General features: G+C 44.2%; 2 protein-coding genes across 20 annotated transcripts; both read right to left on the bottom strand.

Moving 5' to 3' along the window:
* Window positions 1-15,222: 15,222 nt before the first annotated feature.
* On the bottom strand, window positions 15,223-26,077 carry LOC100152036 (SLAM family member 9). Its single transcript, XM_085022656.1, has 6 exons — window positions 25,921-26,077; window positions 19,885-20,262; window positions 17,703-18,011; window positions 15,979-16,113; window positions 15,696-15,775; window positions 15,223-15,392 (listed from the first exon to the last, which is right to left on the bottom strand). The coding sequence occupies exons 2-5, from the start codon at window positions 19,997-19,999 to the stop codon at window positions 15,729-15,731; spliced, it is 606 nt and encodes a 201-aa protein (XP_084878782.1). The 5' UTR covers window positions 20,000-20,262; window positions 25,921-26,077; the 3' UTR covers window positions 15,223-15,392; window positions 15,696-15,728.
* Window positions 26,078-80,690: 54,613 nt separating this feature from the next.
* Window positions 80,691-120,790, bottom strand: FCRL5 (Fc receptor like 5). Of its 19 annotated transcripts, none has more exons than XR_014844010.1 (16): window positions 120,645-120,790; window positions 112,203-112,223; window positions 110,287-110,541; window positions 108,891-109,145; window positions 108,317-108,601; window positions 106,066-106,341; window positions 102,271-102,549; window positions 97,456-97,705; window positions 94,315-94,590; window positions 87,977-88,255; window positions 87,430-87,546; window positions 86,737-86,764; window positions 85,662-85,744; window positions 85,378-85,452; window positions 82,381-82,412; window positions 80,691-82,304 (listed from the first exon to the last, which is right to left on the bottom strand). XR_014844010.1 is itself a non-coding variant. In XM_013996926.3 (15 exons), exons 1-15 carry the CDS (start codon window positions 120,673-120,675, stop codon window positions 82,215-82,217), a joined length of 2,382 nt encoding a protein of 793 aa, XP_013852380.1. In that variant the 5' UTR covers window positions 120,676-120,790; the 3' UTR covers window positions 80,691-82,214. The 19 variants fall into 19 exon arrangements, 13 of the variants coding, with proteins under 13 accessions (XP_013852380.1, XP_084878748.1, XP_020945275.1 ...); XR_014844012.1 differs by having other exon boundaries at window positions 97,456-97,702; XR_014844013.1 differs by lacking the exon at window positions 87,430-87,546 and having other exon boundaries at window positions 97,456-97,702.
* Between the last annotated feature and the right edge of the window lie 20,691 nt (window positions 120,791-141,481).

Below are 141,481 nucleotides of genomic sequence, written 5' to 3'. Positions count from 1 at the left end.
TGTTTTTGTTTTGCTGAAACTGATGTTGGTATCAAGAGCAAAAAAACTGCAGGTTCACATCAGGTTCTGAATTTCATTTATTGCTTTTTTGCTTTAATACAAAGATTGCTACTTCACATAGATTTGTCGTACAACACTTGATTAAAATCTTCGTTGGAGTTCCCATCCTGGCTCAGCGGTTAACGAACCCAACTAGTATCCATGTGGATGCAGGTTCAATCCCTGGCCTTGCTTAGGGGGTTAAGGATCCAGCATGGCTGTGAGCTGTGGTGTAGGTCACAGATGTGGCTCGGCCCTGGCATTGCTGTGGCTGTGGCCGTGGCGTAAGCTGGCAGCCGCATCTCCGATTCGACCCCCAGCCTGGGAATTCCCATGTGCCGAGGTGCGACGCTAAAAAGACAAAAATAAAGTCTTTGTTTACCAGAGCCTCATTCTTAACCAAAACTTTGCCAGGTGACAATTGATAGAGCGGAAAAATTGCTTTATTTACTGAAAAAAAAAAAAAAGAACATTATAGCATTACCGAAATCTTCCTTCAATATATATCTACCAACTTGCCACTGGAATCATAGAACATGAAGGTGCTTTGTTAGGTATTTGGGCCCATTGTGGGTATTTACTACATTATGGCTAGTGAACTTTCAGCAATTGGTGCTGCAAAGATAGAATCCCATACCTCTGCTTGCAAGTCAGAGGTACTCCTGACAGCTACAGGACAGGAAATTCTGAGCTTGGCCATGTCTTTTTGGGAAGTGCGGGGGCGGGGGTGGGGTGGGGCTGGGGTTGGGGGGGAGGGCAGTTTGCCACATGCTAATTCAGTGAATAATCAAGTCATCAAAATGATCAAATCTATCCATTTAGCAGAAACTTCTCATTTTCTTTCAAGCAATTCATATTGGACAGGTGCTTTAACAGCTTTTGAAGATTCCTGTCATTTCAGTTGACAGGTTTTCATTGTTTCTTCCTAAGAGCACCTAAAGCAAATTTCATGTCTCTCTACCCAGCTCCCTGCTGGAGACAGAAAGAGAAGTCAGCTCACAGAACAGCCTGGGGGGGGGGGTGGGGCGGGGCCCAGAGTGATGAGGAAACTGACAGGCTGAGGGTGGGGGGACGGAGGCCAGGGAGGTGGTGTGAAGCCAGATCCAGGCGTCTTTGCTCCCCAGAGTTCTCACAGGCTCTGCTAATCCATCTGATTCAAATTGTTATAAATTTTACTAATAAATGAAAGAATTTAGCAAATTGGTCATCTGCAATTTACCCATTTAGAAGATGGATTTTTCTGTAAACTGTTTTCCAGCAAACTGGTTTCAGCTGAATTAACCTTTGGGCAGGGAGTTCCTGTCATAGTTCAGCAGTAACAAACCGGACTAGTATCCATGAGGATGTGGGTTTGATCCCTGGCCTTACTCAGTAGGTTAGGGATCTGGTGTTGCTATGGCTGTGGCGTAGGCCAGCAGCTGCAGCTCTGATTGGACCCCTAGCCTAGGAATATCCATATGTCACAGGTGTGGCCATAAAAAGACAAAATAAACAAATAAGAAAACAAACAAAACCTTTGGGGAAAGTACCTGAGTCTTACAGATTAATGGGTAAGGAATGTGGCTTCGGGGCCAGCTGCCTGCATAAACCCTCACATCACTTACCAACTGTCCTCTCCTGAACATGGACTTGATCCCCAGTGCCCCGGTCTCCTCAGCTCTAAGAGGGGAGTATCCAGGCCTCCCTCACAGACTTGTCCACAGCGTCACTGAGTTAATACCCCCACAGCACTCAGAGCAGCATCACAGCACATGCTACTGCTATTGTCACTCTGCCCTGCCCCGTCGGACACCGGTCCTCCCACCTATCTCCCCGACGTGAACCAGGCACCAGGTAGCCTCCATCAGGACGATGCTCTGTGCCATTATCCGTTCCTCCTGTGAAGATGCTTTAACACAAAAGCCAACACAGCTCTGAAAATGCCTTTGCTGTAAGGTGGGCACCTGCAAGCTCTAAACATGTACCTGCTAAGTACCGGATGATTAACTCGAAATGAAAGCATGAGATGGAAACATTCTAACAGAGCCCTTGCAGGCCCCTGAGACCACCAAGCCCACCAGCTGGAGAAACACCATTCCAGGAACAAGGGACCCCGATGGAAAAGGCAGCAGAGAGGTGGGCAGAGGGAAAGCCCTTGAACCACAAGGCTGTCACACCACGTGGGTGGCCCCGACTGCCGGGGGAGGGGAAAGGAGTGGAATCCCAAGGGCTCCTCCTGGACCAGGACCCCCCGCTCGGAGGAGACCGTTTCTGTGTGGTTTTCGCCGACCTGGAGCAGGGGGAGCAGACAGGGCTCTCCAGCCCCCATTGCCCAGAGTCCACGCTCTCTCCCCGCCCTCCCCAGGCAGTGCGGAGACCAAACAGAACACGTGCCACTACACCTGATTCTCTGACTCGTGTGCTCGGAACTCAGGGTCCTGACAGAAGCAAAGCCAAAGGGAACTGAAACACACATATTTGCTGAGGCAAACATCACAACAAACAAAAAAACCCATCAACGACGAAGAGCAGTGGAGAAAAAACCTAACATGAGACCTCCGCAGATATTTGGTCCTCCAAAATAAAGGAAACAAACAACAGCTTGCAAAAGACTGATAAAACCAGAGGTGAAAGAGGAACTAATACATCAGATTGTGAAGGGGGAGGGGCTTAAGACTAATAGAGGAGAAAAAGCATTCTTTTGCAGAATTTAAAGTTGCAAAGAACAGAATCAATACCACAGAAAACACTGTCAATGGCGTAGAAGACAGATGAGAAAAATAATAGAGGAAACAAGAAGGAGGCCATTAGAACAATAAGGACCGATGACGATGGAGATCAAACACGTCGATAACTAGGGTCCCCAGGGAAGATACAGAAGGATGGAGAAATAGATTCCAGGATCAACATCATCCACGTCCCCCCCGAAAGCCAACCTCTTCCGACTCTCAGAGCCCTGGCTGGTTGTGCTGTCAAGACCAGGCACCTGGTGTCTGGGATGGAGGTGGCGATAGTCTCCTATCTTAGAACTCACACCTGGGGCACAGCAGTGGATGGAGCCCTCCACCCAGAAGAACCTCAGGGACTGAGCTCAGATGGGTAGGTAGTAGGGGAGGGTGGCAAGAACGGGGCTGAAGCAGGGAGCCAACTGGGAGGTCTGGGCGTGATATCTTAACCCCCAACCCTCTCCCCAGACCAGGCATTTCCTTCTCGGACATCCACAAAAGGAAGGCTCTTTTAAAGCAAAAACAGGAGTTCCCGTCGTGGTGCAGTGGTTAACGAATCCCACTAGGAACTATGAGGTTGCGGGTTCGATCCCTGCCCTTGCTCAGTGGGTTAAGGATCCAGCGTTGCCGTGAGCTGTGGTGTAGGTTGCCGACTCGGCTCAGATCCCACGTTGCTGTGGCTCTGGCGTAGGCCGGCGGCTACAGCTCCGATTCGACCCCTAATCTGGGAACCTCCATATGCCGCAGGAGCGGACCCCAAAATGGCAAAAAGACAAAAAAAAAAAAAAAAAAGCAAAAACAAACCCCCACACTCTGACCTCATGATCTGGAGGGAACAACTTTGTGTGGGTCCTGGGGCTTCAAGAAACTTCCTCATTTCGACACTCAGGGGTTCCCCAGCGTAAATGCCTGCCCCTACGCCAAGGGGGAACATGATCACCCACAAAGCTGCCTGGCTCTTTTTTTACATGAGAGTCATTCGAAGGATCCACCAGACACGTGACAAAAGCCAGAAGCATGACACATGACGTGACACATGACCAGACACATGACAAAAGCCAAAAGCATTCCAGCCACTGGGAGGTGGAGTGGGAGGCAGCTTGGTGGGGTGGGGGCAGCAGTGAGTTAAATCTCCCTAAATTAGCCAGAAGTCATTAGGTGATGTTTTGGTTTGAAAACTCCAGAAATAGCCTTAGAAGCATTACTGAGAGACACAGAAGTAACCACAGAAAAACTAAATCCAGAAATAATAGAAGTGGGTGCCTCTGAGGGAAGGAACTGGGGCCAGCAGGGAACTGAGACTTTTCACTTTGTTTTTTAAAACCACATGCATTTATGACTTTTATATGAAGGATCTGATGACACGTATATACTTATACTATGTATATTATATATAATAATAAAATACATAATATACATTATATATATATATATTATTTTGAGACCACCATGCCTGCCAGTCAGAGAGACATGATTCCAGGAGTAAGGGACCCAGATGGGAAAGGGAGCAGGAGGGGTGGGGAAGGGAAAGGCCTTGAACCACAAGGATCTCACACCACACAGTCACAAATATGTATACATATTGGCTACACCCATGGCACGTGGTAGTTCTCAGGCCAGTGAGCAAACCCAAGCCACAGTAGTGACCAGAGCCATAGCAGTGATGAACACCAGACCCTTAACCTGATGCTCCACAAGAAAACTTTAAATATTTAAAAAGAAGAAATCTGACCATAAAGCAGCACGTCTTCAATGTCTTTTAGGGGGAATTTTTGGGGCTGCATGCACTGCATGTGGAAGTTCCCCAGCCAGGGATTGAACCTGCACTGCAGTTGCAACCTGCGCCACAGCTGCAACAAAGCTAGATCCTTAACCCGCAGTGCCACAGGGAAACCTCTAGTACTTCTTCAATGTGAACGTGTACTGATTCACCAGGCCATCTTGTTCAATAGCAGATTCTGACTCAGTAGCTCCAGGGGGCCTGGGAATCTGCATTTCTTACAAACACCTGGGTGAGGCTGAAGCCACAGGTCTGAGGACCATGGGCAGGTGGCAGAAGGCTGTAGATGATGCTAAAAGCCAGCCTGCAGCCTCTGAAATAAATTCTGTGGGTAACTGGAAATCAGTGAAGCTCTTTGAACAGGGGCGAGGCGGGATCTGAGGGTGCTTGAGGAGGATTAATCAGGGCAGCAAGGCTTATCCAGGAACACTGGAGGCACAGGGCAACCCATTGTAAAAATTGTAAAGGAAATTCACAAAAATTTTGTAATTGTAAAAATCCATTGTAAAAATTGTAAAAATCCAAGCAAGAGATGGGGGCTAAGTCAGGGCAGTGATGGGGGCAGAGGTGACCGGATAGGGAGACACGTTGTGGAAGATTCACCAGGTGAAAGGGGTGAAGGCGAGAAGGTACCCAGTTGACCAGTGGAGAGGATGAGGAGCCCAGCCTGGGGGCCCGAGGGTGAGAAGCCTGTGGAACCAACAATGGTTGGCAATTCTGAGATAATAGAAAACATGTATATTGCCCTTGTCTTGAGTTCCCCTTGGCACACAGTTCCTAAAACCCTTGTAATTTCCTTAGCGATAAAAGCATTAGAGCATCTTTTGTTCTAACATTTGGTCTTTGACCCTGGTTTCTGAGACCGGGTTCCTAAATTTCTGGGAATAACCTGGCTGATAGCAGAGTCTTTTGTCCTAATGAGGTGACTCTTGGGGGTGGGGGGCACTGGTCAACCAAAAAGACCAGGCTAAGATTAGAAGCTTGGCATTTTCAACCCCATTCTTATTTATCCAAAGAGGGAAGAGAGACTGGAACTGGGGTTATTAATCTATCATGCCTACAGGAGGAAGCCTCCATAAAATTCCACATAGGATGGGACTTGGGAGCTTCTGGGTTGGTGACCACATGGAGGTGATGGGAGGGCAGTGCACCCTGGCAGGGCCCCGAAGCTCCATGCCTCCTCCCACACACCTTGCCCTCTGCATCTCTTCCATCTGCATGTTCATCTGTGTTTTTGACCATATCCTCTTATAATAAACTGGTAAACAGTAAGTCAACTCTTGTCTTGAGTCCTGTGAGCCACTCCAGCAAGCTAATTGAACACAAGGAGGAGGTTGTGGGGATCTCCCAATGGATAGAATCACCTGAGGCACAGGTGACAACATGGACTTATGATGGGAATGTTAGATGAGGGAGGGGGAGTTCCCCTTGTGGCTCAGCAGTAATGAACCCGACTAGTATCCATGAGGGAGCGGGTTTGATCCCTGGCTCCGATCAGTGGGTTAAGGACCCGGGGTTGCCGTAAGCATAGGTGTAGGTCACAGACGCAGCCCAGACCCCATGTTGCTGTGGCTGTGGCATAGGCTTGTAACCCCTAGCCTGGGAACTTCCATTTGCCGTGGGTGTGCTCACCCCCAAAAAAGAGGCGGAAATTAGTGAGGAAGTGACCCAAAGGGAGGCACCAAAGATCATCCTGTGTCAGGAGCACACCCAGAGCCTGCATCCAACGTGGGTTCCGGCTGTCGGGTCTCACTGAGGTCACTCAGGCAGCCTCTTTCCTGCACCCTCTCCACCCACCGGCTCCATCTCTGATGCTCCGAGCACACTTGCGAGTCCAGGGCCCAAGTCTGACCTGAAGAGCTGGGACAACTCTGGTCAGGGACAGACCCGGGGAGCCCTGGACAGAATCATTCTCAAGGAAACAGGACCTCCCTCTGGAGCCTGGGCTCTGAGCTTCACTCACAGGCCCCCAAAAGGGTCAGAGTGACGTGGATCAGCAGGGGAGGTGGGGACACCCCTCGGGTGACCTCCGTCTCTCCAACTCAACACACACACTTATAAAGCAGAGATAATGTGCTAAATACATGCATGGTCTCAGGACAGTCACTGAGGAATCAATTTTATGGCACTGTAACTTTTAACATCTTTAAAAAATATTTTTTATGGCTGCACCTGCAGCATATGGAAATTCCCAGGCTAGGGGAGCTGTGTTCCCAGCTCTCGGCAGCGTATGATCCTTAACACACTGAGCGAGGCCAGGGATCGAATCCACATCCTCACAGACCCTATGTCAGGTTCTTAACCTGCTGAGCCACAATGGGAACTCTAATTTTTTCTGTCTATTGCTTGTAGGGTACTTAAAACAATTTGTAATGTGATTTGCTGTAGTGTCAAAAAAGAAAATAAAACAAGTGCACGATCTGTGTGAGAGAATTGGAAAATATACCCATTTTGCAAAGCTAAGGAAAAACCATTTTGGTAGATGAGGGGCCCTTAAAGGTGAGTGATAGGAGTTCTTGTGCTCAGGTCACAGAGATGGGCCCCTGTGCCCGTGGCAATAAGAGAGGAGCCAAGCCCTGGGCTAAATTCTAAAGTGTTAAGGATGGGAGAAGACTGGCCTTTGGTTAAACGAGGCACTAGCTCACCAGCTCCTGCTGAAGCTACAGGAGAGACATTTCCTCTGGGCTCCTCCCCTCAGAGGCACCCACTTGTCTAGCAACTTCTAGTACAAAAGCACTTTAATCTGTGAGAAGCAGATCAGTAACTGTTTTTGATTACCTTCCCACTTTACAGATGAGAAAACTGAGGCTCCAGAAAGGTTAACTGAGAAGCTCCCAAGTGTGGAAAGTCTGTCCATGGCAGAGTCTGGCCTAGCACCAGGTGCCCTCTGCCCTTTCTAACCATGATCTTTCTGGATCCATGTCCCTCTCGGTGCAGTGACTGTCCCACACAAGATGACTTCAGACCTTGAGAAGCCACGTGAGGGGGAGGAAGGCCAGGTCTGACCAGGGCAGCCTCTCAGCTCCCTCGAATCACCGCAGGCAGAGGAACTAAGGCCTGTGGCTGCATCTCAGCAGCCTCCGACATCAAGCCAGCCCTCAGTGCATCACAAGGCAGCTGGCACCCCCAGCCACAGCTCAGACCTGCACAGGCTGCTGACCCGAGAAGCCTCAGCTGGCCTCCCAGCAGGACCAGGGACCCCACTGTGTGTGAGCTGCAGGCTGGGGGACCTGCCCTCCTTCCTGGGGCAGCCAACTGTCGTCCTGGGGAGTCTCAGTGTCCCGCTCTCCTGGGGTCTCTTCATCGTAGCTTTTTTTTTTTTTTTTTGGCTTTTTAAGGCTGCACCCGGAGCAACCCCAGGCTAGGGGTCAAATCAGAGCTACAGCTGCTGGCCACAGCCACAGCAACACAGGATCCGAGCCACCTCTGCAACCTACACCACAGCTCACAGCAATGCCAGATCCTTAACCCACTGAGGAAGCCAGGGATCAAACCCACGTCCTCACGGATACTAGTTGGATTCATTTCCACCGCACTACAGTAGGAAGCCCATCCTCATCGTAATATCTATCCCATCAGTCACTCCAGCTGCATTACCTTTTAAAGCTGGAAAAGCCCCCCCGGTTGGAGAGACCACTCCCTTCCCCGGCTTGTGCCTGGCTCCCAGGCATGGCCCCTGCCCGACCTCAGCCCAACCACAAAGTTGGGCCTCTTCCCACTGGAATTCCTTTATCAAGTTTCCCTCATGGTCCTTGACTGGACATGTCCTCAGCATCTCGCTTCCATTCAGCGGGGAGAGGACAGACCACAACACCCAGCACGTCCTCCTACACACACAGGGAGGGGCTCAGGCCACAACAGCCACCCCACAGGGAAGAGGGTGGGCTCACAGATCCAGACCCACAGCCCCGGAGATGATGCCCACAGACCTTTGAGACCCTCCCACTGGGGGCTCAGGGGGAGGGGGAGCCCCTGCAGAGGGAGGCCCTGCAGGATCAGGGACCTGGGAAAAACCTCCTCATTTCAGGGGTCACACCCTCCCTCCTGGGCCTAAGAAAGAGCCCCCATCAGCCTCCAGCCTGTCACCTGCTCCCACTCCCTGGAGTAAGACCCTCCCTCCCACTCCTGTCAAATGTCTGCAGACCCTTCCAGATGCAGCTCACATGGCCCCTGGGAGCCGCCCCGTCCTACCCAGATGGAACCAGGTGCTCTCTGTGCTGGGCTCCCACAGCCCTGCAGCAAGGGGTCATCTGTGATATGACCAGGATCTTGCCCCTCCCCCTTCTGAGGCAGGTCCCAGGCCCCAAAAACAGGGGAGACCAGGAGGCCCCACTCTCAGGCTGGGGCAAGGGCAGGGTGGGATCCTGAGAGGGGGGTCTTGTGGTCTCACCCTCGTCCCAGCCCTCCTGTGAGGACACTGGGTGTCACACATGCTCTGGACCAAGGCAGGAAGCTCTCAGCTAAGCTGCACGTGGCAGCCGTGACTGGTTCCCACGCAGCAAATATGTACTGAGCACACCTGTGCCTTGGTACAGCCAGGGCTCTCCTTTCCTGGCCTGTCACCATCGGCTGCTCTCACCCAGCCCAGAGGTGGCTTCACAGGCAGCATGACCTCACCCAGCACCCACCCTTCTGCCAGGACTTCAGTGCCTGAGGGCCCAGGGCTCAGCACTCTCTGCCAGCCGACCCCATGGGCCCTGAGCACCGGGTGGGGGACTGTCCCTCCACAGGAGACACCACAGCCACCCGGTCCCATGTGGACACCCCCCTCTTTAGGCCTGGCCAGAGTCCATCCCTGGTTGGACCCAAGGACACAGTCCATGTCAGCCATCTCGCTCTGCAGGAGAGACACTGCTTATGCAAGTTTTATACTCAAATTCCCCGCTTGCTCTCAACAACAGTAAAGGAGAGAGAAAGGAAAATACTAACTTCAATGTGCAGCTAGTCTGCTCTAGAAGAATCTCCTCTCTTCACAAACTGGAGGCCTTGGAGTGAGCCTGACATGGAAGCTGAAAATTCCTGGCTTCCTGGGGTCCCTGGTCCATCTCTGCTCCACCCGCCTCCCCAGGGGCAGGGCTGGGCCCCCAGCTGGGTAACAGCCGCTCCTCAGGAGGAAGAGGCCTGGTCTCTAGCCTTTGCCCAGCCCTGGGTGTAGCTACTCCCTCTAAGGCTCATTTCAAACCACCACCACGATGACACCGAGCAGAGACCTGGGGAAAGATGCGGAAAACCAGCTCTCCCAAGCCAGTTCCAGGCGTTTCCAGCACATCGCTCACTGTCTGGGGGCGTCTATTGTTTCAATATGTGACATGCTCGTCAGACAGCATGACCAGGAAACACAGCCACCTGCTTCCAGGAGGAGAAGGCAGCCTCTCCCAGAGCAGGAAGACAGTTTGCCCAGGGGGGTGCGTTGGTCTCAACTCAGCAGCATCCTGAGGGCTTCACAGGAGCGGTATTCACTGTAGTTTATTTCCATCTTAAAACCGAATTCTCCCCTTCAGTAAGCAACGCTAACACCTGCATACCCCTCACCCACCCTCCTCCTTCACTACACACCCCTGGCCCAGGCTCAAGTGGGGTCCCCCACCTGCCTCCCCACCAGACTGTGTATCCTGAGGGCACAGCATGATGTTTTCTTTGGGAGCTCAGCCTGCCAGGAGGCAGGACTTTGCAGACAGACAGACATTGATGCCATTCCTGCTTCTACTACAGGCCTGGTGATCATGGTCAGATCCTCAATGGCTTCATCTGTAAAAGGAGATAATTCCTACTTCCCAGGGTTATTGGGAGAACTAAGTAAATATGATGCTTAAGCACCCAGCACAGAGCACCCCCAGCAGGCACAAGGCCCCTGCTCGCCCCCTCCCACCCTCCCAGGGGAGGCAGCCTGATCCAAAGTCTGGCAATGGCGCCACCTGGTGGCCCAGTTTAGAATTGCCCATAAGGCTTCCAGCTGTTTTGGATTTCAGGGAAACTGCCTGGGGAAGGGAAGCGCTGCAGGGTGTCTGGGAAGAATCAAGACCACGGTTGCTGGGAGGGCACCTGGTATCATGGAAAGACATGGGGCACTGGCATTGGGTTCGGGTAACAGTTTTGCCATATATTAGCTGTATATCAAGTGGAATATTACTCAGCCATAAAAAGGAATGAAATATTGCCATTGGCAGCAACATGGGTGGACGTGGAGATTATCATATTAAGTGAAGTAAGTTAGAGAAGGACAAATGTCATATGATACCACCTATATGTGGAACCTAAAAACGATACAAAGGTACCTATATGCAAAACAGAAACAGACCCGTAGATACAGAAAACAATACATAGTTAGCAAAGGGGAAGGGATATGGTTAGGGAGGAGAGAAAAATAAATTAAGAGTGTGGGATTAATAGATAAAAGTTACTATATGTAAAATAGATAAGCAACAAAGATTTACTCTCTAACACAGGGAATAATATTCAATATCTTGTAGTAAGCGATAATGGAAAATGATCTGAATGTATATACACAAGTGAGTCACTTTTCTGTACACCTGAAACTAATTCAATATTGTAAACCAACTATACTTCATTTTAAAAAAGAGTCTCCCCGGAGTTCCTGTCTTGGCTCAGTGGTTAACAAACCCAACTAGCATACATGAGGACTCAGGTTCCATCCCTGGCCTTGTTCAGTGGGTTAACGATCTGGCATTACCATGAGCTATGGTGTAGGTCGCAGACGTGGCTCAGATCCTGAGTTGCTGTGACTTGGAGTAGGCCAGTGGTTACAGCTCTGATTGGACCCCTAGCCTGGGAACCTCCATGTGCCTTGAATGCGCCCCTAAAAAAGACAAAGAGATTTTAAAAATAAAAGAGTCTTCTCAGTCTGGGATCCTAGACACCCCTGCCCCCTAAACAAGTTCTCTCCCCAACAACAAAAGGGTTTGAGGGGCACGGACCCCATGATGGTCAGGGTGGGAGCTATTTCTCCCACATTGGGAACTTCCTGAAACTTCCTGACCCAACTGGAAACACCTCTCTGGTGGGCACATTTCTGTGTGTGACCCCAGTTCCAAGGACACACAATGTCTAGAGTTGCTTGTGTGCTGACCAGTGCCCTTCAGGTCATAAATCTCCCTGATGAGCCAGAGCCATGTCTTATTTACTTATTAAGTCTGAATCTCATCTTTCTTACTTATTACCTGGGAGGCTCTGGACAAATACCTGAACTTCTGTGAGCCTGCAAGTTGTCACATCACTGGGGATGTGTTTCTACCTCAGGCGTCTCTGGGTTTAGTAAGTGGGGTCCTGTGCATGCGCCCAGGGAGGCCACAAAGGTTCAACAACACTCCTCTTTTCCAGAATCCCTTCTCCAGGACCTGCTTCCTCTTACAAATGCTTGGTTTTCATGAGACCAGGTTTCCAGGAGCGCCCCCTTGTGGCACATTTTCCTAAGTTCCTTTGAAAAAGGAAGACTATCCTTGGGGACAGAAAACAAAAACAACTGAGGAGAGACCCTCATTCCTTCACCAACTCCTTTCTACATTTTAAATTTGAGCCTCTGAAGCTCGCTTACAAGGAAACAAAAACGTAATGTGTATCAATAACGCACCAACCCCTATAAACGCTGGATTCTTCACTCATCAGAAAGAAATGCCTTTCTACCAAAGCAAATGCATAAACAGAGTATATTTCATAGTGTGGCCAGAGGACAGGAACAAACAGATCACAAAGCAAGAAAGGAAAATATTTCACACGTGTAGTAGAAAACAACATGAGGTTTATCAGTCAGCTCAGGCTGCCATTGCAAAATACCACAAAGTGAGTGGCTTAAATAACAGGCATTTATTTTCTCACACGGTGGAAGCTAGAATTTCAAAATAAAGATGCAATCCGTGTTGGGAGTTTCTGTTGTGGCTTAGTGGGTAAGGAACCCAACTAGTATCCATGAGGATCCGGGTTCCATCGCTGGCTCCATTCAGTGGGCTAAGGACCCAGCATTGCTGGGAGCGGTGGTGTAGGTCACAGACGAGGCTCAGATCCCATATTGCTATGGCTGTGGTGTAGGCTGACAGCTGCAGCTCCAATTTGACCCCGAGCCTGGGAACTTCCCTATGCTACAGGTGTGGCCTTAAAAAGAAAAAAAAAAAAATTGCCAAGAGTGTTGATTTCTGGTAAACCCTCACTTCCTGGGCACCTTCTCACTGTGCTCACATGACCTCTTCCCTGTGCAGGAAGAGAGGAGAGAGAGAGAGGGTGCCCTGGCATCTTCTCCTCTTTGTGCCCTTGAGAACTCTATTTCTCAATGAATATTCAATATAATTTTTTTCATAATAATGCTTTTTTTTTTTTTTTTGGAAGCCCAATCCTGTGGCATATGGAAGGTCCCAGCTTAGGGGTCGAATTGGAACTGCAGCTGCGGTTTACACCATAGCCACAGCAACACTGTCTGTGAGCCTCATCTTCGACCTACACAGCAGGTTGCATCGATGCTTGATCCTTAACACACTGAGCAAGGCCAGGAATTGAACCCAAATCCTCATAGACACTATGTCAGGTTCTTAACCCACTGAGCCAGAATGGGAACTCCTATTTTATTTTATTTTTAATTCAGGTATGGTGAATGTATAATATTATATGTTTCAGGTGTACAACATGAAACATGGTGATTCATAATTTTTAAAGGTTATTTCCCACTTATAGCTATGGTAAAGTATTAGCTATAATACCTGTGTTGTAAATTAGATCCTTGTAGCTTACTTATTTTAAACATAGGAGTTTGTAACTCTCTCTCTCTTTTTTTTTTTTTTTTTTTTTGTCCTTTTAGGGGTGTACTCACAGCATATGGAGATTCCCAGGCTAGGGGTCAAATCAGAGCTATAGCTGCCAGCCTACTCCACAGCCACAGCAATGCAGGATCCAAGCCATGTCTTTGACCTACATCACAGCTCATGGCAACGTGCCAGATCCTTAACCCACTAACTGAGGCCAGGGATTGAACCTGCATCCTCATGGATGCTAGTCAGATTTGTTTCCACTGAGCCACAACAGGAACTCTGAGTTTGTATCTCTTTATCTCCCTACCCCTATAGGGCCCATCCCCATATCTCTAGCCCCACTGGTAGCCACTAGTATGTTCTCTCTGTCTGTGAGTCTGTTTCTTTTTTATTCCTTTGATCTCAGATAACCCGAATGACCTCCTTAAGGCCCTTTCTCAAAATACATTCACACTGGGGATTAAGGATTCGACCTATAAATTGGGGAAGACAATTTAGTCCATAACATGGGTAATCAAGTAGATGTTGGACCCTAGGGTTGCGTCTCTGGGGTGGAATTTTGAGTGTATGACATTCTTACAACTGATCTCACCAACCAAAACAGCAATCAGAGACAAGTGTAACAATGAGACCGAGGCCCGTCCATCCCATTTGGGGGTCCATTTAGGGAGAGCAGCTGTTCTTGCCATATCATTATTTGAGATACCAGCTCCCTCAAGAAGTAGTTGGTGGGAGTTCCCATTGTGGCTCAGCAGGTTCTGACTAGTATCCATGAGGATGCAAATTCATTCCCTAGCCCTGCTCAGTGGGTTAAGGATTCAGTGTTGCCATGAGCTGTGGTGTAGGTTGACTCAGATCCCTCGTTGCTGTGGCTGTGGCATAGGCTGGCAGCTACTGCTCTGATTCGACCCCTAGCCTGGGAACCTCCATATGCTGTGGGTTCAGACCTAAAAAAAAAAAAAAAAAAAAGAAAGTGTATGGTGTTTCCCCAACAGGTCTTCAGAGGCCAGGGGATCTCAAAAGTGATGCTGGCATCTGTTGCCAAACGCTTTAAAACATCTCCATGAATGGTAGAAGAACCTCTCCCTCCCAGAGATGCTCTCCTAGGAACTCAGCCCACCCATCTATTTAGTTCTTCCTCTGATTCACATCAGAGCTACCCTGATGAGGTAGAAAGGGTAGGGGAGAGAGCTACCCTTTGTCCATTAGAATAATGTAACTATTCCACTGCTCTGTTCAACTCTGGGCCATTTGCCTGGAAGATTCGTGGAGGAGCCGAGGCAAGTCCACATCCATTCTCTGTAGGATCGGCAGATCTAGGAAAACTCACTGATCAGAATCTGAGCAATAGAGCAATACTTCCACCCACACCTGGGAAAAATAACTGCCACTCACTGCTCCACCCAGGTGTTGCTACATTTGGGGCTTGGAAATATTTCTGACCCAAATCCTAGAGCTGTCCACATCAAAGGCCAAAATCTACTATTCTAATAAAATGTATCTGCATGTATCTGAATAGGCCTTTTGTACCTCAGAGGTCTGTTGCATATGCTTAATCCTGACCAAGGGCTCCCTGGCATATTTTATTGAGTTCTTACTCCATACAAGGCACTGAGACTAAGCACTTGGTGTGCATTACTTCTTTCATCCTCACTCAGGCGACTCTAGCAAGTAGTAGAAATGTAGCAAGTAGGTATGTGTGTAAATGCTCCACCCTCAAGGACAGAAGCACAACCTTCACCGCTTAAGTGTGGACTGCACGTAACGACTTCCTTCCAGTGAGAAGCGTGTGGAAAGGGGGGAGGGGGAAAATAACATCATAATGAATGAGCCTGACAAACACTCCCTTTGGCCAGGTCATCAAGGTCAAGGTCACCATCGGATAAGTTATATTGATATTATGTACCCTTGATAGGTGATTTAAATGACACTTTACCTCTGTGGATTTCTTCAAAAAGAATTCCAGTTTAATCATGAGAGAAACAGCAAACAAATCTTCACTGAGGACATTTAAAAAACTCCTAGCTGGTATTCTTTAAAATGAGTCTGAGAAACTGCCAAGAAGAGTTCAGGAGACATAGCACCTGCAGGTAAGGTGGTGTCCTGGGTAGGACCCTGGAATAGAAAGGGAACATTATGGCAAACTAAGCACATCTGAATACAGGCCTATCCATCACCAACTCAACAAAGGTTGGCATCTGTCCAATATGCCAGGATGCTGGAGAATTCCACAGGTCTATACACTGGTCCCAGCATTAAATCCTCTTAGTTTAACAGTGTATTGTCCAGAAAGAGTTAAAGTGGCAGGAGGAATAAAAACAGCAATGCGTGAGTTAGACAAACCCAGGCCTGGGCAGTGAGGGAACCAGGAGAGCACAGGTTGGGCACAGTGCCCAGTACTCACTGGGTACATCTCACCTCAAGAGACTCCTGCTGGCTCAGTTCTGCACTCTAGATGTCACAATCACGGACCCTGTAGTCCTCTTGCGATCCTGCTCCTGAGTCACACACAGAGTGGAGCTTTAATTGGGGCCTGGGAAACTTGTACCCTCCCCCCACTGCTATGAACTCTAAGGTCAAGAACAATGCCATCATCCCCTGTGCACAGATATTCCTTGAGCAGCAAATGCAGGAGGAAGGGCGCCAAGGGTCCATTGGGGGAGGGGAAGTAACTGGGGCAGGAAGGAGAAGTGCCACCTGCCTCTTGCAGTCTCCATCTTCTTCTTCTTCCTGTGTACCTTCCAAAGGTACAGTCCACCTCTGAGGACCAACACCATGACCACGACAGACCCTAGGATGCCTCGTAGGGAAACAACAATCGCCTCTCCAAGTGAACCTGTTTCCCTCACACGGAGAGAATGAAGAACATTAAGGCCAGACAGAACTTGAGATGCCCATTGCCAAGGGGAAAGAGAGCGAGCGAGCACGTGGAGAGGTCTGAAGGGTCCTGGTTCAGAAGCTGAAGAGGGAGGAGCTTGGCAGGTTCATTCAGTCAACCTCCTCCTGAGCTCCTGCTTGAGTTCAGGGAGACTGGAAGGAACAAGAGAGAACACTGAGAAAATACCAATGTCTACCAGCCAGAGAGACTGCCATGCAATAGAGGTTTCCACCCGTACACAGGTCTTCAGGGAGGGCTTTCTAGAGGAGGTGATGTGTAAAACTGAGTCTTGAGGGAGGAGTAGGAGTTTACTAGGTATTCAGGTTGAGGACTGCATTCTGGGAAGGAGGAGCTCCACGTTCAGGCAATGGCTGTGGCAAACCATCGGCCTTAGAATTGCCATCACCTCACTGTGGCAGGGAGGAGCTGGCTGAAGAGGATCAGAGGGAGGACGAGTCTTTTTCCACAGGGTCTTAAGGGTCATGCTGAGTGTTGACCTTCATCTGAGACTCCAGTTTGGGCCCCAGAAGAGGGTAATACAAGGTTTTAAGTGATGCTGACACATCACATCCCCCCAGCAGCTGCTATAGGCTGGGCTAGAGGGGCAAGACTGCACACAGGGGACCAGGCCATTCTTCCATTCAAGGCAACACCATGAACCACTTTGCAGGATGTCCCACTTGGGACAGGGATTCAAAGGAGAACTAGACCTGGCCCTGCCCTCAAGGAGTTTCAGGCTACAGAGGAGACAGATCCATAAGCAGAACATTGCTACTTTGTCTGTGGACCTCAAGGTCAGTGGCGTGTTCCATGCGTGGGGGGTGGCCATGACTGCCCCTTTAGGGAGTGATGCCTGGGGCAGGGTGGCTCCAGCACCTGCGGGGCCCTGTGAAGATGAAACCCCAGGGCCTCTAGTTCCAAAGTGAGTTAACTTGTCAAGATGGCACCTGCACGATTTTAAACCAAGAGAGGGGCCTTTCTGAGTCCAGGTGACAACACAGGTCTCATGCACAGGAAGTAGCTGTGCCTGCTGGGGGCTCCTTCAATAGGAATAAGTCAGGACATGAAGGACGGGGGCAAGAGGGCTGATGGTGGAGGAAACTGCATTACCAGATGCTCAAAAGCTCGCAATAGCAGGACACATTCAGGAACACCACGCAAGCAGCTCAGTGTGAAGCCCAGAAATGTGGGCAGAGGAGTGTGTGAGCCCTGAATCCCACAGGGAGTCACTGTGTCAAATCCCACAGATGACAACCGCCAGGGACACATCTGATTACTTTTCCAAAAGACCACAATGAATGAGGAATGAGTGTGGGGAGAGGAGCTGGAAGGCTGCTGCCTGGACCAGCAGGGGCAAGGGGTGGAAAGGAGAGCCTGGACTGAGACACTTAACAGCAGATGCAGCCTGGATGGGCTGCCCAGGCTCCTGAATGGGGTGACCCCCTGGAAGGTGGTGCTAATAACACGGTGGGGAGAAAAGCCCAGAACCTTCATCCCACTGCACCCAAACTCTGAGAGTGCCCCTCCCCTGTGGCAGGTGCACTCACCATGGGCTTCCCCAAGGTGGCAGACTTTCCCAAGGTCGAAGGTGGCAGTTTTCTGGTCCACTTCATTGCTGACCACACAGGTGATGTTGGTGTAGGACTGGCTCTGGGGCAGGTGCACAGCCAGGTTCCAGGAATTGGGGGCTGGTCCCAGTGTCACTCTCTCCTCCAGCTGCCTGGGGAGGCCCTTGCCCTCCCAGGTCACCTTCAGGTCCTCTGTGCCCCATGAGATCCTGCACTCAATGGTGACATTGCACCAGCCTTGCGTGATGGATGGTGAGTGGACCAGGATCTGGGGAATGGGCACAGGCTCTGGGACAGGAAGGAAAAAGAATGGAGCCTCACGTGAGTGGAGAAGGTCACGGTTCTTGGTTTCACATCCATTATCTCACTGAAGCTCTGGCATCCTCACCCTCAGGATGGGGAGGGCCTTTTCCAGATAAAACTCAGTGGGTACAGACCCCAAATATATAGAAGTGACTGTAAGAAAGGAAAACACTGAGTTAAGCCCTATGTGAGCTCCTAGACTGAGCAAGTGTTAAGACTCTTCCATAACAAAACTAAATGCTGGAGTTCTCCTTGTGGCTCAGTGGGTTAGGAACCTGATAGGGTGTGTGAGGATGTGGGTTTGATCCCTGGCCTCAGTTAGTGGGTTAAGGACCTGGCATTGCTGCAAGCTTCTGTGTAGGTCGCAGATGTGTCTTGGATGTGGTGTTGCCTTGGCTCTCGTGTAGACCGGCAACTGCAGCTTCAATTCAACACGTAGCCTAGGACCTTCCCTATGCTGCAGGTGTGGCCATAAAAAGAAATACAGAAGAAAAAGAAAACTAAATGCTGGGTCATCTTTGAGGACCATTATTTGCGAGAAATCAGGGTGTTTCCTAGCGGGGGAAGACGTCTGGAATGAAGGAATTGACCTGGTCCAGGACCTTGCCCTGCTTCTCCTGCTCAGATGACACCTGGAACTGCAGGCCCTGGTGGAAGCTTGACCTCTGCCTGCACTGGATGTCCAAAGAAGAGCCATTTCTGAGAGATGTGGTCATAGTGACCAGGCATGACAACTCCAAGGGTGGAATGGGCCACTCAGCTTGAGGTCGACACAAAGTGAAGTGACAGATCAAGGAGCCAGTCTCACAAATCACACGGGAACCTAAAGCTGCAAAAGACACTCTCATAGCAGATATTTTCCAAACAGTAGGAACTTTAGGGCAAGAAAGTGTTGGTTAACTGCTTTTATGTGGTGCAATGTACGCTTTCTGCCCTACCTACCAAGACTCTTAGAGCTGGATTTGGGGAGTCTGTGTGGGTGAAGCTGGCCTCAGGCCAGTGCTCAGGAAGAGGCAAGGGGGCAGGAAGGACTAAGTACACATGAATTTCCAAATGCTGGGAGGCAGACGAGGGCCCCCAGCCACTCTAAGAATGCCCTCTTGATAATCCTCAAAGCCTATGAAGATGCAGGTTACATGACCAAGGCGGAATTAGGGGACAGAGAGACTTACAGTTGTTCATTGGCTGCCCTTAAAATAGAGGTGATTCTGATGATCTGGAGGGACCCAATGTCACCACAAAAAAAGGCTTGAAAGTGAAAGAAAGAGGAGTAGCTCAGAGGGATACAATGTGAGAAGGATTTGGTCCTGTGACTGCCAGCTTTGAAGGTGGAAGAAGGTGGTCATGAGCCAAGGAGTGCAGGCAACTGCTAGAAAGTCGGAAAAGCAAGGAAACTTTGTCTCCCCTGGAGTATCTGGGAAGGAACACAGACCTGCCAACCCCTCGAAAGCCCAGGGAGACCATGTCTGATTTCTGACCCACCACACAGGAAAATAATAAATTTTTATTGTCCCATGCCGCTCATTTATAGCAATTTGTTCCGACAGCAACACACAACCAATACACAAATGAAACACACTCTGTCCTATAATGAACAATGAACATTATGGCAAAAAAATCCTTTTCCCTTAAGTTTCCATTGTCCTCTCCCAAAACACTGAAGCAATTTGCTCCCCAGCGTGACCCGCAGCTCTGCTCTCCATTTGCGGTGAACCCAGTACCCTCATTTCAAGGGAGAAAAGAGAATCTGAAGGCTGGTGTCTGGAATGAATCCTCCAACCAGTGTGGGGCCTATGTGACACTCCTAGGGTTAGAAGAAGGACATAAGCCCTGGGATAGGGTGGCAGGGGTCACATACCATAGACAGTGAGGTGGAAAAGTTGGGTAAATTCTACTCCTCCAGTGAAGCTAACTCGAGCCCGGTACAGCCCACTGTCCTCGGGGGTCAGGTTCTCAATCTTCAGGGACGTCATGTTGGGCACATGGACCCTCTGCTGGTACCCGTCCTGGAGGCTCACCCATATTGGAGCTTTCCCAGGTCGGACTCGCAGCAGGACTCTGTACTCTGACCCAGGACCAAAGCCCCACGTGACCTCCTCCAGCTCAGCGTCTTGCTTCTTGGGCAAAGGAAACAGCACAGAACCTCCTCGGATCCCCTGCAGAGGATCAGGAGCTCCAGAATCCTGAACTCCAGGAGCAGGACCTCCATCACTATTGGTCCCACTGCGGCAGACACCTAGGGCATTGGAAACAGGAAACAGGAGGATTTTCTCAAGAACAAATGAAAACCACAGAAATCACCTTTCTCATGAAACCCCTCCAGTCTTCTCTCTTCATTCTTGGAAAGGAGCCTAGGACATGACTTGAAGCAATTCTAGAATCAAATCCTGATGCTGGTGGGTTGTAACATTAGACATGTTACTTTACCTTGCTAACCTTCACTTTCCTTATCTGCCTCATCAGGGTAGTATGAACTAAAGAAGATAATGGATCAAAATCACTGAGCACATTTTCAGGGACAGACAGCAAGTGTGTAACTGTAAGAGGCAGCTTCCAAAATGTCTCCCTAAGTCCCTCTCTCCTGCTGGTCGCACCCCCGTGGAACCCCCTCCCCTGGAAGCTGGGCTGCACCTAGTGACTGGCTTATAAGGAATAGGATCCAGCAAAGGTGAGGGGATGTCACTGGGTGGTCCTGGGTTATATAAAACTGGTCCTTCCATCACGAGAGTCACAGTAGCCCTGAAGAGATGGCCTTGGCGGGAGAGGTGGGGTTAAGGCTGTGGAGAAAAAGCCATCCGTGATCTAGGGTCTTGCTCAGATGGGTGGGCTCAGGCCCAAATAAACAAAAGCAAAGCGACTGTAGAGGAACCCCCCCCTTCCCTTCACACTCAGCCTCTTCCTTGGGCGTCGGCCTCACAGACCCTGACCCTGGAGCCTCTCCATCTTCCTCAGCAAGGATCTTCTCTAGTTCTCCCCTCACCTGACAAGGCTCCACCCACACTCACCCTCTCCAAGGGAGGCACTCTGGGTGGCTCAAAATGCTGAAGTTCTGGTCTCTCTCTCCTCCTCTAAACAACCTACTTATACTGCTCTTTTGTAAGCAAGGGAGATCACCTGGGGAATTTTTCTTTCCAAAGACCTCATGGTGATTTGTGCTTGTTTATTTAAAGATGAATCAGAGTTCCCATTGTGGTGCAGCAGAAATGAATTCAACTAGGAACCATGAGGTTGAGGGTTCGACTTCTGGCCTTGCTGGGTCGGTTAAGGATCTGGTGTTGCCGTGAGCTGTGGTGTATTTCGCAGACACAGCTAGGATCCTGCATTGCGATGGCTGGCATCTCTATCATCAATTTGACTCCCAGACTGGGAACCTCCATATGCTGTGGTTGTGTACAAAAAATAAAAATAAAAATAAGAATAAATAAAGATGCATCTGAAACATAAACAAATTTTGGTTACCAAAGGGGATGGGGAGGAGGTAGGAGAGACAAATTAGGAGTTTGGAATTAACATACAAAAACCGTACATAAAATAGGTAACCAAGAAGGACCTACTGTAGCACACAGGGAAATATACTCAATATCTTATAATAACATATAATGGAAAAGAATCTGATAACGTATGTACGTGTGTGTGTGTGTGTGTATAAAATAAATAACTGAATCATTTTGCTGAACTCTTTAAACTAACACAACATTGTAAATTAACTATACTTTAATTAAAAATGGCCAATAGGGTGAGTTCTCTTATGGCACAAAAGGTTAAGGATCCAGCGTTGTCAAGGCTGTGGGTTGGGTTGTTGTTGTGGCATGGGTTCAATCCTGGGCCCAGGAATTTCCACATGCTGCAGGTGCACTGAAAGAAAGAAAGAAGAAAGAAGAGAAGGAGGGAGGAAGGAAGGAAAAGAAAGAAAAAAATGGCCAATAGCCCCTAATTAAAAAAAATTAAAAATAAAGATGTATCTGTCAACACTGGTTAATTTAAAAAAAAAAGAGAAAACAAGTTTAGTCTTAAGCTAAAGATGTAGGCTACGTGGGAATGAGGTCACAGATATAATAACGAGAGTCTAGTGTTCTTCGGTCAGGAGGGCAAGTTTTTAAGGGAGAAATAGAGGGAAGCTTTTGTGTACTCAACTGTGTCCCCCAGAAATGATATACTCATACCCTAACCCCCAGTACCTCGGAATGTGATCTTCTTTGGAAATAGGGTGCTGGCACATGTAGCCAGGTTAAGATGAGGTCATTAGAGTGGGCCCTAATCTAATATGACCAGTGTCCTTGTGAAAAGGGGGAATCTGGACAAAGACATACACATTCACAGAAGGAAGACATGGAGTTCCCTTCATGGCTCAGTGGTTAAGGAACTGGATCAGAACCATGAGGTTGCCGGTTTGATCCCTGGCCTCCCTCGGTGGGTTAAGGATCTGGCATTGTGCGGTGTAGGTCACAGACGTGGCTCAGATCCTGCTTTGCTGTGGCTGTGGCCTAGGCCGGCAGCTATAGCTCTGATTCCACCCCTAGCCTGGGAACCTCCATATACCGTGGGTGCGCACCCCCCCCCCCACACACACACAAAAGGAGGAGAGGTAGACTTTGAAAATGAAGTTTCTCCCATCTCTCACTCCTACTGCCCAGGTCCATTCCTGTGGAGGGAAGGATAGGCTGCAGGTTTTCGCAGGCTGGGCTGGAAATTTTTATGTAATTGGCCTTCTTGGGTGTGGGCATCTCTCTTTCCCTTGATGGGTTGCTTATAAGTATTGTGTTATTTTTTATTATTTATTGAAAGCAATTCAATGGCTTATGGAGTTGATTCAAATAACAGTTTGCAGTGTGCCCCATCTCATATGAAAGCCCTGTTACTGATGCCTATCCTTCCAAACCTTTATCGACAGACGGAGCTGCAAATACTACAAACCCGTGTGAACACAGCATATCTATTTGTAATTCATTTCAGCATTCCTGATGGTCATTACGGGTGTGATTTTTGACTCTTCCTTTGAACCACTTGTTAACAGCCTATACTGCTTCCTCCATTCATAAGCGAAGTGAAAGTATTTTTTAACACCAAGGTCAGTCCTACACTTAGAATTCATCCATGTTTACATAGGCAATTTTAATACAACAATGGACCCTACATGTAAATGTTTATTTAAGCTGAGGCTCAAAGAAACAGCCCTCGTGCCATAATCCTATGCGCATTTGGACTTCCTGAGGGACAGCATTTCAGTCTCCAGGGTGCCTCCTTCCTAAAGGATTTTCACCAGTAATTCTGATCAAACAGGGTTTGTCTTATTTTCCCCCAGAGTTGGTAACAGAGGGGGCAGCACCAGGGAAACAGGGAGAAAGAAGCTGGTTTTTTCTGCGAAACAGACAGGAGCAGAAAGAGTCTGGCCAAGGCTATTAGTTAGCGGATGCTAAACAGCCATCGCCTGCTTTCCTGAGCGTGGCTTGCAGACACGTCTTCACACCCTGTGGGGAAGGAGGTGACGGTCAGCAGGTGGACTCAGAGCGCTGGGTCCCGAGACCCTCTCAGGAGCAGAGACAGAGAAAACAGAGGGGGTGCAGGCTGGATTCCTGGTGGGGGGGGCTTGAAGAACAGCATCCCCTCCCTCCCTGCCCAGTGCTTCTCCCCTGCGGGAGGTGCCCATCAACTCTCCACCCCAGCCCCGTCCTCCCCAGGAGCTCCCCCTCCCAGCATCACCAGCATCTGAGCAGCCGCTAGAGGCTCACCCTCCACTGAGCTTCTCCTGGGAAAGAGGAAGCCAGCACTCTGCAGGGCTTCACAGGCGGGGACTTTGGCCAGCTGAGCAGCCCAGCCACATCCTCCACTTGCTGGGAAGGAGGGGACCAGGGGGAGAGGAGGTTCAGCCCTCAGACTGCAGGGAGGATCCACCCAGAAGGGCTGGTAAACCCAGCTGGGAGGAAGAGGGAAGAAGACTTAGAAAGAGAAGGGAGGCAGCAGGAGCTGTGATCTACAACAGATCTAATCCTGAAGAGGAAGAAAATAAAGCCGACGAGGGTGTGGGTGTAACAAGGTGAGTTAAAATAGATTTAAATAGTATAAAATTTCAAACTCATAAAGCAACATAAAATATTGTCCTTTTTCTGACTCTTCCACCAGCATCACACTAGGAAACCCACAGTAGTTAATTGACTGATTGATTGATCATTTGGTTGTAAAATGAGAACTTCAGTTTTTCTCTCTCTCTTAAAATTGGGGCTCTCCTGGCCTCAGGATCTAGGGGGAAAGTACCATAATATTGAACATATTTTTCCAGTTAAATAGCATTTTAAAAAGTGCAGAAATCCTACATTTTTTAGTTTAAAGGAATTTAGTCCTTACTACAATGCTCACTGTTATATCACAGTGTTATATGCGCTCCCCAATTCACTGAATTTCATTTATTTCTCTGGTAGTTCACTTGGTGGCTAGAAGTTAAAACAAAAGAATAGAACAAGAAAAGCCTTCGAGGGAGTTCCTGTTGGTGTGGCTCAGGGGTAACAACCTGTCTAGTATCCATGAGGATGTGGGTTTGATCCCTGGCCTCACTCAGTGGGTTAAGGATCCTCCATGGCCCTGAGCTGTGGTATAGGTAATAGATGCAACTCCGATCTGGCATTGCTGTGGCTGTGGCGTAGGCTGGCAGCTGCAGCTCAGATTTGACCCCTAGCCTGGGTACTTCCATATGCACGGGTAACACCCTCAAAAGACACACACACAAAAAAGCACTCAAAACTTTCATCAGAATTCTCAATGTACAATACCTTTTTGCTTCATTAGTTTTTCCTTAATGTTTTTATCTGTTACAATCATACAATTTTTCAAAACACACAGATATTTATACATCCTTTTTGGGACATTATTTTTCCTCCTGTTCCCTTTTTTTGCTCAATTCCTCATCCTGCCTGCTTTCTATCCTCTATCTCCAATCTTTTCCCTATGCACAATCTACTGTGTCTCTTTCTGCATCTTCTCCATCCTCCTATAAACATGTGGGTGTAGAGATGCTCTTAACTACTGAAGACTGCCCACTTCCTTTGCAATATCAGGCTTTTTATCATACAGAGTTTTCTGCATCTTACTAATGGAAATCCATGCATCTGGCATTATAGAAATTGGAAATACCTCCCAACCAATTGGTACGTGCATTTTTTTTTTTGTCTTTTTAGGGGCGCACCCACAGCATACTGAGGTTCCCGGGCTAGGGGTCAAATCTGAGCTGTAGCCGCTGGCCTACATCACAGCCACAGACATGCGGGACCCGAGGATCAACTGTGATCTACACCACAGCTCATGGCCACGCAGATCCTTAACCCACTGAGCGAGGCCAGGGAGCAAGCCCGCCTCCTCATGGATATTAGTTGGGTTCCTTAACCGCTGAGCCACAACAGGAACTCCTCCCCGTGCTTTTTTAGCGGAGAAGCCCAAGGATCCCAGGCTAGTGTTGCTTCCTCCAGCTCAGACCTGCGGTTCTAGTTGGCCCCCCTCCACAGGACAGCTGCAGAGGTTGTCAGGTCCCCTCTGGGTCCAGACCAGGGCAGCCTCATTCCCAAACTCTGCTCCAAGGAGCCGCCCCCATTTTGTCTCCATCCTTCTCCCCAGGGACCACCAGGTTCCCCCAGCTTCCCTGTCATTGCAGCAGAAGCAGCCTCACCTCCCTGGAAATGTGTCCCTCACGCAGCCAAGGCTCCCAGCTCAGGGTCCCAGCCTTGCCACAACCAAAAGACCATCTGGTTGTTCTCCTTCACCTTGGGGCTCTAAACCAAATGCATGGCCTTTGCTACATTATAACACAACTGCTGTGTCTTTTGGTTCCTCAACCACATTAGACACAGAAAGGACACCCTGCGTTATGCTCCCCACACTGGCCCTCCCGCCCAGGAGCCTGGGCCACTCTCTGAAGAGGAGGCTGAGGAGTCCCAGGAGCCGGGAGGCCCAGCGGAGGTGGGGGTTTCCTGAGCAGGGCCCCATCTCGGGCTGCCTGCCAGCTGTTCAGCTGCAGAGGAACATCTAGCAGGCAGACACAGGGGAGAGAAGACGCCCTCTGAGCCCTTTACTCAGCACTTCCCCCTCAGGGAGGGGCTAACAAATGATTTCCCCTTTGACCACTGGTCAGCAAGTGAGTTCTGGGAGACAGCTCTGTCAGTCTAGAGAAAACCCTTTTATCTTTTATTTTTAATTTGTTTTTTGGGCATTCCCGTCGTGGCTCAGTGGTTAATGAACCAAACTAGCATCCATGAGGATGCAGGTTCCATCCCTGGCCTCACTCAGTGGGTTAAGGATCTGGCCTTGCCATGAGCTGTGGTGTAGGTCGTAGTCACGGCCCAGATCTGGTGGTGTTGTGGCTGTGGTGTAGGCTGACAGCTATAGCTCCGATTGGATCCCTAGCCTGGGAACCTCCATATGCCCTGAGTGCAGCCCTCAAAAGACGAAAGACCAAAAAAAATTATTTTTTATTGAAGTATAGTTGATTTACAATATTGTGTTAGTTTCTGCTATACAGCAACGTGATACAGAAATATACATATTTATATTGATATTCTTTTTCATAATTTTTTTCATTATGGTTTATTAAAAGAGAGTAAATGTAGTTCCCTGTGCTATACAATAAGACCTTGCTGTGTTTATCCATTCCATATCCAATAGATTGCATCTGCTAATCCCAAACTCCCCATCCCTCTCCCCTCCACCCCCCTTCCCTCTTGGCAACCACGAGTCTGTTCTCCATGTCTGTGAGTTTGTTTCTATTTCTTTTTTTTAATTTATTCATTTATTTATTTTGCTTTCTGGTTTTTTTTTTTTTTTTTTTTTTTAGAGCCGCACCTGTGGCATATGGAGATTCCCAGGCATGTAGGTCTAATCGGAGCTACAGCTGCCAGCCTATACCACAGCTCATGGCAAGGCCGTATCCTTAACCCACTGAGCAAGGCCAGGGCTTGAACCTGCAACCTCATGGTTCCTAGTCAGATTCGTTTCCACCGTGCCACCACAGGAACTCCTGTTTCTATTTCATAAAAAACTCATTTGTTAAATCTCTTAAGTTTTAGATTCTACGTATAAGTGATATCATATATTTGTCTTTCTCTTTCTGACTTACTTCACTTAAAATGATAATCTCTGGTTCCATCCATGTTGCTGCAAATGGCATTATTTTGTTCTTTTTATGGCTAAGTGATATTCCATGGTATAAAGATACCACCTCTTCTTTTTTCATTCATCTTCTTCCAGTGGACATTTAGGCTGCTTCCATGTCTTGACTATTGTGACGAGTGCTGCTATAAACATTGGGGTGCTTATATCTTTTTGAAGGATAGCTTTGTCTGGGTCTGTTCCCATGAGCAGGGTTGCTGGATCATATGGCAACTCTATTTTTAGTTTTTGGAGAAACCTCGGTCCTGTTTTCCATAGTGGCTGCACTAACTTACATGCCCAAAAACACTGTAGGAGGGAAAATCCTTTTATCTTATCCCTAGCACATATAGCACACACTTAATAAGTAATTTTAGGGAGTTCCCCTCGTACTCAGTGGAAACGAATCTGACTAGCATCCATGAGGATGCAGGCTTGATCCCTGGCCTCATTCAGTAGGTTGGATCCAGTGTTGCCATGAGCTGTGGTGTAGGTTGCAGACATGGCTTGGATCCACCGTTGCTTTGGCTGTGGCGTAGGCCGGTGGCAACAGCTCCAATTCGACCCCTAGCCTGGGAACCTCCATATACCATGAGTGCAGCTCTAAAAAAACAATAATAATAATAATAATAATAATAATAATAATCATTTTAGGATGAGTGTATAAACCTCAGGGCCTGACATGGTCTTGGACAGACCCCACTCCGTGAAGTCTCAGCCAGTCTGGAGTTCTCACACACTCTTTCTTGCCTCCCTAGGGCAATAGCTCCCCCCCAGGCAGCCCTGCTCACCAGTGTCAGCCTCTGGGCTGGCACAGAAGTCACCCAATTACAGTCAGAGTGGGCTAGGCTACTCCTGCTTGGACCCTGACCTCTGCCTACACAATGTAGTGAGTCAGTTTTTTGTTTTTGTTTTGTTTTGCTTTTTGGCTGCACCCATGGCATGCAGAACTTCCCAGGCCAGGGACCAAACCGACACCACAGCTATCACCAGAGCCACAGCAGTGACAATGCAGATCCTTAACCTACTGAAACACGAGGGAACTCCTTAAATTTCTTCTTTGATTTTTTCCATAAACTTCTACAGGTAGAAGCTGTGCACAAAAGAGCAAACCTCGGAGTTCCTGTTGCGGCACAGCAGAAACGAATCTGACTAGGAACCATGAGGTAGCCGTTTTGATCCCTGGCCTCGCTCAGTGGCTTAAGGATACAGTGTTGCCGTGAGCTGTGGTGTAGGTTGCAGACATGGCTCAGATCTGGCATTGCTGTGGATGTGGCATAGGATGGCAGCAACAGTTCCAGTTAGACCCCTAGCCTTAGGAACCTCCATATGCTACAGGTGCTGCCCTAAAAGGACAAAAAACCAAAAAAAAGAAAAAAGAAAAAAAAAAGCAAAGCTCTTTGGGGCAAGTGGCTTGCTCTTGTATGGCTTCCCAGCTGCCACACATGGGGCAAAGCAGGCACCCCTCCCACAGTATCAGATAGGCACTCGTCTGCATCACATCCAGCATTTCCTTTAAGCCCCTGCCGGCCCTGCTCCTGCTGTCACAGAGGGTAGGCTAGCTATCTACTCATCCTCCTGGCAAAGCCTCAGCTGCCTCAGACTCACTCCCACCTACTGAGGCTCAGGTCCTGACCTCCTCCCCCCAGACTGGAAGTCATGCAACATTCAAGAATTCCTGCCTCCGGCACCCTAGGGAAGCAGCACCATCTACCCAACTCCGGGGCAGGGCCCTCTCCTTCTCTCCACCGAGTGCCCTTGTCTCCTCTTCTCAGCTACTCAGACCCAAAGACTGGATCCTCAGGGCTGGCCCCATGACCACACGCTCAAGGTAGTCGCAGCACTGCCTATTAATCGCATTTTTCAGAGGTGAAGCCTGAACCTAAAGTCATTATGCGATCTGTAAGGATCACACAGCTAATCAAGGTGCAGAGCCTGAATTCCTGACAACAAGCTCTGGAAAACCCCCGCAGCATCACACCCTCTCACCCATCCCACTGTGTAGCCTCAAGCAAGGCATCTGGTGTCCAGTCTGTGCTCCCTCAAAACTGCTCCAGAGACTCAGACAACCGAATAGGCAATGCTGGCTGGATCCCCTTCTGCTCCTTCTGGCGGGGAAATTACCTCCAGAGGTGGTTCATGCGCCTCATGATCAGAAACTTCTTATATTGGGAGGTCCTATTGGGGCTCAGCAGAAACGAATCTGACTAGTATCCATGAGGATGCAGGTTCAATCCCTGGCCTCGCTCAGTGGGTTAAGGATCCAGTCTTGCCATGAGCTGTGGTGCAGATCACAGACGCGGCTCAGATCTGGCATTGCTGTGTCTGTGGTGCAGGCTGGCAACTACAGCTCCAATTGGACCCCTAGCCTGGGGACCTCCATATGCCCTGGGTGTGGCCCTAAAAAAAAAAAGAAAAAAAGAAAGAAAGAAACTTCTGATATTGAAAGGAAGTCACACATCCCTCCTCCACATTTCCTGTAACTGTCAGAAGAGCACTCTGTGTGTTTTGTTACTGAAATCATTTGGGTCACAGGCTTGGGGAGAAGGAAATGAGAGAGGAAACTAGAGAGAAGGAAGCCAGAGAGCAATGTGGCTGGAGACCAAAGCCACTGGGAAGAGAGTCAGTCAACAGATAATCCATGCTGGCACAACACTGGGGACTTTAAAAACATCCAGATGTCTCTCTCATTGTGAGCATCCCTGCCATCCTGCGCTAAGGCATGAGTCGCACACATGTACACACACACAGAACCTCTGGTAAGAGGTTACTATGAACAACTACCTGGTACTGGTAAGGTTTTGGAGACTCGAAGGAAGATACACCTCTCTGTTGTAGCAGAGTGTGTGTGTGTGTGTGTGTGTGTGTGTGTGTGCGTGTGCATGCGTGCGCACGAGAGTGCTGGGGGCACATGGAAGGTGTAGGATAAAAGAGAAACGTAGACCTGAGTGAGATGGAGAGCTCAGGAGGGAACAGAGATCCAAGAGGTGACCATGAGAATGAAAGATCCTGAGAAATTGTAGGAGGGCTGTGGACCTTTATAAAACATGAGGGGTGGACACATCTATCTTATTTGAAGTCCAAAGAGCAGCCCAGCTAAGAGCTGCATTACATGCATAATAAATTATCGAAAATCTACTATATGTCAGAGGCTTTCCATGTGTATCTCAATTACATCACAATGTCAATCACAAGTCCTCAAGACAACCCTTCTGTCTAAGCACTACATACGTATTATAGAGGGGTATCCTGAATATCTAGAGAAATTAAAGAACTTGTTGAAGCTCATGTTTTCAGGAAGCGGCAAGGGGTTCACAAGCTGCCAACAACTGCCCAGCCTTGGAAATGACCGGGAGGGGAAGGAAAGTATTGATTCTGAGAAACTCCTATGATGACTGTGAAAGGCCTTGGGTAGAGAGAGGATGGATGTGTCCTGATGTGGGAGGAAATGGCAGCCCTGGGAGTGAGGAGAGCAGGGCTTGTGCAAAGGACGTGGCAGGAGAAGATCTCAGGTATGATCTTTCCAAGACCACCCTGCCTGCGTGAAAGAGAAGAGCTGTCAGCGCAGCCACGAATGGTTTGCCTCAGAGCAGCAGGGCTGCCCCAGCGCTGAGCTGGAGAGAGGGGCAGCCGGAAGCAGGTATAGACTGACAGCCTCTGACCCTCACTAGCCAGTCTTTCCTCCATCCTTCCTCCCCTCCAACCCAAGTCACCGATTGGCTGTTTTTAAAATTATACTTATTTTTCTTAAAACATAGAATTTGACCTATAGAAAATAATTACAGAATGACAAATGGTTTCATTTATAAAGAAGTATACAAATATTTTTAAAAAGACTCTGGCTGTAACTAGAAAACAATAATTCAGCATGAATGGTTGGTTCAGCCAATATAGAAACAGTATGAAGGCACCTCAAAAGAATTGAACCTGGGAGTTCCCATTGTGGCTCAATGGAAACAAATCCAACTCGTGTCCATGAAGCCTCAGGTTTGATCCCTGGCCTCACTCAGTGGGTTGGGGATCTAGCATTGCGTTGAGTTGTAGTGTAGGTCACAGATACGGCTTGGATCCAGTCTTGCTATGGCTGTGGTGTAGGCTGGCAGCTGTAGCACTGATTCGACCCCTAGCCTGGGAACTTCCATGTGCTATGGATGTGGCCCCAAAAAGCAAAAAAAAAAAAAAAAAAAAAAAAAAGAAAGAAAGAAAAAAAGAAAAAAATTAAAAAAATTAAAACTACAACTGCTGTGCGGTCTAGGAATCCCATTTCTGAGTAAGTACCCAAAGGAGATGAGAACAGGATATCAAAAGCTCACTGCCCTCCTGTGTGTACTGCAGCACTATTCACAGTAGCCAGGCTGTGGAAACTGACTGTCTACCAGTGGACGATTAGCAAAGAAGATGTGGCTTATATGTACACAATGGAATATTACTCAGCCCTGAGAAAGAGAAAATTCTGCCATTTGTGACAGGCATGGACCTGGAGGGTATTATGCTCAGTGAAAGAAGTCAACAGAGAAAGACAAATAGGATATTGCTTATATCACTTACATGTGGAATCTAAAATAGCCAAACTCATAGAGAGGAGAAGGGAGGTTATCAGGGGCTGGGTATGGGATGCTTGGGGAGATGTTAATGGGGACAAACTTGCAACTAGAAGGTGAATACATTCTGAGATCGAATGCACCATAGTGATTCTAGGCAACAGTGCTGTGCTATATATTGCAAGAGACCAGACCCTGAATATTCTCACCACAAAAAGAGAAATGACGAATAATGTTACATGACAGAGGTGTAAGATAAAGCTACAATGATCATTGTATCATAACATATAAATGTATCAAATTGAAACCATGTACCAGAACCTAAATCTCTGTGTTTTGAAGTAAAACTCTTTCCTTTAGCCTCCCAGGCCGCCCCTCAGTCTCAAAAGGCTGATTCAAGAGTTAGCCTTTAGGAAATATTGTTACAGCTAAAAACTAGTTAAATAGTCTCCATTATGTTCTGTCCTGCTTTGGCCCACTAACTCATTATTAATATTTACTTTCTGGTAGAGTTAAATTGTACCTAGTGTCTGGCTTTTCACAAATGAGCTCTTCCTTCTTAATTGCTTTTCTTTACTAATGATTCCTTTCTAGTTAGAGTTATACTGCACCTAACATTTTCTTTTTTTCTTTTTTCTTTTCTTTTTCTTTTTGTCTTTTTGCCTTTTCTAGGGCTGCTCTTGGGGCATATGGAGGTTCCCAGGCTAGGGGTCTAATCGGAGCTGTAGCTGCCGGCCTACACTACAGCCACAGCAACGCGGGATCCGTGCCGCATCTGCAACCTACACCATAGCTCACCACAACGCCAGATCCTTAACCCACTGAGCAAGGCCAGGGATTGAACCTGAAACCTCATGGTTCCTGGTCGGATTCTTTTTTTTAGAGGTTTTTTTTTTTGTTTTTTGTTTTTTTTTTAATTTTCCCACTGTACAGCAAGGGGGTTAGGTTATCCTTACATGTATACATTACAATTACAGTTTTTCCCCCACCCTTTCTTCTGTTGCAACATGAGTATCTAGACATAGTTCTCAATGCTATTCAGCAGGATCTCCTTGTAAATCTATTCTAAGTTGTGTCTGATAAGCCCAAGCTCCCGATCCCTCCCACTCCCTCCCCCTCCCATCAGGCAACCACAAGTCTCTTCTCCAAGTCCATGATTTTCTTTTCTGAGGAGATGTTCATTTGTGCTGGATATTAGATTCTAGTTATTAGTGATATCATATGGTATTTGTCTTTGTCTTTCTGGCTCATTTCACTCAGGATGAGATTCTCTAGTTCCATCCATGTTGCTGCAAATGGCATTATGTCATCCTTTTTTATGGCTGAGTAGTATTCCATTGTGTATATATACCACATCTTCCGAATCCAATCATCTGTCGATGGACATTTGGATTGTTTCCATGTCCTGGCTATTGTGAATAGTGCTGCAATGAACATGCGGGTGCATGTGTCTCTTTTAAGTAGAGCTTTGTCCGGATAGATGCCCAAGAGTGGGATTGCAGGGTCATATGGAAGTTCTATGGATAGATTTCTAAGGTATCTCCAAACTGTTCTCCATAGTGGCTGTAGCTGGTCGGATTCTTTAACCACTGCGCCACGACAGGAACTCCAGCATTTTCTTTTGTAATTGAAACACTCCCCAACACCACTTCCCTGCAAGCAATCTTCATTCCAGAGAGAAGGTCAAGGAATGATAACCCCAAAGACAACCAGAAACCATCACTGGACCCACTGAAGCTGGATTTGATGACTTTGAAGTGATCTGTGGATGGAGAATAATATAGACACCTAATCAATAACCTGTCTTCTGAGCTAAACCTATAAAACCCCTCGCTGTCCCCTCTCAAGTCAGGACAGAGTTTGGAGGCATTAGCCTGCTGTGTCCTCCTTTGCCTGGCAAAGCAAGAAAGCTGTTCTTTCTCTTCTCCAAAATTCTTTGTCTCTGAGACTTAATTGGTGTCGGTGTACAGAGGCCACATTTTCAGCCACAAATGTGGGGGCTCGTCCAGGATCTGACTCAGGGGTGGGCAGCCCTCCCCAAGGGCTCTGCCCTGTCATACCCGGACTGACATCCTGCCAGTGGGAACTCCGGTGTGGGGATAGAAAGTGGAAGAGAGACTGCCCTAGCAGCTGCCAAAGGCCACCTTCACCTTCCTCCCACCCACGCCAGGAATTAATTTTGGGGAAGGAGAAAGGTTACGTTTGGAACATTGTGACACCTTGGCCAGCATCTGGGTAAGCCCCCAGGGTGCACTCTGAGGCCCCTTGACTGGCCTCCGTCTGGGGCACTCTTGGTTCCCATCTGGGGGTTCTTTGCTCATTTGTTTCTGAAATCCCATCTGATTTGTAAGGCGTCTTTTGGACCGAGATCATGGGCTTAGTGGGATTTGGAAGCCAATCTGAGCTTTGTGCTGTCTGATTCTGTTTTTCCAGATTGAGGCTTCTGTTGGCTGGCGAGGATTCTGGTTTTCTTTCAGTGCCACATAGCTGTTAATTTCGATCAAACATGGGAAGCGCTTCCTCTTCAATTTCATCTCATAGTCCCTTGTGAAAAATTCTGGCAAATTGTTCAACCTATAGTTATACATCTATGAGTAAGGAAAAATTAAGTTTAAACTGTGTGGCCACAACATTCTTTAGACACCAGAGAAAACTGGTGGAGATAAAACTCTTCTGAAATTCCGAAACTTGTTCTTTTTACATACAGAATTAAACCTGGCTTGATGAAAATTTTTTTCACAGTTCTCACCTTGAGAAAAGAAACACATGGCTACGGGAAAGCCTGTGGTTAACTCTTATTACATCCTTAGTGTAAAAATATAGCCTACTTTGTCTGAGACTTCAGCTTTGAGATAATTAGTAGAATGTCCAACCAGAAAGGGGGGACAAAAAGGAGAGGGAAGTCCTTTAAATTCAAGTAAGTAAATTTAACTATTCTAATTGTTATGTTTTGTTTTACATTTGCAAGGTGAATTGTTATGCAGGTGCAGTCATGATTCCCTATCTATACCATTTACAGGTTGTTTATTGTTAAAAGGTGGAATTTTTATTATTAAAAAAAAAAGTTAAGAAAGGGGAGTTCCTGTCTTGGCTCAGCAGAAACAAATCTGACTAGCATCCATGAGGACGAAGGTTCAATCCCTGGCCTTGCTCAGGGGGTTAAAGATCCGGTGTTGCCAGGAGCTGTGGTGTAGGTCGCCCACAGACAAGGCTCAGATCCTGCAGTGCTTGGCTGTGGTGTAGGCCAGTGGCTGCAGCTCCCATTTGATCCCTAGCCTGGGATCCTCCACATAGGGCAGGTACGGCCCTAAAAAGACCAAAGAAAAGAAAAGAAAAGAAAAAAGTGGAGGAAACTATTGGCCGTCACTCTTTTCTCCTGGAGGAGTCAGATTTTGTTCTTTGTGAGTATGTTTACATTTGCCTTGTGTGTACATCTATATGCGGCCTATGGGAGGCTCACATTTGCCTCCTGAGTACAGCCCCTTGAGGTGCTGTCTCCAGAATTTGATTGATTTCAATTACAAATCAGTGAAACATAAATATGATTTTCCTTTGAAATACAGCCTGGCCATAACACTCTTTAGAGCAAATTTTAAGATTATCTATGAAATCTCTGCCTGTGTGAATATGTATGTCTGTACATGTATGTCTCAGTGTGTGTCTTTGTCTGTGGTATAAATGAGCTCTATTTAGAGTTCCCGTTGTGGCGCAGTGGTTAACAAATCCAACTAGGAACCATGAGGTTGCGGGTTTGATCCCTGGCCTCCCTCAGTGGGTTAAGGATCTGGCGTTGCCATGAGCTGTGGTGTAGGTTGTAGACGCGGCTTGGATCTGGCGTTGCTGTGGCTGTGGCGTAGGCCAGTGGCTACAGCTCCAATTAGACCCGTACCCTGGAAACCTCCATATGCTGAGGGAGCAGCCCTATAAAGGCAAAACGACCAAAAAAGAAAAAAAAAAAAAGCTCTATATACTTGGCTTAAAGAAAAGTAAACATAAATCAAACAATTCTAAATACAAGAGAAACTAAGCTAAGCAAATTTCAGGTTCACATGGTCTGGGAAGTATTCAGTGTCAATATCTGGTATTAAAGTTGGGTTAAGTTTGTTGTTTAAGAATACTGATTAATACAGCTATGTCTTTAGAGTCATCAATATTAAGTATAATACCTGGGTTGTACCTAAGTTTAATGAAAGTCAGTAAGTTCACACTACATCTGTCCCAACATTTGTCTGCAAAAATTTTTATAGGGTGTGATGATATTGTCAAGTAATAGAGACAAATGGGATCAAAGTTCTTAAGCACTTTAAAATAATTATGTTTTTTAAAAAGTCTACTTAAAATTAGTTTTCCAGACTTTTGGGGACTTAAAAGTTTTACTGAACCAACCAAAGGTGACGACTCACTAACGGTCAAAATCACATTTAGGATAAAATACTAAAGCATTGATTGCAAAACAAATCTAAACTTACCTACTATTTTTTTCTCGTGAGAGGAAAACTAAAGATGTTTGGGTTTATTAAACATTCACTTTCTACCACATTTTTTTTTAAAAATATATGCTTTGGGAAATACATGTTAGAGGTTATGCACATGTTCTTAAGGTTACTAATCAGAGAATGCTAATATGACGTAGAGTTCACAATTTCTTTCGTCTGGGTTTTCACTAAAATTTTTAAGAGCTAAAAATTATGACATGTAATTAAAACTACTGAAGTAATAAGGGAGAACATTTTGGTGTGTGAAACAAGGAAAACATGTTGTCAGTAATGAAGATATAAAGATTGAAATTTGTTTATTTGTTTTCCTCTCTGTCAAGAGAAGAAGGTTTTCTTGGAATGCTATCTTTGGTAACCAATTATGTCAATTTCTTTGTTTTTAAGGGATTCATATTTGCCTTTAAGACCTTTTGTTATGTTGGTTGAATAAATAAGTATTATTTCACAATTTGAGCAAATGTTTTAAAACTTTTTGATGTGTTTAACAAACTTTCCAAGGGTCACATTCTAATTAAGGTTCTTCTCCAGCTAATTTCGAGGTGCTTCAAAAGGACCCTGAGCCATGGCTGAAAATTGTTTAAAGAACTGGGATGATTGATTTGACAGATTAAATTACAGGAGGAACATTATCAAATAAAAGACATAGAGATGCTCTTCCTCTCAAGCTGCTTTTGATTCACAACAATTTGGTGATTTACACCTAGGGGTAAAAGGAAAACATTTTTCTATCCCCTTGGCCTGATCCCTCCAAAAACCAGAGACCCTTGGTTTCTAAGTGGCTTTAATCAGGTAAATAAAAGACTGTCTCCTGACGTGTTCAGGAATCTCAACATACATGGGGGGCCTCGAAAAGAAAAAAATCTGCCTAGGCAAAACCTGATGGCAAGGCTTTGGTGTGGCTTTCTTGGCCTTGAGACGCCTTTTATAAATTTAGTCTGAGATGCCTTCTGAAAGATTATGCCAGAGTCAATGTGGAAAAGCCTATAGAGTTGATGGGTCAGACTTATTTTGGAAACAAATTAATCTTGGTTTAACTCTGTTTCATGGAGAGAAAGATACTTTTTAATAAAATTATGTTTCAATCGATAAGTTCTAGTTCCATTAATTAAAGTTTGTATTTATACGAGTTACTGTGTTAACTGTATTTTTGTCCTGATGTTCAAAAAGAAAAATATATGTATGTATATGTATTATGTAGCATGTGGATATAAGTATGTATATATGCAGTGGAGTTATTACAGAATATAACCACTCCTGATGTATCACTGCCCACTTTAAGTCTATTTCCAAAAGCACACGTACATTGACTGTGTGACGATTGAGTATAAATGATAAATATATAGCCTGTAAAACATTTCCCAATCAGTGTACTTCTGAGTCTATTTATGATATCTGATTCATTTTCCCCCAACGTGGAGAACTAGACACAAAAGATTTTTAAAAAGGCCTAGCTCCAAGGGACATGCAGAGACACAGAACAGGCAACTGGGCCACTCTGGCAATGTTGGAAGAATATTTTGATCATCAGTGCTTTCTATGGAAAGATTTACAAACTGAAAGGGGAAAATGATAGAAGAAATGATTAAATTAAATTACAGGAGGAACATTATCAAATAAAAGACATAGAGATGGCACTACTGAGGTACTAAAAAAAAAAAAAATCACTCAGCGTTCCCATCGTGGAGCAGCGGAAACGAATCTGACTAGGAACCATGGGGTTGTGGGTTCCATCCCTGGTCTCGCTCAGTGGGTTAAGGATCCAGCATTGCCATGAAGCTGTGGTGTGGGTCGCAGACGAGGCTCGGATCCTGCCTTGCTGTGGCTGTGGTGTAGGCTGGCGGCTGTAGCTCCGATTCGACCTCCTAGCCTAGGAAACTCCATATGCCACGGGTTGGGCCCTAAAAAGCAAAAAATCAAAAAAAAAAAAAAATTCACTCTGGCTTATAGATTATTGAATTTGAACTTTAACCAAAACAGCCTGTTTGTGGCCTATTAAGCATATTGGCTTTAACAAAAAGAAAGGAAGGAAAGAGAAAAGGAAACATATATAGTGGCCAACAGCTCCTGATATGTGTAATTACCACCCCTGAAAAAGTTAAAATCTAAACTTCCTTACTAATCATATATAAAGACAAAAATAGTCCAGAACTAAGTGTTCTAGTTGCCATTTAAAATAAAAGGACTTTTTTTAAAAAAACAAAGGTATATTTCAATCAATATCCTCATTGTAATATGTCTAATAATTTTCAAATATTTGTCCAGGTGCTATGACAAAACAATAAGAGAAGAAAGTAATATTTTCTTCATACAAAATATTGATGCTGGAGTTCCCGTCGTGGCGCAGTGGTTAACGAATCCAACTAGGAACCATGAGGTTGCGGGTTCGGTCCCTGCCCTTGCTCAGTGGGTTGGCAATCCGGCGTTGCCGTGAGCTGTGGTGTAGGTTGCAGACGTGACTCGGATCCCACGTTGTTGTGGCTCTGGTGTAGGCCGGTGGCTACAGCTCCGATTCGACCCTAGCCTGGGAACCTCCATATGCCGCAGGAGCAGCCCAAAAAATAGCAAAAAAAAGACAAAAAAAAAAAAAATATTGATGCTAAGGAGTTCCCGTTGTGGTGCGGTGGAAACAAATCTGACTAGTATCCATGAGGATGCGGGTTTGATCCTCACTCAGTGGGTTAAAGATCCAGCATTGCCTTGAGCCGAGGTGTAGGCCACAGACGAGTTTCCAATCCTTCATTGCTGTAGCTGTGGCGCAGGCTGCCAGCTACAGCTCCAATTCGACCCCTAGCCTGGGAACTTCCACATGCTGCAGGTGCAGCCCTAAGAAGACCAAAAAAAAAAAAAAAAAAATTTTTTTTTTTTTTTTGATCCTAAGCTTGGAACTAAAGATTATTTCCAAATCTGTGTCTATTTCCCAAATTAGGCAGGACTATGTCCCATTTCAGCAGGAATTAGCCAGAGCAGTCATCACCCCAATAGTTCAACGAGTTGGGAAAACTAAAACAGGGGTCACCCTGAGACGACTCAGGAAGCCTCTTTCCTGCACCCTCTCCACCCTCCAGCTCCATCTCTGATGCTCAGAGCACACTTGCGAGTCCAGGGCCCAAGTCTGACCTGAAGAGCTGGGACAACTCTGGCCAAGGACAGACTCCTGGAGCCCTGGACAGAATCATTCTCAAGGAAACAGGACCTCCCTCTGGGGCCTGGGCTCTGAGCTTCACTCACAGGTCCCCACAAGGGTCAGAGTGACGCAGATCAGCAGGGAAGGTGGGGACACCCCTCAGGTGACCTCCTTCTCTCCAACTTAACACACACACTTATAAAGCAGAGATAATGTGCTAAATACATGCATGGTCTCAGGACAGTCACTGAGGAATCCATTATATATGGCGGTTTAGTTTATCTTTTTTCTCTTTTTAGGGGCCCAGTGGGAGCATATTTATTTATTTATTTTTGATCTTTTTTTGGGGGGCAGGGGGCTGCACCCACAGCATATGGAAGTTCCCAGGCTAGAGGTCAGATGGGAGCTACAGCTGTGGGCCTACACCACAGCCACAGCAACACAGGATCCCAGCTGCATCTGTGACCTCATGGCAATGCCAGATCCTTAACCCACTGAGCAAGGAACCTGAGTCCTCATGGATACTAGTTGGGCTGTTTCCTCTGAGCCACAACAGGAATTCCTAGTTTAACTTGTTGTATCTTTTGCTTGTAAGGAAATTTTGGAAAAAATCTGGAATATGATTCCTGTGCTACTGATAGGGATGGAGCAGGATCCTTACACGGGTGGTTGTAGAAGGTCCCCGTGAGGGACCAGAGATAGAGAGGGACACCCAGGGAACTTTGGGAAACCACTGTAAGTTAATAATGCTCAGGAGGAACTTAGCAGGCTTGCTTGACTAGTGATGGCCCAAAATATGCCTCTCGGGTCATTGGGTGGCAGGTGGGGCGAGGCCTGCATTCAGGAGGAGTCGAAGGACCACCCTTCTGCTGATTTGCATAAGCACCAAGACAGTTCTAGTTGGACCTTGTAGGGTCAAACACTCTCTTGCCGGATACCAAGGAGGAGCTGCTCTTCCAAGAAAGAGGAAGAGGCGGTCTTTCCCCACCACCACTCCCCTTGGATGAGAAAACTGTGCCCCCCTCATCCTGGGGCAGAGCCTCCTCGCCTGCCCGCTTGCATCTCTCTCCAAGTGTCCTATTTCAATAAATCTATTCCATGCCTTTGTCTCTCGCTGATTCCTTCTGCTCAGAGGCACAAAGAGCCTGAACTTCAGTCAGTCAGTCCAGACACCCTGTGAGGAATTCTAGTTCAAGTCCCAATCTGGGTTTTGGCTGGGTTCAAGTCATAAGTGCTGTCAGCTTCACTGCCAAAAGAGAAAATGAAACCGTTGCATGGCTCCATATGAGACCATTAGGAAGAATCTCTCTTTCGTAAGGTGGAGCAGCCTAGAGGAAACCATTCTGGGGAGGTCCTGCAGGGGCGCTACAATAACGAAACTGACCAGTATCCATGAGGATGCAGGTTCCATCCCCGGCCTCACTCAGAGGGTTAAGAATCCCGAGTTGCCATGAACTGTGGTATAGGTCTCAGACACAGCTTGGATCTGGTGTTGCTATGTCTGTGGTGCAGGCCTGCTGCTACAGCTCCAATTCCACCCCTAGCCTGGGAACCTCCATATGCCTCAGGTGAGCCCCTAAAAAACCAAAAACCACAAAGAAACCATTCTGGTATGTGAGAGGCCCGTGGGCCCATCGCAATGGCACTGGACCCCTGGTTTCCAGCCAGAACTAAAGCATCATCAGTGCCCCCCATTGTCTACTACATTCCAGTTTACCACCACAGCTACCTTTCTCTTCTCGTTATTCAGATGAGGAAACTCAGGTTCCACATAGGTTGGTAACCCAGGTTCTGGAAAGTCAGTACGTAGCAGGACCAGGCCTAAGACCAGGTCTCAGACCTCCAAACCAATAGTCTTTCTGGATCCACGTCCCTCTCAGTGCAGTGACTGTCCCACAAAAGATGACTTCAGACATTGAGAAGCCACGTGAGGGGGAGGAAGGCCAGGCCTGACCGGGGCAGCCTCTCCACTCCCTCGCATCACCGCAGGCAGAGGAACTAAGGCCTGTGGCTGCATCTCAGCAGCCTCCGAGATCAAGCCGGTCCTTGTCCAACCACAGCCGCCTCCCCAGGTCCTCAGTGCATCACAAGGCAGCCGGCACCTCCAGCCACAGCTCAGATCTGCACAGGCTGCTGACCCGAGAAGCCTCAACTGGTCTCCCAGCAGGACCAGGGACCCCACTGTGTGTGAGCTGCAGACTGGGGGACCTGCCCTCCTTCCTGGGGCAGCCAACTGTCGTCCTGGGGAGTCTCAGTGTCCCGCTCTCCTGGGGTCTCTTCATCGTAGCTTTTTTTTCTTTTTTCTTTTGGCTTTTTAAGGCTGCACCCGGAGCAACCCCAGGCTAGGGGTCAAATCAGAGCTACAGCTGCTGGCCACAGCCACAGCAACGCGGGATCCGAGCCACCTCTGCAACCTACACCACAGCTCACAGCAATGCCGGATCCTTAACCCACTGAGGAAGCCAGGGATCAAACCCACGTCCTCACGGATACTAGTTGGATTCGTTTCTACTGCACCACAGTAGGAAGTCCCATCCTCATCTTACCTTAATATCTATCCCATCAGTCACTCCAGCTGCATTACCTTTTAAAGCTGGAAAAGCCCCCCCAGGTGGAGAGACTGCTCCCTTCCCTGACTTGTGCCTGGCTCCCAGGCATGGCCCCTGCCCAACCTCAGCCCAGCAGCGAGTTGAGTCCTTTTCCTCCTGGGCTTCCTTTATCAAGTTTCCCTCATGGTCCTTGACTGGACATGTCCTCAGCATCTCGCTTCCATTCAGCAGGGAGAGGACAGACCACAACACCCAGCACATCCTCCTACACACACAGGGAGGGGCTCAGGCCACAACAGCCACCCCACAGGGAAGAGGGTGGGCTCACAGATCCCCACCCACAGCCCCGGAGATGAGGCCCACAGACCTTTGAGACTCTCCCACTGGGGGCTCAGAGGGAGGGGGAGCCCCCGCAGAGCAGGGACCTGGGAGAAACTTCCCCATTTCAGGGGTCACCCCTCCCTCCTGGGGCTAAGAAAGAGCCTCCATCAGCCTCCAGCCAGTCACCTGCTCCTGCTCCCTGGATTAAGATGCTCCCTCCTGCCCCGTCAAATATTTGCTGACCCCTCCCAGTGCAGCTCACATGGCCCCTGGGAGCCACCTTGTCCTGCCCAGATGGAACCAGGTGCTCTCTGTGCTGGGTTCCCACAGCCCTGCAGCAAGGGGTCATCTGTGATGTGACCAGGATCTTGCCCCTCCCCCTTCTGAGGCAGGTCCCAGGCCCCGAGAACAGGGGAGACCAGGAGGCCCCACTCTCAGGCTGGGGCAAGGGCAGGGTGGGATCCTGAGAGGGGGGTCTTGTGGTCTCACCCTCGTCCCAGCCCTCCTGTGAGGACACTGGGTGTCACACATGCTCTGGACCAAGGCAGGAAGCTCTCAGCCAAGCTGCACGTGGCAGCCGTGACTGGTTCCCACTCAGCAAATACGTACTGAGCACACCTGTGCCTTGGTACAGCCAGGGCTCTCCTTTCCTGGCCTGTCACCATCGGCTGATCTCACAGAGCCCAGAGGTGGCTTCACAGGCAGCATGACCTCACCCAGCACCCACCCTTCTGCCAGGACTTCAGTGCCTGAGGGCCCAGGGCTCAGCACTCTCTGCCGGCCGACCCCATGGGCCCTGAGCACCGGGTGGGGGACTGTCCCTCCACAGGGGACACCACAGCCACCCTGTCCCATGTGGACACCCCCCTCTTTAGGCCTGGCCAGAGTCCATCCCTGGTTGGACCCAAGGACACAGTCCATGTCAGCCATCTTGCTCTGCAGGGGAGACACTGCTTATGCAAGTTTTATACTCAAATTCCCCGCTTGCTCTCAACAACAGTAAAGGAGAGAGAAAGGAAAATACTAACTTCAATGTGCAGCAAGTCTGCTCTAGAAGCATCTCCTCTCTTCACAAACTGGAGGCCTTGGAGTGAGCCTGACATGGAAGCTGAAAATCCCTGGCTTCCTGGGGTCCCTGGTCCATCTCTGCTCCACCCGCCTCCCCAGGGGCAGGGCTGGGCCCCCAACTGGGTAACAGCTGCTCCTCAGCAGGAAGAGGCCTGGTCTCTAGCCTTTGCCCAGCCCTGGGTGTAGCTACTCCCTCTAAGGCTCATTTCAAACCACCACCACGATGACACCGAGCAGAGACCTGGGGAAAGATGCGGAAAACCAGCTCTCCCAAGCCAGTTCCAGGCATTTCCAGCACATCGCTGTCTGGAGGCATCTATTGTTTCAATATGTGACATGCTCTTCAGACAGCATGACCAGGAAACACAGCCACCTGCTTCCAGGAGGAGAAGGCAACCTCTCCCAGAGCAGGAAGACAGTTTGCCCAGGGGGGTGCGTTGGTCTCAACTCAGCAGCATCCTGAGGGCTTCGCAGGAGTGTTTTGTTTTTGTTTTTGCTTTTTAGGTCTGCTCCCATTGCCTTTTGGAGTTCCCAGGCTAGGGGTCAAATTGGAGCTGCAGCCGCTGGCCTACACCACAGCCACTGCAACATCAGTCTGGGCTGTGTCTGCGATCTACACTACAGCTCTCGGCAACGCTGGATCCTTAACACACTGAGTGAGGCCAGCGATCGGACCTGTGTCCTCATGAGCCCCAATGGAAACCCTGGGAGTGGTTTTAACTGAACTTTATTTGCACCTTAAAACCTATTTCTCCCCTTCAGTAAGCAAAGCTAAGGCCTGGATACACCTCACGCATCCTCCTTCACTAGACACTCCTGGCCCAGGCTCACGTGGGGTCCCCACCAGACTGCATCCTGCGGTCCCCACCAGACTGTGTATCCTGAGGGCACAGAACAAGTTTTCTTCCAGGAGTCCAGCCTGCTGGGAGGCAGGACTTTGCAGACAGATAGACAGACACTGAGTCCACTCCTGCTTCTACCTCAGGCCAGGTAATCACAGGCTGATCCTCAAGGGCCTCATCTGTAAAATGGAATAATACCTACTTCCCAGGGTTGTTGAAAGAACTAAGCAAACATGGTGCAAAAAGCACCGGGCACAGCACAGGATACCCCTAACAGGCACAAAACCCCTGCTTCCTTCCTCCCGTCCTGCCAGGGGAGGCTGCCTGAACTATATTGGGCAATGGCGCCACCCAGTGGCTAATTTAAGAATTGCCCACAAGACAGGCAGGCGTTCCTGTATTTGAGGGAAAGTGTTTAATGAAGAAAGGGCTGGTGGGCTTCTGGGGAGAATCAAGACCACCGCTTCTCGAATCAGACTAGTATTCATGAGGGATGCAGGTTCCGTCCCTGGTCTCGCTCAGTGGGTCGGAGATCCGACGTTGCTGTGAGCTGTGGCGTGGGTTGCAGACAAGGCTCTGATACCGCGTTGCTGTGGCTGTGGCGTAGGCCAGCAGCTAGAGCTTCCATTGGCCCCCTAGCCTGGGAACCTCCATATGCCGTGAGTGTGGCCTTAAAGGCAAAAAAAAAAAAAAAAAAGACCACTGTTTCTGAGAGGCCACTTGGTATCGTGGAAAGACATTGGACACTGATATCGTGTTTGGGTACCAGTATCACCATATGTTAGCTGTTTGACAGTTAAGCAAGTTATTTGACTTCTTAAGCCTCACCTGTAAAATGGACGTAATGATTTCTGTTACTATATAAGTACTCAGTGTTTCTTGCCCTTTTATTCCCTTTTGACCACCTTCCTGCCTCCCTTTCTCAGATCCTAATAAATGTCATCTCACTGCCTCTTATAACTCCTGGGTGGTCCCCCAACCACATTTTCTCAACTCTCTTTTCAGGGTTGCTGCTTAATTTCCCTCAAGATCCTCACCCCTTAAGGGCAAAGTCTCAAATTCACAGTCTTATTTGTGCCTCAAAACTTTTAATTTTTATAACATTTTAATAACATTTAAAAAAAGACAGCAGAGGAGTTCCGTTTGTGGCTTGGTGGAAACGTATCCGACTAGTATCCATGAGGATGCAGGTTTGATCCCTGCCCTCATTCTGTGGGTTAAGGATCCGGCGTTGCTGTGAGCTGTGGTGTAGGTCTCAGATGCAGCTCAAATCCCAATTGCTGTGGCTGTGGTGTAGGCCAGTAGCTGCAGCTCTGATGGAACCACTAGCCTGGAAATTTCCATATACTGAGGCTGTCGCCCTAAAAAGAAAAAAAAAACAAACAGAAATTGGCACAACATTGTAAATAAACTTTACCTCCCCCCCCCCCCCGCTCCCGCACTGATTTTTAGGGCCACACCTGAAGCACATGGAGGTTCCCAGGCTTAGGGGTCCAATCTGAGCTGTACCTGCTGGCCTGCACCACAGCCACAGCAAGGCCAGATCCTTAACCCACTGAGTGAGGCCAGGGATTGAACCTGAAACCTCATGGTTCCTAGTCGGATTTGTTTCTGTTGCACCACGATGGGAACGTCGAAAATTTTTTTTCTCTTTAGGGCTGTACCTGGGGCAAAACTATACTTTAATTTAAAAAAATAAAATAAGAGACTCCAGTGTTCTCTCTCTCTGCCTTGGGAGAGGACACAGAGAAGGTGGCAGTCTGCAAACCGGGAAGAAAGCCCTCATTAGACACCAGATGTGCCAGTACATCGATCTTGGACTTTCCAGCCTCCAGAAGTGTGAGAAATAAATGTCTGCTGTTTAAGCAAAAATATAAAAAATATAAAAATAAAATAATTCGGACTCTTGGTGATATACTCATGCTGACAAAATTATGGCAAGACGCTATGTCGAATAGAATGCCAAGTTATTTATTTGTAAAAATACACCCCAGTAGGGTCCCTGGCTTGTCAACAGCTGTCAAGCCAGGGACCCTAGACACCTCCATCCCATTAACAAGGTCTCTCGCCAACAACAAGGTGGCTTTCTGGGCACAGACCCCCGTGATGGTCAGGGTGGGGCTATTTCTCCCACATTGGGAACTTCCTAAAAATTCCTGACCCAACTGGAACCACCTGGCTGGTGGGCAAATTGCTGTAACCCTGATTCTGAGCATTGTTTCAGTGCTGACCAGTGTCCTTGAGGTTGTAAACCCTCCCTGATGGGCCAGTGCCACAGTCTGCTGTTGTGCCAGGGATTTAGGACTCAGCAGAATTAGGTCTGAATCCCATCTTTTACTTATTACCTGAGTGGCTCTGGGCAAATACCTGAACTTCTGTGAGCCTGCAAGTTGTCACATCATTGGGGATGTGTTTCTACCTCAGGCGTCTCTGGGTTTAGTAAGTGGGGCCCTGTGCATGCGCCCAGGGAGGCCACAAAGGTTCAACAACACTCCTCTTTTCCAGAATCCCTTCTCCAGGACATGCTTCCTCTTACAAATGGTTTGCTTTACCACTAGACTGGTGTCCAGGAGCGCCCTCTTGTGGTATTGCTTTTTTGGGGTTTTTGTTTTTGTTTTTGTTTGCTTTTTAGGGCTTCAGCAGCGGAGCTACAACTGCCGGCCTACACCACAGCCACAGCAACGCCAGATCCTTAACCCACTGAGTGAGGACAGGGATCAAACCCCAAACATCCTGGTTACTAGTCAGATTCGTTTCCACTGCACCACAACGGGAACTCCAACGTTGTCTTGGTCTTTCTTTCCTTCTTTCTGGCCGCCCTGAGGCATATGGACTTCCTGGGTCAGGGATCAGATCTGAGCCACAGTGCAGACCTAAGCCGAAGCTGCCGCAACACCAGATCCTTAACCCACTATGCCACGCCAGGGATCAAACCTGCATCCCAGTGCGCCCAAGGCACTGCCAATCCCATTGTGCCACATTGGGAACTCCCACATTTAAAAAATTTTCTTGTTAAAAAGTAAGACTGTCCTTGGGGATAGAAAACAACTGTGGCTAGATATACATTATTTTTTTTTCATTTTAAATTTGAGCCACTGACTATTTATAGTAGCCAAGCCATAGAAGCAATCTTAATATTCATTGACAGAGGAATGGATAAAGAAGATGCACTAAAGGAGTCCCCTTGTGGCACAGAATGTTAAGGATCTGACATTGTCTCTGTAGCAGCTGGGTCACTGCTGTGGTGTGGATCTGATCCCTGGCGCAGGAACTTCCACGTGCTGTAGCCATGGCCCAAAAAGAAAAGATGATGTGGCACATATATACCAAGGAGAATGACTCAGCCATAAAAAAGGAAAATAATGCCACTTGCAGCAACATGAATGGACCTAGAGATTCTCACATTAAGAAGTCAGACAAACATCACATGTTATCACCTACATGTAGAATCTAAAAAAAAAAACCAAACAATCCAAGTGAATTTATTTACAAAACAGAAACAGACTCACAGAGATAGACAATGAACTTGTGGTTACCAAAGGGGAGAAGTATCAGAGAGGGACGGATTGGGAGTTTGGGATTGGCATGTGCCCACTATTGCATATGGACTGAATGGTCAATGGGGACGTGCTGTATAGCACAGGGAACTCTACCCAATATTCTGTGATAACCTGTACAGGAAAATAATCTGAAAAAGAATGGATATGTGTATACGTATAACTGAATCATTTTGCTGTCCAGCAGGAATTGACACAACATTGTAAAACAACTATACTTTGATAATTTTTTAATTTAAAAAAATAAATAAATAAATTTGAGTCGCTGCACCTTGTGTACAATGAAATAAAAAGTAAATATGTATCAATGACTCACTTGCTCTCACAAACACTGGATTCTTCACTCACTAGAAAGACAGGCCATTGAACCTAAGCAAATGGATAAGCAAAATAAATGGTACAGCATATCTTGGAGATATTACAGGTTAAGTACCAGACCACTGCAAATGTCACCATAAACAAATACTGCCATAAAGCAAGTCACAGAAATTTTTTGGTTTCCTAGTGCATGTTTGGAGTTCCTGCTGTTGTGCAGCGGAAATAAATCCCACTGGTATCCATGATGATGCACGTGGGTTCGATCCCTGGCCTCAGTCACTGGGTCAAGGATCTGGCGTTGCCATGAGCTGTGGTGTAAGTCACAGATGTGGCTTGGATTCTGAGTTGCTGTGGCTGTGGCTGTATTGTAAGATAGCAGCTGTAGCTCCGATTCGACCTCTAGGCATGGAAATTCCACATGATGCATGTGGGGTCCTAAAAGGCAAAAAAAAAAAAAAAAAAAAAAAAAAAAAAAGTCATGTTTATAATACCCTGTAGTCTGTTAGGAGTTCAATAGGATTATGTCTTTAAAAACAGTGTCCATACATTAATTAAAAAATAATGCTAATTGTTGGGGTTAGTAGGTGCAAACTATTGCATTTGGAGTGGATAAGCCATGAGATCCTGCTGTATAGCACAGGGAACTACATCTAGTCACTTGTGATGGAACATGATGGAGAATAATGTGAGGAAAAGAATGCATGTATATGTATGACTGGGTCACTTTGCTGTACAGCAGAAACTGACAGAACATTGTAAATCAACTATAATAGAAAAAAGAAAAATCTTAAAAAATTTTAAAATAAAAAATAATGCTATTGGGAAAACGGCACTGATTGACTTGCCTTAGTGCAGGACTGCCGCAACTCTTCAATTTGTAAAAAACACGGTAGCTGTGGAGTTCCCGTTGTGGCTCAGCGGTTATCGAATCTGACTAGGAACCATGAGATTGTGGGTTCGATCCCTGGCCTTGCTCAGTGAGTTAAGGATCCAGCGTTGCCATGAGCTATGCTGTAGGTCGCAGATGTGGCTCGGATCCCGAGTTGCTGTGGCTCTGGCGTAGGCTGGTGGCTACAGCTCCGATTGGACCCCTAGCCTGGGAACCTTCACATGCTGCGGCAGCGGCCCAAGGAATGGCAAAAAGACAAAAAACAAAAAACAAAAAACAAAACAAAAAGAACCCAAAAACACACGGTACCTGCAAAGCACCATGAAATGAAGTATTCCTGTATGGTTGGCCACAGGATGAGAATAAATAGGCAAAAAATACAAGGAATGAAATTATATCACGCATTCAGATGAAAAAAAAAATAGATCGGGTAACTGAATAAATGTTTGCCTCTAGGGTTGCAGTTCCTGGTGTGGAGTTTTAAGTGTGTGCATACGCTCCACTCACCTCACCTTCTGAAACAACAATCAGAGAAAACACCAGGCTGAGTAAGGAGGCGGAGGCACCTCCATCCACTTGGGGATTCGTTTAGAGAAAGAAATCTTGTTCTTACCCCACCATCTTCTGAGATACCATCTCCATGAGGAAGTGAATGCTTTCTTCCCCAGAGTCCATGGGACCCCACAATGATGTTGGCGCCCGTTGCCAAACTCCTCCAAACCTCTTCACATGAGTGATGGAAGAAGCCACTCATATCTCTGCCTGGATATCTCTGCATGTTGGGTCTTGAATTATGCTTGACCCATTTTCTGTAGCTGTCCGCTGTAAATTCCAAAATCGGCTATTCCTATACAATTTATTTTTCAAGTGTCTGAATAGGGCTGGTATTCCTCAGACATCTTGGGATGTCAAACATAATTTTTGCACCACAGGGAAGAGCTTCTCATGTGCCATATAAAGTGCATACAAATCCCCTTTCTGACAGAAAATGCTAGCAGGTGGGCTGGACTTCCTACAATGCTGAAGCTGAAACACGCAATTTCTAAAATTTAATTTGCTGCTAGAATTTAAACCTGGTTTTTGTGGAAAGATCAGTAGAGGTAAAGGAGATTTTTTTTTTCCTGTATATTTGTAAGTGTAATGCAAATGTATTTATTTTTGTCATCTTCTTCTTCTTTTTTTCTCTGCACCCGTGACATATGGAAGTTCTCAGGCTGGAGGTCAAATCAGAGCTGCCGGCCTACACCACAGCAAGGCTGGATCTGAGGCACATCTGCGATCAACACCACAGCTCACAGCAACACAGGATCCTTAACCCACTGAGTGAGGCCAGGGATCAACCCTGCATCCTCATGGGTACTAGTCGGGTTCATTAAGCACTGAGCCCCGACAGGAACTTCCTTAAGTCCCATCTTAAAAGGTGCTTTTCTGTGATCACTGTGTTTTCTCCAGTTTAGATTTTCTTCCCTTTCTTGACATTCCCATGACTCCCTGTCTGTTCTGTTCACCATTGTACCTCCAGAGGTACAATAATATTTTGCTGGGACAGGACTAGAAATGCCTCTTGGGGTGAGTTTGACATTGGCAAGAACAGTCGATATGCTTCCTTAAGAAACACATTTTTGGGGGAATTCCTGTCGTGGATCAGTGGAAACGAATCTGACTAGCATCCATGAGGACTCGGGTTTGATCCCTGGCCTTGCTCAGTGAGTTAAGGATCCGGCATTATGGTGAGCTGTGGTGTAGGTCGCAGATGTGACTCGGATCCGGCGTTGCTGTGGCTGTGGTGTAGGCTGGCAGCTGGAGCTCTGATTCAACCTCTAGACTGGGAACGTCCATATGCCATAGGATGCGGTCCTAAAAAGAAAAGAAAAAAAAGAAAAAAAAAAGAAATACATTTTTGAAGGATCTTAAATAAAACTAATGGCTATAAGCAAATTATTTGGAAGAGATTTTTTTAAAGTGTACACTCTCTGGAATTACATATTCAAGAGTTTAACGGATTAAGAGATTTCTTTTTCCGATGTTATGGTTGCTAAAAATAGCATTGAATGAGAATGTACTTAAAAAATATTTAATTGATTAATTTCCTTTATAACTCCTCCATAAGGAAGCTGCTTTGTACCAGTTGAAATGAAACCATCACTCAAGGGCTGTGAAATGCCTCCTGAAAGTGTCTGTAAAGAACTCAGCCAGAAAGACCTGTCCTTGTCCAAGCTGGACGCACCCACCTGGGTGTGTAGAGCCCCAAATAGTGGGGTCCACTTCCTCATTCTCCTCCAGTCTCTGAGCTGACTCTCAGGGGAAAATGATTCAATTGTTTAGATTGCCATGCACCCCCCTCAACAGGCTCCTGAAATTTCTAGGACTGATGGATGGTGGGTGGGTAGCAGTGACAAAATGTATGTGTGGGTGTGGGACATTTTGTTTATCCATTCATCCATTGTTTGATATTTGGATTGTTTCCACCTTTTACTTATTATGAATAATAACTGTTATCAACAGATTTCTCTGAATGTGTCTTTTCACTTTTCTTAGTACATACCTAGAAGAGAAATTGCTGGGTCATAGGGTAACTTGGTGTTCATCTTAGCTATCTTTTAAGAAATCATTCGGCATTTTAAAGCAGCTGGACCTTTTTACATCCCATCAGCAGTGTATGAAGGTTCTAATTTCTCTACATCTTCTCCAACAATGTATATGTGATTTTTTTCCCCCTGTGGTTGCATTTGCAATAAGGGTCCAACTTTATATTTTGCACAAAACCATCCAGTTATTTCAGCACCAGTTGTTGGTAAGATCATTCGTTCCCCATTGAATGGTCTTGGCACTCTTGTTGAAATTAGTTGGCCATGGATGAATGGGTTTTTTCCTGGACTCTCAATGTGTTCCACTGGTCTACATGTCTATCATTGTGCCAGTACCATGTTATCTTCATTATTGTTGCTTTGTTACAAGTTTTGTGTGTGTGTGTGTGTGTGTGTGTGTGTGTGTGTGTGTTTGCTTTTTCTAGGGCCACTCCTGAGGCATATGGAGATTCCCAGGCTAGGGGTCTAATCGGAGCTATAGCCGATGGCCTACTACACCACAGCCACGGCAACGCCGGATCCGAGCTGCGTCTGTGACCTACACCACAGCTCACGGCAATGCTGGATCCTTAACCCACTGAGCAAGGCCAGGGATCGAACCCGCAACCTCATGGTTCCTAGTTGGATTCGTTAACCGCTAAGCCACAACGGGAACTCCTTTGTTACAAGTTTTGAAATCTGAAAGTGTGAGTTCTCCTAGTTGCTCCTCTTTTTCAGGATTATTTTGGCGATCTTGAATTCCATATGAATTTAGAATCAGCTTCTTGGTTTCTACAGAGAAGGCAGCTGAGATTCTGATAAACATTGCATTGACTCTGTTGATCAGTTTGGGGAGTTATAGCTATCTTAACATCACTAAGTCTTCTGATACATGGACATGTTATTGCTTAGATCTTTAACTTTTTCAGCAGTACTTATAGTTTTCAGAATATAAGTTTTGCACTTGTTAAATTTATTTCTAAATATTTTGTTCATTTTGTGTTATTGTGAATTAAATTTTTTCTTAATTTCATTTTTGGATTGTTCCATCACTCTAGTGTATATAGACACCATGAATTTTTAAAAATCTTTTTTAATTTTATTTTTTCCGTTATAGCTGGTTTATAGTGTTCTGTCAATTTCCTATGGTACAGCAAAATGATCCATTCACACATATATACATACATTCTTTTTCTCTCATTATCCTCCATCACTGTATAGTCCCAGTACAATGAATTTTTGTATATTGGCTTTGCATTCTGTGGCCCCGATGAACTCATTTATTAGTTATAAAAGCTTTTGTAGGGAGTTCCCATTGTGGCTTAGCACTTAATGAGCCTGACTAGCATCCATGAGGATATGGGTTCGATCCCTGGCCTCACTCAGTGTGTTAAGGATCCGGTGTTGCTGTGAGCTGTGGTGTAGTTCGCAGACGTGGCTTGGATCCTGCATGGCTGTGGCTGTGGCGTAGGCCAGTGGCCATAGCTCTGATTGGACCCCTAGCCTGGGAACCTCCATATGCCACAGATAAGGCCCCAAAAAGACAAAAACATAAATAAATAAATAAAAATAAAAGTTTTGTAGTGGATTCTTTAGAAAAATCATGTTATTTGTAAATAGTGATATTTTACTTCTTTCTTTATGCTGGCTTATACTTCCTTTCCTTGCCTCATTGCCCTGGCTAGAACCTTTAGGACAATGTTGAATAGAAGTGATGAGAGTGGATATCCTTGTCTTGTTCTCGACCTTGGGAGGAAATCATTCTTTCATTATTAAGCATGGTGTTAAATGTGGATATTTATTTATTTATTGCTTTTTAGGTCTGCCCCTGCAGCATGTGGAAGTTCCCAGGCTAAGGGTCAGATTAGAGCTACAGCTGCTGGCCTATACCACAGCCATAGCAACTCGGGATTTGAGCCGCATCTGCAACCTACACCACAGCTCAAGGCAACATTGGATTCCTCCAATCCACTGAGAAAGGCCAGAGATCGAATCTGCATCCCCATGAATACTAGTTGGATTCGTTTCCGCTGTGCCACAATGGAACTCCCCTGTGGATTTTTCATAGACACACTTTATCAAGTTGAGGAATTTCTTTTTATTCCATTTTGTTGGGTATATTTACCATGAAAGCTGTTGGATTTTGTAAAAAGATTTTTTCTGCATTTATTGAGATGATCATGTGATTTTTGTACTTCAGATTTGTTCTAGTTTCATTCTGTTGAGATATGATTTATAATAAGAAGTACATATTTAATCTTCATTCCCCATTCCAGGCCACAAATTCCCCCTTGGAATTTCCTAAGTATGGAGAGTTTTGAAGGTGTCCTATGTTAATAGGATGACTTTTTTTTTTTTTTTCTTTTTAGGGCCACACTCTTGGCATATGGAGGTTCCCAGGCTCGGGGTCAAATCAGAGCTACAGCTGCTGGCCTATGCCACAGCCATGCAGGATCCAAGCCACATCTGTGACCTACACCCTACACCACAGCTCACAGCAATGCCGGATCCTTAACACACTGAGCAAGGTCAGGATCAAACCTGCGTCCTCATGGATGCTAGTCAGATTGGTTAACCACTGAACCACAATGGGAACTCCAATAGGAAGACTTTTAGAAAGCACCTGAGTATGGAGCTCATGGTCAGGGAAGCAGTCATGTGATTAGAACACTGTTACTTTCAGTCCTAACCCCCTGACCTCTGGGGAGGGGAGAGGGACTGGAGGTTGAATCAGTTGCCAATGGTCAATGATTTAAGCAATCATGACTGTGTAAGGAAGCTTCCACTAGAAACAAAGAACTTGGTTCCAAGACCTTCTGGGCTAGTGGACACATAGCAATCAGGGAGAGCGGGTGTGCCCAGAGAGATCATGGAAACCCACACTCCTTCCCATGTACCTTGTCCTATGTACCTCCTCTGTTTGGCTATTCCTGAATTACAGCTTTTTTTCTTTTCTTCTTTTTTTTTTAGGGCCACACCCACAGCATGTGGAGGTTCCCAGGCTATGGGTTGAACCAAAGCTATAGCTGCTGGCCTACACCACAGTCACAGCAACGCAGGATCCGAGCTGTGTCTGTGACCTACACCACAGTTCACGGCAACACCAGATCCTTAACTCACTGAGGGATCGAACCCACAATCTCATGGTTTCTAGTTGGATTCGTTGTTTGTTTGTTTTTAAATAATAAACTGGTAAACTAGTAAGTTAAAGGTTTTTCTGAGTTTTGTGAGCCACTCTAACAAATTAAGTGAACCCAACGAAGTGGTCATGGGAACCTCTACTTTCTAGCCAATTGGACAGAAGCACAGATGATAACCTGAACTTACACTTAGAGAGTCTACAATTGGACAGCACCCACACTCAACATCCCATGCAGTCCTTAGCTCTATCCCTGAGGCAGAAGGCTTACAAATGTCCCAGGATCCCCAGGTTCCTGGCGCTGGGCTGCCTGCACTCCCAGAAAACTCTTACAAGTCATCGGCACCTAACCTGGACTCTTACTTCCTGTCCCCTCACTGTCAAGGCTGCTCCCACCCCTTGCCCTGTAAGAAGGGAGAATAGTTTGGGAGCAGGGTCCCTCCTCTGGAGCATGGTCCCATCTGTATGTCCAGCACATCCCTGAGGCCCAGCAACTCATTTCCATGAGATAATGAGAGAGCTGGGGTCACTTCCTCTTCTCTTCTTGCCAACCTCTCTTGCTAAGTTTCCATGATTAAGCCTGCTCCCTCACCCATAGGAACTTTTAGGAATTCTTCCTGAGACCTGGTATACAATAGCGGCAATCACAAAAGACTCACCTTCAAAATGCAACAAGACCCTAGAAACTGAGCAGTGGGAATACAAAGGTGACTTTCTTTTCGACTTTTATTTTTAGGGCTGCATCTGCTGCCTATGGAGGTTTCCAGGCTAGGGGTGCAATTGGAGCTGCAGCTGCCAGCCTACACCACAACCACAGCAATGTGGGATCCGAGCCATGTCTGTGGCCTACACCCTAGCTCACAGCAATGCCAGATCCTTAACCCACTGAGCGAGGCCAGGGATTGAACCCACATCCTCATGGATACTCGTCAGATTTGTTTTCACTGCACCACAACAGGAACTCCACAGAGGTGATTTTCTTAAAGGACTGAGAATCCAAGGCATCAGAGCTGTTTCTCCAAGGCCCACTTTGCCCACTGCAGCCCCTCCACCACCAGGCTGCATCTCTGCTTCCCCACTTCCCAACCCCTCAGTCATCTGCACATTCATCTGGCTCCACTTTCCAGATTTTTTTTTCTCTTGCCTCAACTTTGAAAAAATGTCCAAAAACCCCGAGTATTCTCTTCCTCTGAAATCCAGATTAAATCATTACTACTTAATGATTTAATTAAAGCATCTAATCTCTACATTCATTACAATTACTACTGAAATATGAAGCAGCACTGTGCTGTCAGAGAAGGATATTAGTAAAGAATGAAGAATGTGAGACAGAAGGGTGGGCTCTGCCTGGTTTGGCTTTGTCCTGTTCCTGGAAGAAAATCCTAAGGAACCCACACAAGGTGGGAGCTGTGTGGACAGCGGAGGGGAAAATGCTGAGACTGTTCTGTCCCTAGCGGCCAGGGGGATGGAATTTGGATGTAGGATGGTGGGAAGAAGTGGTGGTAGCAGGACGGGAAACAGGTCAGAGCTGTGATTGGAAGCAGGGCAAATCCTTCTTGAAGTGAAGCTGGACCTGGGACACAGAGGGAGGTAAAGAATGAAACTGGGAGTTCCTGTCGTGGTGCAGCGGAAACGAATCCGACTAGGAACCATGAGGTTGCAGGTTCAATCCCTGGCCTTGCTCAGCAGGTTAAGGATCTGGTGTTGCCGTGAGCTGTGGTGTTGGTTGCAGACACAGCTCGGATCTGGTGTGGCTGTGGCTGTGGTGTAGGTTGGCAGCTGTAGCTCCGATTAGACCCCTGGCCGGGGAACCTCCATATGTTGCGGGTATGGCCTTAAAAGACAAAAAAAGACCAAAAAAAAAAAAAAAAAAAGAAACTGTATTAAGTCTCCACCTTCACCTTGTGAGGCTGGCCAAGGGCCAAAAATAAGGTTTCCCCTCTCTCTCCCAGGCCGATTTCCTGCTGGCAGGAGGCCAGGGAGATCCCAGAAGCTGAGCTTCCCCACGCACAAGGACTCACAGCCCCACCAGGACTCCCAACCCCGCCAGGACTCCCAACCCCACCAGGCCGGGCCAGGGAGCTGCTGGGCCTTCCGGACAGCAGAGGGCATGGGCATGCCAAGGAGGGGGGCTGGGAAGACACCAGGGAGCAGGGCCCAAGCCTTAGAGGGAGAGAGGTGACCTCGTTCAACCTCAGGAAGTGAAGATTTCGTGGGTAGCAGGTTTATCACTGCCGTTCTGCTCAGGGGAGAGGGTGAGGGCTGGGGGCACAGTGGAGGGAGCGGGCTGGGGGCCGGGAGACACAGACGGCACCTCCGCAGGACCAGGAGGAAGGAATCGTGATGGGCTGAGGGGAGGGAGGAGACCGCTGGCAAGGCCCCCTCTCCCCCACACGCTGGGACGTGGTGGTCCCGCCTCCCCACAGTCTGCTGGGGTGGAAAGCTGGGGAAAGCAAAAGAGGGAGTGAGAGTGAGGGGTGTCCACGTGGCAGAAAGCAGAGCCCCCGCAGGAGAGAAGGCAGCGAGCATGGGATGGTGCTGGGCATTAGAAGAGTTATTCTTGTCCTGTCTCCCTAGAGATTTCGTTCCGAGCCCCCTCACAACAGCTGTGATGTGTCTCTTCTCCAGCACTCCCGCTGACGGCTTAGGGGACCGGGCCCAGAATCCCAGCCAAGGACGGGAAGCCTCCTCTTTCCTCAGTGAGCACCCCCACCCCACATTGTCTCCCTCTTTGCAGCTAGCTGCCCCTCCTGATCAAGGCTGAGCCTCCTCCTCCTCCTCTTCCTCCTCCAGGAAGCTCTCCTAGAAGGACCTCTCCCCACCCCCTCACTCCAGGGCTCCTCATCCCCTCATCAGAGACCAGTGCTGTCAAGCAGCTGGAACTTGAAAGGGAAAATCTGGAAATATAATTTAGAAGGAGTGAGATCCGAGTCACAAAATAAATTGTCCCTGGAGTAGGGAGTTCCCATCGTGACTCAGTGGAAAGGAATCTGACTAGCATCCATGAGGACACAGCCTCAATCTCTGGGCTTGCTCAGCAGGTTAAGGATCCTGTGTTGCTGTGGCTGTGGTAAAGGCCAGCGGCTACAGCTCCAATTGGACCCCTAGCCCGGGAACCTCTATATGCCCCTGATGTGGAGCTTAAAAAAAAAACTGTCCCTGTATGGACAAAATATAAGTCCCTGGATGGCAGCTAGACTATACATATAAGAGGGAGACCTCAGGGCATGGTGGAAAAGCAGGTGTATAGCAGAGGAAACTTTGCTATTGACAGAACTACAAAAACACAAACAAAAAAACAAACAAAACAAACCAACCAAAAAACCCACGAAAAAAACAGAACTGGGGATCTTTTCCTTGTTTAAAAAAAACAGCAACAACAATTTATACCGTAATCGTGTGCAGCTTGTTTGGTAAAAAGCTGAAGATAAATGGGTTTCAAGTGTTAAAAGAACAGAGCCCAAACCTGGTAAAGCACTTGGCAAACATTAGAGAATACCTAGAATCAAGGAAACAATTGATGAACAACCTCTAAAAAGTGAGCAAATGATGTGAGAGTCACTTCACCAAAGGACAAATTGCAAAGAGCGACATGGAACGTGGAAAAGTGCTTAACATGATGAATCCCTAGGGAAATGCAAACTAAAAATCACACTGAGGTACCACTATATAAACCCACTGTGGCTAACACAAAAAGACTGAAAATACCAGTCATTGGAAAGGATTTGGAGCAATCGGAATTCTCATTCATTGCTGGAGGTAATGCACATGACACATCCATCCACTATGGGAATTTGTTTGGCAATTTCTTATAATTTTTTTCTTTCATTTAGTTATTTTTTAATCTGGCCATACTCATGGCATTTGGAAGTTCCTGAGCCAGGAATTGAATCCAAGCTGGAGCTGGAGCAATGCGAGATCTTTAACTCACTGCTTTGGGCTGAGGAATCGAACCTGCACTGAGGCAGAATAACAACTCAGGTAGTCAGTATAGGAGCAGGGGCTGTGATGCATTCTTTGGTATGGCCACTGATTAACGTTTGTGGCTTAAGGGCTCCAGGAAGTAACATCCCCACAGGCCTTGTTTACTACAGGGAGTGTACCCACCCCCACGTGGACTTTAATCCCTAGACCCTGTGACTCAGTTTATGAAGAAAAGGGCAAAGAAACCATGAGACTTCCGGGATATTTCCACCCCTGAGACTCCCTATTGGACAAGGACTGACATAGGTAACTGGACAAGGCCAATGGGAGAAAACAACATCTTTCCGGACCCCATGTTGGTACCATCCCCATCTTTAAGGGATAAAAACCCCTATAAGACAATAGAGAGAGGGGGGCTCTTCTTCCCCTCCCAGCAGTCCTGGGATCTATCTGCTTTCCTGTAATAAACACTTTGCTTGCTTGCTGCCTGTGTGTTCACGGAGTTCATTCTTTGACTGCATGAACAAGAACTCAGATTCTGGTAACATCTTTCCGGCATCGGCCCCTCCACAGAGACTTGAGCCACTGCAGTCATATTCTTAACCCACTTTGCCACAGTGGGAACTCCAATTTCTTGTAATTTTAAGTGTAGACTCAGTGTTCCACTTTTAGATATTGACGCTATAGTCCTAAAGAAAAAAAAATGGCTGAGATTAGGTAAATCAAAATAGATATCCAGGGAACAAAATTTAACTCCTGGGGTTGCCCTTGAAGGACCTGAAAGTTGATGGATTTTTAAGTTGTGCGTATGCCATTGCTTCCTTGCCTCACTCTTGTCCCAGTCCTGAGAAAACATGTCCACACAAAGACAGGTGTGTTCATAGTGTCTTTACTGGTATTAGCAAAAATCTGGAAGCAACTCAAATGTTTATCAGTAGTAAATGGATAATCACATTGTGGTGTATCTGAAACTTTACAGTCCCCTCAGATTGGGACTTACCCACGTGCCAGGGCTCAAACCTGGCCAGAGCCCAGATTGGGACTTGAACCTATAAACAAGCAGGGCCCTGTGAGGCCCCTGGGCACATGAGCCTTTCTGTGTCCTTCATTTTTTGTTTTTAGGGAATAAGCTTTGGTCTCCAAGACCTTCCCTGAATTCCAAAGGGCAGTTGCTAATCAGGGAAGGGAGGGGATGCAGAGACCAGGGAGGAGCAGTCAAGAGACCAGAGTGCAGCCTTGGGGCGGGGTCCTGGCTCCTCCTCAAGGAATATACACAACAAAGTCTTTGAGCCTTTCTGCAGAACCAAAACCCCCAACAAATGGAAGAACCCCTTGATGAAGAATTCTTCATTCTGGGAAGGAGGACCACCAGAACCAGTCCTGAGGCCACAAAACACCAGCTTCGAAAGCAAGACTGCCTCGGAGTTCCCCATGGAGTTCCTCATCGTGGTGCAGGGGAAACGAATCCAACTAGGAGCCATGAGGTTGTGGGTTCGAAAGCAAGACTGCCTCTAACCTGATCCTTATGTAGGGCCCTATTTTCCACTTCCCAAACTATAAAACCACCTCCTAATCCCTTCCAAAGCAGGCACAGTCTTTAAGGCATTCACCTGCTGTGGCCCCGTTTACCCTATAAAGCAATAAAGCTATCTTTTTCTCCTTCACCCAAAACTCTGTCTCTGCTTGTCTATTTAGCACCAATGGGCAGAGGCTGAATTTTGGCAAAAACCCACTGTTTTTTTTTAATGAAAATCACACACCTGGGCCCAGGACTTACTGAAGTTCAGGTTCTTTGTGTTTCAGCACAGAAGGAATTCAGTAAGAGGAAAAGTGATAGGGCCACTTCATAGGCTAATAAGTGAGAAGATCATTCTAACCATTTCTGGGAGGGGGCGCGAGTTTCCAGGAATTGGGCCACGCCCAGTTTTTGGCCTTTTAGGGTCAGCCTTGGAACTGTCATGGCACACATGGGTGTGTCATTCAGCTAATGTGTTACCACGAGCACCTAATGAAGCTCAAGTTTCCCTGGAAGACAAATCATCCACCGTCTTGGACCTAGTTGGGTTCTAACCAGTTTTTGTCATATCCTCAAGGACCATGTCATCTTTTTAAGGGCTCTGCTCTACCCACTTCCTTCCTGTTTCACATCCATATGATGAAATGCTACAAGTAACACAAAGATATGAACAACTAATACACGTAAAAACATAAGGAGTTCCCATTGTGGCTCAGTGGTTAATGAACCTGATTGGTATCCATGAGGATGTGGATTCGATCCCTGGCATTGCTCAGTGGGTTAAGGATCTGGCGTTGATGTGAGCTTTGGTATAAGTCACAGACATGGCTTGGATCCTACATTTCTGTGGCTGTGGCATAGGCCAGCAGCTACAGCTCTGATTTGACCCCCAGCCTTGGAACTTCCATATGCCTAAAAAAGACAAAAAGGCAAAACCAAACCAAACAAAAACCATATGGAGGATTCTCCAAGACTTTATGCTAAATGAAAGAAGTCAGACACAAAAGACTATATACTGTAAGCCTCCATTTACACAAACTTCAAGAAAAGACAAAATTAAAGTGTCTCAAAGCAGATCCACATTGCCTGCATCAAGGGGGATCCAGAGGCAGGGGACTGACTGCAAAGGGGTAGAAGGGAATTTTATTTGAAGTGATGGACACATCTGTTTATTGGTTGTGGTAGTGGCAACCTCACTGTATACACTGGAGTAAATGTGTGAATGAACACATCCTTCAGAGGAAGAGTTTGTCAAATCCCTGAGACAGGCTTAGATGTCCTGAGGCTCCAGGACAATAAAGACTCTGCTGGGAACTGACCCAAATGTCAGATCAGGATTTGTTCAGAGTCCTCTGCTCTTCACCTTCCAGTGAGCCTCCCAGGCTCATCCAGTGATTGATGGGGACAGAGTCAGGGGACAAAGTAGGTGATTAAGTAGTTAACCCCACTAGGGGACTGTAGGTAGAAAAAAGGTATGGGATATCCCTCTGTAAAATAACGATAATTCAAGATAGTAGGCTTGCTTAGCAACAAAACCATGCAATGGAAGTAAGAGAGAGACATGCCCCCAAACAAAACAATGGTGGAATAAAACCCACATTCTTCCCAGTGAAGTTAGAAAAGTTAATAATTCCTAGGACATGCTTCTCTGCACACACTCAAAACAAAAAGATAGGAAAATGTGTCATTATACTGAAATCTAAGATGCCTTACCATATTTTGTATATTTACTGCTTTTTGCTCATTTCCATTGCTCCAGGATGGTGCCAGCTTGACCACACAGGGACAAGAAAACTTCCCTGCCCAACCTGGAGGAGGAGCTGTCTACTCAAGATTGAGAAAGATGGTCTTCTCTCCCCCCCTCCCCCCCGCCCTCTCCCTTTGATTATGAAGCCATAGCCCCTAAGTGCTCGGGCCACAGCATCCTCTTGGCTGGTTGTACATCTCACAGATGTCCTATTCTAGTAAGTCACTTCTTTTTTTTTTTTTTTTTTCCCTTGCCTAATGGATTTATTTATTTAAAAAAATTTTTATTATAGTTGATTTACAACATTCTGTCAATTTCTGCTGTACAGTAAACTGACGCAGTTACACATGGGTTGGTAGATGGCAAACTATTGTACTTCGTATCTGTCACTGCCTCTTTCTGAATTCTTTCTGCACTGCGACCTAATGAACAGAAGCTCCTCGGAGCACCTACCATGCGCCACCTAGTGGTTTCATGATGGGCAAGCATCCCTCATGAGCTTTCACCTAAAGAGAACTACCAGGTAAAGAAATAGACACACTGGTCCTTAGTTACATATATATACATTCTTTTTCTCCTACTATCTTCCATCATGTTCTATCCCAGGAGACTGTATATAGTTTCCTGTGCTATACAGTAGGACCTCATTGGTTATTCATTCTAAATGTAATAGTTTATATCTACCAACCCCAAAATCCTAATCCATTCCATTCCCTCCCTCCTCCTCCTCGGCAACCGTAAGTGTGTTTTCCATGTTTGTGAGTCTGTTTCTGTTCTGTAGATAGATTCAAATTTTAGATTCTACATATAAGTGATATCATATGTATTTGTCTCTTTCTGACTTACTTTACTTAGTATGAGACTCTCTAGTTGCATCCATGTTGCAGCAAATTGCATTATTTCATTCCTTTTTATGGATGAGGAGTATTCCATTGCATATATGTACCATATCTTCTTCATTCATTCATCTGTCAATGGACATTTAAGTTGTTTCTATGTCTTGGCTATTGTGAATAGCACTGCTATGAACATAGGGGTATATGCAACTTTTTAAATTATAGTTTTGTCTGGATATATGTCCAGGAGTGGGATTGCTGGATTATATGGTAACTCTCTTCTTAGTTTTCTGAGGACCCTCCATACTGTTTTCCATAGTGGTTGTATCAATTAACATTTCCACCAACAGTGTAGAAGGGTTCCCTTTTCTCCATACCCTCTACAGCCTTTGTTATATGTAGACTTATTAATGATGGCCATTCTGACCAGTGTGAGGTGGTGCTGTATTGTAGTTTTGACTTGCATTTCTCTAAAAATTTGTGCTGTTGAGCATCTTTTCAGTTGCCTGCTGGCCATCTGTATGTCTTCTTTGGAGAAATGTCTATTTAGGTCTTCTGCCCACTTTTCAATTGGGTTGTTTGTTTTTCAGAATGTTGAAATTACCGTGGAATGTTGGGTAATTGTTTTCAACAGATATTTGCCCACGTCCTCGCTTGTCTCATTGTGTGTGGTAACACCATAGGGAAGAACGAGTAGCTGAGGTGAACTGATGGGGCTCTGCTCTTTCTATTTTAATTTTTAGAAGCTGGGGGTGAGAGGAGTCTGACATGGATTCCCAGCTTTCCACTTGTTCTCCCAGCATTTGATGCTGTTCTTCCAAAGCCACTTCCAGACCCTACATCATAAAAGTCTGAGCTGGAGGGGTACCAAGATGCTTGACCTGACAGATGACACCAGCTGCAAAGGCTCATAGCTCTGGAGTCAGTGGTTGAAGCAAAAGCCAGTGGATGCAGCTATGCTAGGACCTTGAGGCTGCAAGGACCTCCAGGGTAGGGATGAAGCAGCTGCTCATTTGGACTCAGGCTGCACATTGTGGGGCTGTCAGGAAGACAGAGGGGGACCTGGTAGTTTTTGCTGCCCAGGGTCTAACTAGCTCTCATTGACTGAGGAGCACAAGGAAAATGTTAATAGTAACCACAAAGCCTTGTATTTTTATATAACTCTTTTAGGAGAATATTCCAAACTGCAAGGGGTTGTGTGAAATGGGGTATGTGTGAATTAAATTATTGAAGTTACATTCTTTAAGTTATTGGCTCATCAAAAGAATGGGTTAGGAGTTCCCGTTGTGGTGCAGTGGTTAATGAATCTGACTAGGAACCATGAGGTTGCAGGTTTGATCCCTGGCCTTGCTCAGTGGGTTAAGGATCCAGCGTTGCTGTTGTCATGAGCTGTGGTGTAGGTCGAAGATGTGGCTTGGATCCCTAGTTGCTATGGTTCTGACGTAGGCCGGCGACAACAGCTTCCATTTGACCCCTAGCCTGGGAACCTCCATATGCTGCTGGAAGCAGCCCTAGAAAAGGCAGAAAGACAGGGAAAAAAAAAAAAAAAAAGAACGGGTTAATAGTTAAAAATGAATAAATTTTTAAATAGGATTTTTAAAAAATGACTCAAAGGATTGCCCATCATGTTTGTAGTAAATGGATGCTTTTTTGTTGTTGTTGTCATCTTTTTAGGGCAGCACTTATGGCATATGGAAGTTCTTAGGCTAGGGGTTGAAACGGAGCTGTAGCCACTGCCCTACACCACAGCAATGCGTGATCCGAGCTGTGTCTGAGACCAAAACCACAGCTCACGGCAATCCTGGATCCTTAACCCACTGAGCGGGGCCAGGGATTGAACCTGCGTCCTCATGAATGCTAGTTAGATTCGTTTCTGCTGAGCCAGGATGGGAATTCCATATTTGTAGAAAATGGACTCAAGTCTGTTATGAGTGGACCAAGAAGTGTGAGTGCATATTAATCCAATTAAATTCAAAATTACCAATTTTGTTCCAGCACAGTGTTAGATTTACCTTAACTTGGATTTTATTGCTCTGTTTCTTATTTTTATACTTAAAATTTCTATCGTTAAGAGATAAGCACATGGGGTGTAGATTTTGTATTTGCATACCTTTGAGTAATGTAATAATAAAATGATTTAAGTGAAAATTGGAGTTCATAGTGTGCACAGTAGTGTTTCGCTGTTGAAAGCATACTCTGATTCTCAGCCTGAACAGAAGTAGCAGCGTCTGATACACGTAATGTCCATGCCATCTAGTGGCAGGAAGAAGAACTGCAACTTCACTGATGGTACCTTTAACAACCTTCTCTTGAAGTAAGTTTTGAAATGAGGTGACCACCAGTCCCTGGTCTCCTCTCGTGGCTCACCGGCTATTTGGAGCAACTATATGGAGGAAAGAATTCTATTTCATGTGCTAGAAACAAAATGTGGAAACAGACGGTGACTTTTAGTGGGAAAGCTTTCAGGAAGGCATTTCTAACAGTTATAGTGGCCCAACAATGGGCACAATTTGGCTAAAAATTCTCTTCTAACATCCCATGGCCTTGTTTCCTCTGAATAATAAGTTCCCCACCACCAGAAGTGTTTGCCCAGCAGCTAATGTCCACTGAAATGGGGATTAGAAGGCCTCGTGGCCCCACAGCAGTCCTGAGGTTCTTTGCACTCAGAGTTGAATCTGATTCCAGTGACTCTATGCAGGTGGGATGAGAAAGGGGGTGACTTCAGAGCAGGTGGGCAGAACCCCTTGATCCAGGATGGTGGACTCAGGCCCACTCTGCTCCATCTCCTTCTGAAAAGTGTCCTTCCAAGTCATCTTCACCATGTCCGTGTCACTTGAGCTCCTCTTGGGGGTCAACTGAACAAAATGTTGCCACTGCCCTTTCCCCTGCGTGTCCTAGGAGTCACTTTGCCTCCCAGAGGACAGGGGTGCTCAGTCCCTAGAATGTTCTGAGCCAGGCCTGAGGGGGCATTGCTCTGTCTTGTGAGATGGCATCTTGCCACATGAAGGAGGCAATAATCCAGTCAGCTCTGGGCAGGTTGGGCTTAGACTCCTGGTCCTGGGCACAGTGTGGGAGCTCCGTGGAGCTCAAGAGGGATGTGCCCCATGAATGGAAGCCAAAGAGCCTTCCCTCCCCCCGCCTCTTGTTTTGAACAGCTCCTGGAGAAAAAGGAGAAAAGTGGAACTTTTTACTTATAGTAAATCACATGTGGAAGATAAAATCCGTTGTTTTGGATTTTGGGTTGTTGTGGGTTTTTTTTTTTTGTTTTGTTTTGTTTTGTGTTTGCTCTTTAGGGGCTGCACCTGAGGCGTGTGGACGTTCCCAGGTTAGGGATCTAATCAGAGCTACAGCTGCTGGCCTACACCACAGCCACAGCAATGCCAGATCTGAGCTGTATCTGCAACTGACACCACAGCTCATGGCAACACTGGATCTTTAACCCACTGGGTGAGGCCAAGGATCAAACCCTCATTTTCATGCATGCTAGTTGGGTTCATTACTGCTGAGTCACAACAGGAACTCCAAAAACCTGTTGTTTTCATGTGGAACCTTGATTATGGGAGGTTACAGAGCACAGGTATGTCATTGTGCTAGTTTTGTATCTGGTACTTGTGTGATGATGGCAGCCAAAAATAGGTACAAGATGAGCCAAGGTATGGGGGACACCTCAAATCAACTCAGTGTGGGGACATACCCCTACAAGACAAAATATTACGTAGGAGGTATGTGTTGAAGACTATCCCATGGATGACTTGGACCTCCTGGTTGTCATCCTTGCCTCCCAGATAGATATGTCTCTTCTCAGCTCCCTGTCGTTGGAGGTGCCTCCGGGGCAGCAGTGGGTTTCCTCCCCTGGAAGTAAAGGAGCAGAGGCTGGAGGAACTCTTCGCCAAGACTGGTGATTCTCCAACATTCTTAGCCCTGACCCACGGTAAGAAATATATATTACATCACTGACCCTGCCTTGCCGGTTGACCTCTGATGACCTCTACGGTATTCTATTCTACTCCATCCTCTGCCATTTTCTGGCCCACTAATTTGCTTTTACAACATTGTCTTTGAGATTTTACTTTATTAATTAGTATATCCTCAGCCCCCAAAAGATGGCTTGGAGTATATAGTAGATGCATAATAAACACTGATTAAGTGATGGAGGATTAATATAGAGTTATGACTTGCACCAGGACTTGTGTGTTTTGTGATGCTCTGAACATTTTGTGACTTGTTGATGTGTGTTCTTTTTTTTTTCTTTTTGAGATGGATCCATTTTATTGAGGGGCTTTGGGGGCGGTTGGGGGAGGGTTGAAAGATTGGGAGAACAATGAGTTCTGACATCCTCCCGACAGACCACCGGAATCACCACCGTTGCTGAAGGACTCGATGTGTGTTCTAAAGTTACACGTTGCAACTGGCTGTTTGGTGATGCATTAATTTAATCTGGCAAGGGTAGCATTTTGTCTTTTGAAAAGTAGGTCCCTGTATTGAGTTGATTTGGGTGGATTTGTTCCCAATTATTTTTGGTTAATTGTGTGTATATGTCTAACTGCCACAGTCACACATGTTCCAGAGAGAAAACTAAAGCAATGACACACCTGTACTTTGTAAGTCATGTAATCAAACTTTCACATGTAGAAAATGGGTCTCATTTATTTGACTGTTTTTTACCATAAAAAAAGTTTCCACTTAAAAGAATCTTCCTGTATCTCCACCTTACAGGGCCTCATAAAGGACATCTCTGCACCAGGACATATTGGCAACTTTGGGTACATGATGCCCCTGACACTGGAGGCCAAGGGTTAAAATTCTGTGCGACAGTGGAGCTCAGGGGGAAGAGGTGCTGATGCCAGAAAGATAATACTGGAATCCGGGTTCTTGTTCATGGCAGTCAAAGAATGATCTCCATGAACACACAGGCAGCAAGCAAGCAAAGTTTTTATTAAAGGAAAGCAGATAGCTCCCAGGGTTACTGGGGGGGGGGAAGGCCCCCCCCATTGTCCTATGGGGGTTTTTATCCCTTAAAGATAGGGGGGTACCAACATGGGGTCCAGAAAGATGTGGTCTTCTCCCACTGGCCTTGCTATATCAGTCCTTGTCCAATAGGGTCCTAGGGGTGGAAATGTCCTTATAAGTTTCATAGTTTCTTTGTCCTTTTCTTCCCATAAACTGAATCACAGGGGGTTCATCTGGGGGTGGGTACACTCCCTGTAGTAAACAAGGCCTGTGGGGATGTTACTTCCTGGAGCCCTTAAGCCACAAATGTTAATCAATGGCCATATCAAAGAATGCATCGAAGCCTCTGCTCCTACACTGACTACCTGAGTTAATAGTCTGCCTCAGTACCATGTGCTGTTGGGCCTGAGAGGCTCCCAGGCACACAAGCCTTTCTGTGTCCTCTGTTTCTTGCTTTTAGGAAATAAGCTCCAGCCCCCAAGATCTTCCCTGAGTTCCAAAGGGCAGTTGCTAATCAGGGAAGGGAGGGGATGCAGAGACCAGGGAGGAGCAGTCAAGAAACCATAGTGCAGCCTTGGGGCAGGGTCCTGGTTCCTCCTTAAGGAATATACACAACAAAGTCTTTGAGCCTTTCTGCAGAACCAAAACCCCCAACAAATGGAAGAACTACTTGACAGGAGCCTTCTTCAAGGAGGACCACCAGAACCAGTCCTGGGGCCACTAAACAGCTGCTTTAAAAGACAATGAAAGCTTGGGAGTTCCATCGTGGCTCAGCAGTTAAGATCCATGAGGACACAGGTTCGTTCCCTGGTCTCACTCAGTGGGTTACGGATCCGGCATTGCCATGAGCTGTGGTGTAGGTCTCAGACATGGCTCAGGCCGGGTTGCTGTGGCTGTGGTGTAGCCAGTGGCTACAGCTCTGATTCAACCCCTAGCCCGGGGACCTCCATATGCTGTCCTTTGCTCTAAAAAAGCAAAAACAAAACAAAACAAAAAAACCGTGCAAGCTTTGTATTTAGAGGCACTCCCCTGATCCTTATCTATGGCCCTATTTTCCACTCCCCAAACCATAAAGCCACCTCCTAATCTCTTCCGCTAGCCTGCTGTGGCCCCCTTTTACATGGCAAAGCAATAAACCTATCTTTTTCTCCTTCACCCAAAACTCTCTTCCCATTTCTATTCTGCAGTAGTGGACAGAGGCCAAGTTTCTCAGCAACGGTGAGCAATAAAATACTGCCTGCCATATTAGTAAACATAGGATGTCATGGTCATTAGCAAAGGGTGACCAGTGAGCCCTGAGGGAACTTGGGAAGGAAACAAGGAATACTTGCCATCTAGCAGCTGTCAGACTGCTGCCACTCCCAGTGGTGAGCACTGAGGAAATTCAGGCTGTGAAACACAGGATACTGGCCCCAGAGAGCTGAGGTTCATTTCAAAGGAATGATTTCAGTGAGCCCAGAGCCTGCTGTCTTCCCATACATAGAAAAGCTCTAAATTCCTTAGCATGCAATATCTAGTTTTCTGTTATTAACTGCAATCTTTTTTATCTTTTTTTTGGTTTTTTGGTTTTTTTGTTTTTTGTCTTTTTCTAGGGCCGCACTCGCAGCATATGGAGGTTCCCAGGCTAGGGGTCGAATCAGAGCTGTAGCTGCCGGCCTACGCCAGAGCCACAGCAACTCAGGATCTGAGCCCCATCGGAAGCTCATGGCAATGCTGGATCCTTAACCCACTGAGCGAGGTCAGGGATTGAACCTGCGTCCTCATGGGTCCTAGTCAGACTGGTTTCTGATGCTCCATGCTGGGATCTCCTCCTCTGGTAACCTTTGAAATGACAGGGGTTGAATGAAGGGAGAGGAACAGACCTATGTCTCTGCTTTAAGGAAACCCTAGCCCTTTGGAACCCTTTCCATCATCATGGCTGACAAAGCAAGTGAGTTAATAAAAGGAAGTTGTCTCCTCTCACCACTTGCCCCTAGCTGGGCAAAACCCACACGTCCCCTCGGGAGGTTGCTGGGTGCAGGAGTGATTTCTTTCATCAGGTTGAACACACCTCACTCCATCGAGTCAGGCCCAAGGTAAATTTTCTGGTATGTTGATAGATGTTGATCCAAAGTCCAGGGAGCAGTCAAAGTGAGAAACTCTGGGCCACCTTGCCATCCATCCCCACCACTGCCCTACCCAGCTGCTTGCTTTCTGGATGCTTCTGGCTTTGCTCTCTTTTTATGTCCCTCTCCTTCTTTTAATACAGACACGCTCCTTTGCCGAGTGTTTGCAGAAATGTTGGTAACAGCCTGACAGGGTGTAGCTTTTGCCTGACTGGGTGATAAATTCTTCCATATGTGCCAGGGCAACTGATGTTCTTTTTTTGTTGTTGTTCTTTTTAGGGCTGCACTTGCGGCATGTGGAGATTCCCAGGCTAGGGGTCCAATCAGAGCTGCAGCTGCCAGCCTACGCCACAGCCATGGCAATGCTTGATCCTTAACCCACTGAGCAAGGCCAGAGATCGAACCTTCATCCTCGTGTATACAGGTCAGGTTTTTAACCTACTGGGCCACAATAGGAACTCCCCAGCGGATGTTCTTAAAGACACTGATCACTGGCATTTATGTCCTAGTCAAGCATCTTTCCATCTTCACGTAATATTACCAAAGGCCTGTTTTTGGCCAAGTAACTGTAGGGTGATGGCCAGATTGCAGTGGAAGCCTAGTTGCGAGGGAGAGAAGGGGTAATTCTCCATTAAGAAGTCACAAGCCCCTTCGTAGCCCTGTGGCTGCCTGACCAGTGGAAATGAGGCAGTCCTGAGTTCATCTGTTAGGCTAAGGCCACTTCCCACAATTCGTCTTAAGGGTTTTGTTTTTTGTTTTTCTGTTTGTTTGAAAGGACTTGTTTTATTACCTGGATTGTCAGTCTTATGAAAATAGTTTTTCACAAAGAAAAAAATGTAGGCGTTACTCTAGAAGATATACCACGAAAGCCTTTTGTGTCTGAGTGGGGAGTTTTTGAGGCTTTAGACATTAGGTCATTGATTACCAAGAAGGTGACTTTCCCCTTGGAAAAATGGTGATTATTTCTACGTGACAGTAGCAAGCTGACCTCAAAAGGGATGCGTGAGAATCTACGTTGTGCATCCCTAGGAAGCTGTGCCAAGGGCATCAATATATGGCAATTTCAAGTTCACATGACAAAATGTTATTACTATGTTTTAATTTTTTGTTTTTTTTCTCTTACAAATACCAGAATGGTGGAAGTGGGGTGGGGGTGGGGGCAGTGAGAGGGCCTGGGCTCTCGGGAACCTCTGAGATGGATAAATGCAACTGTCAGGGGTTCAGGAACTCAGGGCCCAGTTTCGAAATGATCTTTTTGGATTTTATTACATATTTCCTTTTTTGGGGGGCCACCCCGCAGCACATGGAGTTCCTGGGCCAGGGGTCAACTTGGAGCTGCAGTTGCACCTTATGCCACAGCTGTGGCAATGCCAGATCCTCAACCCATTGTGCTGGGCCGAGGATTGAACCTGCATCCTGGTGCTGCAGAAATGCCCAGCAATCCCATTGCGCCACACCAGGAACTCCTCCATGTGTTGTCTTGAAATGTATTTTTCTCAAGCTATGTCTCTTTCATTTAGCACTTCCTGTTATGGAAAATCTTGCCCTGATGCTTGACCACCTGCTTATGATCACTGACTCTTCTAGAAAACACTTTGGACTATGAACCTGTCTCTGGAGGCCTGACCTCCTGCCTCACCCACTGGTCACACAGCTGCCCCATACCCTGCTTTTGGTTGCCTCGGCCCTGCACCTGTTACATTTCCACGCCCCTATATTGGTGGCCTGTGCAAGCTGTACACGCTGCACAGGATTACTGATTCTCAAGGGCCTTAGAGGAAGGGCGGAAACTGAAGACGCCTTCTGTTTTGAGGCAAGTGACCTCATGACCGTGGCTCCGAGTCCCTCTGTGGATCTAGACTGGAGGTCTGACCAACCCCCCACAGGAATCCCAGCCCTCCCTGAACCCACCCCTTCCCTCCCACAGGGCCCAGGCCTTCAGTTATTTTTCTTTCTCTTTAGAGCTTTCACCAGCCCCTTTAAATGGGCTTTTCTCTTCCTTTGACCCTGAATAGACTAGGGATAAAAAAAGATAGGTAGGTTCGAAAGTTCAATAACCCTGCAGGTGTAACCTGAGGCATCATAGCAGCTGAATTTTTGTGAAAACCTCAGGGGCTGCAGGTCTTGGGGTAGCTGCCACTGTGAGAAAGGGGAGGCCTGTGGGGTCACGGCCAAAAGCCTCAGTATATTTTTTTATCGTTAGTGGATGCCTATAGTGCAGTGTGTGCCAACCCTTTGATGCTGAAGCTCTTATTTTCCACTGATAGGGGTGTGTGTGTGTGTGTGTGTGTGTGTGTGTGTGTGTGTGTGTGTTGGGGGGTTGCTGGGTGGGTGGGCAGGGTGTGCATAAAGGCTGGGGACGGACAGAAAGACTGGGTTGCATTTAAGGAGGAGCTGATTCCTGGTTGTAGAAAGACTTGGGTTGTAGTTAAGCAAGAGCTGAGAGCGAAGAATCAGGAGACCTAACTCTCCCTCTGTATCACAATTTCCCCTCTCAGCAGGGCTGAACTCCCTTGCCCCAGAAGGGACCTCATCACCCAGGGGAGCTATGTGTCCCATATCCAACCTGAGATGCCCATGTCTGGGGCATCGCTGACTGTGGACAAAATGCCAGCTCCTGCAACTGGCAAAGCCACTGGCCACCAGCTGAAGCCCTCCTTTGTCCCCCTTCCCTGTCAAGGTCCTAAGGAGACAAGAGGCAGCCTGCCTAGTTGGTTCCTGGGTACTATGCTCCAAGGCCTGGCACCAGCTCAGGAACCAGCGACATCTAGTTGTAATTAGTTAGAACTGCAGCTTTTCCATTTTCAATGTGCAATAATAACCACCTGGCCAGAGGCACATCCTTACTAAAGGGACAAATTCGTGAGTAAAGGATATGTGTATGTGTTTAAAACTCAAACAGTAGATAAAGGCATTCAGTAAAAATTAAAGTTTCTCTTCCCTATTGCTCCATATTTATTCCTGCAATGAAAAATTTCTGTTTTGAGTCATCTGGTAATTAGCACACAAATGTAAATAACATGGTAATATATGCAAATTCTTGATTTATTAACTTTAGGTAGTATCTATTAACTGCCTAAGGGCATTAATTGGCCTTCCTTTCTTCCTGTCTCTGACACTTCTTTTTTTCTTTTTTTTTTTCCTACAGCTGCAGCTGAGGCTTATGGAAGTTCCCAGGCTAGCGGTCAAATTGAAGTGGCAGCTGCAGGCCTACACCACAGCCAAGGCAATACCAGAGCCTTGACCTATGCCCCAGCTTGTGGCAACGCTGGATCCTTAATCCACTGAGCCAAGCCAGATGCGAGAGTCAACGCATCCTCATGACACTATGTCAAGTTCTTAATCCGCTGAGCCACAGGGGAACTCCCTACCTCCCGGTTTTGATCTGTAATGTTACAGGATGGCCAGTGGTTAGAGGTGCGCTTTAAAAGAATGTACTTAAATCTCTATTTCTTGATGTATCATCTTTAGACAAATAGTATCTTGATGATACTGTTTTTGATGTATCATCAGTATCAGATACTGATTTTTCACTACGCAAAGCAAGGAAATCAGTGCAAGTAAAAGTTCCTCTGCTGTCTTTCAGATTTCCGTCCAGCCATACCATCCTTTTTAGGGTATGTTTATAGTAGTTAAATACTGAAGTAACCATAATTAAGTGTTCTATGCTTTGGGTTGATTCTGAAAACGGAAACCTGTTAAATAGTATTTAAGACATTATGATCATGTAAATATTATTCACTGCAGAACCAAATGCCCTGATTAGGCTCACAGGAAAGAAAGTAACATATAATTAAACCTTGGACATTCTAAGGAGATTGTCTATGAGTGAGGGCTCTTGCCTTTCACTCTGTCTTCTACTCACAATTACCCCACACTTAGTTTGCACCCAATTGGAACCATGACTTCCTTAGACTGGGTTTTTCCCAGGGTTTCTTTCTTTCTTTCTTTCTTTCTTTTTGCATTTATAATGATTTTTATTTTTTCCATTATAGCTGGTTTACAGCGTTCTGTCAATTTTCTACTGTACAGCAAGGTGACCCAGTTACACATGCATGTATACATTCTTCTTTTTCTCTTTTGAGGGCCATTCCTACGGCATATAGAGGTTCCCAGGCTAGCGATCTAATTGAAGCTATTGCTGCCGGCCTATGCCAGAGCCACAGCAACACCAGATCCGAGCCGAGTCTGCGACCTACACCACAGCTCACGGCAATGCCAGATCCTTAACCCACTGAGCAAGGCCAGGGATCAAACTTGCAACCTCATGGTTCCTAGTCGGATTTGTTTCAGCTTTGCCATGATGGGAACTCCCATTCTTTTTTCTCACATTATTCTGTTCCATCATAAGTGACTAGGCATAGTTCCCAGTGCTGTACAGCAGGATCTCATTGCTTATCCATTTCAAAGGCAATAGTTTGCATCTATTAACCCCAAATTCCCCATCCATCCCACTCCCTTCCCCTCCCTCTTGGCAACCACAATGGAATACTACTCAGCCACAAAAAAATAACAAAATAATGCCATTTGCAGCAACATGGATGGAACTAGAGACTCAAATACTAAGTGAAGTAAGTTGGAAAGACAAATACCATTTGATATCACTTATATCTGGCATATAATATATGCACAAATGAACCTTTCCACAGAAAAGAAAATCATAGCCAGGGTTTCTTTTTATCTTTATTTTTTTGCTTTTTTACGGCCACACCCGCGACATATGAAGTTTCCCAGGCGAGGAGTTGAATCGGAGCTACAGCTGCCAGCCTACACCACAGCCACAGTAACATGGGATCTGAGCCACATCTTCCACCTACACCTCAGCTCGTGGCAATGCCAGATCCTTAACTCACTGAGCAAGGCCAGGGATTGAACCTGCATCCTCATGGATCCTAGTTGTGTTCATTACTTTACCGCTTAGTCACGATGGGAACTCCTTCCCAGGGTTTCTAATTGTTATTTTACTTGCCGTTACTGGAGAATCATATATCTCATCTTATTGTTTAGAATTAATGAAGACCTGCTTAGGCTCTTTATGTTAATTATTCATGTGATTTGTAGAGTAGAAGTGAGTTGCTTTCTGAACACAATCTTCACAGAGCCCTCTGTCTTTGGGTCTGTTGTTTTCTAGGGCTACTATGCTGCTGTCAACTTGGGATCTTTTCTTTTTTTTTTTTTTTTTTTTGCTTGTTTGCTTTTTAGGACCACACCTGTGGCATATGGAGGTTCCCAGGCTAGGGGTTAAATTGGAGCTGTAGCCACTGGCCTATGCCACAGCCCAGCCACAGCAACATAGGATCCGAGCCATGTTTGCGGCCTATGCCACAGCTCATGGAAATGCCAGATCCTTAACCCACTGAGCAAGGCCAGGGATCGAACCCACAACCTCACGGTTACTAGTTGGATTCGTTTCCACTGCGCCACAACGGGAACTCCCTGCTTGGGATATTTTCGTTGCACACCAGGGTCCCATTTTTTTTGGATCTTGGGTTGTTTTCTTGTTTGGATTTGTTTTTATGGCTAAAGTTTAGATTATCTGAAGCACATACTCCTGTATAACATAGCCTTTAAAAGGAGCTTCTGCTGTGGTGCAGTAGATTAAAAATCTGACTGCAGTGGTGGGGTCACTGCAGAGGCGCCGGTTTGATCCCAGGCCTGTGGCAGTGAGTTAAAGGATTGGGCATTGCCACAGCTATGGCACAGGTCAAAGTTGTGGCTCAGATTCAGTCCTTAGCCGGAGAACTTCCATATATAGTGGATGCAGCCAAAAAAAAAAAAAAAAAAAAAAAAAATTCCTGAGTTTGAAACCTGGCTTCATCATTTATTAATTCTGTAATCTTGAGCAACTGTGTGTACAGGGCCTTGGTATGCTCATCTATAAAATGGACATAATACAGCCCCTTCTTTGGTTATTTCAGGATGGGCTAAGATAATACATGCAGAACTGTAGGGACAGCCACCAGTAAAATGATAATAATTAATATTTTGGTGGATTTGGAGAGAGAGAGGAGTCATTTGTTGTGCTCTTTTGACTTGCTGACCATCCTGAAACATGGTGGCCAAAGGGTATTTCTGAAGTGGTCCTCAAGGCCCGCTCTGCCACTGGGCACTCCCTTGATGACATTGTGCTGTTTTTATGCCAGTGACTCCCAGGTGGATATCTCCAGACCTCTCTTGCAAGTCCAGACTTCCATCCCTGACTGTCTATATGGCACCCCAACTTGCATGTCCAATACACATCTCAAATGCAACTTGTTCAAAACTAAACTCCTGATCTTTTCTCCTAAACATAGCTCACTCACACTACTCTCCAGCTCAGGATGGAGTTACCATCCCTCTACCTGCTCAGGTCAACAATTTCAGAGTCAAGTTGATTCTTTTCTTTCTCTTGTATTCTACACCCAAGCCACTGGGAAATCCTGTATACTTTATGTCCAAAATGTATCCAGTGTCCCACCCCTTCTGATCCCTTCCACTACCTCCACTCTCATCTGAGCCCCCATCATCTCTTGCCTGGACTGTGCAGTAGCTTCATAACTGGCCTCCCCACCTCCACCTGTCCCCTGCCATCTATCCTCAAACTCGTCAGGTATAATCCTGCCTTACAGCCTGTGCCCTCTTCCCAGGATGCTCCTTTGAACCTATGATGACTTTGTTCAGATGTCACCTTCTCAATGAGGACCCCCGTGATCTCTCTACTTAAAACTGCAGCCTGCTGGAGTTCCTGTGATTACTCAGTGGTTACTAAACCTGGCTAATATTCCTGAGGATGGTGGTTTGATCCCTGGCCTCACTCAGTGGGTCAAGGATGCGGTGTTGATGTGAGCTGCACTGTAGGTCTAAGATGTGGCACGGATCCCGCGTTGCTGTGGCTGTGGTGTAGTCTGGCAGCTACAGCTCCCATTGGACCCTTAGCCTGGGAACCTCCATATGTCCTATGGAGGGTTTGGCCCTAAAAAAAGCAAAAACAGAAACAACAAAAAAAATGCAGCACATTCTGACCACTCTTGATCCTTATCGGCTCCTGACCACTCTTGATCCTCATCTCTCTCCATGGCACATACCACCTCTACATCACAACATACATTACTTATCATGCTTATTGTTTAATATCTTTTCCTCTGCTGGATTATCAACTCCTTTAAGGCGGAGTCTTGATCCACTGTGTTCACTGACTATTCCAAGTGCCTAGTGTGGTGTCTGACTCAGTCATAGATACAGAATGAAATCTGGTGAATGAAAGAGTGAATGGAAGTGAGGAGAGCAGAGGTTCTCCCACACTGGCTTGCTCAACAGGCCCAGATATTTGCAGACAACACCTGGAAGAGGCTATTTGCTTCGTAAGTCCAGGGAGCAGAATCTCCTTAAGGGTAAGAGTTACAGGGAAGTGGCAAGAGTGACAGGATTTCCCACCCCTGCATTCACTGGACCTGCTGGTCTCAAGGCTTCCCTCCAGCTCTAACTTTGTGGTTAGATCTCAGATCATATGAGGTGCTGAGCTCCCTGATGCTGGAGGTATTCCAGCAGAGGCCAGACGATGTCGAAGGAAGGATAATGTGGAAGGACTCAAGTATGAGAAAAGCATCAATAATGGATGACCTTTGGATGCCCCTTTAATAATGAGATTTGATAATTAGATGGCTGATCTCCCCCTGGTCTCCCCCATCCTTCGATGCTTAAATCACAGCCTTGGAACCCCTGACTCTGCTGCCTCCTCCTGAGCTATTCCCTGACCCTCCCTACCCCCCATTACTCCATGGTTGTGAGCACAGAACCTCTTCCCCCACCCCCACAGAACTTATTCTATTTTGGGCCAAGCAGTGGAGAATGTCCTTGACTGAGCCAGGGCAGCCTGGACCTGTGGAAGGAGGGTGAGGGAGGGTGAGGGAGGATAAGTGCAGGACACCTTCCTCTCAGCCTTACTCTTTCATCTCATCTAATTCTTGCCCCTTCCGACTGATGTGGCCACATGGCCAGCTCTGGCCCAGACCTATCCTTTGACTTAGCACCTGTGCTCCTCCACCTGATGACACAGATGGACCTGTGGGTTCAGAGGTGCAAACCAGCACAGGAGTGATCTGCATGAGAACAGTGATGCTCAGGAGGGAAGAGAGGCTGAGGGCTGGACATGGAGAAACTGCCCTGAGGTACCTGTCCACCCACACACTCTCATTTTCCCTTCCATCCCAGCCCTTGATCTCCTCAGCACCATGGTGCCAGGAAACCTAGAGTTGCCAGGTATGCCAGGCCCCGGCCCAAGGAATTGGAAATTTATTCAAAGCCCTCTCGTGAGCAAACACTATAATCTTTTGTCAACAAGAGACCTGGGAGAGCATAACCAAACTATGCTTTTGCTTTTATTTCTCTGGAAAAAGACCAGATAAAACCCAAATTACATAGGTCAAACCCTGAAATGCTAAAGATATGTATTCCCACACCTCCCACCTAATTATCTCATTCTTTTCACGTTAAAAAGGTTAACAAATCATTTTCCACTATTTTCTCCTGGAGTATCTGTTCGGCAATTGAGCAGCTGCTTCACTGTAATGATGCGGTAGGGACCAATAAAGGCAAAGAGATACCAACACAAACTTTGTAATGAACACAGGTACGTCACCACCTGCTCTGAGAACACCTGCACAGTGTTTATACAAAATTATATCCTTCAATTAAGTAGTCCAGCCAAGCAGCTGTTATTATTTTTCCCATTTTACAGTTGAGGTAAACAGACCTTGGAGAGGCTGGATTATGAGCAGTAGAGGCCCATACAGGAGCCAGGCCTTCTGACTCCAGGTCCTGTGTGCTCTTCTGCTTCTTCACATACTCCACATAGGACTAGATACCCATGAAGCCCTCCAAGGACATTGGTGAAAAGGCTAAGAGCATGGATTTTGGTGCTGGACAGTTCTAGCTCCAACGTAGTAATGTGTACTCTTGAATAAATAATTTAATCTCTCTACACTTCGGCTTCCTCACCTGTAAAAGGGACAGACATGAATATTTATTCCATGTGAGAATTGACTGATTTATGCAGATGCCTGATGTTTATTTATTCTTCAGTAAATGGCATCTGTTCTTTTTTGTCTTTTTTTGCCTTTTGTCTTTCTAGGACCGCACCTGCAGCATAAGGATGTTCCCAGGCTAGGGGTCAAATCAGAGCTGTAGCTGCTGGCCTATGCTATAGCCACAGCAACACAGGATCCAAGCTGTGTCTGCGACCTACACCACAGCTCACAGCAACGCCAGATCCTTAACCCACTGAGTGATGCCACGGATCGAACTTGCATCCTCATGGATACTAGTTGGGTTGGTTAGCCATTGAGCCATGACAGGAACTTCTGGCATCTGTTCTTGGCTCTGAGTTAGGTCTCTGTTGAGTGGGCAGTGTTGATGAAGAGGGGAGAGGAAGAGGGGAAAGACAACAAGGTTGGCTAGTGGACCTAGAAGGTGTTAAGAGAGGTTGTGCAGGCCAGCCAGAGTCAAAGAGAAAGATGGACCCTGAGGAGGGACAAGGGACAAAACAGAAAGAGAAAACAGCTGGAACCTGGAAAGGGTTGGCATTCTTTCAACAACAAAACTGAGGCAGGTCAGATAGGTACATCCCTCCTCTATGAAGAGGCCCCCAAGCAACATCCCTCTCCCCTGTCAGAGTTCTGAACCAAGTGATAAACAAACCAAAGGGAGCCACAGATCACCTTTGCGATGATGATGATAAATTTTATGCATCAACCTGATTGGCTCATGGGGTGCCCAGACATTTGTACAAAGCTTATTCTGGGCATGTCTGTCAGGGGAGTGCCCAGGGGTCATGTCGTTACTTCCGAGTCAGTTCTGTGGGATGTGTCTAGAAGCTCCTCTTCTGAACTTGTGAGTTTCTATCAACTATTGAGGTCGGCTTTGGGTTTGTAGGTGTTGTTCTGAAAAATTCCATTCAACATCGTTGCACATTCATTTACTCACTATGAATTGCGTATCTAGGATTCACCAGGGCATGCGTTGTGTATCAAGGGTAATGTGAGGATGAGGGGAGGGTTACAAACTAGAATTAACTGTAACACTCAACCCTGGAGGAGCTATGAGTAGTCCAGGGAGAGAAGCACGTGTGCTTCTCTTTCATAAGAAATATAAGAAATAAATATGCAAAAGGTTATGGAGTTCCCTGGTGGCCTAGTGTGTTAAGGTGTTGTCACTGTTGTGGCTCACGTTTGATCCCTGGCCCGGGAACTTTCATAGGTTGCTGGCACAGCTGAAAAAAATGGGTTTTGGAAACTCATACAGAAAAATGAGGCCTCGCTGAGTGGTGACATTTGAACTAGTTGTTGAAGGATGAGTGAGTTCAACAAGACAGAAAGGGGAGTGTTTCTTGGAAAAAGCACAGCACATGCAAAGTCATGGCTGTTTGAAAGAAGGTGGTGTGTGCAGGAGTTTGTGTGACAGGAGCACATGGTATGTGTTCTTGTCACATAAGAGGGAGGATACTGGGAGATGAAGATGAAAATGTGAGTTGGAACTAAATCATAAGGAGCCTTGTGTCCCATGAGAGAGTCTGAACTCTGGATAATTGAGTTTCAAGCAGAGGAATAAATAGAGTTGGTTTTTAGAAAGGTCATGCTAGCACCTCTGTTGGGAGGTTGTACTTACACATCTATGGAGAATGGTTGCTCAAGGAGAGAGTCTGGAACAGTTATGAGGCTACTGCAGTAGTCTTGGTGGCAGGTGATAAAAGCCTGTATTAAGTCAGTGGTAGTGGGTACGGAGAGGAGGAGGTGATTTGAGAGGTATTTTGGAAATAATGTTGACTGGATTGGCTTGGGTGACCAATTCAATGTAGAAATTCAGGGATGGCTATGTATCTGCTGCCTTGGGTAAGAAAAAGGAGGAGGGATGGAAGGGAGGGAGAGAGGGAGGGGAGGAGAAAGAGAACAGAGGGATGAGAGCAAGTTTTGTGGGGACGACTGATTGGATTTCATGTTGTATTTGAGATATCTGCAGGTCATGCAGGTTTTGAACAAGACACAGTATTCATCTCAAACTGACACACACAACTCTTAGTAGTGATTTTATTGGTATTGTTTAAAAAACCCTCTGAGATCAAGGGACACATATTGCACTTTGCTGGGTTAAGAGAGCAGATAATGATATCGATGAATTTGTAGAGGTGATGTTTATTCATCAGGGAGATTAATAGATATCCAATTTGATAACCTTTCATTGATAACCAGGTGAATGCCAGACACCATGCTCACCCCTTCAGCTTTGCTTTTAAGAACTCTCAGTCTTGTTAGGGAAACACAAAAATGCACACATCTCTGTAGCAGAGGTGCCATGTAGAGGAAAGAGCACCGCCCTGGGTGCCAGGACTCCTGGGTTTATTTTCGTGTGCACTTCGCCACTAACAGGTTGTGTGATTTTCAGTTAGTGGCTCTTCCTCTCTGGTTCTCAATTTCCAACCACAAAATTGGAGAAGTGGCCTAGATAAACTCAAAATTTCCCCCCAAACATCAACCATCATTGATTTGAGCATCAGTATAAAAGTGCTGTGGGAGCCCAAAGAAGAAACAGACTGCTTCTGGGAGGGTGGAGGATGGGCCATTGAGTTGGAGCTCAAAGAATGAGCAGGGTTTCAGCAAATGCAAATGATGGGAAAGTACTTCTAGAAAGAGGAAGTGCAGAAAGGCTACATTAGAAAATAGGGAAGGGACCGTAGGTTGTGGAGAGCGATGATTATGAGAAAGGCTGGAGAGGGAAGTGGGCGCTGAATGGAGAGGGCTAAAGGGTGCATTATTCACTCTGTATTCATCCCCTTTTTGGGAAAGTGTGAGGCCTGAGGTGGGGAAGCAAGCTGGTGGCAGCTACTTTTTCCTGACCCAGGGAGGCTGATGAAACCCAGTGTGTTGCAGAGAAGTTCTCTCAGCAACAGCTGCTGAGGATGTTCTAGTGAAAGGATGGTGCAGGGAGCCTGTGATCTGCATGAGTGGCCCCCATGGAGTTGGGCGGTGGGCAACCAGAGCACGTGCTGCTTCCCCATGGGCCTCTGCCAAGAACTTTGGAGCTTGGGTACTCAATATGGTCCTAGGAGCAGTAGCATCAGCACCATGTGGGAGTTTGTCATAGATGCAGGATCTTAGCCACCACCCAAACCCGGTGAATCAGAGTGTGCCTTTTCACAAGGTCCCCAGCTGACCCATAAGCACTTTTAAGTTTGAGAAGCTTTCCTGCTTTCTGAGAGCAGGTTGTCAGGTGCAGTCCTCATTGAGGAAAGATAGGGGTGTGCATGGGAATAGGACTCAGTATAGTGACCAAAGCTGAAGCCCACTGAGGAAGCCAGGTGATGTGATGCGCCCTGGATTGGGAGCAACATGTCATTAGAAAAAAAGGACCATGGTGCCAGAGCTGTCACTTCAGAAGTAGATGGAGTTCCTTCAGGGCCCTCTGGTCTGTTCAGACTGGTGCACAGCCCACTTGATGTGGCATGGGGTGGTTTTACATCTTCTCACATGGATGTCCCTTCTCCCCCAAGGATGGCTTTGGGCTGCAGAAGCTGACATAGCAGTTGGGAGCTGTGTGGACTCATCTGTGAGGAGTGGATGAATCCAAGAGCTGGGGCTTAGGGGCTGGGGCTGAAGCCACCTTCACCTGCGAGTAGATGACACAGGCATCCTGGGGGGAAGAGCACACAGGTTGAGGGAGAGCTGGCGGGCCCGAGGTGGGAGGGTACATAGGTTGTGGGACTCACCTTGTCGTTGAGAAGCTCTGGTGCGGAGGCCACTGTGGAAAGAAGGGAGGTGTTCAGCTGGGAGCTCAGAACTCTCTCCGCAAGCCCATGCTGTCGGCCCAGTCCCAGCCATCTCTCTGGGGCCCCCTCAGCCTCACAGCTTCCACCGACTCTCTCCTCAACATCCTTTCACTCTTTGTTCCCCACACTGAGCTCTCCAGGGGCTCTCAAAAGGAAGGAATCTACCTTTTATCTTGTTCGTGCTTTGATTATAGATTCTTAGCATTTGTTATGGAGAAGCATCCTGGCCTGGAGCAGAGGCAGGGTGGTGATTTAGAACAGACTCCAAGCCCGGAACACCCCAGACTGAGCCCTGGGTTGGCGAGCTACCTCTGAGGCCCTGGGCAATCCACTCAGTACACTCAATATCTCCTGCCTCGATGGTCTCATCTGTATGATGGGAATAATGATATCATTTACCTATAGTGTTACTGTAAATTTATATTTGTATGTGTGTGATTTCTAATATCTATTATGTGTTGAGCAGTTCCAATGTGCAGGTACAACTCTGAGTGCTATAAGCAAACTATAAATAAGTGTGTGTATATATTTATGGCACATATTTTCTTTATATTTTGTCTTTTTAGGGCCACACCCTTGGCATATGGAGGTTCTCAGGCTAGGGGTCCAATTGCAGCTATAGCATCTGGCCTACACCACAGCCCCAGCAACATGGGATAGGAGCCATGTCTATGACCTACACCACAGCTCATGGCAACGCCGGATCCTCAACCCACCGAGTGAGGCCAGGGATCGAATCTGTGTCCTCATGGATACTAATCAGGTTCATTAACCACTGAGCCATGGAACTCCAATGGCACATATATTTATGACATATTTATTTACTGTACCCAGAATAGTACTAGGCACATAGGAACTGCTCCACACATGTTGATATGAGGCTAGTATTATTATTTTTATATTGTTTTAAAGCTGGGATGAAATATGGCATTCTTCAGGCAGGGATTTCTCCTTTTGGCTCGGGATGAGCCTCAAGGCTCCTTGGAACTGCCCCAAGAAGCAGAGCTTGGGCCAAAGCTTGGACTCTGCAAGCAGAACCTTGAAATGGGGAGCCTATCCTATACTATCCAGGTGGATTTTCAGGAGAATTTTAAAATCTGAGAACTTTTCTCAGTTGTGGTCAGAGGGAGCACTGACTATGGAAGAATGGTTAGAGATATGGTGGCTTTGAAGATGGAAGAATGGGGCCACGAGCCACGGAAAAGGGGTGTCCTTTAGAAGCTGGAAAAGGGGTGTCCTTTAGATGCTGGAAAAGGCAACGAAATGCAATTGTTCCTGGAGCTTCTAGAAAAGAGTATAACCCTGTGGGCCCTGGTTTTAGCCCAGTGAGACCTGTGTTAGTCTGACCTAGAGATGATAAGCTTGTATTGCATAAGCCCATCAGGTTGGTGGTCATTTGCCAGATCAGCGGTAGAAAAGAGATACAGGAAGGTAGGAATAACAGAGAGTCCTGTCTCTTTTCAGAGATGGGGCACTGAAGCTTTGAGGGGTTAAGGTGTTACAGCAAGCAGATAGTTAGACACGAGCAGAAAAGGGGTGCCTGGGGCCAAATGGTGGGAAACCACACATCATACAAACAGCAGGATCCATGGGTGGATAAAGAAAAGCCCAAACCTCCAGACTGATGGGAAGCCACAACTTTTGGGGTGATAAGTGCCCTGGGGGCAGACAAAGAAAGATGGGAAAGAGTGAGAATCTCCAATGTCTGGATGTAACCTATTGCCCATTATGCCCTCATTATAATATTATAATAAAAATTAACTATTCAGATAAGAGGTACCCATCAAACACTGACACCATGACACTTCTGATAAAACCAAATAAAGACAAAAATCTCTCCCTTCAGGAAGGTGAAGCTGGGATGAAAATTAAGGGGTACGACCCCCAAACCCCACAAACCCCACTTTCCCAGTGAATATCCTGCCCATAAAATTAGATGACCAAAATAACCAGTGTGCCAAAAAAAACACCACAGGGCAGCTGCTTGCCTCTCCTTAAGAGGTGTACTTCTCACTTAAATAAATCCTCAATTTTCTTTCTCAATTTCCGTCTCGTTTCTGTTTTTTTTTTTTTTTTTTGTCTTTTTGTCTTTTTTGTTGTTGTTGTTGTTGCTATTTCTTGGGCCGCTCCCGAGGCGTATGGAGGTTCCCAGGCTAGGGGTCTAATTGGAGCTGTAGCCACCGGCCTACGCCAGAGCCACAGCAATGCGGGATCCGAGCCGCGTCTGCAACCTACACCACAGCTCATGGCAACACTGGATCCTTAACCCGCTGAGCAAGGCCAGGGATAGAACCCGCAACCTCATGGTTCCCAGTCGGATTCGTTAACCACTGTGCCACGACGGGAACTCCTCCGTCTCGTTTCTGAATTCTTTCTGCAACGAGACAAAAACCTAACCTTCAGGAACAAAGGGACTGCCTGGGGTGATGGCTTCATGACTCAGATGATGCTGATGCCATCTGTGGAGAATGGAGAAAGCAGCTCTGCACAGTGAGCACAGTGAGTGTGGGTTAGTCTCAGCAGTGTAGGTGGGTGCAAGAAGCCCAGTGACCCAGCCTGAGGGAGAGTTCTGTGTCTGGTGGGCCCAGACCTGCTGATGGGGTGGAGACTGAGCCATACACAGCAACTACTCCTCAAAATCAAGGGTCCTTGGGGAGTTCCTGTTGTGGCTCAGAAGTAACAAATCCGACTAGTGTTCGTGATGATGCGGGTTCGATCCCTGGCCTTGCCCAGTGGGTTAAAGGATCCGGCATTGTTGTGAGCTGTGATGTAGGTCACAGATGCAGCTTGGATCCCGAGTTGCTGTCACTGAGGCATAGGCCAGCAGCTACAGCTGGAATTTGGCCCCTAGCCTGGGAACTTCCATATGCTTCTGGTGCGGCCCTAAAAAAAAAAAAAAAAAAAAAAAAAAAAAAATCAAGGGTCCTCGGATCTTACCTGCACCTGCATGTCTGTTCTCCCTCTTCACGCTCCGGACTTCCGAGTACACGATGTCTCCTTCTTTAGGATTTACTTGGAGAGAAGTTGAAGGTTGAGAGGAATCTCAGGTTCTCACCCCTTGTCTGAGTTACTTCCCCTCCCCTAGCTAGAGCTTGTTATCTGGGGGGTGGGGGGAAGCAGAGCCCTCTGGGGCCCCTGCACCATTTCATCCTCATCTCCTGTCCCTCCCCTTCCTGGACCAACCCTGGAGTCCTGCCCAAAGGAGGGTCCTCAGTCCTCACCATTGCTGTACACTGGTTGCAATTCTATCCAGCCTGGTACATTGTAGTAGGTGGGCTCGTGGAGGTCCGAGGCTGAATGGTTCCTAGGAGACAGACACCCCGCTGTTTCCCAGAAATCCTGATAAAGGAGCTATGATGATCATTCCCCGTCAGTGAGTCATTACCACAGGTTAGTTGCCAAGCCTGGAAACATAGATGGGTACATAACAAAGGGTCTATTGTTATGGACCATTATATTACAAATCATGATAAATTAATATTATCCATGTTTCCAGACTTTATGGCAGCCTAAATGTCACTGTGCTAGTGCCTATAAAAATATTAAGTTGATTCTATTACTATCCCCATTTTATAGATGGGAAAAATGGAAGTTCCAAGAGGTGAAGTGACTTACTCAAGGCTGTCTAATGAGAAAGGGAAAGAGCCTAGATTCAAACCTGGTGCCAAGGCCTACATTCTCTGACGGCTCAGTATCTCAGAGAAATCAGTAATCAGAAAGGCTTCTAGGAACTCAGGATGGTTTGGTGCTACCATGAGGTTGCTCAGGGGTAGCTGTGGTGTGGTTTCTAAAGTCAGTCTTTGGGATCCAAGATGGCAGCCCCTTCATCACAGGCACCACCTCTTGTTAACAGCGACATCTCTCTGGGTGGCCAAGTTGTGTAACTCCACCTTCTTAGCTGTCATCACGACAGGTATTGGTTACAGTGGGGTGGCCATGGCCACAGCTTTCCAGGCTGTTTAAGCTAAGATCGTCTTAGGACATGGATAGATTCAGTGGCCCTAGTGGTCACTCAGACAACCAAGGCAACACTGGAATAAGGATGTATGTTAATTTAAAAAAAAGCAATTAACACTAGCAGCAGGGAAGAGGCCTGTGTAGCAAAGGTGGTAGGTGAGAAGATCTTGGGAATTGCCTTGAGATATCCCAAGGGAAGTGGCAACACAAAATGGTACAACCCATCTCAGTGACATGAAGCAGTGACTGTGCTCTTGGCAGTAACATGATTCAATTTCATTTTTATACCCTGCGGGCATTTCATTAACCACATGGGAATACAGCCCAGGCCTTTCTTACCTGGAAGAGTCCAAGGTAGACCTTCCTCCTGCAAAGGAAAGTAGGGTGGCATTGAGTCCAGGAGGAGGACTTCACAAGGAGCACAGCTCATAGGAGGATCACCTAGAACCTGCCAGAAGCCGCTGTCACGAAAATGTGAACACTCTTTTGCTATGCTCAAGGGAGGTGGCAGATTGCACAAAAACTACTGATGCCAGTTTCCAGATGGGGTATAGCTATAACACTAAAGGGGAACCCAAAATTCTTTAACCTTGAGTTTGTGATGGACAAAGGTCAATAGCTGGATTGTGGGAAAATAGACTTGATCTGCTATGAAAGCAATCGTACATTTAGAAAATTCACTAAGTTATCAAATTCTATTTGGTTTCTGTTTCCACTCTTACTTCTCAGTTTTTCTTCTCCTCTTCCCATTCCTTGGGGGTATTGTAAGGGTAGAGGGGGAGGTAAACTGTGCTTTGTCACGTTGTTTAGTTGACATCTTGTGAAGGCACCCCCCTCCCCCCCACCACACCCAATGGGGCTGTTTTGGAAACTTGGCATTTGAAGAAGACAAATTTTGGAGGGCTTAGAGGAGAAGGTAGGACTTGTGGAATTGTGGGGGCAGGAGCTATTGAGAGCTTAGGGGTTGTTCCAAAGGGAACGGAGATGGGAAGGACTGGGACTCAAGCAAAGCTTAACCAGGGAGTTACCTACCTGCTTTTCTTGGGAACCAGCAATAGAACAGCAGTGCCACAGCAGCAAGGCCCACCAGGCTGAGCAGCCCCCCAGTGACACTGGTGGCAACAGAGCCACTTCTGCTCCCTGTCATCACTGGGCGGGCGGGGGGGGGGGGAAGCAAGAGTTAGAGGCTTGTGGTCTTGAACTTTCCCAACACCTGCTACTGATGTCTGGGAGAGAGGGTGAACCTAGGGGCACAGGACTTCTGACATTAAGCAGGTGCAGGTGTAGTCCAGGAACTAGCTCCTTTCTTGGTGGGGAAGCTCATGTCTATGGTTGACGCCAAGGCTGAGAGTCAGGATGGATGTGCAGCTAATGAGCATTCAATTCAATGGTCCCCTTTGGCCCCTCTCTCCCACCCAGGGCTTCAGAAACATTTCTAAAAATAACAATTTAGAGAACTTCCAGCTTTGTGTACTTGTCCCTGAGAAGCACCGTTCTGGTCAAGCATCTCAAGGATTATCAGAGTGTCCTTGGAGGAAATATTTTGTCCACATCTGTGGCTTGGGCACAGGAGACTTACCTGTGATGGAAAGTGTCACTGCCTCACTGCACTGGGGCCCCAGGTCATTGTCGGCCTCACAGGAGTAGTTTCCAGAATGTTCTGCAGTCAGTGAGAGGTTGAAGGACACTCCTTGTCCAGAGAGGGACGTGCCGTTCCCCAGGGTGACATTCTTGTGATAAAACTGGTATCGGATTGGGGGAGAGCCTTTCTGGACCTCACAGTGAAGCTCAACCACGTCCCCCACCACAGCCTGAGCCCTGGGAGCCCTGAGGGTGAGGACAGGGCGAGACACTGGAACTGAGGGAAAACAAAAAGTCAATAGAAATTCCTCCTTCTAACATATTCACAAAGGACAAAAAAAAAAATACTATAAACAAATAATAAAAAACAGATTTCAGTCTTGGAAAGTAGATTGAAATGCATATCATAGAAAGCTAATGACTGGAGTCTACAAATAGCCTTCAGAATATCCAACAGCAAAGTGTGAAAAGGGTATGAACCAGCCCCAGACATCTTGATGAGATCTTGGATCCCGGGCTGGTGTCCCCAAATCAAGCTGCTCATGTGACTTTGTCTCTATTTTTTTTTTTTTTTTTTAGGGCTGCACTCGCAGCATATGGAGGTTATCAGGCTAATGGTCAAGTTGGAGTTGCAGCCACCAGCCTACACCACAGCCACAGCAACACCAGATCCAAGCCACATCTGCAACCTACACCAAAGCTCACGGCAACACCACATCCTTAACCCACTGAGCGAAGCAGGGGTTGAACCTGCGTCCTCATGGATACTCAGATTCATTTTCGCTGAGCCACAACGGGAACTTCTGTCTCTATTTCTTATGATACCCAGGAACTCATCTAAGAGAGACTAAGAGTAGCAGCCCATTTTGCTGTATTACTTCAGAGAGCGTTTGCGTGCTATTTCATGGTTTTCTGTTTCTCTGGGATGCATCCTGGGAGCACACCCTTTTGCATATCTCCTTCCAGGAACCTTTGAGTCTGCAATACACCATATCCCCTGTGCACCCAAATCATAGAATTCCAGGACAGGATGACCACGATGTTCAGCTAGTCCAATTTCTCCACTTTATGAGTGAGGAAATTGAGGTCAAGACGGAGCTCCCATCATGGTGCAGTGGAAATGAATGGACTAGGAGCTATGCGGTTGTGGGTTTGACCCCGGCCTTGCTCAGTGGGTTGAGGATCCATCGTTGCCGTGAACTGTGGTGTAGGTCGCAGACATGGCTCAGATCTGGTGTTGCTGTGATGGTGGTGTAGGTCGGTAGCTGTAGCTCCGATTTGACCCCTAGCCTGGGAACCTCCATATGCTGAGAGTGCGGCCCTAAAGGCAACCCCCTCCCCCCCAAAAAAAAACCAACAAGAAACAAACAAACAAAAAAAACAAAGCCAAGGCTGGAATCTTCATCTCAATAGCCCTTAGCATACTTTTGCTATAAAGGTTTAGCCTGTAGGGGATCATCCTGACACAGATTCAGAGCTCACAAGAAGTGGTTTTCCTTCGGTTATTATACTTAATGGCAAGATGTAAAAGAACAGCATAGAAATGAAAGAATTTGATTGATGGGTGGCTATTTCCATCCCATGTCATCCTGCTTCATCTCTGTGTCCCCACTGCTTTAAGAATCACTTTGTAAACTTGGATTGGTTGGACATCCTTAAAGACTATGCACCTGGCTAATATTAATATAGAATGGAGAGGGGGCACCTGGGCCAGGGATCAAATCTGAGTTTCAGCTGTGATGTACGCTGGCTGTGGCAACTCCAGATCCTTAACCCATTGCTCTGGGCTAGGAATTGAACTTATTTCACCGCAGAGACAATGATGGATCCTTAACCTGCTGTACCACAGCAGGAACTCCCTAGTATAGAATTTTTAATATGGAAATGTGAGGCATATTTATATCCCTGGTAAAGAAAGAAGTTCTGAGTAGAAACTTGATTGGAGTCAATGAGCAAAAAACCTGGACAAAGAATGGCTAAACTGTTTTTGGATCAGAGAAACTTCTACTTAGAATTCTTTAGTTTCCTCTTTGTATTGAAATATATTCTATATTATAAAAACCTTTTTTCCATTTTTAGTGAGGAGTTTTGATCACGTTCAAGCAGGATTTTTTTTTTTTTTTTTTTTTTGTCTTTTTAGGGCCGTACCCGTGGCATATGGAGTTTCCCAGGCTAGGGGTCGAATTGGAGCTGTAGTTGAAGGCCTACCCTATAGCCACAGCAACGCAAGAGCCGAGCCACATCTATGACCTACACAACTCAAGGCCATGCTGGATCCTTAACCTACTAAGCGAGGCCAGGGATGGAATCCTCATCCTCGCAGATACTAGTCAGGTTTGTTAACCACTGAGCCACAACGGGAACTCCTCAAGGATAATTCTTGAAGTGTGCTACTGGGAAAATCCAGGTTCCTGAAAACCTAGCTGCAGGAAGGATCCCAGACTTTCAACTGGAGATTCTGTAGACAGTATGTATGCTCGGGGCTGTGACACCAGCAAATAGGCATTCTGGAGCTCCATTTCAGCTGCCAGGGAGAGAAGGCAGTTAGTCATTGGTTGTGCTGCTCATTGGCAGAACCAACTCACCTATGACACCGAGTGGCATTGCCTCACTATCCTGGACCCCCAGGCCATTGTCAGCCTTGCAGGAGTAGTTTCCAGAATGTCCTGTGGTCAGGGAGAGGTTGAGGGATGCTCCTCCCCCAAAGGGTGCTGAGCTGCTCCCCAAGGCAACATCCCCATCAAAAAACTAGTACAGGATTGGGGGAGAGCCACTCTGGACCTCACAGTGAAGCTCCACCACATCCCCCACCATAGCCTGGGCCCTGGGAGCCCTGAGGGTGAGGACAGGGTGAGACACTGGAACTGAGGGAAGAAAAATAGTTAACCATCAGTTCCTACTGTTTAAATATATTCCTCCCTAGAAAAGGCATTTCAAATAGGAAAATGTTTTTCTTAATTTTTAATGACCTTGTGACATCACTCAGAACTTGGCTATAATTTCTTCTGATCTGAAGAAATAGCATCATTTGTGTGGTGTTATATAGTTTGGAGTAGGTCGACATACAATCGCAAACATGTTTGTGGAATCTGAAAATAAAGATTAAACTGAAACCCAGATATCTGAGAAGGCAAAAGACAATTGGGGAAAAGAAAGAAATCAATTCAACAGAAGATGAGGAATAGGAGAGACCTGTTGCTTAAATAGCCAGCGATATAACTGAGCCTTGGCTGCATCAGAAATGAGGCCCACAAGAAAATTAATGTTGATCATATTATTGGCTCATTTTTTAATTTATTCATACAGCAAACATTGAGCAATGAATTAATTAACTGAGCAATTAATAAGTCTCAGGAACTACATAGCATCCTGGGGATTCAGTGGTGAGAAACATATCATCCTTGCTCTCATGAAGCCTGCAATCTAGTTAAGATGATGGGCAGTAATTAAATAAAAATACAAACATAGAATTGAAACTTTGATAACTGAGACAAAGTAAAGGATGGGATGAAATATATAATACTGGGGCCTGATCTAATATCAGTTAGTCAGGGAATGTTTCCTCATGAAGTGATATTTGAATTAACCAGGTGGAAAAGGAAATGAATAATGCAACAGATAGACAAACAGTATGTTCAAAGGCCCTGAGTTGGGAAAAAGGTTGCAACTTACAAGTTATTGAAACAAGATAACAGCATCATGAAGAGAAGGGCTTAAAGAGTGCCATGAAATAGGAGGCTGGAGAACTATACAGGGTTTTATAAGCCATGGTTAGGATTTTGATCCCTCCTCACAATGGGAAGTCTATAAGGGACATGAGATGATCGAACTTACCTTTTTAAAATATCATTCTGCTAAGAAAAAATTTTATTATATGTATTTATACCAAAATGTCCTTAGGAAAAATTTCTATTTTATATATTTATACCACTATATATATTCTATTAGATAGATAGACATAGATTATATAATAGAATACCACTCAGCCATGAAAAAGAACATAATTTTGCCATTTGCAGCAACATGGATGGACTTGGAGGGCATTATGCTATGTGGAATAAGTAATACAGAGAAAGATAAGTACTGTATCATATCACTTAAATGTGTAAACTAAAAAATACATCAAACTAGTGACTATAACATAAAAGAAGCAGAATCACAGATATTCAGAACAAACTAGTGGTTACCAGTGGGGAGAGGGGAGGGGGAGGGGGAAACAGGAAGGACAAACTATTGGGTAAAAGACAGTCTCAGGGGTGTATCATGCAACATAGAGAATACAGCCAATATTTTGTAATAGCTGTACCTGGAGAGTAACTTTTAAAAATTATATGAAAATTTGAAAAATTGTTTTATTCACATTTTAAAAATAATTAAAAGAACATTTGATCTCACTGTACAAAATGGACTGTCACAGGAAAGACGTGGAGTTGAGTGGTGGCATTGCAGTAATTGAAATGATGGAAGATTTGACTGGGATTGTGGCAGTGAAGATAGAAAGACAAGATCCAAGAAATATTTTGGAAGGAAAATCAACAGGACTTGACTGCCTGTGTGTGAAGACCAAGGAAGAAAAATGTCAAGGGAAGACTCCTGGGTTTTTTCTTTGCATATCTAGATGAATATATGTGTCTTTCACAGAGGTAGGGACACCTGGAGGAGGTGTGGGTCTGGAGGGGGTATGCAGTTTTAGAGATGTTCAAGTTCATGACTTTTTAAGAGACATGGCATTTGCAGGTGCTCAGGTGGGAGGTCTCTTTTGGAAATAGAAGTTTAGGAATCATTCACAGATGACATCCCCAGGATCATCCAGAGAAAGACCATATATAAAGAAGAGGGGCACATGTAGGATGAAGCTCTGGAATGCATCAATGCCTTTACAGTTTATCTACAAAAGGAAGAGCTAATAAAGGAGACTGAAGAGGCATGGCAGAGAAAGGAAATCCAGGAGAAGGTGAAGTCATTAAGCCAAGGAAGGGAGGGCTTCAAGAAGAAAGAAAAGGTAGACAATATGGATATTTCTGTGAGATCAAGCAAGATGAGGATTGGAAAATGGCCATTGGATTAAAAGGCATGGAGGTCATTGGTGACTTTTGTGAGCAGGACATTTGGGTATAAAGGTCAGAAGAAACCAAATGTTAAAACATATTGGGTAATGAGGAAATGGAGACTCTTTTTGGGAGCTTAGCCACAATAGAGCAGTGGCTGGAGGCATAAGTGAGATCAAGTGAGGTTTTTTCCTTACACACGAGAGATGTAGCATGTTAAATGTCAATGGGAAGGATCCTACAAAGCAGGAGATTTGTGGAGGGGAATATAAGAGAAAAAAGGATAATTCGTTGTTCAAAGTGAAAGAAAGGATGGAACCTAGAGATGAGATGGAGATTTTCACCTTTCATAGGAAATAGACTTTTATTCTGTACCTTAGGAAGAGGAGGGATGAGTTACTAGGTGGATCCAGAGACAAATCCTCAATATGGTGGTGGGAGTTGAGGGTGTGTCTGTCTGGGAGGAAGTAAAGGTATTAATGAACTGGAGGTCCTGTTATGATTGGAGGAGTTTAAGAAGGAAGGGTTGAAGATTGTGGCGGGTAATTGGAGCAGCAGTATGCGTATGTGGGAGTGGGTGGATGGTGTTGGAAGGATGACAAGTCTTGGTTTGAGTGGATCACCTGTGTGGACCTTAGAGTCATGGAATGATGGCAGAATGAAGAGTAGAGAGGAAGTCTATGAGTGAGGTGCCAAGCCTGCAGTGAAAGTGGAAAGTAGGCATGACTAGGAAGTCAGCCCACGACAGGGTTAGGTGGGAGAGGGAGTGCTATAGCTAAATGACAGGTAAGAAGTCAGGAGAATGATGTTGAGAGGTCTTTTAGTAAGAGTTTGGGGTGGGAATCTGAGCTGATCTGAGACAATGGCAGCAGAAGCTAGAGAGAAATTCACGAGAATTCCTGAGATATTCATGAAAGAATGAGTTCGCCTTTTTATTGATTGACAGAGGAAACCCCACTAAATCTCTTTTGAGGTGACACTGAACTTTATTTTCTTGCTGATCATTGTAGGCCAGGATGCAATTTGGGTTTTAAAAGTCTTTACTCCTCCGTTAGGGAACTCGTGGTCACAGTGGCAGCAATGTTGCAAGTAGGAGAGGCAAAGCAAGCAAGGGGAAGGTGCAAGTTCCTGAAAATGTAGAATACAGAACTCTCAGATGGAGGCTGTAGGCAGTAGGCTTGCAATGATGTCACACAGCAAATGGCCCTGGGGTACCTTTCATCTTGGCTACTGGGAAAGGTGGGGGAGATGGTTTGTCCCTCGTTGTGCTATAATTGGGTCCACTTACCTCTGACACTGAGTGACACTGTGTCACTCCGCTGGGCCCCTAGGTTATTGTCAGCCTTGCAGAAGTAGTTTCCAGAATGTCCTTCAGTCAGAGAGAACCTGAAGAAGGCTTTTTTAGAGGACACTGAGTTGCTCCACAGGGCAACAGCCTCATGATAAAACTGGTATCGGATTGGGAGAGAGCCCCTCTGGACCTCACAGTGAAGCTCCGCCACGTCCCCCACCACAGGCTGGGCCCTGGGAGCCCTGAGGGTGAGGACAGGGCGAGACACTGGAACTGAGGGAAAAAAGAGTTAGTTGACACCAGCATCTTTCCCCATTTCCTTTACTTTTACTTCCTAGAGGTAACCTATTTGATTATTTGGTGACGCATTCTAGATATTTTCTAAGTATAAGAACACTCATTCACATCAACGCATAAATAAATGCATAAACCCCCCACGTACACGCATGATATATATACACTGGCCTACAACAACCCTAATTTTTCCCCTTAGCAAAATATCACTAACACCATTCTATGTTATTACTTAAGGATCCATCTCAATCACTTAAAAAAAATCAGCTTTATTTATTTGAGGTATAAATTACTTGCATAAAAAGTGATTCAAATTTAAGATTTGATAATTTTGGGAAAATATCGCTTGGTTATTTTTAACAACCACAAAGCATTCCATTGTATGAATTTACTATAATACACCTAAGCAACTCCCCATTATGAAAATTTATTGTTTTTGAATTTCAAATAATGCTACATTACAAAATTCTGTATCTGTATCCTTGTGCTTTGTCAATGCATTTCTTAGGATAAATTCTTAGAAGTGGTACTTCTTGGATGAGGTATATGGCCTTTTCAATTGACGATTATATAATACTAAATTGTTCTTCAAAAATTTCAACCAATTTACACTTGTGCCAACCATGTATATGAGTTTGTTTCCCACTCAGATCAATTATAGTTATATAAATGCACAGGCTTATTTTTCTTATTATTTATCTTTTCCTGGTATTAAACCATACAGTTTTTCTATCTCCACCTGAAGAACTGACTCTTTCTATCCTATGGGACCTCACAGTTTACTTCTTGATTTTTCAAAAAAATTTTAATGGCTGCACCCACAGCATATGGAAATTTCTGGGATAGGAGCCACAGCTGTGACCAATGCTACAGCTGTGGCAACACCAGATCCTTTAACCCACTGTGCCACCAGGCCAGGGATTGAGACTGCACCCAAGCTGCTGCAGTCAGATTCTTAACCCACTGTGCCAAAGTGGGAACTCCCAACTTCATTTTTTATGGACGCTGGTGAACCATAATCCAGTCATGATGAGTTGTTGTCTATAAAGTATTCAGAAGTTATGTACAAAATGAAAATTTTGAAATCTGTCATTATTTTTTCTAAATTAAAGTCAATTTTTTGTTCTCCATTATGAGAAAATTGGTTTTTTATTTCCTCATCTCTTTCTGACTAATTTTTCTTTGCTACATGTATTTTTTTACATTTTAAGCCTGTATAATAGTTGCTTTCTAGTCTGTAACCATAATTCTCAAATTGAGCAGCCTTTGTTTTTATGTCTAAATCAGTGGTTTTCAACCCTATCTGTGCAATATTTTCACCTGAGGATGTGTTTAAAAAGGCCCCATCTGAGAGATTCTGAATGTAATTGGTCTGGAGAGGGCTTAGTAATAAGTCTTTTTTCAAAGTTCCTAGGTAATGCTAATACACAGCCAAGCCTGAGAACTACTGATCTGAATAGATTCAGTATTCACTTTTCATATCACAGTTTCCTTATTTTGAGTCGTTTATATTGATTCATATCTTGGCTGGCTAGGGTTTGTCATCAAGTAATTTTTCAAGAAGGTTAATGGGTAATAAGTTCCCTGAATCCCTGGGTGTTTGAAAATGTCTTTTTGATTTGATATAAAATTCTCAGTTCTCATTCCCAGCCTGAAAGTGCAGGTCCAGACATTATTCCTCTCTCTTTTAATACTGACTTCTGTGGGAAGTCTAAGACCAACGTAATATTTTTTATTTCTGAGACGACTGCATTTTTTTTTTTTTGCTGTGATTTCTCTCTCTCTCTCTCACACACACACCATACACACGTGTTAACCTTCAAATTCAATAACCTCATAAGAATATATCTTTTGATCTACATATTCAAGTTTTCTTCATTCTGGGAATGTTTTTATTACATTTTTGAGTTTTCTCTTTAGACAATTATCCACACTTGTGGTCTCCATCATCTCATCTCCATATTTTAATTTTTCTTTTTGCCTTCATTTGTGTCTTTCTAATTGCATTCTGCATTATTTTCTCCATTACATTAACAGATTTCAGAAGTATACATTCTCTTCTTACTGCTTCAAAGCTGGATTTTATTTCTTAAGTAGCTTTGTTATTTTCTTTGGTTTGTCCCTTGAGTTATATATATTTTTTTCTTTCTTTTATCTTATCATCTCTTTTTTAACTTTTTTTTTTTTTTTTTGTCTTTTTAAGGCTGCACCTGTGGCATGTGGATGTTCTCAGGCTAGAGGTCTACAGCTGCTGGCCACAGCCACAGCCACAGCAACGCCCAATCTGAGCTGTATCTGCAACCTATACCACAGCTCATGACAATGCCGGATCCTTAATCCACTGAGCAAGGCCAGGGATCGAACACACAACCTCATGGGTCCTAGTCAGATTCATTTCTGCTGTGCCACGACGGAAACGCCTTCTTTAACTTCTATAAATTCCACTTTGTATTTTTTTTCTGCAGTCCATATTTTCTTTAATTACATTGAGCATATCCAGAAATTTTTTTTGTTTCCTAAAGCAATTCTTGTTCTTAAAAGTATTAGATATTTTGTGCTCTTTCTTTCCTTTTTGTACTTTTAAATGCATCAATGCAAAGATTCATCTATTGGACTTTTTTTGTTTATGGATTATCCTTTAATGAATAAAGTTATATTCAGAGTTTTGTATTTGCTTGAGAATGCTGTGTGTGTTTGTGTGTGTGTGTTTCAGTGACTCAGAGCTGTTGAAAGATTCAAAATGGGTATATCTTATTAGCTCACATTCCCACAAAATTTCTATGTCTTCTCTTTGGGATATATTACCTTAAAAAAAAAAAAAAAAAGAAAGTCTGCATGACTCACAGTGAAGCTGTTCAGCTCAACTTGTTTGCTCATTTAGGGCTCGTTTATTTCTTCTCAGTTGATGTAAACAGACGCAAAGATTGGTGTTCTCTCCCTGCTCTTTTTTCCCTCATCTCACCTCAAGCACTTTTTGTGGATGGAATTACAAATCCTGACCAAGAACCTACTCTGTGCCAGACACCACGTAGGCAGAGGGATGAGGTGCAGACCAGAACTGACAAGCTTCCATTCTCATGAAGTTTACATTCTGCTATTGAAGAAGACAGACACGAAACAGGAAACAATGAGGTTTTACGTATTGCTCAATTTCAGAAGAAAATAAAACATGATAATAGACAGAGGATGATCTAGGCCTGGGACTTTCCTATATAGACTGGGTTCAGGCTTTGGAGCCTGAGTCTCAGAGAATTTACATTTTTTTTCTTTTTTTTAGGGCTGAACCCATGGCAAACGGAAATTTCGAGGCCAGGGATGGAATCGGAGCTACAGCTGCTAGCCTATGTCACAGCCAAAGCAATGCCAGATCTGAGACCTATATCACAGCTCACATTAACAAGGGGTCCTTAACCCTCTGAGGGAAGCCAGGGATCGCACCCACGTCCTCATGGGTACTAGTAGGGTTTGTTACCACTGAGCCACAATGGGAACTCCTACATTTCCTAAATAATCTCTTTATCCAACAATTTATATTGTGGTAATGTCTCCTTTTGGTCATGTTTTATTTCCATGGTCCGAAGCAAGAGCTCTCAAGGAGCAAGAGATCTTTCAAATCCACATGGTCCCAGATAGGACCATAGTAATAACTCCAAACGGACTCATGGGTTCCTGAGACCACAGACTACCACAGCAACTCACCTACTTTACGAATTCTGACCAGACCGCCCTTGTGGTTACAGTCACATTCTGACTAACTCCTGCTCCCAAAGCCCTAAAAGTACCTCCCTTCACTCCCCACCCTATGGTCAAGGTGGTGTCCTCTCTTGCTTTACCAGGTAAACAAGCCCAGTTTCAGAGCACGCACAGATTTCCCTGGTTGTCTTGTCTGGGGCTTTGATGTGTGTTAGCCTCTCCCTCACTTCATTTCGTCCAGAGCGTCATGAATTCATGGCCTTTGGGTTCTTATTTCAACTCAAATCGCCAGACTTCTGGGGCTCTAAGGGACACTCATTACTGTCTTTTCTAACTTCTGTAGACAGAGAGTTTAAAAGTTTTGCTCAAATGATGAACTAACTATTTTCATGGCCAGGGCTAGTCAGGTTTTCTGAGGCACTCTAATATCACACAGCCCAAACAAGGTGTTTTTTTTTTCATGTACGCTAGTTCTTTCTAGGAAACTGCAGAGGTCCTGCCATGCACATAGTTCCTAGAAGAAGTATTACCTTATGATGTAATTCATTGAATGTTATGTTGTCTCATGTAACCCTGCTGCCTTGGCCATAATGTGTTGAACTAGAAGTGGGCCGGTAGTTTGAGGACTTTCCATGTGTAGATTTGCCAGGGGTCTATGAGGTGTCTTAGAGGCTAGGCTGTTCCACTAGTTAGACTAGAAGCCCTGCTTTGGCAGTGAGCCACACAGCCTTGGCAGTTGGGGCCGACACTGAAATACAGAGCATGGTGTCATACCCAGAAGTTCAAGGCAGTTGGTGCTGAAGTAGCAGAAGTTTTGAGTAAAGATGAATCATAAGATAGAGGGAACAAGAGTGCAGGGCACGTAGAGCAGTAAGAACAATGGGACAGAAAGACACAGAAATAAAACAGCTGATGCGCCTAGGAGTAGAGAATAATGAAACTCATCAGGTATAAGGATAATCTGTTTTTGGGAAAAAAGTTATATTCTGAGAGATTTCTCAGTTCTTATTCCATGGATCTGGATATGCTGTCTTTCTGTTACATTTTTGTTTTCTATCTGTAATATTAGTTTTTTTAAATTAATTTTATTGAAGTATAATTGGCTTTGATTTGATTCTTTTTTTTTTTTACCTCCTTGGGTAGTCCTATAACAAACTTTTACTCATTGGAGACTCTGGGATCTCTTTTCTTGTGATCTAAAATGGTTTGATATACTAGATGCAAGACTTTTCTATCCCTACTTCTGCTTTTCTGACAAGAAGACTGAAATTTCACTCTCTGCTAAACACAGCTCCAAGTGTAAGCAGAAACAATTTTGCTCCTAAAATTACACTTTTTCATGGTTCCATGGGAAACCATGAGCAGTACACCTATGATTCATAGGCTTTTATAAATGTATGCCATACTGTAACAAAAATTTGAAAAACATAATCTACTGAAAAGACACAATTCAATGAGTTAAATCAAGGGATCACGGAAAAAGAGAAAACCAAATGAGCTGGTTTCCAGGAAGCCACTTCCTCTCTCCCCTTCACTTTCAGCCCTCTTTAAACTACTATGAGAGCTTGAACTGCTTGAGAATGTTTTGGAGAAAGTGAGGTCTTGCCCACTACTTCATCATATGACTGTGCTTGTAGCTAAATTAATGTGTGTTAGTGGGGAAATACGAGATGCTTTGTGCATTGAGTTAAGAGAAATTGGCTTGGAGACTGAACATACAGGGCCTGGGAAGATAATTTAAGAAAATGAATTCATTTGGTGTAAGCTGCGGAAGGTGCTACTCAAGGGTCTGGTTGAAATAATGGAAGGATGTGTACCAAGCCCACGGGGAGCTGGTTCTATGAGAAGGCATAGGTTGATTGGGATGGAAAACTGGAAGATCTACGCAGATCTTTAAAGGGGTGGGTATGAGAGGGATCTGACTTAGGGAGGAGTCACTAGCAGGAATCCAGGGCTTACCGACAACTGAGAGGCCCACAGGCTCTCCGTACTGAGGGCCATGGCCGTTGTCAGCTGTGCAGTAGTAATTCCCAGAATGCTCTGTGGTCACAGCGAAGCTCATTTATATTCTTCTGCTTGTGTAGTCAGCACTCTGTGGCTAACTTTAGGGGATGTGACTCAGTTCTTACTTTCCATCATCTGTCAGTTCTGCCTTATCTAAATTGGCCTTCACTATCTCTTGCTTAAAACTCTCTTCCCTTGGTTTCACTTGGGCAGACACTCCCACAGTGTCTCTTCTCTTAGCCACAGTCCCTCCCTGTGTCCTTCCTTCTAGGCAGAGACCGCCCTGGCCAGGGTCTGGCTAATGGGACACTCTCTCCTTGGGCCCTGTCCTCTACTCCTGGATCCTCCCCAGACCGGTTCTTTTACCATCCATTCTCTATCCTGCAGCTGGAGTGATCTTCCCCAGGATTAAAACCCATCGTGGATTATCCAGATTATCCTTTAGCATAAAGCTCAAACCCTTACCATGGCTTCAAAGGGCTCCTAACCTGGCCCTGCCTCCCTCCCCCGCGCCTCCTGCCACTTTGAACCACTTCTCTCTGCTGCCGCAATAGGAACCGACCTCCTACCAGTTACCTGAACACCTCCTTCTTCCCGCCACACAATTCTTTAGCACCTGCCTCTACCTGGTGCACGGCCTCTTTCCTCCTCCACCAACCCCTTGCCTCTTCCCTTGGGATGTTTCCACTCGTCCGCAGGTCCCAATTCACACATGAACACTTCTAGGAGATGTCCTCTCTCCTCCCAGTGCAGACTGGCATGCTCTCCCATTTGCCCCCACAGGCTCTGGGTACTTCTCTACCTTGGGTTGGTGTTTGCCCTGTTGCTCCTGTATATCTGCTATTAGACATGAAGGGCTGTGTGCACAGGGCCATGTTGGTCTAGTCTGATGTATCCTTAGATGTCAGCACACTCTTGTGTACAGTATATATGCAATAATTATTTCTTGGGTGAATAAATGGCCCATCCTACAGAACCTCATGCATCTCTGAGAGCATGTGATAACGACGTCCTGCCTCCAATTTCCTTGAGTCTCTGGATGTCAGGAGCACAGCTTCTGTCTCTTTTATTTGATGTCTCCCGCCAGGCTTCCCTGAGCCTTTCTTTTATAATCTTTTACACAACTGTTGTGAAAGGGGCTGGACTCTGGCTTATCTCCCAGCTGGTTCTGTTTTGGGCAGTGTGTGTGTGTGTGGGGGGGGTGGTCTTTTGTTTTAGTTTTTTATAAAAGAGGAAACTGTGGCTGCTCCCAGAACCAGCCAGGACAGGGCTCTCTGCCACTCATACAAGCCCAGGTTACACTACTCCCTACAATTGGGCTTGGAATTTGGTCACACATAGATGGTGCAAAACTGAGAGTCCAGGCTCAACAGAAACTGTTTTAGCCTCATAATTAACTGACAACCACATTTGTGGCCTCCATGGCCTTAAGCCAAGCAAGCAGAGGTGAATTCATTTAGGCTCACAGTGGCGCTCCCTTGCCCCACTTCCAGCCCCTCACACAGCTGCCTAACCACCTCTAAAGGTGCTTATTCAGGAGGACCATCTTTGGAGTAACTATGATCCTGCTGCCTGCCTTTGTATCTTATGTGGTTATATACACTGTAAATGACCAATATCTGCTGTTAAAGGGGCAAGAGGCAACTCCATGCCCCTGGGAACTGATTCTATGCTACAGAGAATAATTTAATGAATGGAAATCAGGAATCTGGGGATTCACAGGAGATGAGGAGGGAAAGAGACAAACACTTGGCTCCTTAGAGGTGGGGGTCCAGGGGGAGAGAAAGCTGCTGTGCATTTGGCCCAGTGGTGTGATGGCCCCTGAGCTGCTTAAGGAACTGAAGGGTCAGGGAGTCAGGGACACTGTGTTGGCCAGAGGAAGAAGCAGGTGGGGACACATTTCTGGAGGGGTCACGGAGAGAGGCCAGGGATGGGTAACTGACAGAAGAACGTAAGTCTTACCGGTGACAGAGAGGCTTGCAGCCTCACTGTACTGAGGGCCAAGGCCATTGTCAGCTGTGCAGTAGTAGTGCCCAGAATGCTCTGCAGTCACAGTGAATCTGAAGGACACTGATCTCCATATAGTGCCTTCTGCCTTTTTGAGCAACATACTTTCATGATAAAACTGGAAGCAGATGGGTAGAGAACCTCTCCGAGCTTCACAGCGAAGGCTCACCTCATCTCCCTCAAGTGTCTGGGCTCTAGAACGGCTGAGTGTGAGGACAGGATGAGAAGCAGGGACTGAGGGAGAGAAAAACTGAGTCACCAGATGCTTCTGCTGCTTCCTGTAGCTTTTAGTCGGTGGCCAGTGAGATGTCCATTCTCATGTCCCTGGCCCTCAGGACAGCCTGGCGCCTACCAGACGTTTTTCCCAGCTCCCTCTCACTCTCCACGTTGGTCTTGCCCCTTCTCATCAGCCCTGGAACTTCCCTCCTATCTCCCCTGGTTAGGTCACCTCACTCCCATTTTCCAGAGGAAATGGCATTCTCGGGGAGGAAGTCCCTTATTTGGCTGCCACCAGACCAGCGCACTTACCTTGTCCCTTCCCTCTGCCATATGACCCTGGAAAAGTTGTCTCCTCACCTGCCCAAGCCATTCTGAGTCTTCTTGTCAGTGCCTGCACTCCACTTCTGCCTTCACAGTGGTTGCACTTAGGGCTCTACCCTTGGCCCCTTTCTCTTCCCCATCACATAGTCTTCTGGGACCCTCTCTGCTTTTCCTATACTTGTCCTGCATCCCTGACCCTCTCTATTTACAGATAAGAAAATTGAGTCAGAAAGTGGCTAGGAGATCTGCCTGTGGTCACTTAGCAGACTGTTTCCAGGGTCAGACAGGACCTAAGTCTGTCTCCTGACTGCCGGTGCAGGGCTGAATCACATCCCCTCCAGAAACGTGGAACTGGAGTTGGCCCCCAATGAAGGGAAGAGCACAGAGCTCTACAGAAGCTATTTTCCTCTCACCACCACAACGGCCTTTTAAGCTTTCAGGGGAGAATGGTGTTAGGTCAAGGAAGTGATGCAGTTTGCCGCTCTTCTTACCACCATAGTCACACACTTGGAATAACTGTAGCCTACATGGACTTACATGTTGGTTAGTGCCAATAATTAACGGTTTACTGAGCAACAGATACCTCCTTTGATGTTTTGGGAACTACTAAGATTGATTGGAAAATCAAGCATCTGGGGATTCAGAGGATATAGAAGGAAAAGAGGAAAACGAGGAATTCTACGGATGTCAGGGACGAAGGAGGGAGAGAGGGGAGAGGCGGAAGGGAAGAAGAGAGAAGAGGAGAGAGAGAGTTGCTGTACACACATTAAGGGGTATGTTTGTATCTGAGCTGATCAAGGAATAAGGCCCATAAAATCAAGACACATGTTCAAAGAACTAGGAGCCAATGGGGGTATTCAGACAGTTTTGCAGACTGATTTCTGTTACTTCTAAATATGTGAAGCCTAATCCCCAATGTGACTGCATTTGGAAATTAAATGAAATATGGAAGTGTCCAGGCTAGGGGTCCAATCAGAGCTTTGGCTGCTGGCCTATGCCATAGCCACAGGAATGCCAGATCTGAGCCGAGTCTGTGACTTACACCACAGCTCACAGCAACGCTGGATCCTTAACCCTCTGAGCAAGGCCAGGGATTGAACCTGTGTCCTCATGGATGCTAATCAGGTTCATTTCTGCTGCGCCGCAATGGGAACTCCAGAAATAGGGTTTTAAGGAAATAAAGTTAAATGCGAATTTCCCATTGTGGCTCAGTGGGTGAAGACCTGACTAGTATCCATGAGGATTTGGTTTTGATTCCTGACCTCACTCAGTGTGTTAAGGATCTGGTGTTGCTGCAAGCTGTGGTGTAGGTCACAGATGAAGCTTGGATCCTGCACTGCTGTGATGGTGGCTTAGGCCAGCAGCTGCAGCTCCCATTCAACCCCTAGCCTGGGAACTTGGGACTTCCACATGCTGTAGGTGTGGTCCTAAAAAAAGGGGGGGAAAAGTTAAATGTGGTTATAAGGATGTGGCCCTAATCAGACAGAACTGGTGCCTTATAGAAGAGCAAGAGGTACCAGAGACCTCTCTCTCTAAGGGCACAGAGGAAAAGTCTTGTAAGGACACAGAAATAAGGTGGCAAGCCAGAAAGAAAGCCCTCATTAGACATCAATCCTGCTAGCACCTTGATCTTGGACTTTCAGTCTCAGAACTGTGAGAAAATATATTTCTGTTGTTTAAATCACCATCTGTGGTATTTCGTTATGTTAGCCTGAGCAGACTAATATAGATGACTGGGGAAGAGGCAGGAAGCAGGTGAGGGAGCAGAGGAAGCAGGAAGAGGAAGGTGAAAACCAGGAATGGCTAGACTGTTTCTGACTGACAGAAAACTCAAGGACCAAGTCATCTTAAAAAGGCAATGTTGAACTCTGCGATTTCCTTTTGGCCAGAGTTGCTGACCTGACAGAAACTTGACCCTGAAAAATTTTCATAGCTATGTTAGGAAAGTTTTGGTCAGACTGTGTATCTTACCGTTGATAATTCACTCCTCTAAGGAATTCCTGAAAGTGTAGTCACAAGAAGGAACTCAGATCTGCCAAGCCAAGGCAATGAGCCTGACATGATGCCACGGGGGCCGAAAGCCTGTGAATTTCTGTAGCTGCAGCCTTTAGACCTTGTGGCAGGGTTGGGGGTGGAGGTAGATATACAACCTTCCCCCAATTCTGGTGGTTAGAAATAACTCACTCACTCAGAAAGTGGACTCTCCTTGCTGGTTGCATTCCCAGGCCGTTGTCTGAGCTTAGTAGTCATTCCCAGAATGCTCTGTGGGCAAGGAGACTTAGGGATTCTCCTCTATTCTAAGGGCAGGGAGTCCTCAGGATGTCAGCCTCATGATAAAGCTGATACAGGATTGAAAGAGAGGCTCCCTTGGCTTCACAGTGAAGCCCTATCTCATTCTTTCCAGTAACCTATGCCCTACTATCCCTAAGGGTGACAAAAAGACATGTCATTGGGACTACAAGAGACAACGAGATAGTAAGGAGGGTCCCTCTACATCCTTAAATTAAAAAGGATTATCGAGACATGGCCTCAGATAGTTCCACTTCTAACATTCTATTTGTTCTGGCTTTATCCCAGGAGCCATTGCATTTAAACTGAAATGTAGTTTCTAAATACATTTATAAATGTATTTTATTTGTAAATAAAGAGTCCAGACATAGGCCGATCACTGAGTTCTTTCTTTGACCTCTGTTTTTAAGAGTTTCCAAAAGCTCTCCCAACACCTTCTGTCCCTAATTCCTCCTCCTGTTAGTCTCTAACTTCTGGTAGATTATTCAGAGCAGTAAATTATTGGCAGCTCTTGACATCCACTCCCACCCAATCACCCCAAATTCTTCATGAAGTTTGAAAACCATTCCCGGGAGTTCCCGTTGTGGCTCAGTGGAAGTGAATCTGACTATTATCCATGAGGATGCAGGTTCGATCCCTGGCTTGCTCAGTGGGTTAAAGATCCGGTGTTGCCATAAGCTGTGGTGTAGGTCACTGATGTGGCTTGGATCTCGAGTTGCTGTGTGTGGCAAAGGCTGGCAGCTGTAGTTACGATTTGACTCCTAGCCCAGGAACTTACATATACTACAAGTGCAATCCAAAAACGCAAAAAAAAAAAAAAAAAAAAAAAAAGAAAGAAAGAAAGAAAGAAAGGAAGGAAGGAAGGAAAAAAGGAAGAAAGAAAAGGAAACCCATTCCTTAAATGATATCTAGCAGACGTACCCCTCACACTTATGGTCAATGTCTGGCTGGGAAAAGAGCGGTGATTCTTTCCAGCAGCACAGTAATACTCTCCAGCATGGCTGCTTTCCACTGCAGGGATCTTGAATTCTGTTTCTGAGGATGTGACAATCTTTGTATCTTTATTCCATGGTCTTTTTTTGAAGAAAGAGACTGTGATGGGCGCTGGAACTCCACTTACTGAACAGATGAGAACCAACTCCTTCCCTTCAAACACCAGTTCTGGGCGGGAGTATAGTCGGACATCAGCAACAATTCCTAAATGAATAAAAATGACATGTGGGATTCTTGGCATTGAATCATAGAAGAAGAGTCACAGAATGGGAAGATCTAGGTCTTCTGACTCAGCAGGTAGTTGGCCTGGGGTGGAATGGAGATTGTTCCTTGGGAAGAGGGAGAAAGTGGTGGAGAGACTGGTCCCTCCATGGCTTGGGAGATCTACTCCAGAATGATCTGGTGGAGCATTTGACACAAGGAACAAAGGAAACACTGCCATCTATCCCTGATAGAGCACAGGCCAGTCATTCTGAAAATCATACCTGGTGCCCAACAGTGGTGTTGCTTGGGGGAAGTGCTGGGAATGGTGAGAGGGACAGGAAGACTTGGTTTGGGGTTGCACCCTGGATGCCTACAAGGCCCTGTGCTTGCCCAGCTTCAAGACTGAAGAAAGAGCGTGGAATCAGCAATAAGGATATGAATGGTTTAAGGATATGGATGGGAAAGCTTACACGTCTGAAGCAAGGTCCTGGAGCGACACCCCACTGTGTATGACAGATGGCAGGCAGGACATGGTGGCAGTCTTTGCTCCCAGTGGGGTGGGAGAAAGATTGCCAGTTATAGTGGGAATTATGTCAGGTTGGCTCACTGGTTGCCAGGGAAGCCATCAAGGGGCCCTCCCTCACTGTCACTGCCCCTTCGATAAGCTATCACTACCTGGGACCTGGGGTGAGTACATAGGTAGGTTAGTCCTGTGCACATGGGATACATAAAGTAGGCACAGTTTGAACAGAGAGCAAGAGAACAGCCATCTCGAGTGTCTTGATCATACACTTGGCATCAGATGTGCAAATTCTGAGGCTGGGATAGCTGTGGTTTTTAGTTGGAAATCACTCATTGGCATGGAGTAAAAGAATTCTTCACAGCTCTGCCTGTCAATTAGATATTCAAAGAAGGTAGACCCATGACAGTCCTCCTAAAAATTGGAAAATCTTGTGATGAAAGTGTTCCATGCTCCAGCTCATTGTGGTTTTACACTATGAGGTTGGCTTGGAGCAGTGCCTTTTTAAGTCATCCTAGGGGCTTGAAGAACAAGGGAACAGAGAGGGCATAGGGCTTGAGGTTGGGGTTCCACTGGTTATGCTGGGAGAGATCCCGTGCTAGAAATTACTGTGTTGCCACTGTTGGGCAACACCCTCTCCACTTTCTCTCAATCTTCCAGTCCAAACTAGGGACATAAGAAACACCTAGCATCTGTGACTGGACAACAAATATTAATAAAAATCTAGGCAGTTTAGAAGAAAAATATCATAGAATATTCTCATTTGCTTTGGAGTGAATTTATGGAGAATGCTACCCCTGTCACTGCTTCTTCACCCAGGAAACCATGAACCCCAGATTCTGCATCCTTCCTAATACTCAAACATGTTTTCTATGAGATAGGTCAAATTTCATCAGAAGGGGCATTTGATCATTGGTTAGCAGTCATGCTTGAGGACCTATATAGGCTCAGGGACTTAAGGAAAAGCAATTGTGAGTACAATGCCATCCTTAAGGACAGCAAGTTGAACTATCTACTCCCAAGCTTTTGTCCTTTGGTGTTCTTATTTTTAAGTGTTCTGCTCCAGGCATCTAGCATTCTAGGAATCTGTCCATCTGGTTGAGCAGAGACCATCCAGCCTAGTCAGAGGGCTCTGCCATAGCCCACAGCTTATGCCTATGGGCCTACCAGGGGAGAAAAACGATGCCAAGGAAGAGAACATTCAGAGGGAAAAAAAGACTTGTATCTTGTGGTTTTGAAAGAAAAAGTAATCCCATCTCTCTTTTCTTGGACTTTCCTGGTTCTAAGCTTTTCTAAAGAGTCCGCAGAATCGAGGTTTCTTCTCTCATACTGCTCCCATTCCTACAAGTATGAGAAGCCCTTTCCATAGGGACCACTGGCACATACTGATGTGCCACACTGCCCAGCTCTTCCCAGCCCCAGGCTTGGCAAAATTCAGAATCCACTGGCACTCACTTTGCACATTTATCTGCAATTGCTGGCTCTGTTTCTGGAGATGGGGGGTCACTGTCTGTGCCTCACACCTGTAAGACCCTGAGTCTTCTCTCTGTATGGTGAAGATTTGAAGTTCTGGGGAAGATCTCCAATATGGCTGTGGGGATGTGTAATCTCTGAAGAATCGGAACTGGAGTTGGACATCTGGTCTCTGTGAAGAGAGCTGGGTCTCACAGGTCAAGGTCAGTGTGCCCTCCTCGGTGGGCTGGGTGGAGCTGGCTTTCAGCACAGGCCTTGGAAACAGTTCTAGAGAGAAGGATCACAATAACCCCCCAGAGCAATGAGACTTGGAACTGTTCTGGAGAAAACCACAGTTCATCCTCAGCAGCAGCAAGCACAGCATATAAAAGCAGGCAGAAGGATGCCATTGTGATTTCTAGTATCCTTCAGCCCAGAGCACAGTTGTACTTTCTCTGTTCCTTGTGGGAATGTACCCTGAGCTTCAATGATATTTTAGTCCTCCCTTTTTATCCTCTGCAATCTCAAGGGGTCCTCCTTTGGACTAACCTATTTCACAAAATAATGAAGGCTTTACCTTGAACTTCTATTTTGACTGCATTTGAAGAAATAGTTTCATTGTCTTTCTTAAGTCCAGTACATCGATATTCACCATTGTCCTTCAGACCTGCTTGATAAATACGGAATTCAGAGGTTTTTTTAGGGACTCCCAAGACTTCTCCATGTTTGTACAGTGTCATGCCATTCAGTTCTGTGTTTGCCTTTGCTTGGCATCTCAGAACCACAGATTCTTTTTCAAACACATAAGGCGGTGCTTGCAGTATCAGGTTGGCTGTAAGAAACAAGAGCAATTGTTTGTTTAATCCAATTGTTTCTCTTTTCTTTTCATTCTTAAAATAATTATATTTTCTTCTTTTCTGGTTTTAAAATGAACACATATGAGTTCCTGTCGTGGCGCAGTGGTTAATGAATCCAACTAGGAACCATGAGGTTGTGGATTCGATCCATGGCCTTGCTCAGTGGGTTAAGGATCCGGCGTTGCCGTGAGCTGTGGTGTAGGTTGCAGACGTGGCTCAGATCCTGGGTTGCTGTGGCTCTGGCATAGGCTGGCAGCAACAGCTCCGATTTGACCCCAAGCCTGGGAACCTCCATGTGCTGCAGGAGCGGCCCTAGAAAAGGCAAAAAGACAAAAAAATAAAATAAAATAAAATGAACACATATGGCTTGAGAACATTTGGAAAGCAGAAATATAAATTAAAATCTCTTATCATCTCACCACCCAGATTTTGGCTTATATTTTCCAGTTTTTTTTCCTATGTGTATGTACATGAGAGTCTTGTGTATATATTTATTTTTATGAAATTAAAATATTTATCTATTTAATAACTTGCTTTTCACTTACTTGTTACGAACATTCTGCGTAATCAATATCATTCTCCTAATCTGGTTTTCAGTGACCACAGAGTTTCTCTTCAGTGGCAGTAATGTAATTTATTTAATGAGTTTTCCTTTCTTGATCATTTAAGGTTCTTCAATTATGGTAGTATAAATTTAGGATTATTTCAGCAGGTAAATTCTTAAGAGGGGAATTGTCAGGTCAAGGAGGATAAGTATTATCTTTGCTCCTTGCTACTATACTGCTTACTTGTTCACTAAATTAAAGAGCCTTATAACTAGAAAGATACTGCTTCAAATTCAAAACAGGTAGCTTTAGGACAGAAATGGAAATCTCTCTCTCTCTTTCCCTATTTACCTTCCTACCTATCTATAAAATATTAACAAATCCTCTATACATAGATTCAGAAGGTATTCAAATAAATTGCTTCTTAAATTTCCTTTTACCTGAGCAACTTGTAAACTGTATAAATTCCTGGGTATATATTTCTATAGCTTTTAATTTAATAAATATAGGCTGGGTTCAGGGGAACTTTATTATTTCTAAAGTTTTCTTTTTTCTTTCATTCATTTCCCACCTGAAGAAAAGAGCAAGTGAACAGCATCACTTGGGGGTGAATCCTGGGCCTGGCATTTGTACATTCCAGTTTCGCGGACCTCATGGGTATTTCCTAGGGTTTCACTTTGTATTTCTCCCTCAAGGTACCAACGGTACAATTTTATTTTCTCTGGTGCATGGAAGCGAAATGTGTTGCAAGTCAGCATCACAGTCTCTCCTTGGAAGAAGGTGGTCCATAGAGGATGAAGGGAAATGACAGGTTTTGGTTCAGTTGCTGTGGAAGAAAGAGAAAGAATCTGAGGTGGAGTGGCCTACAGTCCCCATCACAGTGGTTTGTGAGGCACAGACAGGAGGCCCTGGCTTTGGAGAATTCCTAAGAAATCCCTCTGGGAAGATCACTGATTGCTCAGGGCTGTGTGTCCATCAGAGCACCCATCTCACCCAGTCGAAAGTGGTTGTGGAGGGGATGGAAATGAACAAAATTATTTCAAGAGGGTGATACCAGCAGGATCCACTGCCCAATGTCAATGGGAAAAATGTGACTGGTTTGTCTGTTATGGAATTGGATCTTGGGAAAAGTCACCACCACCCCCCGACCCTGCCACTTCATCATGTTCATAAACTCAGATGAATGTCCCAAGGAGTTGTTAAAAATCACACTTTTACACTTTCCTTAAAAGAATAAACCATATTAAGATTTTGGCACTGACTAAATCTTGAGAGATTAACTTGTCTAACACCTTCATCTTATAAAGGATGCCTGAAAAATCCCATCATAGCTAACTGTGGTAGAGCAAGGAATGGACAAGTCATTGGCTAGAATCCACAGGTAATCCAGATAAAGATGAAACCCTGGGACAAATGATTTTGGAGAGAAGAAAGGTTGTAGAGAGTTCTTGCTCTTCTTGGGTCCTCAAATATCCAAGATACCCTCTGATTCAAATAGTGGCAATTAAGAGTCAGAACTAGGAGTTCCCGCCATGGCACAGTGGGTTAAGAATCTGGCTGCAGTGGCTCGGGTCACTGCAGAGGTGTAGGTTTGAACCCCGGCCTGGTGTGGGTGGGTTAAAGAATTCAGTGTTGCTGCAGCTGCCACGTAGGTCACAGCTGTGTCTTGGATTCAATCCCTGGCCCAGGAAATTCCATATGCTGTGGGTTTGGCCATTAAAAAAGAGTCAGAACTCAAAAAATGTGGGGTACAGGAGTTCTCTTGTGGTGCAGCAGGTTAAAGACCCAGTGTTATCACTACATTGGCTTGGGTCAGTGCTTTGGTGAGGGTTCAATCCCTAGCCCTGGAAACTTCCATATGCTGTGGGTGCAGCCAAAAAAAAAAAAAAAAAAAAAAAAAAAACAGAACAACAACAACAAAAAAACAACTAAAATGTTAAATATTTTTTTAAAATGTGGGATACAGACAATTTGTCTTCTCCTCTAATTTCCTATTTTTTTTGTGCACTTCTTCCTTTTAAGGGCCCACTTTTTGAATGTTCTTCTGCTCTCCACACATCTCCTGGAGGAATTTACTCTTAAAACTGTAGAGAATGTGGCATTCCTCCTGTGATGTTTTAAGAGTTTTGGGGGCTTGCTGACTGGAGAATGTTTTATCCCTAGTCCTGCACATTTGCAATGGACCTAAGATGTGCTGTCTTGTTATCTGGGATCCATTTGCAATAGGAGTAAGAGTAGGGCTTAGTGAAGCTGAGAAGCTGCTTGTACATTTACTGCTTCTTTTGGGGAAGGTCAGAGGATGACACATAGCTATCCTGGCCCTTGGGCAATGCCAATAGATGAGGCGACACTTCACCTCCCTGCCAGCCTCAGTGAGAGGGACAGGAGATCTTAGAGACCCTCAGACAACCATTGCAAATACTTGATATTTATTAGGGAGACACTCTTATCCAGGGACGCTGAAGAGCATAAGAAAGGAGAACTCACCAAATTGTCCACTGACAGGAGCTGTAAAAAATATGAAGAGCCAGAGATGAGCACCAAGCAAGGATTCTTCAACTTTCCAAAGGTAGTGCCTCCCCCCCCATTCCATTTATTATTTCTTTCATTGAAATTTATTTTTAAAAATGCAATAGCTATTTATCAAATGTCTCTATATACTAGCGATTGTGCTTGGGCTTCTAAGATGAATAAAATATGGTATCTAATAGCAAGAAGTCAATTGGTGGGGTAAACAGAAACTTGAAGCAAAAGAATATAGTTATAATTCGGGTATAAGCGAAATAATAGAAACACACATAGGGCATGTTGAAGGCAGAAAGGCCACCCTTCCCAGTAGGTAGGATCTGTATGTATGAGGGAGTATGTGGCAAAGAGGGTGGGTAGACCATGAAAGACACCTGAGGGAAGTGACTATTGCGAAAACTGAGTGAGAACATAGGAATCAGCAGGAAAAGGTGTTTGTGTGTGGCAAGAGAGGACGGGATTCTAATCAAGTCAAAAAGGGCACAGAAGTGAATAAATAGCATTGGCATTTGGGAGTAGCAGGGTTTGCTGATTCTGGAAGGTAGGAAGTTTAAGGGAAATCAGATTAAAGAGGCATTCAGAGCCTAAGGTATGGATGGTAGGTAGCTATGGTTTCATCCTAAGAGCAATGGGGAGCCATGAAAAAGTTTCAAATAGGAGATGGACAAATTTAAAATTTGTAACTTAGCTGGAGAACTCTGTCAGTGGGTAGACTTCAGTAAGACTAGGTGCAAAGCAGAAAGCCTGGAAAGAAGGCAGGGCAAGATATGATAATATTTAATTTTCTCCAGAATCTTCATCCAAAATCACCATATTGGCTTGTTAACTTTGTTTACTTTCCCTTCTCGAGAATAGAAGCTCTGTCCAAAGCAGAGACTTCTCGTGTTCTCCACATACCTTCCAGAACTTATAATGGTGCCTGGCTCATAAGAGATATTTCATAAAGATTTATTGAGTAATGAAATGAAATACTAGGTCAGTAAGTATCTCTACATGGGAGGATATGGGTTTGAGAAAGGGGTAATGGAGAGACAGGAGGCAAGACTGAGTGTATAAACACATTCCAGATGAGGGACAGATTTGATGATGTATTCACTCAACAGAAATTTTTAAAATGTCAACTATATGTAAGAACTGGACAAGGCAATGGAAATCCAGCAGAGAGCAAAAGGAATATTATCCCTGTCCACATGGGGCTGATGGGAAAGTCATCCAAACTTAAGGGTTATATCCTGAACAGTATTTCAATTATTTGCCATTTCCTAAGTATCTTGGCACCATAGATTTTGTATTGTTTTATAAGCAGCTAATATTTTTCTGAGTGCATGCTATGTGGTAGATATTCACGTGTATTATTTCATGTAATCTTTGCAGTATCCTTAGGAGGAACGTTTTTCGATTATCCCCACTTTACAGAAGCTAAGTGGCTAGTAGTGGCAGAATGGAGTTTTTAACCCATTTATTGGAACCTATCTTGTCTGACCCCAAAGCACATGCTCCTGGCCATTACTCTACCCTGCCCCTCTGTTTTGGTATCACACTAGGATATGCTTCCTATTTCTGGAATATTCTATGCAGTTTCCATCTGTACATCCTTTTTTTCTTATCTTGTGCTTCACTCCATCCCTGCCCCCTCCACCTCCTACTCTCTCTGCTTCATGAACTCATTACCAGCTATTTGGCATCGTTTGTTGTCCACTTTTACCATCATTGGTAACTTGACCTGGACAATTGTTTAACTGAGATCTTGTTACACGGATATTTCTAGTACTTTGGACTTGTTGAAGGCACTTCTATATCGTGAGCATCCTGAGCACAGAAATGGTGCTTCCCATGTCTTCCCATCATTCTCAGCACCTAGCATAGTGCTCTGTATTAATGTTACTAAATAACTTGTTGAACAAATGAATAAATATATTTTATTCTAATATTTTTGACTTTAATAAAAAAAAGTTTATATGTATGAACTGATAGACTTAAACACACCCACACGCACAGTTAGAGTGTCATGTGCTGGGAATGACACGAGCAAGACGGTAGAATAAGAGGTCTTGAGTCTGTGTCCCCACCCCAACAGAAGCCAATAATAGGCAGCCATCTACAACAAAAGCAATAGATGCAGGAACATCCATGAGATCCAGCTCCAGCCCTGCTCAACCATAATCCTGGAAGCAGTCCTGTAAGTCCATGGAAGAAGCAGGAGAAGGTATTTACCTGCCCAAACTGCAAATACCAGAAGGGGTGTCTGCTTTTCTAAAGGCATAGACACCAATGCAAAACTACACAGATCATATTTGTCAGGTAAATATGACAACATTGAAGGAAACTAATAAAGCTCCAATAACCCACCCTAAAGATCCATGAACCACTTGACAGACAATTCAAAATAATAATCTTAGAGACGCTCAGTAAACTGTAAGAAAACACAAATGACTAAATGAATTCGCAAACAATACATAAATAAAAGAAGAAGCTTAACAACAACAAAAAAATAGAAAACAAAAAGAACCAGACGGAAATCTTGGAGCTAAAGAATACAATGGCTAAACTGAAAAATTCAATAGACACCTTTAGTAGCAGAAGTGATCATGCAGGAGAAAGAATCAGAAAATTCCAAGACAGGTCATTTGAAATGATCCATTTAGAGGAACAAAATAAAAAAGAGTGAAAAAGACCTAGGTGCTTTATGGGACAGCAATAAATGAAATAATATGCACATTACTAAAGTCCCAGAAGGAGTGGAGAATAAGAGCAGAAAGATTATTTAAACAGGAGAGATGCAGTGCACTACCATGCACCCAGCATCCACTCAAACTGGAAGTTGGAGTAAGTAGCCTGCAAGGAAGGCCCAGGCAGACAAAATAGGCAACCAGAGAGTCTGAAGTTAGTATATAAGAGCCACTGTCCAAAATTAAGGGACTTAAAAGAAAATGTGGTCATGAGTAAAAGAAATATGAAAACTCCAAAGAAAAACCAGACGGTAATTTGAGAACATACAAGATGGACAATTTACTGGAAAGGCTTTTGACAAAATTGACACTTTAAAGGAAAAATGCAGTGAATGTGAGGCCAAGGCAACAGGAGATTTTTTGTTGTTGTTGTTGTTTTGTTTTTTAGGGCTGCACCCAAAGCATATGGAGGTTCCCAGGCTAGGGGTCGAATTGGAGTTGTAGCCGCTGGCCTACCCCACAGCCACAACAATGCCAGATCCTTAGCTCACTGAGCGAGGCCAGGGATTGAACCTGTGTCCTCATGAATACTAGTCAGATTCATTTCCACTGAGCCATATGGGAACTCCTACAGGAACTTTCTAAAGTGATGCACAGGGAGAAGCAATGCTGAGCACAGCTCAGGCAGCCCCTCCGGCCTGGGGGACAGCACTGGCCTGATAGATGTGTGACTCAAGCCCCAGGAAGGAAAGGGTGGCAGACACAACATGAAGAAAATTCTCTTCATTGATGAAAGCTATCAATGCACAGATCACAGAAGCCCAAGAAATTGCAAACAGGAAGTTCCCATTGTGGCTCAGTGGTAACGAGTCCAACTAGTATCCATGAAGACGCAGGTTCAATCCCTGACCTTGCTCAGTGGGTTAAGAATCCAGCATTGCCATGAGTTGTGGTGTAGGTTGCAGACACGGCTCAGACCTGGGGTTGCTGTGGCTGGCATAGGCTGGCAGCTGCAGCTGATTCAATCCCTAGACTGAGAACTTCCATATGCCACACATGCAGCCCTATAAATATACCTCCTCCCCAGAAAAGAAATCACAAACAGGATAAAAGCAAAGAAAGTCACATCCAAGGCACATCAAATTCAACTGCAAAAACCCATGAAGAAGAGAAAAATTGTAGAAGCAGCCAGGAAGGAAAAGTCAGAGAGAATCAGGGGTAAGGGTTGCTGATTGACCCAGCAGAGGTGCTGTGGAACAGAGGCCACCATACTAAACTTATCATTGGCTGTTCAAATAAAGAGCTACACATGAAAGAAAGAAAGAAAGAAAGAAAGAAAGAAAGAAAGAAAGAAAGAAAGAAAGAAAGAAAGAAAGAAAGAAAGAAAGAAAGAAAGAGACAAGAAAGATTATTTAAATAAATAATGACGAAAAACTTCCCAAATCTGCGGATGGAAATTAACATCCTATGATTCCCAAGGAACCCTACATAGGCTGAACATCAAAAGATCTAGACCAAGACATATTCTAATCAGATTCTCAAAGGCTAAAAAGACAAGGGGTTTTGAAATCAGCAAGAGAAAAGCAACTCATCACACACAAAGGAATCCTAATCAACGTAGAGGGAATTTCTCAGTAGAAAAATTGCAGGCCAGTAGAGAGTAGGATAGTTAAAATACTGAAAGTAAAAAAAAACAAAATCTGCCAACCCCAAATACTACATGGAGCAAAGGTGTCCTTTAAAAATTAGGAAGCTGTAGGAGTTCCCTGTGTGGCTCAGTGGTTAACGAACCCAACTAGGATGTGGGTTCTATCCTTGGCCTCACTCAGTTGGGTTAAGGATCTGGTTTTGCTGTGGCTGTGGTGTAGGCCAGCAACTGTAGCTCTGATTTGATCCCCTAGCCTGGGAACTTCCATATGCCGCAAGTGCAGCCCTGAAAAGCAAAAAAAAAAAAAAAAAATTACAAAGCCATAAAGACTTTTCAAAACAAACGACAGCTGGGGTAGCTAACTACCACTAAACCTGTCTTACAAGAAAAGATAAATGGAGTTCTTCAAGGTGAAATTAAAGGACACTAATTAGCAACATGAAAACACATGAAATTATAAACTCAGTGGTAAAGGTTAATATACAGATGGCTTGACTTGTGATTTTTCAGCTTTATGATGGTGCAAAAATAACCTATATTCAGTAGAAACCATACTTTGAATTTTGAATTTTGATCTTTTGCCTGGCCCAGCAATATGCAGTACAGGGCTCTTTCATGATACTGGGCAGAAGCAGTGAGCTGCAGCTTCCAGTCAGCCACGTGATCGCAGGGGGAAATAACTGATATACTTACAACCATTCTGCATCTATTTTTTCGCTTTCTTTTTTAATTTTGTCCTTTTAGGGCCATGTCCACAGCATATGGAGATTCGCAGGCAGGGGTCAAGTTGGACCTACAGCTACAGGCTTAGGTCACAGCCACAGCAATGCCAGATCTGAGCCGCATCTTTGACCTACACCACAGCTCACTGCAATGCTGGATCCTTAACCTACTGAGCGAGGCCAGGAATTGAACCCGCAACCTCATGGTTCCTAGTCGGATTCGTTCCTACTGTGCCACGATGGGAACTCTGACCATTCTGCCTCTATTTTTCACTTTCAATACAGCACTCAATAAATTGCATGATATATTAACACGTTATTACAAAACATACTTTGTGTTAGACGATTTTGCCCAGCTATAGGCTAATTTAAGTGTTCTGAGCATACTTAAGGTAGGCTAGTCTAAACTATGTATGATATTCAATATGTTAAGTGTACTGAATGCACTTTAGAGTTGAAAATGTCATATTTTCAACTTATAATGAGTTTATCAGGACACAACTTCATCATGAATTGAAGAATTTCTGTATAGTCAAATTCAGAACCTTTCAAATACTATGTTTTAGTCCATTCAGTCTGCTATAATAAAAATGCTATACTGGGTAGCTTATAAACAATAGAAATGTATTTCTCACTATTCTGGATCCTGGAAAGTCCAATATCAAAGCACGAGTAGACTCATCTCTGGCAGAGCCCACTTCATCCTCAATAGTCATCTTCTCACTGTACCCTCACATGGAAGAAGGCATGAGAGGACTCCCTTTGGCCTCTTTTATAAGGGTCACTAACCTCATTCATGACAGTTCTGCCCTCATGATATAATCACCTCCCAAAGGCCCTGCCATCTCCTAATACTGTTATCTTAAGGGGCAAAACATATGAAGTTTGAGGGGAAACAGACATCCAGACAATAGCATCCTTTATAATGGTACATCAATCACTTTTAATTTTAGTGAAAAAGTTTTAAAAAGACAAACATATTAAAAATAACTGTAGCTTCAGTAATTTGTTAATGTATATATAATATACAAACACATAAATTGTGGTGTCTATAATAAAATGGGGGACAAAAATGTAGAGTTTTGATATATGATTGAAACAAATTTCTTAAATCGACTGTTATGTTTTATATAGGTCTCATAGTACTCGCAAAGAAAAAAAAAAAAACTGGTAGATACACAAAGGACCCCTGAAAGTCAACACTATCTTGAGCTAGAAGAACAAAATTGGAGGCATAGTACATCCTGACTTCATACTATATTACAAAGCTATAGTAATCAAAACTGTCATAAAAACAGACATATAGACCAATGGATCAGAACAGAGAGTCCAGAAATAAATTCACACATTTACAGTCAACTGATCTTCAAAAAAAGGTGTCAAGAACACACAAGAGAAAAAGGATAGTCTCTTCCACAAATCATGGGGCAAAAACTGAATAACCACATTAAAAAATAAAATTGGACCCCTATATTTCACAATGTACAAAAATCAACTCAAAGTAGATTAATGACTTAAATATAAGACCTGAAACCACAAAACTACTATAAGAAAACAGAGAGAGAAAGCTTTTTGGCATTGGTCTGGGACATGATTTTTGGGGGTATGACCCCCAAAGAACAGGCACAAAAAGCAAAAACAAAAACAAATGGGACGACATCAAAATAAAGACTTCTGCACAACAAAGGAAACAATCAACGGTATAAAGAGGTAAACTACGGAATGGGAAAAATATTTGCAAACCGTGTATACGATAGGGGTTAGTATGTAAAATACATAAGGAACTCTAACAAATCAACAGTGAAAAACAAATTGAAAAACAGTAAAGGACATGAATAAATATTCTCAATGGAAGAATAAAAATGTCCAACAAGTATATGAAAAGATGCTCAACATTACTAATCATCAGGAAAATGCAAATCAAAATCACTATGAATTATCATCTCACATCTGTTAGAATGGCTGTTATCAAAAGATAACAGACAAAAGAAAAGTGTTGGAGAAGAACCTTTGTTCACTATTGCTAAGAATATAAATTTACACAGTTATTATGCAGAAACCGTACTCAAAACCATCCTAAAAAAATTGAAAATAAAACTATCATATGATCCAGCAAATCCCACTTCTGGGTATATAACCAAAGGAAATACAATCAGTACCTCAATAAGATTCCTGCACTTCAATATTCACTGCAGTATTATTCACAGTAGCCAAAAATATGGAAACAATCTAAGTGTCTGTCAACTGATTAATGGATAAAGAAAATGTGGTGTATACACACACACACACACATATATATACACGAAAGTTAAAAAATATTGGTGAAGAACCATTGCTCACTATTGTTAAGAATATTAAAATGTGTATTACATATATAAAATCTATACATATATACCACATTTTCTTTATCCATTAATATATTATACATATATATATACCTATACAATGAAATATTACTCAGTTTTTTTTAAAAAAAGAAAGAAATCCTGCCATTGTGACAAGAGGGATAAACCTGAGAACATTATGATAAGTAAAACAAGCCAGATAGAGAAAGACAAACACCGCATGATCTCACTTACAGGTGGAATCTGAAAAAGTTGAACTCACAAAATCAGAGAATAAAATGGTATTTGCCAGGCAGTGAGTGGGATGAGGGGGAACTGGGGAGATATTGGTCAAAGGGAACAAATTTTCAGTTATAAGCTGAATAAGTACTAGATATCTAATGGTGACTACAGTTAACAATAATGTATGCTTGACATTTGCTAAGAGGGTTGATGTAAACTGTTCTTTCCATATATAGACACACAAAGGTAACTATGTGAATTGGTATACCTAAGAGAAATGTTAACTAGCTGATTGTGCTAATTATTTCATCATATATATGGTGAAATAATTTTGTACATCTTAAATATATGCAATTTTTTTTTCTTTTTTTTAATATTTTTTTTATTTTCCCACTGTACAGCAAGGGGGTCAGGTTATCCTTACATGTATACATTACAATTACATTTTTTCCCCCACCCTTTCTTCTGTTGCAACATGAGTATCTAGACAAAGTTCTCAATGCTATTCAGCAGGATCTCCTTGTAAATCTATTCTAAGTTGTGTCTGATAAGCCCAAGCTTCATCAATTATACTTCAATAAACCTGGGCAGGGGGAGAAAGAATGTCATGTATCAGAGGTTTCTTCCTTGCCTTCCCCACTACCTCCTGTGAGTCCCTGTCCTCCCCTCACCTCCCCGTGTTATCTGCCAGTCACTGCTGTGGTTTATATCTGTGTGCAAAAGAAGGAGATATCTTTCTGTGGTAGTGAGAGCTGCCCCAAGCCCACCCAGGGCCCACAATGAGCTGTTCTACTTACCCAGGACGAGCAGTGACACCCACAGCAGCATGAAGGCCTGGGCTTCCCAGGGCTAAGACCAAAAGAGAGGTGTCTTCTCAGGAATGGCAGGTTTGGTTTGGATCTGACAGTTGTACTCTGTCCCACGAGCCCCAAGGAGCACGTCTGAGAAATAGTTTTTTCGAAGAGCAGGGTGCATTAGTGAATTAGAAAAAAGGAAGTGGAAGTACCCATCTTTAACTACTGATCAAAGTTTCCTGCCCTGAGATAAAAGTGAAAAAATAAATGTTAGGGTTTTAAAAAAAGCACATAAGCTTACTCCCACATTTCTATTGCTGGGAAAATACCTTAAGGAAAGTATGTGAAACTTGCTGTAAAACAATATTTATTGTGGCATCATTCATAATTGCCAAAACACTGGAAATAATGTAATAGAACTAATGAATATAGCACTTCTTCAGAATATTCTATTTATACAATGACACACAATGCAGACATTGAGAATGAGGTAAACTTACAAATATAAGAAGGTAAGACAGTCTTGATTAATGTGAAGAGAAAAAAGTGAGTAGTAGACTGGTATTTGTAGTGTTATCGCATGGAGTAGATGTGAAAAATAGAGTACATGTGTGCATAAAGTGACATAGGTATCCTTTATCTTTTCTTGGAAAGTATACCTAAAATAGTGGTTATATTTGAAGAACTATGAATGGGAAGGAGACATTTCATTTTATGTCCTTCTAAACTGTTTAATTTTTAAAAAAAAATACTATGTAAATGAATTGCTTTTATAACTTCTTAAAAGTCATTTTTCCATCTTAGCATACTGGTCACAAAGATCTCTAAGACATTAGCTGTCAGGAGGAATGCCAGTTTCTGATTTTCAAATAATTTTCCCCACCCTTTCTTTCTGGGTACATACCTTGGTCTTCTTAATGGGAAGTTTAATTTCATATCTACAAATGCAGATCACCTTATGTATATTATATTACATCCTATCTACTTCACTCCAAGACAAGAAAAGCATAGAAGAGTAAATAGGCATTACTCCATCTTAGTCTAGCTGGAGGACCTCAAAGGGAACAAAGAGCTTTCACTCGCTTTTGAAGCTATTATAAATAGTTCTGCCTCAAATATTCTTGTGTAGGCCTCTTGGTGCATGTGGGCTTGCGTTTCTGTTGAGTATATTATTGGGAATAGAATTCCTGGCTCATACAGTTTAGTTTAGAAGGTTCAGTTTATTTATTTTTATTTTTTGGCCACACCCATGGCATGTGAAAGTTCCTGGGCCAGCGATCAAACCCATGTCAGTCACAGCACCAACCCAAGTTGCTGAGGGGATAATGTCAGATCCTTAACCCACTGTACCACAAGGGAACTCCTAGGAGACTCAGTTTAGAAGGTACTACAAAGTTATTTTCCAAAGTGGTTGTGCTTATTCTCACCTTACCAACCGGTGTGTGAGAGTTCTCATTGCTGTGAAATACTTGTGGATATTGCTATTATGATCTTGTGAATTTTGGTCACTATGCTGGGATTACTTCATTGTGGTTTTAATTTTCACTTCCCTGGTAAATTATGCAATAAATTATTTTTTCATGTTCTTATTGGTGATTTATATATTCTTTTTATATCCCGTTGGTAATTTTTTCTTGTCCTGCCTTAAAATATAAATTTTATTTCACAAGCCTTGCAATTTTCTTTTTTTGTGCTATTGTTGCCTGGTCTGGTTTTGGTATCAGAGTGATGCTGGTCTTATAGAAAAACTTTGGAAGTATTCCTTCCTCTGCAATTTTTTGAATAGTTTGAGAAAGGTGTTAACTCTACATATTTGGTAGAATTCACCTTTGAAGCTATCTGGTCCTGGACTTTTGCTTGATGGGAATTTTTAAATTACTGATTCAATCTTATTACTGGTAATTGGTCTGTTCCTATTTCTTTACTTTTTCCTGGTTCAGTCTTAGGAGATTGCATCTTTTTAAGAATTTGTCCATTTCTTCTAGGTTGTCAATTTTATTGGCATACGATTGTTGATGCTATACATAGAAAATCCTAAAGATGCCACCAGAAAACTGCTAGAGCTTCTCAATGGATTTGGTAAAGTTTTGGGATACAAAAATTAACATACAGAAATCTGTTGCACTTCTATATTCTAACAACAAACTATCAGAAGGAAAATTAAAGAAGCAATCCAATTTATTACTGCAGTAAAAAATAATATACCTAGGAATAAACCTACCTAAGGAAATAAAAATCATGTACACAGAAAATTCTGACACTGATGAAAGAAATTGAAGACAACATAAACAAAAAGATATATCAAGTTCTTGATTAGAAGAATTAATATCATTAAACTGACTACACTAACCTAAGGCAATGCATAGATTCAGTGCAATTCCTGTCGCAATACCAATGGCATTTTCACAGAACTATAACAAATAATTTTAAAATTTGTATAGAAACACAAAAGACCCCAAATAGCCAAAACAATCTTGAGAAAGATGAACAGAGCTGAAGAAACTATAATCCCTGACTTCAGAATATACTACAAAGCTACAGTAATTAAAACAGTATAAGGAGTTCCCTTGTGGCACAGTGGGTTAAGGATCTAGTGTTGTCACTGCAGTGGCTTGGGTCATTGCTGTGGCATGGTTTCTATCTCTGGCTTGGGAAATTCCATGTGCCATTGGTGTGGCCAAATAAACAACAAACCAACAAGTAGGGTACTGATAGAAAAACAGACACACATATCAATGGAACAGAATAGAGATTCCAGAAATACCCCACAAAAATATGATCAATTAATCTATGACAAAGGAGGCAAGAACATACAATGGAGAAAAGACAGTTTTTTTAATAAGCGGTGCTGGGAAAACTGGACAGCTACATGTAAAGGAATGAAATTAGAATATTCTCTAATACTATATACAAAAATAAACTCAAAATGGATTAAAGACCTAAATGTAAAACTGGATGCCATAAAACACCTGGAGGAAAACATAGGGAGAGCACTCTTTGAAATAAATTATAGCAATATTTTTTTGGATCTGTCTCCTAAAACAAAAGAAATAAAAGCAAAAATAATCAAAAAGACCTCATTAAACTTAGAGACTTTTGCACAGCAAAGGAAACCATTGACAAAATGAAAATACAATCTACTGAATGGGGGAAACATTTGCAAATAATATGACTATATATGTATATATAGCTATACAACTGCTCATACAACTCAACATCAAAAAAAAAACTCAATAAAAAATGGGTAGAAATTTATATAGACATTCTTTCCAAAAAAAAAAGTAAGGCAGATGGCCAACAAGCACATGAAAAAATCCTTAACATTCTTAATCATCAGGGAAATGTAAATAAAAACCACGAGATATCACCTTGCACCTGTTAGAATGGCTATCATCAAAAAGAACACACACACACACACACACAAACACAAATAAATGTTGGTAAGAATGTGGAGAAAAGGAAACCCTTGTATACTGTTGGTAGAATTTAAATTGGATTAGCCACTGTTTTTTGGTAGAAAACAGTATAGAAGTTTCTCAAAAAACTACATGTGACCTGGCAATTCTACTCCTGAGTATATATTTGAAAAAGACCAAAACACTAATTTGAAAAGATACATGCACCCCAATATTCACAACATCATTATTTGCAGTATTCAAGATATGGAAGCAACCTAAGTGTCCATCAACAGATGAATGGATAAAACATATGGTGTAAACATATACAATGGAATACTACTTAGCCATAAAGAAAGTTTGCCATTTGCGATAAGAATGGACTTGAGGGGTATTATACTTAGTGAAACAAGTCAGACAAAGACAAATACTGTGTGATATCACTTATATATGGAATATAAAAAATAAAAGAAGCTAATAAATATAACAAAAGAAAAAGAAGTAGACTCAGATAGAACAAATTACTGGTTACTAATGGAGAGCGGAAAGAGGGGGAAGGGCAAAGCAGGCATAAGGAATTAAGAGGTTCAAACTATTAGGTATAAAATAAGACACAAGGATACAACATGGAGAATACAGTAAATATTTTATAATAACTATAAATAGAGTCTAAATTGTGAATCATTGTATTGTAACTTATAACCTGTAACCTTGTAGCCTGTGAATTATGTAATATTATACTTCAATTAGAAATAGATGAATGGATAAAAATGAGATGTATATATATCTGCACTAGGGGTTCCTGAGATCCAGGAAACTCAGAGTTTTAATAAGATGAACCCAAAATGACCTACACAAAGACACAGCATAATTAAAACTATCAAAAGTTAAAGAGAGGATATTAAAAGCAACAAGAGTAAAACATTTTGTTATGTACAAGGGAACACTCATAAGACTATAAGTAGATGTCTCAGGAGAAGTTTTATAGGCCAGAAGGGAGTAGAACGATATAGTCAAAGTGCTATTCACATGAAAAACCAACCAATAATAGTCTATCCAGAGAAGTTATCGTCCAGAATTGAAAGAGACAGAGTTTTACAGAGAAGAAAAGCTAAAGGAGTTTTCACCACTAAATTGACCTCATGAGAAGTATTAAAAGGACTTATTTAAATGGAAAAGAAAGTTTAATTAGTAGCAAGAAAACATAAAAGAAAATATCTCACTGGTAAGATAAATATATAGTAAAGGTAGTGGTTTAATCATTTGTAAAGTTAGTATAAAGATTAAAAGGCAAAAATAGTATAAAAGAACTATGATTATAATTATTAGTTAAGGGACACACAAGATATAAGAATACAAAATGTGATATCAAAAAATAAAATGTGAGGAGGAAAGAAAAATGATTGAGTTTTAGGGATTAAACACGTTGCTATCAACTTGAAATAGAGTGTTATAATGATAAATGATTATACAAAAGTCTTCTAGTTAACCATGAAGCAATCCTGTAGTAAGTAGAAAAAAAAAAGAAGAAGAAGAAAGAAAAAAAGAGATAAAGTAATAAAGTATGGTAGTTTTTTTTTAAGTCATCAACCCACAAAGGAAGAGAGTGAGATTAATAAATGGGGCTGGGACATGAAACTAAACATGTAAAAGAATGAAATTAGACTATTTTCTCACATCATAGGAAAAATAAATACAAAACAGATTAAATACCTAAATGTAAGGCCTAAAAAAACTCCTAGAAGAAAACATAGGCAGAACACTCTTTGAAATAAATTGTAGCAATATTTTTATGATTCAATATCCTAAGGCAAAAGAAGCAAAAGAAAAATAAACAAATGGGACCTAGTTAAAAGCTTTTGCCCAGCAAAGAAGACCATCAACAAAATGAAAAGACAACATACTGACTGGGAGAAAATATTTTCAGATGATACTATTGATAAAGGGTTAATAGTCAAAATGTATAAACAGCTCATACAGCTCAATATCTGAACAAAACAATCAGATTAAAATATGGGAAGATCTTCCTGAATAGGCATTTTTTAAAAGAAGACATACAGATAGCCAACAGGCACATAAAAAGATACTCAATCATCAGAGAAACTCAAATCAAAACCACAGTGAGGTATCACCTCATATGTATCAGAATGGCTATCATCAAAATGTCTACAAATAACGTTTTTGGTGAGCACATGGAGAAAAGGGAACCCTAGTATTCTGTTCTGGAAATGTACATTTGTGCACCACTATGGGAACAGCACAGAGGTTCCTCAAAAAACTAAAAATAGAATTACCATATGACTCAGTATTTCCAGTCCTGAATACATATCTTAAAAAAATCCAAAAAGCACATGCACCCCAATGTTCATAGCAGCATAATTTGGAATCACTAAGATATGGAAGCAAACTATGAATGGATAAAGACGTGGTGCACACACACACACACTCACAGTATCCCATTGTATACATATTCCTCAGCCAAAAAAAAAAAAAATTCAGCCATCAAAAAATTCTACCATTTGTAGTGACATGGATGGACCTAGAGGGTATTATGCTTAGTGAAATAAATTATACAAAGGAAAACAAATACTGTATGTTATTAATTATATGTGGAATCTAAAAAATAAAACAAATGAATGAAGATAATAGAAACAGACTCACAGACTTATAAAGAACAAAGTATTGGTTACCCGTGGGGAGAGGGAAGCAGTGAGGGCAAGATAAGGGTAGAGAATTAAGAGATACAAACTACTGTGTATAAAATAAATAATCAACAAGAATATATTGCACAGCATAGGGAAGTGTAGCCATTATTTTGTGATAACTATAACTGAATATATCTATAAAAATATTGAATCAGTATGTAGTACACTGGAAAATAATATAGCATTGTAAATCAATTTTATTTCAAATTTTAAAATTATAACTAATCTGGTACACTACAGAGAGACCAAAGGTGATTTTTAAAAACTTATCTGAAAGATAATATTTAAATTTCTAAAAAATTATGAAGATTGTTTAGGAAGAATAATTAACCCTTGTAAATTTGACATGATAAGTTCACAAGAACAAATCTTTTTGCAAACACATTAATAATTGTAATTTAATTTTGTTACCATATGATTTTATTTGTATATTTAAATATTTTGTAGGTAAAATAAGTATTCATTTAATGAATAAAAATAATATAAAATTTGGCAAGTCCATTAAAAAAGGAAGCGTGTGAGAGAAGATAAAAGGAACACAGAACAATTATGTAAACAACCAGAAAAGAATTATCAAAGTGACAATAAGTATACACTTAATAATTACCTTAAATGTAAATGCTCCAAACAAATACACAGAGTGGCTGATCAATTTAAAAAAAAAGAAGAAGACCCATGTATATGCTCTCTACAAGAGGCTCATTTTAAGGACATACACGGGCTCGAAGTGAAGGGATGAAATAAGACGGTCTATGCAAATAAAAACCAAACGAAAGCTGGAGTAAGCTATACTTACGTTAGACGAAATAGACTTTAAAACAAAATTGTAGTAAGAGACAAAGATGAGCATTACATATGATAAAGGGATCAATCTCACAAGAAAATAGAACATTAGTAAATATTTGTACACCCAATACAAGAGCACCTAAGTAGGAGCAAATTTTAACAGACTAAAGGGAGAAATAGACAATGATACGGTAATAGTCTTAGAGGATTAAATGCCCCACTTATATCAATGACTAGCTCATCCAGACAGAAAGTCAATAAGGAAACATTGGCCTTAAAGGACATGTTAGTCAGATGGACTTAACAAATACATACAGAATGTTAGTTATATCCTAAAGTAACAGAATCCATTCTTCTCAAAGGTACATGGAATATTTTCCAGGATAGGTCATAGGTTAGACTACAAAACAAGTCTTAATAAATTTATGATCATTGAAATAATATCAGCCATTTTTCCAAACACAATGATATTATACTAGAAATTAACTACATGAAGAAAACAAAAATTAAAAAATATGTGGAGATTAGACAACACACTGCTGAGCAACTAATGGGTCAAAGAGGAATTCAAAAGAGGAATAAATAGAAAACTTTGAGACAAACAAAAATTGAAAAGTACCAAAATTTGTGGGATACAGCAAAAGCAGTTCCAGGTTCAACATCCACAAATTAATCAATGTGATATGCCATATTAACAAAATGAAGGATGATAATCATATGAATTTCTCAATATATGAAGAAAAGGCTTTTGACAAAATTCAATGTTCATTTATGATGAAAATTCTCAACAAAGTCAGCATCGAGGGAAAGTACCTCAGCATAATCAGAAATACAGTGTCGTTTATGACAAAGATGCCAGGAATACACAATGGAGAAAGGATATGCTCTTCAATGCCTGGGGTCAAGAAAACTGGACAGCCACATGCCAAAGAATGAACTCAATCGCCATCTTATATCGCACCCCCAAATTAACCAAAATAAATTAAAAACTTGGCTGTCAGACCTGAAACTAAAACCCCTAGAAGAAAGCATAACTCCTTGATGTAGGTCTTGGTGATGATTTTAAAAAATCTGATAGGGAGTTCCCGTCGTGGCGCAGTGGTTAACGAATCCGACTAGGAACCATGAGGTTGCGGGTTCGATCCCTGCTCTTGCTCAGTGGGTTAGGGACCCGGCATTGCCGTGAGCTGTGGTGTAGGTTGCAGACGCGGCTCGGATCCCGCGTTGCTGTGGCTCTGATCCCGCGTTGCTGTGGCTCTGGCGTAGGCCAGTGGCTACAGCTCCAATTCGACCCCTAGCCTGGGAACCTCCATATGCCGCGGGAGTGGCCCAAGAAATAACAACAACAACAAAAAAAGACAAAAAGACTAAAAAATCTGATAGCAAAAGCAACAAAAACAAATGCTTTTTTATTATGATGACTATGATATCATATGAAGGAGGACTTCATAATAAAAAAAGTTTCTGCACAGCAAAGGAAACTATCAACAAAATAGAGAATCCACTGAGTGGGAAAGAATATTTTCAAATTATTTATCTGATAAGGAGCTAATATCCAAAATACATAAAGGACTCACAACTCAACAACAACAACAAAACAATTCAATTTAAAAATGAGCAGAAGATCTGAATAGACATTTTTTCCAAAGAAGATATACAGATAGCCAACAAGTATCTGAAAAAGTGTTCAGCATCACTAATCATACAGGAAACATAAATTGAAACCGTGATGTGATACCAACTCACACCTGTCAGAATGGCTATCATCAAAAAGACAAGAAACAACAAGAACATGGAGAAAAGGGAATCCTTGTATACTGTTGGTGGGAATGTAAATTGGTGCAGCCACTATGCAGAACAGTATGAAAGTTCCTCAGAAACTGAAAATAGAATTACTGTATGATCCAGCAAGTCCACTTCTGGTTATGTACCTAAAGAAATGAAAACACTAACTCAAAAAAGATATGTTTTTTTGAACCCCTATGTTCATTGTAGCATTATTTATAATATCCAAGGTATGGAAACAACATAAATGCCCATTGATAAATGAATAAAGAAATGTGATATAAATACCATGAAGTATTACTTAGCCATAAAAAGGATGAAATTTTGCCATTTGTGACAACATGAATGGATCTTGAGGGCATGATACTGTGTTGTAATAAGTCAAGGAAAGATAAATACCACATAATCTCTCATACTTGAAATCTGAAAATATAAACAAAAGAAAACAAAAGCAACCTAATAGATACAGAAAACAGATTGGTGGTTGCCAGAGGCAAGGGGTCAAGAGTAAGAGAAATGGGTACAGGGGGTGAAAAGGAAAAAAAAGTAGAAGTCTTTTAGAAAATTTTAAAACATATTGACGTAAGAAAGGTAGACAAATGAAGAGTTAGATTTGGAGTTCCCGTCGTGGCGCAGTGGTTAACGAATCCGACTAGGAACCATGAGGTTGCAGGTTTGATCCCTGACCTTGCTTAGTGGGTTAAGGATCCAGACTTGCCGTGACCTGTGCTGTAGGTTGCAGACGTGGTTTGGATCACACGTTGCTATGGCTCTGGCGTAGGCCAGTGACTACAGCTCTGATTTGACCCCTAGCCTGGGAACCTCCATATGCCGTGGGAAGCGGCCCTCGAAAAGGCAAAAAGACGAAAAAAAAAGAAAAAAAAAAGAGAGAAGAGTTAGATTTAAGGATAGCAACACTCAAGAACATAATCACCTTAAATCTTACCACATCAATCTACAAGTTCAGGATGAAAAAAAGGAAAAAGTAATAGAAGTTTTAAAAAGGGGGGAAATGACTTACTCTATGATTCTTTTCCAGAAATGGTAATATCGTATTGAGTTAAGCATAAATGAATCAGAAACAGACAATTTTTTTTTCCTTGAAATACACATGGGTTTAAATATCAAGGGAAAATATACCTAGGGAAAAAAATCTTTGTTAAAACAAACAAACAAAAAAATTGATGTTTTCTTGTGGCACAACATGCAACTGCACTGTGGGTTCAATCCCTGCCAGGGAATTTCCACATGCTGCAAGTGTAGCCAAAACAAACAAACAAACAAAAATTCATTGAAGGAAGAGTTTCATTTAGCATTCTTTTTGTCATTTGTTGTTGGTGTCAGGTGGTAGATGTACTTTTATTCTGAACTGAGAATGATGTTTATCTTAATAGCTCCCATGTATTGGATGCTTACCACACCAGATATTTGTACATACTATCTTAATCTTTGCATCAACACTAAAACAGTTAAACTGAAATAACACAGACAATGTTCTGCCAGGCATGTATTATTATCCTCATTTTATAAATGAGGAAAACTGAGGCTCAAATAAATTAAGTACCTTAATTTCAGGTACCTTGTAAGCACAAATACTCACAGACAGTAAGTAGTGGAGCCGGGTCTGGAATCCATATCTGTCTGAGAATAAACCTAACTAATTCAGTTATCCAGAGAAAAACATAATTCAAAAAGATACATGCACCCCAACATTCATAGCAGCATTATTTACAATAGCAAAGACATGGAAGCAACTTAAGTATCCATCAATAGATGAATGGACAAAGAAGATATGGTATACATATATGGTGTATATGTATGCATACACGCACATATATATAATGTTACTCAACCATAAAAAAGAATGAAATAATGCCATTTGCAGCAACATGAATAGACCTAGAGATGATCATATTAAGGGAAGTAGGCCAGACAAGGAGTTTACTTCAAAGACAAATACTATATGATATTGCTTTTATGTGGACTCTAAAAAAATGATATGAATAAACTTGTTACAATACAGAAATAGACTCATGGACTCGAAAACAAACTTAGGGTTACCAAAGGGGAGGGTGGGATGGATAAATTAGGAGTTCAGGATTAAAATATAGGCACTACTGTATATAAAACAGATAACCAATAAGGATCCAAGGACCTACTGTTATAGCACAAGGAACTATACTGAATATCTTGTAATAAATGAATGGAAGAGAATGTGAAAAATAATATGTGTATATAATATATACATATAACCGAATCACTTTGGTGTATACCTGAAATTAATACAACATTGTAAATCAACTATATTTCAGTCAAAATTTAAATTAATTAAAAATTTAAGTTTATGTGTATGTATACATACATATACATATATATAAAGAGATTCAACATCATTAACATTTGAATAAGAATCTGCAACACTGCTCTTAAAGTTTTCTGTAGCAGCAAGTTTCCACGGTCAAATGATTACATTTCAAGGGCAATTATTGAGGGCCTATTCTGGGTCCCTGGTGGCAGGAAATGGAAACGCTTTGATTTTCTCAAGTTTATAAATAAATACTGTACTATCTATAGTCATACAGATTAAAGCCAAAGGTTTTTGGAGGACAAAGGGAGAGAGATGTATTTAAAGTAGGATGTGAGGAATTAATCACAGTAATCTCATGATCATTGCATAAGCCATGTAGCTCAAGGGCTCTGTCAATCAATGTGGAAAAAGAGTGCAAACTCTCAGGTGCTCTGGCCATAAGCACCTGGGGAAAAGTCTCATAGATGTAGGGGGTGAGGGGGTTGGTAAGGGCGAAGAGAGAGTCTTGGCAGCATAAGCACATCTGGACAAAGAGAGAATTTAATTTTTAAATGTTACTATTAGGTCGTTTTCCTGAGGGCAATATCTAATAAGCCATGTTCTCTTTTGACAGGTGATAAAAGAGCCCACACTTTGTCTCCAGAGAGACTTGGGGCTCTGCCACTGACCAGAGGAATGACCTCAAGCAAATTATCAGACGTGATCCCTAGTGTCTTTATGAAGGATGCCACACCACCCATCTCATTAGATTAGCATATTCAACGCCCAGAGCTGCATGAAACCAAAATCTGCTCTTCTTTCAAAGTTCTACTTACTTTCTACACTACAGCCTTTTTTTTTTTTTTTTACCAAATTGCCTTCACTTGTGGTAATGAAGTCTTAGTAAAAATCACCAATGAATGCATATATATTTAATAATGCTATTGAAGTATAATTTCCAATGATAAAATTCACTTGTTTTGCTACCATAATCTAATTTTGAAAAAATTTCCACTACTCCATAGAGTTCCCGTCATGGCGCAGTGGTTAACGAATCCAACTAGGAACTGTGAGGTTGTGGGTTTGATCCCTGGCCTTGCTCAGTGGGTTAAGGATCCGGAGTTGCCGTGAGCTATGGTGTAGTTTGCAGACGCGTCTCGGATCCCATGTTGCTGTGGCTCTGCTGTAGGCCGGTGGCTACAGCTCCGATTCGACTCCTAGCCTGGGAAATTCCATATGCTGTGGGAGCGGCACAAGAAATGGCAAAAAGACAAAAAAAAAAAATTTTCCATTACTCCAAATAGAATCTTGGCACCCATTTGTACTCTCCATTCCCCAGTCAATGGATTACTAATTTACTTTCTTTGTCTACAGATTTGCCTATTTGACCATAGAACTTGATTCATACAGTATGTGGTCTTTTATGTCTGGCTTCTTTCACTTAGTTTCATGTTTCTGAGGCTCATCCATGTTTTAGCATGCATCAGTATTTTGTGAATGTATGTTTCGTAGTTTGAAACTTCGTGGCTAGGATAAACAAGATTTCACTAAGGATCTACCTGAATATTTCATAATTTCCTTGGAGGTACTGCCTACATCAACCTGAGTCTGATAAACAAGAATCACAGTCAGAGATAATGAAGAAAGAACATTTCTGATACCCACCATCAGACTTTCTAGGGTTCTAGGGTTCTGAAGTGAGGCACCCACAACTAAAGGTCATTTTCCACACTTGCTACAATTTTTCCAACCATGTCCAGAAGGGATATTAGGTCAGATTAGGCTGTCCTTGACCTGTCTTTGAACGGTGTATTGTGGTGGTGTTACCTTGCACAGGGCTCTAAGAACAAAGGCTCCCCAGCCTTCTAACTTCTTGCTGTAAGTAGCTCTTTGAAGGAAACCGCCCTCAGCAGGAAGCCCCTTTTCTTGTCACTTTAGCAAGGCTATAATGTAACTAATTTTAACCAGCTACACCCATGCTCTACTTATTTCCAGCCCAAGCATACCTTTCAGATCTTTTAATCACACAATACCTTGTCAAACTTGCTGGTTCTTTCCGTAGATCGAAGAAGTAGAAATGAGGAATAAATAACTAACAGAGGACCAGCTCTTTTCCCTAGCTTCCTCTTCAGTAACCTTATGAAAAAAAATGTATGACTAAACTGTGTGAACAAGATAACATCTAGAGGCTCCCCAGAAGTTCACAAGAAGTCGAGGAGCCCACACACAGTGTGGGTGGTGGGGATGGCTATGACTCTGATATCTTCTCAATGATTAACCTATATTACTTCCCTCCTTCCCTTTAAATCCTTCATGGCCAAGCAGAATCTTTGGAAGTTGTTTTGGGGGCACACTGAGTCCCCCATCTCCCCAGATTGCCCGCACTGATTAAAGTCAACTTTCCTTTGTATCAACATTTGTGAATTTGATTTTGTAAGCAGCGAGCAGCAACCCCAATTTGATAACATTTCTAGTTCTCCAATCTGTGTCCATTTCCTCCACCTAATTCAACCTCTGAATACCCTCTATTCATCATTTCATATTGATTTTTGTTTCTTATTAATTTACCAGCCTAGTGATATTTACAAAAAATTAATTGAAGCAGGCACCCATCACTGGGTTTGTCAAGCAAATCTCTCCCCATCTTAGGATACATGCTGGACCTGCCAAGGTGAATTTCACCTAAAATCTCTGCACAAAGACTCTTCTCCTCTCTGTAGTTCTCTTCCAACTTGGCCATCTCAATACACCATCTGTTTCATCTATTCAGACTCTGATCATTGGCCAGGGAAGAAGCTTGTTGTGTGGGAGGAACATGGGTATTTGAATTGGATAGACATGAAACTGAATCTTAGCTCTGTCAGTTACCAGCTGGGTGACTTTGAGCAAACTATGCAAGATTTTGATACCCAGTTTTCTCATTGATAAAACAGATATTAACTATACCTTCCTTCTACTTGTTGTCAGGATTAAATAAGATGCTTTTAAAGAATATATCACAAGCATATAGTAGATGTCTCATAAGTGGCAGTTATGAAATTTATAATCCTGCTGCCCTCAACTTAGCTCTTTTTTCCATTCACATGGTAAATTTTTCACCAAGGCTGCCTTCAGCCCTGGGCTTCAGATCCAGTTGCCAATCCAGCACTAGCATAATCACAAATTCCAATGATGGGTTCAAATAGTTACAGAGAATTTAAAAAAAGAGAGTTCGAACTTGTTTGGGGCCTATTGGATCCTAGAAGTTCAGCTCTCCTTTGGAGAAGCCTTTGACTAGCCACTTATGACTTGCTAAGTGCATCAGAACTACATCTGGTTTCATGAGCATATAACCTGTGCAGTCACACAGGGCCCCACACTTGTAAAGGCCCTTAGTTTGGTCTAATGTTATTCTGTTGCCATCTTGAAAGTTCTACTAATTTTATCTTTGAATTTGTGTTTTGTAAATGAAGTCTGAAGGGACAATGGCGTCAACGCATGAGCAGAAAAGATACTTGCAACATGTGTGTCCACCTTCCTTGCTGCCCAAATGCAAACAGCATTCAGATAACCCATGAACACCAGATTCCAGGTGGATCCACAATACATGTGAGCTCAGTGTCACTTAAAGTGAGGACAAAGCAAGCATATTCCATCAATGACTCACAGCCCAGGGAAGCCACACTTTCCATTTGGACCAGAACTTGATTCACATAGTAAGAAGGCAATCATGTTCTAAGAAACTTGAACAACCAAGGAAACCTATTACAACCTTTCTTATGGTACTTCCCTGTATTAGCTAATAATGTGCACCGAAAATAACATAAAAGGAAAAGGAAAAAATAAGACAAACTTGGAGTTCCCGTCGTGGCTCAGTGGAAATGAATCTGACTAGTATCCATGAGGATGCAGGTTTGATCCCCGGCCTCACTCAGTGGGTTAAGGAGCCAGCATTTCTGTGAACTGTCGTGTAGGTCATAAATGCAGCTTGGATCACACATGGCTGTGGTGTAGGCTGGCAGCTGCTGCTCTAATTCAACCCCTAGCCTGGGAACCTCCATATGCTGTGAGTGCAGTCCTAAAAAGACAATGAAAACAACAAAAAGATAACCTTTATATTACAGTCTTTCCTCACTTTTCAATAATCCATAGGTAGAAAGTGTGGGCACAAGGTACTCATATTAAGATGTGAAAATTTTAAAGTTGAGAGGTTTTTTTTTTGAAGAATTTCCACTGTTCTCATAAGAACAAAATGCATGGATGAACTATGAAACACAAATTGTCTAATTTCAGTGGTCCTACCCATGAGTGTAATACTCTCAGATTCGTAGGTAAAGCAGACATTGCAAAATATAAAGCTGTACCATAAAATTCATGTTAATTATTTAAAATTTTGTTTCTTCTCTTCTTGTAACGACCTTAAATAGCAAGTTAAAAAAAACCATCATGACAAGAAAAGGCAGAGGCCATGGAAAAAGGAAAAAGGGCTTTATATTTTAGTACCTTTAACAGCACTTTTTCCCCCCTTGGTTTTGAACTAGGGGTCTTGCATTTTCATTTTTCACTGGGCCTCGGAAGTTATGTAGCATCCGGTGTCTAACGCTCTTCTCTTCCTCGTGGTCCTGAACAGCTTCCTGGGCAGAACTTGGGCTTCTTGTGCTCTCAGGGATGGAGGCCCTGTGCAGATGAGTTGACTGCCTTTCGTAATGACAACTCTCATTTTTTTTAACCAGAAAATAATAGAAGCCAACTGATTTGAGGCTTTCCCCTTGCCCCTCCAGCTTATGTAAATTTTTGAGGTGTTATTTTTCCATGCCTCTGGGAAGTCCGAAGACCCAACACACTTTTGCATAAACGTAAATGATATATTTATCTTAGGGTTCCTCTTTCTGAGACTCTTGAACTGACATTCACCTGGGGGCAGTTGTTACATCTCATCTCAAGTTGATGCTCAGCTTGAGAGATTTTTATTAAGTAGAATCAGCAAGAAACTGGGATGGACCCAATGTGAACTGAAGGCTGAGGGCTTGCACAGTAGAATCATCTAATAGACAAGCTGCAAGTATCAGAGAGATGACCTAAGTAAACTTTCTAACTTGACTCAAAGGTGAAGGCAAAGAATTGTCAAAAGTACTCAAAATTCTTAAAAAAAAAAAAAAAAAAGTTTAGGCTGCAAGGTGATTGGCCAGGGTGAGAAAAAACTGATGTGAATCTCAGTGTTTCTACAGGTTTTTTTTTTTTGATGGGCAAATTTGGGAAATTAAATCCTAGCACATAAAATGCAGTGCTGAGAGGAAATGGGTGAGACTGCGGTTATGCCCAGGGGTTTTTGAGTTATGCTTGAGTCTGTCTCCATTTTTGGCAACAATTGTTCCCCTAGTTGCCAAGCCAAATTCCTGGGAGATGCTCCACATGTCTTTCTTCAATCAGTCGCCTACTTTTACTGAGCTTCCTATGAAATAAGTCTTTGTTTTTATTTTTTTAAATCTCTCTTAATTTATTTGCCTGTTACTCTAGTTGGTCTGATCAAGCAGAAACCTTCTGTAACAATGGTGAAGGTTTTTTCCAGATGGGTTAATTATATTTATTTTCATGGCCAACAGTCCCTCATTGGCTTTTTTAAAAAAATAAATTTTATTGGAGTATAGTTGATTTAGAAAGTTGTGTTCATCTCAGGTATACACCAAAGTGCATCAGTTATACGTATATCCATTCTTTTTCAGATAATTTTTCCATGTAGGTTATTACACAGTATTGACTAGATTACATTGTGCTATACAGTAGGTCCTTGTTACCTATTTTATATGCAGTAGTGCATATATGTTAATCCCAACCTCCTAATTTAGTCCTTCTGCCCCACATTTCCCCTTCAGTAACCATGAATTTGTTTACAAAATCTTGAATCTAACCAGCTATGATGGGAAAAAAATAAAAATCATTATAAAAAAATCTTTGAATATGTTTCTGTTTTCTAAATTCTTTTGCACAATTTTTGTTAGATTCCACATATTAGTGATTTCATATGACACTTATCTTTCTTTGTCTGACCTACTTCACTGGTTTGATAATTTCTAGGCCCATCCATGTTGCTGCAGATAGCATTATTTCATTCTTTTAATGGCTGAGTAATATTCCATTATATTCCAATATACCATATCTCTTGTATCCATCCCTCTGTTGATGGACTTTTAGGTTGCTTCATGTCTTGGCTATTGTGAATAGTTCTGCAATGAACATAGTTCTTTCAAATTACTGTTTTCTATGAAACAAGTTTTGCACCCCTCCCCTCTACTGCACCTGTGGTTCTGCTCTGCTCATCTAACCTAGATGACAGTAATAGCACCTAAGCACTCTCCCTAACACTAGGCTTTCCCACCATAAAGTTGTCTGATGCAGTCATCAGAAAGATTTCTCTGAAGGACAAATCTGAAACACATTGTTTGACTAAAATATCAGTAGTTCCCTGTATTCAAAGATAAAACTCCTCATGGCATCAAGGCCTATTGGGATCTCACCCCTTCCAGACTGACACAATTTTCCAGTAAACAGAATTTTATTCTGCAAACACATTGAACTTCCTGCACATTTAAGAACACATGTTGCTGTTTTGTCCCTGTGCACAATTTCTATGCCTGTCTAAAGCCCTTTTCTTCATTCCCTAACCCATCCTTTCTGTGTCTAGTTTTCCAACTCAGTTTCCTTTTCCTCTTTTCTGTTCCTTCCTCTTCTTCCTGACAGCTAATATTCATTACACGCTTCCTGTGTCTCGACACTATGCTTAAGACTCCACACATTTAATCCTCATAGCAAGTTTATGAATTAGATTCTACTACTATTCCCATTTTTCACTCCAAAGAGATATTTGAGTAAATTAACTAAGGTCATAACGAACTGTGATCTAAATCTGAAATCAGATCCTCTTGGGTCCACGTATTAAAAATTCTCTATCTCTTCCAGAAAATTTTCCCTGAAAATTTCCCTTGGTTTGTGGAGTGGTGACTGGCTGGAATGTTCACCCGATTCGTGTCCTCTGTTTCCAGACCACAGCTGGATTGTTTTTCCTACCCCTGAGATAGGCGGTGAAATTTGGCTAAATTCTGGTCAATAGACTGTGGGAGGAATGACTGCCCCTAAAGTCTCTCAGGTGACCTTCCACACTCTCTCTCCTTTTGCAGAGAAATAGGAAGCCCTGAAGATGGCTATACCATTAGATGTAAACAGCCTAGGTTCCTGAATGACAAGGGGGAGCACAGCTTTGCCCTTCACCCTGGGAGTAAGTAACACTTTGTTTGGAAATCTCCTAAGACTTCTGGGGTTGTCTGTTACAACTATTAATGTTACTTTCCCTAACACATGGGCTAAATGCACATTTAATATTACTTTGAATCTCTTTATGTATCTATCTCTTCCAGAATATTACTTCAGAAACTTCCTAAAGAAAGACTTTTTTTTTTTCCTGATGAATCTTTATGTTTGGTCTATTAAGTGCACAATAACTACTTGCTGACCTAGAAAATATATCAGTGGCTTACTAAATACTAATAGTGATCATGAATATGTATTGAATACTTATATGCAAAAGGCATATTATCAGGCACTTACATTCATTGCTTTATATAATTCTCATAATTCAAAAATGTTAATTAAGTGCTTACCATGTATTGGGTTCTAAAAGAGGCACTGGGGATACATTAGCGAAAAAACAGATAAAAGTCCTGTTGCCATAGGGCATAAATTATAGCTGGGGTAATCAGATAATAAAAAATAAGAAAAAATTTAGAATATCAGATTATGAAAGTGCTTTGAAGAAATATGAAGTAGCATAAGAAGAGGAGTTAATGAGAGTTGGAGGTGTAACTATCCTAAACAGGTGGTAAGGAAAAACCTTATGGAGATTATAACATTTGAGTAAACACCGAAAGTTGAGAGGAAACAAGTAGTGGCTATCAATGGGAAAAGCATTACAGACAGAGGGAACAGCAAGTACCAAAGCCTTGAGTAGGAATGTGCTCACAATGGCACATTGTCTTTACTTTACATAGAAGGAAATTAAACCCAGAAAATGTAAGTAATTTCCATCTTAGAACTTATGAGTGGCACCAAGGCTTGAACTGAAAGCTTTTGGATTTAAAAGCCCATATTCATTTTGATATACTTCCCTGCCTCCTATGACTTTTACTAGTTACTTTAAAAGTACACACACACAGGAGTTCCCATTGTGGCGCAGTGGAAATGAATCCAACTAGTATCCATGAGGATGTGGGTTTGATCCCTGGCCTTCCTCAGGGGGTTGGGGATTTGGCATTGCCATGAGCTATGGTGTAGTTTGTAAACCTGGCTTGGATCCCCCATTGCTGTGGCTGTCATGTAGGCCGGCAGTTACAGCTTCAATTCAACCCCTAGCCTGGGAACCTCCATATGTTGCAGGTGCTGCCTTAAAAAGACAAAAAAAAAAAAAAAAAAAAAAAGTACACACACACACCATTCTAAAAGAACTACCAAAGCAGATCCTGAAGAACGGCTTTCCTAATATCAGTGCTTTCTTTGTTGCTTCTTGTTCAATAGAGAGGGGAAGGGTGACACTAGAGTTTCTCCTTCACAAAACAGATCACCTACCAGACTTAGAGGTAGGCTTTGGTGTAACAAAATTGCAGCTCTGTGATCTTATAAAAGCTGATGGTAGAGTTGGACATTTTATTCTTCTGAGTTGCAGAAAGAAAGGCTCTACTGTCCGGTCAGTTTCCAATTTAGTGGTGTTGAATAGCAATTATATTGGCTTCATGATTTGGGAACTTTGCCAGTCACAGCTGAGATCCTGTGGGGTTTTTGTGTTTTTTTTGTGTTTTTTTTGTTTTGTTTTTTTGTTTTGTTTTTTTTTTGTCTTTTTGCTATTTCTTGGGCCGCTCCCGTGGCATGTGGAGATTCCCAGGCTAGGGGTTGAATCGGAGCTGCAGCCACCAGCCTACACCAGAGCCACAGCAACGCGGGATCCGAGCCGTGTCTGCAACCTACACCACAGCTCACGGCAACGCCGGATCGTTAACCCACTGAGCAAGGGCAGGGACCGAACCCACAACCTCATGGTTCCTAGTCAGCTTCGTTAACCACTGCGCCACTACAGGAACTCCCCTGTGGGATCTTGAATCAGCTGTGGGGGCAATGGCTCCTCTCTTGCCAAGTCACTTTGGCAGTTTTCTTCTGGGAGTTGGTTCTGGTGGCTCAATCTAGGGCCTCATTCTCCAGCCTCATTCTCCAGCCTTTCCCTTAATACCCTATATTGGAAAATCCTTTTCTTTGTAAATCGTAAATATTTCTTTGTATATAATAGATCCTGTTGTTTGCTATCAAACCCTGACTGATAGGGTAACTGGCACAAAATACAGGGTGGCCATTACATTCTGATAACTCAAGCCAGACTTCCAGTTTGTTTTCAGTTTTACAGATATAGCTTGCTCATCTGTCTTGGTCTCAGGATTCAAAGTCTTTGTCAGCCATAGTATTCTGATTACCATTCTGACCTTGCTTCCTATTATAGTAGACCTGCCTTACCCTGGACTTAACCACACTGAACTCCATCATAATCAAGGAACCTATTTCGGAAGCAATATCTTCATCTTTGCCTATTTCTATTATGCTTTTCAAAGATACTTGGACTTTTATCACTAATGTACTTTTCAATGCTATGTCTGGAAAGGGGTATCCTCTAGACCCTCTTGGGAGGTACACTTAGGGGTATGTGAATGGGTCATATGTGATAAATTCACTTCAACACTCTCATTTATATTAATCTTTGAATTCTTCCACTACATTATTCCAACTGTTGTCTCAATTTCACTTAGCCCAAACCACTGCTGGGAAATTTTTTATCTACTGAGAGAGCAACTAATTATGACCACTTCCAGC

Source organism: Sus scrofa, chromosome 4 (assembly GCF_054392235.1).
Source record: "Sus scrofa isolate SSC_HxYL_T2T_F1_AM1 chromosome 4, Sscrofa_HxYL_maternal_Yorkshire_Landrace_v2.0, whole genome shotgun sequence".
NCBI lineage: Eukaryota > Metazoa > Chordata > Mammalia > Artiodactyla > Suidae > Sus > Sus scrofa.
Note: the sequence above shows the minus strand (reverse complement) of the source record. Positions and strands in the feature narration are given on the sequence as shown.

Bases quoted from the DNA above. Each gene is read 5' to 3' on its own strand.
- LOC100152036 (XM_085022656.1), bottom strand. From the start codon at position 19,999: ATGACGTCCCTGAAGATTGAGAACCTGACCCCCGAGGACAGTGGGCTG. The intron at 16,114-17,702 runs GTGAGTGCACCT...TGAGGGAAACAG, and splicing joins CCACCTTGGGGAAGCCCATG to GTTCACTTGGAGAGGCGATT. The intron at 15,776-15,978 runs GCAGGTGGCACT...TGTGTGACTCAG, and splicing joins GAAGATGGAGACTGCAAGAG to GAGCAGGATCGCAAGAGGAC.
- FCRL5 (XM_013996926.3), bottom strand. From the start codon at position 120,675: ATGCTGCTGTGGGTGTCACTGCTCGTCCTGG. The intron at 109,146-110,286 runs GTGGGAAATGAA...TGTTTCTTACAG, and splicing joins TCACTTGCTCTTTTCTTCAG to CCAACCTGATACTGCAAGCA. The intron at 102,550-106,065 runs GTACGTCTGCTA...TCTCTCCCTCAG, and splicing joins ATTGACCATAAGTGTGAGGG to TCCCTGCTTCTCATCCTGTC.